Source organism: Scyliorhinus canicula, chromosome 2, assembly GCF_902713615.1.
Source record: "Scyliorhinus canicula chromosome 2, sScyCan1.1, whole genome shotgun sequence".
NCBI classification, from domain to species: Eukaryota; Metazoa; Chordata; class Chondrichthyes; order Carcharhiniformes; family Scyliorhinidae; genus Scyliorhinus; species Scyliorhinus canicula.
In genome coordinates this window covers 171,149,831-171,294,009 of record NC_052147.1, presented here as the reverse complement: position 1 = coordinate 171,294,009, position 144,179 = coordinate 171,149,831, and the positions used below count along the sequence as shown (strand labels likewise).

General features: G+C 47.8%; 1 protein-coding gene across 3 annotated transcripts; it reads left to right on the top strand.

Moving 5' to 3' along the window:
- Nucleotides 1–23,027: 23,027 nt before the first annotated feature.
- LOC119961764 (BTB/POZ domain-containing protein KCTD18-like) lies at nucleotides 23,028–83,688 on the top strand. 3 transcript variants are annotated; one of them, XM_038789043.1, is made up of 7 exons: nucleotides 23,028–23,287; nucleotides 25,264–25,455; nucleotides 43,902–44,113; nucleotides 55,059–55,252; nucleotides 64,415–64,509; nucleotides 74,142–74,244; nucleotides 80,955–83,688. In XM_038789043.1, the coding sequence occupies exons 2-7, from the start codon at nucleotides 25,299–25,301 to the stop codon at nucleotides 81,520–81,522; spliced, it is 1,329 nt and encodes a 442-aa protein (XP_038644971.1). In that variant the 5' UTR covers nucleotides 23,028–23,287; nucleotides 25,264–25,298; the 3' UTR covers nucleotides 81,523–83,688. The 3 variants fall into 3 exon arrangements, with proteins under 3 accessions (XP_038644971.1, XP_038644969.1, XP_038644972.1); XM_038789041.1 differs by having other exon boundaries at nucleotides 23,028–23,378; XM_038789044.1 differs by lacking the exon at nucleotides 23,028–23,287 and adding an exon at nucleotides 23,292–23,363.
- The last annotated feature ends 60,491 nt before the right edge of the window (nucleotides 83,689–144,179 follow it).

Genomic DNA, 144,179 nt, shown 5'->3' with positions numbered 1-144,179 from the left:
TACAGGTTCCTCCGGTAAGCCCCTGCCAGCTAGCTCCGCCCACAGGGAGCTTATGTATAAATGTATGAGAGCTGCTCAGACCCTTAGTCTACTGTTGCAGATGGAGGGACAACATCGTACAACAATAAAGCCTCTATTGTACTAGTCTCTCGGCTTTGAGTATAATTGTTAGCGCTACAATTTATTGTTGTACGATTTCCCAGTCACCATGGACATCAGAATCAAGCCTGACCGTCTGCAGCTGAATCCGCATTCGCCTCACGCCAGAAAAGACCTTGATCACTGGCTCGCAGTCTTCGAGGCCTACATCTCTTCAGCAGACCCTCCCCCGACGGAGGCTCAGAAAAAGCAACTCCTGTACTCCAGACTTAGCTCCAGCGTCTTTCCGCTCATTCGAGATGCGACCGACTACACCGCAGCTATGGAACTGCTCAAGGAGAACTATGCACCATCGGCGAACACCCTGTTTGCGAGGCATCAACTTTCTACTCGCGTCCAGCAGCCGGGTGAGTCGATTGAGGACTTCTGGAGGGCCCTTATACCTCTGGTACAAGACTGCGACTGCCGGGCCCTCACAGCCACGGAACATTCTGATTTACTCATGCGCGATGCCTTTGTTACAGGCATTGCTTCGGACCCCATCCGGCAACGACTGCTGGAAGGGGTCGCCCCCGACCTTCGGCCGCAAAGGCCCTGGCGCTCTCCATGACGGCCGCCTCCCGTAGTGCGCAAACTTACTCCGCTAGCCACTCGGCCCACCCGTGCTACCCCTCGTGGACCCCGCAAACGGCCCCCCAGGCCCATCCGTCCTACCCATCTTGGAACCCGCAAACGGCCCCCTCAGCAGCCGCCCCCGCGCACTATGCCTGCGCTGCCCGCCGCACCGCACCCCCTGGGGGTCCCCACTGTTACTTCTGCGGCCAGCAGAAGCACCCTCGCCAACGCTGCACGGCCCGCACAGCGACCTGCAAAGCTTGTGGCAAGAAAGGCCATTTCGCAGTGGTGTGTCAGCTATCGCGCCGCCAGTCCCCACGCCTTAGCCGCTCCCTCAATGGGCCCCGCCGTCCGCTTCCCCCAACCCCACGTGCGATCAGTGGGCACCGCCATCTATTGCCGCCCCCGCCACGTGCGCCCCATGGGCGCTGCCATATTCATCCACCACAGCCATGTGCGTTCCATGGGCGCCGCCATTTTGTTCCGACCCCATAACGTGCGCTCCATGGACGCCGCCATTTTACCCACAGGTACTGCAGATGCCGCCATCTCGTCTCCAGGGGCCGCCATCACGGGACACGGGTCGCTACCGCTCCTCGTCGGACTCATCTGACTCAACCGCCGACCAACCATTGCTCGCCTCCGTTACGCTCGACCAGTCCCGTCCTCGCAACCTGGCACCCTCTTCCACATCGGTGCCGGTCAACGGCCATGTGACCTCCTGCCTCATCGACTCCGGGAGCACCGAGAGCTTCGTCCACCCGGACACAGTAAGGCGCTATTCCCTTGCGGTCCATCCCGCCGACCGGCAGATCTCCCTTGCCTCCGGTTCCCACTCTGTCCCGATCCGGGATTTCTGCCTGGTTAAACTTACTGTACAGGGCGTGGAATTCGACCGTTTCCGTCTGTACATTCTCCCCGACCTCTGCACTTCACTCTTACTAGGCCTGGATTTCCAGTGCAATCTCCAGAGCCTCACCCTCAAATTCGGTGGACCCCTACCTCCCCTCACCGTTTGCGGCCTCGCGACCCTCAAGGTCGAGCCTCCCTCCCTCTTTGCCAATCTGACTGTGGATTGCAAGCCCGTCGCCACCAGGAGCAGACGGTACAGCATCCAGGACAAGGCCTTCATCAGGTCCGAAGTCCAGCGGCTGCTTCGGGAGGGTATCATCGAGGCCAGCAACAGCCCTTGGAGAGCCCAGGTGGTAGTGGTTAAGACCGGGGAGAAGCACAGGATGGTCGTGGACTACAGCCAGACCATCAACCGGTACACGCAGCTCAACGCGTACCCCCTCCCCCGCATTTCTGATATGGTCAATCAGATTGCACAGTACCGGGTCTTCTCTACTATTGACCTGAAATGCACCTACCACCAGCTCCCCATCCATAAATCGGACCGTCCCTACACTGCCTTCGAGGCAGACGGTCGTCTGTACCAATTTCTGAGGGTTCCCTTTGGCGTCACGAATGGGGTCTCGGTCTTTCAGCGAGAAATGGACCGAATGGTTGACCGGTACGGACTGCAGGCCACCTTCCCGTACCTCGACAATGTCACCATCTGCGGCCATGACCAGCAGGACCATGATGACAACCTTTATAAATTCCTCCACACCGCATCTCTCCTTAATCTCACGTACAACAAGGAGAAATGCATGTTCCGCACAGACCGCTTAGCCATCCTTGGCTACGTAGTCCAAAACGGACTACTGGGGCCCGATCCCGACCGCATGCGCCCCCTCATGGAGCTCCCAATCCCCCACTGCCCCAAGGCCCTCAAACGCTGTCTTGGGTTTTTTTCTTATTACGCCCAGTGGGTCCCGCAATACGCAGACAAGGCCCGGCCACTTATCCAGTCCACACATTTTCCCCTCTCGGCCGAGGCACAACAGGCCTTCGCCCGCATTCGATCTGACATAGCCAGGGCGGGGATGCACGCCGTAGACGAGACTCTGCCTTTCCAAGTAGAGAGCGACGCTTCAGATGTCGCCCTTGCCGCCACGCTGAATCAGGCTGGCAGACCCGTGACATTCTTTTCACGCACCCTCCAGGCCTCCGAAATTCGGCATTCCTCTGTCGAAAAGGAAGCCCAGGCAATCGTTGAAGCGGTGTGGCACTGGAGGCATTACCTGGCCAGCAGGAAATTCACTCTCCTCACTGACCAACGGTCGGTAGCCTTCATGTTCAACAACACGCAACGGGGCAAGATCAAGAATGACAAGATCTTGCGGTGGAGAATCGAGCTCTCCACCTTTAACTACGTGATCTTGTATCGCCCCGGCAAGCTCAACGAGCCCCCAGACGCCCTCTCCCGAGGTACATGTGTCAGTGCACGAGTGAACCAGCTCTGTGCCCTGCACGAGAGCCTTTGCCATCCGGGGGTCACTCGCTTGTACCATCTGATCAAAGCCCGCAATCTGTCCTACTCCGTCGAGGAAGTACGGACAGTCACCAGAGACTGCCAGATCTGTGCGGAGTGCAAGCCGCACTTCTACCGGCCAGATCGCGCGCGCCTGGTGAAAGCATCCCGCCCCTTTGAACGCCTCAGCGTGGAATTCAAAGGGCCCCTTCCCTCCACCGACCGCAACACCTACATCCTTAGTGTGTTCGATGAATTTTCTAGGTTCCCCTTTGCCATCCCATGCCCAGATATGACATCTGCCACCGTCATCAAGGCCCTGGATTCCATTTTCGCCTTGTTCGGTTTCCCCGACTATATCCACAGTGACAGGGGATCCTCATTCATGAGCGATGAGCTGCGTCAATTCCTGCTCAGCAGGGGTATTGCCTCCAGCAGGACGACCAGCTACAACCCCCGGGGAAACGGGCAGGTAGAGAGGGAGAACGGGACGGTATGGAGGGCCGTCCAGCTGGCCCTACGGTCCAGGAACCTTCCAGCCGCTCGCTGGCAGCAGGTCCTCCCTGACGCGCTCCATTCCATTCGGTCGCTACTGTGCACCGCAACTAACAGTACACCCCATGAACGTGTTTTTGCCTTCCCTAGGAAGTCCACATCCGGGGTGTCGCTCCCGACTTGGCTCACGACTCCGGGCCCAGTCCTTCTCCGTAGGCATGTATGGCACCACAAGGCGGAACCCCTGGTGGACAAAGTACGCCTTCTCCACGCCAACCCTCAGTATGCCTACGTGGAGTTCCTTGACGGCCGCCAGGACACAGTCTCGCTCCGGGACCTGGCTCCCTCAGGTGCCGATCCCATGCCCACACCCCTTCCCGCGCCAACGCCAGCGCCCCCCTATTCGTCCCCATCTGGTCCATCCCTCATCCCCCTGCCCACCCTGGAGGACACGGAAGATTTTGGCTTGCTCTTGGAGTCATCCCGCCAGCAGCCAGCACCAACACCGCCAACACCTGCACCATCGTTGCCATCACCGCCTGTGCCGACGTCACCACCACAGCTACGCCGATCACAGCGGAACGTCCGACCACCGATTCGGCTCAACCTGTAACCTGCTAACTGGATGGACTCTTGATTTTCCTTGTTGGACCCTCTTGTAAAAGGCATCCTTTGTATCAGAGTTACATGTCACCCCCGCCGGACTCATTTTTTACAGGGGGTGAATGTGGTGAGATAACCACTGTAGTTATGTGTACTGCAGTAGGGGGATGTATGCCTGTACCTGTAATACAGGTTCCTCCGGTAAGCCCCTGCCGGCTAGCTCCGCCCACAGGGAGCTTATGTATAAATGTATGAGAGCTGCTCAGACCCTTAGTCTACTGTTGCAGATGGAGGGACAACATCGTACAACAATAAAGCCTCTATTGTACTCGTCTCTCGGCTTTGAGTATAATTGTTAGCGCTACACAGAGGAACGGCTGCAGAGGATCAGGCGGCAGAGGAACGGGCTGCAGAGGATCGGGCTGCAGAGGAACGGGCTGTAGAGGAACGGGCTGTAGAGGAACGGGCTGTAGAGGAACGGGCTGCAGAGAAACGGGCTGCAGAGGAACAGGCGGCAGAGGAACGGGCTGCAGAGGATCGGGCTGCAGAGGAACGGGCTGCAGAGGATCGGGCTGCAGAGGAACGGGCTGCAGAGGAACAGGCTGCAGAGGAACAGGCTGTAGAGTAATGGTCTGCAGAGGATCAGGCGGCAGAGGAACGGGCTGTAGAGGAACGGGCTACAGAGGATCGGGCTGCAGAGGAACAATCTGTAGAGGAACAGGCTGTAGAGGAACAGGCTGCAGAGGAACGGGCTGCAGAGGAGCGGGCTGCAGAGGAACGGGCTGCAGAGGATCAGGCTGCAGAGGAACGGGCTGCAGAGGAGCGGGCTGCTGAGGAACAGGCTGCAGAGGAACGGATGCAGAGGAACAGGCTGTAGAGGAACGGGCTGCTGAGGAACAGGCTGCAGAGGATCGGGCTGCAGAGGAACAGGCTGCAGAGTATCGGGCTGCAGAGGAACAGGCTGCAGAGTATCGGGCTGCAGAGGAACGGGCTGCAGAGGAACGGGCTGCAGAGGATCGGGCTGCAGAGGAACGGGCTGCAGAGGAACAGGCTGCAGAGGAGCGGGCTGCAGAGGAACGGGCTGCAGAGGAACAGGCTGTAGAGGAACGGGCTGCAGAGGAACGGGCTGCAGAGGAATGGGCTGCAGAGGGACGGGCTGCAGAGGAACTGGATGCAGAAGTGCAGGTGGCGGACACACAGGCTCGAATAATTTTCCCAGTCTGTCATAGACAGCTCATGTCTCATGCCATCCTAGTTCTCATTATTGAGGTTCAGGACCTTGGTCTCAGAATCAGCTACCTCACTATTCACCTTAATAAAGAATTCTATCAGATTATGGTCATTCATTCCCAAGGGTTCTCTCACAACTAGATTGCCAACTAATCCTTTCTCATTGCACAATACCCAGTCCAAGATGGTCTGCTCCCTTGTTGGTTCCTCAACATACTGGTTCAGAAAACCATCCCGTATCCATTCCAGAAATTCCTCCTCTATTGTAATGTGATGAATTTGAGTCATCCAATCTATATGCAGAATAAAGTCACCCATAATTACAGATGTTCCTTTATCGCATGCATCTCTGATTTCCTGCCTGATGCTATTCCCAACATTAAGACAGCAGTTTGGCATTCTGTATACCACCCCAACGAATGTTCTTTTGCCTCTTGATGTTTTTTAACATGACCCAGACAGATTCCATATCATCTGTAGTAATATCGTTCCTCAATATTTTGTCTTGTATACAGGATGTTTGGGTGTTGGCCACTGTGTCCATGGTGTTGCTTCCTGCAATGTTCAGGCATCACGGTCAATTTGGATATGCTAGGCAATAACCCCCACATGCTACATAACACGCCTACCCCCAGGAATCCACTTGGGAACTGTGAAATGATCAATTAACTACGATTGCCAATTCTTTATTAGCAATAGCCATCAGCTGTGCTGCCAGAGGCCTCCACAGTCAATGGGGGTTATGGGTAGTCGGTGGGACAGACAGGCAGGGGCTGGGATTGCTCCTGTAATAGGTACACACAACCCAGGGGGTGGCATGGTGGACCCTCGGGCACTGAGACACCCATCCCCATCCCCCGCCCACTATCCCGGCCGAGGCTCTCCCCCCTCCCCCCCCTCAAGGTAGAATGAAGGCTGTGGGACATGTTGATTCCCATTGTTGTAATGCTGAAGATGCCTTTGTATTTTATACTTGAAAGCCACACGGACATTATCCTCATGAATTCCATGGCTTTCATAACTCCAGAAATAATAACTATTTGCAGAGGAAATATTTTCAATCTGAGATACATTTTTATTTCAACTACAAATGAAATACCAGTTTAGAAGTTCTGTTTTACAACTCAAATATTAACTTGAGAGTCTTAATGTCTGGAAGAAATCTACTTGGATAGCTACATCTGGTTATCTGTTGCAAACACTAGCAATTGCAACGTTGTTGTGGTTCTTATCCAATTCTACCAATTCCAGGTAGATTACATAAAACAGTGTTCTTCAAACTTTTTTTCTGGGGACCCATTTTTACCAACCGGCCAACCTTCGGGACCCAACCCATTATAATGTTTTTTTTTAATTGTTCTAAAGTGACTGTGTGGAATTTCCATGTTCTCCCTGTGTCTGCAAGGTTTTTCTCTGGGTGCTCCAGTTTCCTCCCACAGTCCAAAGATGTGTGCGTTTGGTGAATTGGCCATGAACATTGGGGATAGGATGGGGTAGTGGGCCGAGCTAAAGTGCTTTCAGAGGGTTGGTACAGACTCGATATGCTGAATAGCCTCCTTCTGCACTTGAAGGATTTTATGGATTCTATAGATACCAGTTCAAGTGCATGGTAAATTGAGGAAAGATGTAGGGGATTATAAGAGGTGCAGTATTCCCTTGAGCTTGGAGGAAAAGAAAATGGAACAGTGAAGAGAAGTGTTGTGACATACATCGATAAGCAAGACATCATCTAAAGCCATGCTTTCTGGGGAATGTCATTGGACTCCTTGAGGCGCTGCATCAACTCCCTGGAAATGATGCTGCTGCCATCTCTCTCCACGTCTGCTATACACTTTGGTCTGGTACCCTCCTGCTAATGAAAACAGGAATGTCTCTGTACCCTCACCTGCTCCATCAGAACCTCCATCTCTGCTACGCTGATCCATGGACTCTGACATGGAATGCCCGATTGCTCAATTTGACTCAACAATTTCAGCTGAATACAATTACACTTCTTTATGAGGTGCAAGAGCTCTTTAAGACTCAGGCTTTGTCACAAATCAAGCCCCCCAGTTGGATGAGCTGTCTCTCTTCCCTCTCCCAGCTCCTTTCCACTCTTCACCACTCGCGTTCACCAAAGATTGATGTGAGGTCCAACCATCAAAAATGGTTTGAACAACTCGCTGATGACATCAGGCTGATTTCACGATTTCTCCCTTGTAGTCCACCTAAAGTCAAAATGTTTTGGTCAGCTGCAGTGAAACAAAATATTGGATGGACACTGTGCCTTTAAATTCGATCAAAGAGGTGGTCAGCTGGAGGGTACTGAGGGCTCCTTTTGAACCATTGCTTCAGGATTTTGAAGGTTGGCTCCACAATGTTTCTAATCAGAGCATGGATGACATTATAGGAGCACTGTCTTGATGTGGCCATGTGATGGAGAAAAGCCACAGCAGGAAATCCTTGTCGCCAGGCAGCTACCCGTTGGTTCCATGAGGGTGACTAGAACTGTTGTGGATTGATGCAGGATGAAAGCATCATGGCTCCTGCCAGGACAGTGGACATTCACCTACATGATGGGCTGTGTGTGGTCAAATGCAACTATACACTGAGTGAGTGGCTTACCGTGCCATTTCGGTACATCTGCAAAGCCACACGCATGTAGTCAATGGCTGCCTACACCATGGGGAAGCCCATTTGCCTGGCTCCTCTTGCTTAGTGCCAATTAAGTTCCCTCTTGCCTGATCTGCACAGCCTCTGTATCCTGGCATATACAGTAATGGATGACGAATTGTGATGTTAGCAATATCACTGGCTCGAACATGGAAAGACTCACTAACATAAACACTGAAGGCAATGGTAATGCCATCCTCTCCTTGCTTTGAGGCTGCAGGTCCAATTTCAGGAAGAGGTATATTCTGTGACCACCTCTTTGGTGAAGAACAGCCACTGCAGACATTGTTCCTGACTGAGGTATGGAAGGAGGCATGCTCTCTGAAAGCCCTAGGTAGGTAAGGCGTCCTGCCTAGTGCCCACCTTATCCTCCCTCTGTGAAAAGTCTCTCTCTTCTGCCTCTGCTCACTCTCCCGGAGATGCTATAATGAAAGGAGAATTGGAACTTTAGATATAACTCTTAGGGTGAAGGGAATCAACGGATATGGGGGGAAAGTGGGAATAGAATATTGAGTTGGATGATCAGCCATGATCATAATGAATGGTGGAGGGTCAAATGGCCTCCTCCTGCTCCTATGTTTTATGTTTCTATGTCTCTTCAAAGGCCGTCCAAGCCACACAACCTCCGTAGCCTCAGCACCACTCAGTTCTGACTGAAAGAACTTCTGTCAACTTCTGGTGTGGTTATTATTATGGAGGGAAGCCTTAGATTACAGGATGATATAGAGGGGCTGGTCAGATGGGCAGAACAGTGGCACATGCAATATAAAACTGAAAAATGTGAATTGATGCAAGTTGGAAAGCCCAACAACGCAAAGGAATATACAATGAATGGTAGGATGCTAAGAAGTACAGAGAACCAGAGGGACTTAGAGTGCATGTCCAAAGGTCCCTAAAGCAGCAGAACAGGTAGATAAGGTGGTTAAGAAGGCACATGGAATACTTACCTTTATTAGCCGAGGCATAAAATATAAGATCAGGGAGGTTATGATGGAGGTGTATAAAATGCTTGTTAGGCCACAGCAAAAGTACGATGTGCAGATCTGGTCGTCACACAACAGGAAGGATGTGATTACACTGGAGAGGGTGCAGAGGAGATTCACTGGGATGATGCCTGGGCTTGAGCGTTTCAGATATGGGTAAATTTGCATGGCAAATGATATGGAATTGTTTCCCGATTTGAGCTCCCAGGGGGATCGTAAGTCGATTGCAATTGGGAACATAGTCCATCAAACGGAGAATTCACCCTTAATTTTTTCGAAGTGCAGGAATGTATTTAAATCACCCAGCCAAGCATAAGCACTGGATGGGATGGGAGACCTCCAGCTAAGCAATATTCGCCTCCAGGCTACCAGTGAGGCAAAGGTGACAACCTACCCAAGGGTGAAATGCCGGTGAGTCTAAGACCCCAAATATGGCTACCAATGAACATGGCTCTAGAACCACCCAAAGAATCTCTGATATAGAGTGAAAAAGGAAACCCAGAAGCTGGCATGTTTGTGGCAGGACCAAAATGTATGTAAATGATTAGCTGGGGTAAGCGAACAACGATCACACTTGTCCTCCACATTGGGGAAAATCTCACTCATCCTTGCCTTGGTCAAGTGTGTCCTGTGTAACATTTTGAAGTGGATTAAACACAACTGCGCACAAGAGGATATGGAGTAGACCCTGTAAAGTGCCTCGTTTCAAGCCTCATCAGTAAGCACAGGAAGCACTAGCTCCCTCTCCCATCTCGCCTTCACCACATCCAAGGGGAAGGAATTGAACAAGAGAATATAGCCATATAGTTCTGATATAGACTCCTCGCCAGGTTCAGAAACCTTCAGCAAGGAGGGGGCCAAAAGAAAAGAAGAATAAATGTCACGGGAAAAGTCACGAGTCTGAAAATAACGAAAGAGGCTAGAATTGGGCAATTGAAATTGTCAACCAGCTCACTAAAACTGGCAAATCCCTCTACAACAAGGTCTCTAAAATGGTCAAGTTCCTTTGCGCTCCAAGATTTAAATGAAGGGTCCAAACCAGCAGGTAAGAAGAGGTGATTATCACAAATAGGGACTAAAGAAGATGGGGAAAAATACTTAAAGTGCTGACGAAACTGTTTCCAAATCCTGAGGGAGGACACCAACACCAGATATGGAGGAAAGTCTAGCAGGAGAGAAGGGCGGTGATGCAGTAATTATGGTATGAAGAGTAGAGGTATTGCCCGAACAAGCCTCCATTCTGCCCCAAATTGAATTGGGGTCATTAATCCACTACAAAATGTTTTGGATGTTAGCTGCCCAATCGTAAAACAAAAGATTTGGGAGATCCAAGCCTCTCGCTCGTCTGTCTCTTTGGAGCAGAACACTGCGGATTCCGAGACTCTAGATGGCGCCAGAGTGTGGCAACTCTCTGCGAGCTCTCCCAAACAGATCCTCTTTTCACATATCTTATCACCGTAGTAATCTTCAAAAATGTTATTCTAACACTAACATTATCACTAACCTTTCTCTTTTATCTTTCCTTGCAGGTTTGAAGAGCCTCCGATGCCCGTGGAGGAGACCTTTTGGCATGGTGGACCTTGTGTTGCCCTTTTATGTATTTTCTTTCTATTTTCTTTTCTTTTCATGTAATAAATGATCTGTTTGAGCTGCTCGCAGAAAAATAATGTTCACTGTACCTCGATACACGTGACAATAAACAAACAAATCCAAATCCAAATGATAGCAGAAATCAATTTGTTAACCTCAATAAAAAAGGATTTGGGCAAAAAATTCAGGATACATTGAAAGAAAAAGAAAAACCTTGGAAGTACATTAATTTTAAACGTTTGGATCCTACCCGCCAGAGACAGAGGGAGGTTGTTCCACACTTTAGATCTGCTCTGACACGATTGATCAGATTTGAGTAGTTTAATTTTTGAATTGAGGCCAGGTCCTTATCCTGTTTCAGGATGAGAGAACTCGAGGCCTGTGACACCGTTGGTGGGAGCATCCCTCGCTCCCAAGCCTCATTAAACGCCCTTACCAGCAAGGGCCCCAGTGCTCCTGAAAACGTTTTATAAAACTGGATGATGTTTGAATATAAACTGGGTATCCATCCGGCCCCGGGGCCTTGCCCGACTGCATCGCCACCAGCCCCTCCACCACTTCAAACGGCCCAATTGGGGCCCCTCCGCCCTCACCTGAATCGCAAAGACCTCACTTTTGCCCATATTCAATTTGTACCCCGAAAACCAGCCGAATTCCCCTCGGATCCAGAACTCCAGTCCCTCCAAAAACCACCTCACCCCCTCCACCCCGGCTGGGGTAAGCGAACAACGATCACACTTGTCCTCCACATTGGGGAAAATCTCACTCATCCTTGCCTTGGTCAAGTGTGTCCTGTGTAACATTTTGAAGTGGATTAAACACAACTGCGCACAAGAGGATATGGAGTAGACCCTGTAAAGTGCCTCGTTTCAAGCCTCATCAGTAAGCACAGGAAGCACTAGCTCCCTCTCCCATCTCGCCTTCACCACATCCAAGGGGACGGAATTGAACAAGAGAATATAGCCATATAGTTCTGAGATAGACTCCTCGCCAGGTTCAGAAACCTTCAGCAAGGAGGGGGCCAAAAGAAAAGAAGAATAAATGTCACGGGAAAAGTCACGAGTCTGAAAATAACGAAAGAGGCTAGAATTGGGCAATTGAAATTGTCAACCAGCTCACTAAAACTGGCAAATCCCTCTACAACAAGGTCTCTAAAATGGTCAAGTTCCTTTGCGCTCCAAGATTTAAATGAAGGGTCCAAACCAGCAGGTAAGAAGAGGTGATTATCACAAATAGGGACTAAAGAAGATGGGGAAAAATACTTAAAGTGCTGACGAAACTGTTTCCAAATCCTGAGGGAGGACACCAACACCAGATATGGAGGAAAGTCTAGCAGGAGAGAAGGGCGGTGATGCAGTAATTATGGTATGAAGAGTAGAGGTATTGCCCGAACAAGCCTCCATTCTGCCCCAAATTGAATTGGGGTCATTAATCCACTACAAAATGTTTTGGATGTTAGCTGCCCAATCGTAAAACAAAAGATTTGGGAGATCCAAGCCTCTCGCTCGTCTGTCTCTTTGGAGCAGAACACTGCGGATTCCGAGACTCTAGATGGCGCCAGAGTGTGGCAACTCTCTGCGAGCTCTCCCAAACAGATCCTCTTTTCACATATCTTATCACCGTAGTAATCTTCAAAAATGTTATTCTAACACTAACATTATCACTAACCTTTCTCTTTTATCTTTCCTTGCAGGTTTGAAGAGCCTCCGATGCCCGTGGAGGAGACCTTTTGGCATGGTGGACCTTGTGTTGCCCTTTTATGTATTTTCTTTCTATTTTCTTTTCTTTTCATGTAATAAATGATCTGTTTGAGCTGCTCGCAGAAAAATAATGTTCACTGTACCTCGATACACGTGACAATAAACAAACAAATCCAAATCCAAATGATAGCAGAAATCAATTTGTTAACCTCAATAAAAAAGGATTTGGGCAAAAAATTCAGGATACATTGAAAGAAAAAGAAAAACCTTGGAAGTACATTAATTTTAAACGTTTGGATCCTACCCGCCAGAGACAGAGGGAGGTTGTTCCACACTTTAGATCTGCTCTGACACGATTGATCAGATTTGAGTAGTTTAATTTTTGAATTGAGGCCAGGTCCTTATCCTGTTTCAGGATGAGAGAACTCGAGGCCTGTGACACCGTTGGTGGGAGCATCCCTCGCTCCCAAGCCTCGTTAAACGCCCTTACCAGCAAGGGCCCCAGTGCTCCTGAAAACGTTTTATAAAACTGGATGATGTTTGAATATAAACTGGGTATCCATCCGGCCCCGGGGCCTTGCCCGACTGCATCGCCACCAGCCCCTCCACCACTTCAAACGGCCCAATTGGGGCCCCTCCGCCCTCACCTGAATCGCAAAGACCTCACTTTTGCCCATATTCAATTTGTACCCCGAAAACCAGCCGAATTCCCCTCGGATCCAGAACTCCAGTCCCTCCAAAAACCACCTCACCCCCTCCACCCCGGCTGGGGTAAGCGAACAACGATCACACTTGTCCTCCACATTGGGGAAAATCTCACTCATCCTTGCCTTGGTCAAGTGTGTCCTGTGTAACATTTTGAAGTGGATTAAACACAACTGCGCACAAGAGGATATGGAGTAGACCCTGTAAAGTGCCTCGTTTCAAGCCTCATCAGTAAGCACAGGAAGCACTAGCTCCCTCTCCCATCTCGCCTTCACCACATCCAAGGGGACGGAATTGAACAAGAGAATATAGCCATATAGTTCTGAGATAGACTCCTCGCCAGGTTCAGAAACCTTCAGCAAGGAGGGGGCCAAAAGAAAAGAAGAATAAATGTCACGGGAAAAGTCACGAGTCTGAAAATAACGAAAGAGGCTAGAATTGGGCAATTGAAATTGTCAACCAGCTCACTAAAACTGGCAAATCCCTCTACAACAAGGTCTCTAAAATGGTCAAGTTCCTTTGCGCTCCAAGATTTAAATGAAGGGTCCAAACCAGCAGGTAAGAAGAGGTGATTATCACAAATAGGGACTAAAGAAGATGGGGAAAAATACTTAAAGTGCTGACGAAACTGTTTCCAAATCCTGAGGGAGGACACCAACACCAGATATGGAGGAAAGTCTAGCAGGAGAGAAGGGCGGTGATGCAGTAATTATGGTATGAAGAGTAGAGGTATTGCCCGAACAAGCCTCCATTCTGCCCCAAATTGAATTGGGGTCATTAATCCACTACAAAATGTTTTGGATGTTAGCTGCCCAATCGTAAAACAAAAGATTTGGGAGATCCAAGCCTCTCGCTCGTCTGTCTCTTTGGAGCAGAACACTGCGGATTCCGAGACTCTAGATGGCGCCAGAGTGTGGCAACTCTCTGCGAGCTCTCCCAAACAGATCCTCTTTTCACATATCTTATCACCGTAGTAATCTTCAAAAATGTTATTCTAACACTAACATTATCACTAACCTTTCTCTTTTATCTTTCCTTGCAGGTTTGAAGAGCCTCCGATGCCCGTGGAGGAGACCTTTTGGCATGGTGGACCTTGTGTTGCCCTTTTATGTATTTTCTTTCTATTTTCTTTTCTTTTCATGTAATAAATGATCTGTTTGAGCTGCTCGCAGAAAAATAATGTTCACTGTACCTCGATACACGTGACAATAAACAAACAAATCCAAATCCAAATGATAGCAGAAATCAATTTGTTAACCTCAATAAAAAAGGATTTGGGCAAAAAATTCAGGATACATTGAAAGAAAAAGAAAAACCTTGGAAGTACATTAATTTTAAACGTTTGGATCCTACCCGCCAGAGACAGAGGGAGGTTGTTCCACACTTTAGATCTGCTCTGACACGATTGATCAGATTTGAGTAGTTTAATTTTTGAATTGAGGCCAGGTCCTTATCCTGTTTCAGGATGAGAGAACTCGAGGCCTGTGACACCGTTGGTGGGAGCATCCCTCGCTCCCAAGCCTCATTAAACGCCCTTACCAGCAAGGGCCCCAGTGCTCCTGAAAACGTTTTATAAAACTGGATGATGTTTGAATATAAACTGGGTATCCATCCGGCCCCGGGGCCTTGCCCGACTGCATCGCCACCAGCCCCTCCACCACTTCAAACGGCCCAATTGGGGCCCCTCCGCCCTCACCTGAATCGCAAAGACCTCACTTTTGCCCATATTCAATTTGTACCCCGAAAACCAGCCGAATTCCCCTAGGATCCAGAACTCCAGTCCCTCCAAAAACCACCTCACCCCCTCCACCCCGGCTGGGGATTCCGACTCGTATAACCTGCTGTAAAAGTCCCTGAACACCCTGATCACCCCCACCGGGTCCAAGATCGTATTCCCCTCTCTGTCCTTCACTTTCCCAATCTCCCTTGCTGCCTCCCGCTTCGTTAGCTTGTGTGGTGACATCCTGCTAGCTTTCTCCCCATATTCATACACCACCCCTCTCTCCTTTCTCAACGCCCCACCGCCTTCCCTGTAGATAGCAACCCAAACTCCATCTGCAGCTTCTGCCGCTCCTTCAATAATCCTGCCTCCGGGGCTTCCGAGTACCACCAGTCTACCTGGAGGATCTCCTTCACTAATCTATCCATTTCCGTCCAATCCGCCTTCTCTGTGTGCCCGTACCAAGATAAACTCCCCTCTCACCACTGCCTTCAATGCCTCCCATACCATAGCTGCCGAGACCCCCCCCCGTAAAGTTTATCTTCACGTACCTCTGAATGACCTTCCTCACCCGCACACACACCTCGTCCTCCGCTAATAGTCCTACATCTAACCTCCAGTGTGGGTGCTGGCCCACCTCCTTACTCACCCGTAAGTCATGATCCGACATGACTATCGCTGAGTACTCAACGTCCACCACCCTCGGCAACAACGTCCTATCCATAACGAAAAAGTCAAACTGGGAGTACACGTTGTGTGCATGGGAAAAAAATAAGTACTCTTACACTTCGGCTGCCCAAACCTCCACGTATCTACCCCGCCCATCTGTTCCATGAACCCCTTTAGTTCCTTCACAGCCGCCGTCACCCTCCCTGTCCACGAACTTGACTGATCCAACTTTGGATTCATACCGTATTAAAGTCCCGCCCCATAATCAGCCGATGCGCCAATACCCACCTCATAAACTCTACATTGTCCCAGTTCGGTGCATAAATGTTCACCAGCACCACCGGCATCACATCCAACTTCCCACTAACCATAACGTATCTTCCCCCGGGCCCGCCGCCATACTTCCCACTTCGAACATCATCTGGTTATTAATCAGAATTGCCATTTCCCTTGTTTTGGAATCTAGCCCCGAATGGAATACCTTCCATACCCACCCCTTCCTCAGCCTAGTCTGATCCACCACCTTCAGGTGTGTCTCCTGTATCATTGCCACGTCCGCCTTTAAGCATTTCAGATTCGCGAACACACGGGTCTTCTTGACTGACCCATTCAACCCTCGCACATTCCATGTGATCAGCCTGACAGCCCCCCCCGCACCCCCCCCCCCTTCCCTTGACTACTGATCAATCATAACCCTCCCTGAGCCAGCCTCCAGCCCGCGTTCCTTAGGCCCGCCCTCGGGCATCCACCGCCATCGGCCCTCACCATGTCACCCTTCAACAGCCCCTCCCGTCAGCAGACGTCTACCCCCCCCCCCCCCCCCCCCCCCACATATATTGGCTGACAATTGTCGGCCCTTCACAAAGCCAGTTTAACCTGCTGAAATTATACCTGGGAGGCAAGGCTCTAGCTAGAGCGCCAGGACCTTAGCCAGCAGCTTAACGTCAGTGTTTAAAAGTGAGATGGATCAGTATGAAACACACTCGGTTGGGTCCTTGTTCCTCCTTAAGGAGTAAAGAAATAGAGAGTTGAGTGAGGGTCAGAAGCAATGAACTTGAGACAGTGAGTCATTAAAACATATCCAGTATAAAGACTGATTATGACAACTGGATAATGGCAGAATTGGTGCTGTTTTCCATTGTGTTCATGAGTAAGGGATTGAACGGGCTAGTGAAGATGTTGGAATTCTTAAAGGATCCTCAATTATGAAAGGTAAGGCACGTGGCAACGGGCATCTGAAGTCTGATGGTGGAGGACATCTTTCAAAAGAGGTTTTCAATTAGATGGTAGTGAGTGTCCCTCCCAGGTACAGGCCAGTTACCTAGAACCCACTACTGATCCCCTGGTTTCAATCATCTTTCACCTCCTACGAAGCTGCTTCTGCATCATCCTCCTTGTCCTTCTCTTGATCCTCTGGCATAATTGCTGGTGGTATCAGCTGATCTCCCATGAGTAACAGATTGTGGAGCATGCACCAAGTCATCAATAATTTGGAGCCTGCCTCGCACTCCAGTCCCTCTCTCCTCCAACTGGACTGCCAGGCTTCATCTCCTCCTCCAGTTAAATGGGGAGCTCTAATAAGTTCTCTAAGACCAAGCATGCCCTTTCTCCTACTCAATATTGCTCAAACCTATGAGGTTTCCAACATAGTGCAGTAACACAGCTTTGTTTCGGTGAAGTCATCAGCGAAATTAAAAAATAAATGTTGATAGAGTATTGGTGGTCTTGACAAAGTATTTCAGACAGCCCCCCAAAGAATATCAAAAGTCTTCTTCAATTAGGGTGGTCATTCGTCCAGTTTTGTACCAGACAGTCCTATTTCAGCTTGTCATTCTCCTGTCCAGCACCAGGATGTCTTTATGCCTGGCAATTCTATTTTGGGGTCACTAAAATGCTCCTGGAACAGGATCTTTCTTATGCCTCATACTGACTTCAGTGAAGCACCAGTGTTCCGTGTTGATATTTGTATGTTTGTTATCTTATAGTTGAGTGCTAAACACAGGCTTCTGAATGAGAGGCCCATCTCCATGTGCACTGCTGCAGCATTGGCGGTCTGGTGCCTGATTTTCTTGACCTCCATCAGTGGTCACCCTAATTCAAACATGTTTAGAGAGTCAGTCGGCAGCAGCAAAAAATACAGTGAAAACTGAGGAAGTCTTTACATTGTGTCAAAATCCTCACTTGAGACTTCTCTACTCCAGTTCAGCTGATCATTGTTTGTAGAATCCCTGCAGTGCAAAAGGAGGTCATTAGGCCAATCCAATCTACACCAACCCTCAGAATTAGCACTCCAGCAAGGCCCACTCCCCTACCTTATCCCTTTAACTCCACACATTGATCACCTAACCTGCACATTTTTGGATTGTGGGACGAAACTGGAGCCCCCAGAGGAAACCCACACAGTTACAGGGAGAACATACAAACTCAGTTTGCACTGAGTGCTGAGCTTGTGGCATTTGAGTGCTACAGTGAGAGTTTGGTGACTGAAGGAGTGCTGAGCTTGTGGCATTTGAGTGCTACAGTGAGAGTTTGGTGACTGAGGGAGTGCTGAGCTTGTGGCATTTGAGTGCTACAGTGAGAGTTTGGTGACTGAGGGAGTTAGGTGAGGAGGGAGTAAGGTGCTCCTTACATTTCATTTCCTATATTTCTCAAAGAGCGTGAAGGGAGCCAGGAGTTTAGAGTACAGCTGACTGGGAGCAGAGTCGGAGGGCGGAGGTCCAGTTGGTCCACGGGGCAGCTAATTCTGTAAAGTAAGAGGGAATGGAGGCTAGGGCAGTTGCATGCTCCTCCTGTAGGATGTGGGTGGTGAGGGATACCACTGGTGTCCCTGCTGACTATACCTGCGGGAAGTGCACCCAACTCCAGCTCCTCAGAGACCGTGTTAAGGTACTGGAGCTGGAGCTGGATGAACTTCGGATCATCCGGGAGGCAGAGGGGGTTATAAAGAGTTACAGGGAGGTAACCACACCAAAGGTACTGGACAAGAGTAGCTGGGTTACAGTCAGGGGAAAGAAAACTAACAGGCAGACAGTGCAGGGATCCCTCGTGGCCGTTCCCCTTCAAAACAAGTATACCGTTTTGGATGCTGTTGGGGGGGATGACCTACCGGGGGAAGGCCCCAGCGGCCAGGTCTCTGGCACTGAGTCTGGCTCTGGGGCTCAGAAGGGAAGGGGGGAGCATAGAAAAGCAATAGTAATAGGAGATTCAATGGTTAGGGGAATAGATAGGAGATTCTGTGGTCGCGAGCGAGACTCCCGAAAGGTATGTTGCCTCCCGGGTGCCAGGGCCAGGGATGTCTCGGATCGTGTCTTCAGGATCCTGAAGGGGGAGGGTGAGCAGCCAGAAGTCGTGGTGCACATTGGTACCAACGATGTAGGTAGGAAAAAGGGTGTGGAGGTAATAAACAAGTTTAGGGAGTTAGGCTGGAAGTTAAAGGCCAGGACAGACAGAGTTGTCATCTCTGGTTTGTTGCCGGTGCCACGTGATAGCGAGGCTAGGAATAGGGAAAGAGTGCAGTTGAACACGTGGTTGCAGGAATGGTGTAGGAGGGAGGGCTTCAGGTATTTGGATAATTGGAGCGCATTCTGGGGAAGGTGGGACCTGTACAAGCAGGACGGGTTGCATCTGAACCAGAGGGGCACCAATATCCTGGGGGGGAGGTTTTCTAGTACTCTTCGGGAGGGTTTAAACTAATTTGGCAGGGGAATGAGAACCGGATCTGTAGTCCAGCAACTAAGGTAGACGATAGTCAGGACTCCAAAGCATGTAGTGATGCAGTGGGGAAGGTAACAATGACAAAGGAGAGTACTTGCAGGCAAGGAGATGGGTTGAAGTGTGTATACTTTAATACAAGAAGCATCAGGAATAAGGTGGGTGAACTTAAGGCATGGATCGGTACTTGGGACTACGATGTGGTGGCCATCACGGAAACTTGGATAGAAGAGGGGCAGAAATGGTTGTTGGAGGTCCCTGGTTATAGATGTTTCAACAAGATTAGGGAGGATGGTAAAAGGGGTGGGGGTGGCATTGTTAATTAGAGATAGTATAACAGCTGCAGAAAGGCAGTTCGAGGGGGATCTGCCTACTGAGGTAATATGGGTTGAAGTTAGAAATAGGAAAGGAGCAGTCACCTTGTTGGGAGTTTTCTATAGGCCCCCCAATAGCAGCAGAGATGTGGAGGAACAGATTGGGAAACAGATTTTGGAAAGGTGCAGAAGTCACAGGGTAGTAGTCATGGGTGACTTCAACTTCCCAAACATTGAGTGGAAACTCGTTAGATCAAATAGTTTGGATGGGGTAGTGTTTGTGCAGTGTGTCCAGGAAGCTTTTCTAACACAGTATGTAGATTGTCCGACCAGAGGGGAGGCCATATTGGATTTAGTACTTGGTAATGAACCAGGGCAGGTGATAGATTTGTTAGTGGGGGAGCATTTTGGAGGTAGTGACACAATTCTGTGACTTTCACTTTAGTTATGGAGAGGGATAGGTGCGTGCAACAGGGCAAGGTTTATAATTGGGGGAAGGGTAAATACAATGCTGTCAGACAAGAATTGAAGTGCAGAAGTTGGGAACATAGGCTGTCAGGGAAGGACACAAGTGAAATGTGGAACTTGTTCAAGGAACAGGTACTGCGTGTCTTTGATATGTATGTCCCTGTCAGGCAGGGAAGAGATGGTCGAGTGAGGGAACCATGGGTGACAAGAGAGATTGAATGTCTTGTTAAGAGGAAGAAGGAGACTTATGTAAGGCTGAAGAAACAAGGTTCAGACAGGGCGCTGGAGGGATACAAGATAGCCAGGAGGAAACTGAAGAAAGGGATTAGGAGAGCTAAGAGAGGGCATGAAAAATCTTTGGCGGGAAGAATCAAGGAAAACCCCAAGGCCTTTTACACATATGTGAGAAATATGAGAATGACTAGAGCGAGGGTAGGTCCGATTAAGGACAGTAGCGGGAGATTGTGTATTGAGTCTGAAGAGATAGGAGAGGTCTTGAACAAGTATTTTTCTTCAGTATTTACAAACGAGAGGGGCCATATTGTTGGAGAGGACAGCGTGAAGCAGACTGATAAGCTTGAGGAGATACTTGTCAGGAAGGAAGATGTGTTGCGCGTTTTGAAAAACTTGAGGATAGACAAGTCCCCCGGGCCTGACGGGATATATCCAAGGATTCTATGGGAAGCAAGAAATGAAATTGCAGAGCCGTTGGCAATGATCTTTTCGTCCTCGCTGTCAATAGGGGTGGTACCAGAGGATTGGAGAGTGGCGAATGTCGTGCCCCTGTTCAAAAAAGGGAATAGGGATAACCCTGGGAATTACAGGCCAGTTAGTCTTACTTCGGTGGTAGGCAAAGTAATGGAAAGGGTGCTGAGGGATAGGATTTCTGAGCATCTGGAAAGGCATTGCTTGATTAGGGATAGTCAGTACGGATTTGTGAGGGGTAGGTCTTGCCTTACAAGTCTTATTGACTTCTTTGAGGAGGTGACCAAGCATGTGGATGAAGGTAAAGCAGTGGATGTAGTGTACATGGATTTTAGTAAGGCATTTGATAAGGTTCCCCATGGTAGGCTTATGCAGAAAGTAAGGAGGCATGGGATAGTGGGAAATTTGGCCAGTTGGATAACAAACTGGCTAACCGATAGAAGACAGAGAGTGGTGGTGGGTGGCAAATATTAAGCCTGGAGCCCAGTTATCAGTGGCGTACCGCAGGGATCAGTTCTGGGTCCTCTGCTGTTTGTGATTTTCATTAATGACTTGGATGAGGGAGTTGAAGGGTGGGTCAGTAAATTTGCAGATGATACGAAGATTGGTGGAGTTGTGGATAGTGAGGAGGGCTGTTGTCGGCTTCAAAGAGACATAGATAGAATGCAGAGCTGGGCTGAGAAGTGGCAGATGGAGTTTAACCCTGACAAGAGTGAGGTTGTCCATTTTGGAAGGACAAATATGAATGCGGAATACAGGGTTAATGGTAGGGTTCTTGGCAATGTGGAGGAGCAGAGAGATCTTGGGGTCTATGTTCATAGATCTTTGAAAGTTGCCACTCAAGTGGATAGAGCTGTGAAGAAGGCCTATGGTGTGCTGGCGTTCATTAGCAGAGGGATTGAATTTAAGAGCCGTGAGGTGATGATGCAGCTGTACAAAACCTTGGTCAGGCCACATTTGGAGTACTGTGTGCAGTTCTGGTCACCTCATTTTAGGAAGGATGTGGAAGCTTTGGAAAAGGTGCAAAGGAGATTTACCAGGATGTTGCCTGGAATGGAGAGTAGGTCATACGAGGAAAGGTTGAGGGTGCTAGGCCTTTTCTCATTAGAACGGAGAAGGATGAGGGGCGACTTGATAGAGGTTTGTAAGATGATTAGGGGAATAGATAGAGTAGACAGTCAGAGACTTTTTCTCCGGGTGGAACACACCATTACAAGGGGACATAAATTTAAGATAAATGGTGGAAGATATAGAAGGATGTCAGAGGTAGGTTATTTACCCAGAGAGTAGGGGGGGCATGGAATGCACTGCCTGTGGAAGTAGTTGAGTCGGAAAAGTTAGGGACCTTCAAGCGGCTATTGGATAGGTACATGGATTAGGGTAGAATAATGGAGTGTTGGTTAACTTCTTAAGGGCAGCACGGTAGCATTGTGGATAGCACAATTGCTTCATTGCTCCAGGGTCCCAAGTTCGATTTCAACTTGGGTAGCTGTCTGTGTGGAGTCTGCACATCCTCCCTGTGACTGCGTGGGTTTCCTCCGGGTACTCCGGTTTCCTCCCACAGTCCAAAGATGTGCAGGTTGGGTGGATTGGCCATGAAAAATTGTCCAAAATTCTATGATTAACCTAGGACAAAAGTTCGGCGCAACATCGTGGGCCGAAGGGCCTGTTCTGTGCTGTATTTCTCTATCTATCTCTATCTATCCACACAGTTACCCAAGGCCAGAATTGAAACCCTGGTGCTGCAAGGCAGCAGTGCTAACCACTGTGCTACCATGCCATGTTAGGTGAGGTGACCGACTGCAGGGCTACTAGCAAGATGACATGCAGCTTTTAAAAATTGGAATAGCTGCCACTAAATTGGTAATCAAAGGCTTCATCAATCTTGAGGCAGTCATTCCTAGCTCCCTTAAACTCCTTTATCAATATGCCATTTTGGGTTGAAGGCAGACTACCCAGGCAGTGCAGCACAAGACTCTAAATTGGTTTGGAGACTTTCGACTCCTAAACTAACAGTGGCATAGGAGGGGAATTAGTCCCCATCATGGTTATTGGTTTCTGTTTGTGACACAAAACACGACAGAATCATGGAATATGATTGCTAAAAAAAATACAATTCTTACAATCATAGTCATAAAAGTAGTATCACCACTGCCTCCCCCCCCCCCCCCCCCAAGATGTATTAAAGTAGAATTTAACTTCTGAGAGTCAAGATCACTGATCATGCTCAAATTGGCCATGGTGATACAGTACTGTTGTCTTGTGGAGCATATTGAAACACAGCAAGATGCAGAAAGGTTTGCTACTCCGGCCGCCAGGGGCAAAGCAGACGGCGGTCATCCCACACAGCGAGGCAGTCAGCTGTACTCCGACCACCAGAGGGCAAAGTGGACGGAGGTCATCCCCCGCGATCCATTCCCCTTCCCCCACACCGGAACCCGCGACGGCGAGGCAGTGTGCTGTGCCCGGGCCGCCGAGAGCAAAGCAGACGGAGATCATCCCATTCCGCCGCCTCAGGATCTGGCAGCGAGGCAGTCTGCTGTACTCCGGCCGCCAGGGGGTAAAGCGGACAGAGGTCCAGGTTGGAGAGAGGAAGCTGTCAGAGAATCCAGGGCGTCGCGGTTGCGCTGGACTGTTGGCGTGTCATCATTGTGCGCCTATCTGGGAGGAAGGTAAGTGAAGCATAGCGGGAGAGATGGAGGCCAGTGGTTCGCTTTCAAGTCTGTGCTGTAGATCAACGGGAATGAAGTAAAGAGATTGACTGTGAGGAATTCACCCTCCCGGAGTGAATGGAAATAATCTGAAGTTTATTGAAAATACTCGGGATTTGATAGGTCCCGATCAACATGAAGTTAAAGTGGATCAGTTTAAAAAAAACTACTGTCTGCAGAATGGCAACTCTGCTTATGGTTAAGTCTCGTTCATGGCCCATTAGGGCAGGACAAATGAGGATGCTAACCTCAAGGCCAAAAGCTCATTGGACCCTGTAAATAATTTGCAATAATTGCAACATGCCATCAAAGCTAATATCGGTTTTGTGTTGCCTTTCGTAGATTTCTGTATGATCAGGCTGAGCAGCATTTGTTTAGTACATTAATTGTACAATACATAGAGCTCTTGTAGAAGACCTCTATCATAAAAAAATCCAAAGTACTTCACAAGTGCACAATCAAAATAATGCTTTTGGATATTACCAACTTTAAACCAGTTACTGTTTTGTAATCACCAGACTTATTTTCTGGGTAGTGAGTAATGCTTTGGGCAACAGTCTTAAATGCCAAGTAACATTTGAGTTATCTTCATTGAATCATAGAATTTATAGAGCAGAAGGAGGCCATTCGGCCCATGAGTCTGCACTGGCCCTTATAAAGGGCATCCTACTCAAGCCCACATATCTATCCTATCCCTGTAAACCAGTGAAAATGAAATCGCTTATTGTCACAAGTAAATTTCAAATGAAGTTATTGTGATAAGCCCCTCGTCGCCACATTCCCTGTTCGGGGAGGCTGGTACGGGAATTGAACCGTGCTGCTGGCCTGCCTTGGTCTGCTTTAAAAGCCAGCTCTTTAGCCCTCTGTTAAACTAGCCCCTGGTGGGCCAGTAACCCCCACTTAACCTTTCTGGACACTAAGAGCAATTTAACATGGCCAATCCACCTAACCTGCACATCTTTGGACTGTGGGAGGAAATCGGAGCACCCGGTGGAAACGCACCCACACACGTGGAGAACATGCAGACTCTGCACAGACAGTGACTCAAGCCGGGAATCGAACCTGGGACCCTGGAGCTGTGAAGTGACCGTGCTAACCACTATGCTACTGTGCTACAGTAGTCCCCCGTTATACCCCGCTCTGCAATACCGCGGTTCGCGATATACCTCGGGGGGGCTTATGGACCCCAACTGGCAGTTGTGTCAATTTCAGCGGCCGGCTCACTTTGATCCGGAGAGGGAAGCTGCTCTCACTGAAGCAATCAGCCGGCCGCTGAAATTGACACTGCCCGCTGCTCTCTCTCTCCAATCCAACTTTTAAGTTTTAATGTTTCTGATTGGAGGGAGAGAGCAGCGGGCAGTGTCAATTTCAGCGGCCGGCTGATTGCTTCAGTGAGAGAGCAGCTTCCCTCTCTGGATCAAAGTGAGCCGTCCCCTGAAATTGACACTGCCCGCTGCTCTCTCCCTCCAATCAGAAACATTAAAACTTAAAAGTTGGATTGGAGAGAGAGAGCAGTGGGCAGTGTCAATTTCAGCGGTCGGCTGATTGCTTTAGTGAGAGCAGCTTCCCTCTCCGGGTCAAAGTAAGCCGGCCGCTGAAATTGACACTGTTTTAATTGGATCCACGATGGGGGTTTTAAATTTATTTAAAAATCTATGCTAGCGCTTCCCATTGTGAGTCTACGGGGGTCTGACCTCTCCCCCCGCCCCCCGTAGACTCTCAATGGGAAGCGCTAGCATAGATTTTTAAATACATTTAAAACCCCCATCATGGATATCCGCGGCTCGGATACAACGCGGGTGGCTGTCTTGGACCCCAACACCCGCGTTATAAAGGGGGACTACTGTACTAACAACAAACTGTTAATTTTTTTCAGCAATGCACTTAGAATTTTTGCAACAACAAACTGTTAATTTTTGTTTGCTTTCTGCATTTAGAATTTCAGCGATGAAGTGATTGGATATTGTGCGCCATGGAGCCTTGTGAGAGGGAAGCTATTTCTGAGATTCTCAGATTGAATGTGGGAGGTTGTTTGTATACAGCCAGGCGCAATTCTCTTTGCCGTTTTAAAGACTCGATGCTTAGCGCAATGTTTAGTGGACGATTTCCTTTGAAACTAGACGAATCAGGTAATGAAAATTATGCCGTTGTCAATCATACCAATTTATGTGGCATACGTATAAGCTTCCAGTAGCTGTTTTTCCTTTTTTATAAGCAAAACAAATTTATTTGGGAAAAATTAGTGAAGTGTTAATGTCAGTGAATCTCTGGTTCATTTTATGAAGATAGTCATGGGCAATATTAAATGGTGTGTAGGAACACTTCATTAAACTACACTAATAGTTAAATGAATATGCCAGAATATTGCCCTGTTTTCACACGAAGTACATAGCAAAGACAACTTGATTATGGAAAAGGATGTTTACTTTGCTGCTTTTCTATGACTGACAGTTTTGGCCCAACTCATGTCTTATCTGCAGTTATGTGAAGCAACAACACTTGCATTTATTTAGCACCTACAACATAGTAAAATGTCCCAAGGCGCACACAGGAGTATTCACAAACAGAATTTGACACTGAATCAATAAGGTGACAGTTGACTGAAAAATTGGTCAAGGATCTATGTTTTGAGGAGAGAGGTGAAAATTTAGGGACTAACTTTGAGAGCTTAGAGCCTTGACCACTGAAGGCAGGACCACCTGGGTGGAGTGATCAAAATGAGGGATGCTTAGGAGACCAGAATTTTAAAAATACAGATTTCCCAGAGGGCTGTGGGACTGGAGGAGATCACGTTTATAGGAAGGGGTGAGCCATGGAGGGATTTAAAAACTGGGCTGAGGGTTTTAAAATCTAAGCATTGCCAGATCAGGATTAACTGTCCACAGCACCTTGAACACACTCACCATTATTCTTGAATAACACATTTTTGTTAGTTCATTAACGACGTTTAACTCAGTTTCATTTTGAGCTTCCTGAGTTTTATATGGGAACAAGACTTCTGATGTAAGAAAGTGGAGTCTTATTTCAAACATGCGATCCAAAAGTGTTTCCCTTTCAGTTGCATCTGTTCACTTAGAATTTTGGTAGAAGCAGTTGCAATGTAGTGGCAGTGATTACTTTCTCACAGAAGCTTGAGAATTTGTGTGGTATTCACATGTGAAGGTGTTTTAATTTAGTAATGTAACTTGAATGTTTTATTGAACTTGTGGTTTCAGGGCAGAATCTGTAGTTTGTGCGCAAAAGTTGATCTTGATCTGTTTGGCAACCTGCTACTGTAATCTTGATTTTAATTGTAGTAATGGATTAACTTCGAGTCATAGGTGTTTACAGCATGAAATAGGCCCTTTGGCCCAGCTGGTCCATACCGCCCAGTTTATAATCACTAAACTAGTCCCACTTGCCTACATTTGGCCCATAATCCCTCGATACCCACCCTGCCCATGTAACTGTCTAACTGCTTTTTAAAGGACAAAATTGTATCCGCCTCTACCACTGCCTCTGGCCGCCCATTCCAGATGCTCACCACCCTCTGTGTGAAGAAATTTCCCCTCTGGTCTCTTTCGTATCTCTCTCCTCTCACCTTAAACCTATGCCCTCTAGTTCTAGACTCCTCTACCTTTAGGAAAAGATGCCGACTATCTACCTTATCGATGGTCCACATTATTTATAAACCTCTATAAGTTCACCCCAAGCCTCCTACTCTCCAGGGGAAAATGTCCCAGCCTATCCAACCGCTCCTTATAACTCAGACCATCAAGTCTTGGTAGCATTCTCGTAAATCTCTTCTGCACCCTTTATAGTTTAACAATATCCTTCCGATAATAGGGTGACCAGAACTGAATACTGCATTCCATGTGTAGTCTTATCAAAGTCTTGTACAACTTTAACAAGATGTCCCAACTCTTGTATTTAATATTCTGACCAATAAAACCTAGCATGCTGAATGCCATCTTCACCACCCTGTCCACCTGCGACTCCACCTTCAAGGAGCTATGAACCTGTACTCCTAGATCTCTTTGTTCTGTAACTGTCCCCAACACCCTACTATTAACTGAATAGGTCCTGCCCTGATTTGATCTACCAAAATGCATCGCCTCACATTTATCCAAATTAAACTCCATCTGCCATTTATCGGCCCTCTGGCCCAATTGGTCAAGATCCCGTTGCAATCTTATATAACCTTCTTCACTATCCACTATGCCACCAATCTTGGTGTCATCTGCAAACTTACTAACCATGCCTCCTACATGCTCACCCAAATCATTAATATATATCACAAATAACAGTGGACCCAGTACCGATCCCTGAGGCACACCGCTGGTCACAGGCCTCCAGTTTGAAAAACAACCCTCCACAACCACACTTTGGCTTTGGTCACCAAGCCAATTTTGGATCCAATTAGCCACCTCGCCCTGGATTCCGCGAGATTTAACCTTTTGCAACAACCTACCATGTGGTACCTTGTCAAAGGCCTTGCTAAAGTCCACGGAGACAATATTGACCGCACTACCCTCATCTACCTTCTTGGTTACCCCTTCAAAAAACTCAATCAAATTCGTGAGACATAACTTTCTCCTTACAAAGCCAGCTGACTTTCTCTAATCAGTTCTTGCCTTTCTAAATCCCTGTAGATCCTGTCCCTCTGAATACCTTCTAACAACTTACGCACTACAGAAGTAAGACTCACCAGTCGGTAGTTCCCGGGCTTATCCCTACAGCCCTTCTTAAACAAGGGCACAACATTTGCTACCCTCCAATCTTCAGGCACCTCTCCTGTGGCTGTTGATGATTTAAATATCTCAGCTAGGGGGCCGGCAATTTCCTCCCTAGCCGTCCTGGGATACATTTCATCAGGTCCCGGGGATTTGTCTATCTTGAAACGCTTTAATACCTCCAGCACCTCCTTCTCTGTAATATGTACACTCCTCAAGATATCACTTTCTATTTCCCCAATTTCCCTAACATTTGTGCCTTTCTCAACAGTAAATACTGACGAGAAATATTCAATAGGACCTCTCCCATCCTTTGTTGATCTGCACATAGATGACCCTGTTTATCCTTAAGAGGCCCTACCCTCTCCCGAGTCACTCTTTTGCCCTTAAACATTAGAAAAATTACAGCACAGAAAGAGGTCATTCGGCCCATCTGGTTCATGCCAGCCCAAAGACACTCAGGTGCCCTTTCTAGTCCCACCTTCCTGCACCCGGCCCATAGCCCTTTAGTTTACAGCATAAAGGTGCAGATCTGGGGTACTTTTTAAAAGCGTTTCGGATCTCTGCCTCCACCACCAACTCAGGCAGTGAATTCCAGACACCCGCTATGCTCAGTGTAAAAAGGTTCTTCCTCATGTCCCCTCCACACCTGCCACTTATCTTTAATCTATGCCCATTGGCTCTAGATTTCTCCACCAAGGGAAACAATTTTATCCTATACGCTCCATCTCTTTTCCTCATAATTCTGTACACCTCAATGAAGTCCCCCCATCAGCCTTTTTTTCACGGAAAATAACCTCAACCTATCCAAACTCTCCTCATAGCTACACTTTTCTAGCCTTGGCAACATTCTTGTAAACCTCCTCTGAACTCTCTCGGGAGCAACTCAATAAAAAATTTATTTACGGATGTGAGCGTTGTTGGTGAGGCCAGCATTTATTGCCCATCCCTTGTTGCCCTTCAGAAGGTGGTGGTGAGTTGCCTTCTTGAACTGCTGCAGTACTTCAGGTGTAGGTACACCTACTATGCTGTTAGGGAAGGAGTTCCGGGATTACATCCTTCTTGTAATATGATCAGAACTGCACACAATACTCCAGTTGTGGTATCACCAGTGTTTTATACAATCCCAACATTATATCCTTACTTTTATACAAAGAACAAACAACAAAGAAAAGTACAGCACAGGAACAGGCCCTTCAGCCCTCCAAGCCCGTGCCGACCATGCTGCCCGACTAAACTACAATCTTCTACACTTCCTGGGTCCGTATCCCGCTATTCCCATCCTATTCATGTTTTTATCAAGATGTCCCTTAAATGGCACTATCGTCCCTACTTCCACCACCTCCTCCGGCAGCGAGTTCCTGGCACCCTCTACCCTTTGTGTAAAAAACTTGCCTCATACAGCTACTCTAAACCTTACCCCTCGCACCTTAAACCTATGCCCCCTAGTAATTGACCCCTCTACCCTGGGGAAAAGCCTCTGACTATCCATTCTGTCTATGCCCCTCGTAATTTTGTAGACCTCTTATCAGGTCGCCCCTCAACCTCCGTCATTCCAGTGAGAACAAACCGAGTTTATTCAACTCTCCTCATAGCTAATGCCCTCCATACCAGGCAACATCTTGGTCAATCTCTTCTGCACCCTCTCTAAAGCCTCCACATCTTTCTGGTAGTGTGACGACCAGAATTAAATACTATACCCCAAGTGTGGCCTAACTAAAGTTCTATACAGCTACAACATGACTTGCCAATCCTTGTACTCAATGCCCCAGCCAATGAAGGCAAGCATGCCGTATGCCTTCTTGACTACCTTCTCCACCTGTGTTGCTCCTTTCCGTGACCTGTGGACCTGTACACCTAGATCTCTCTGACTTTCAATACTCTTTAGGGTTCGACTATTCACTGTATATTCCCTACCTGCATTAGACCTTCCAAATTGCATTACCTCACATTTGTCCGGATTAAACTCCATCTGCCATCTCTCCGCCCAAGTCTCCAAACGATCAAAATCCTGCTATATCCTCTGACAGTCCTCATCGCTATCCGCAATTCCACCAACCTCTGTGTCGTCTGCAAACTTACTAATCAGACCAGTTACATTTTGCTCCAAATCATTTATATATACTACGAACAGCAAAGGTCCCAGCACTGATCCCTGTGGAACACCACTAGTCACAGCCCTCCAATTAGAAAAGCACCTTTCCATTGCTACTCTCTGCCTTCTGTGACCTAGCCAGTTCTGTATCCACCTTGCCAGCTCACCCCTGATCCCGTGTGACTTCACCTTTTGTACCAGTCTACCATGAGGGACCTTGTCAAAGGCCTTACTGAAGTCCATATAGACAACATCCACTGCTCTACCTGCATCAATCATCTTTGTGACCTCTTCGAAAAACTCAAGTTAGTGAGACACGACCTCCCCTTCACAAACCATGCTGCCTCTCATTAATATGCCCATTTGCTTCCAAATGGGAGTAGATCCTGTCTCGAAGAATTCTCTCTAGTAATTTCCCTACCACTGACGTGAGGCTCACCGGCCTGTAGTTCCCTGGATTATCCTTGCTACCCTTCTTGAACAAAGGAACAACTTTGGCTATTCTCCAGCTCTCCGGGACATCACCTGAAGACAGTGAGGATCCAAAGATTTTTGTCAAGACCTCAGCAATTTCCTCTCTAGCCTCCTTCAGCATTCTGGGGTAGATCCCATCAGGCCCTGGCGACTTAGCTACCTTAATATTTTTCAAGACGCCCAACACCTCGTCTCTTTGGATCTCAATGTGACCTAGACTACCTACACACCCTTCTCCAGACTCAACATCCACCAATTCCTTCTCTTTGGTGAATACTGATGCAAAGTATTCATTTAGTACCTCACCCATTTCCTCTGGCTCCACACATAGATTCCCTTGCCTATCCCTCAGTGGGCCAACCCTTTCCCTGGCTACCCTCTTGCTTTTTATGTATGTGTAAAAAGCCTTGGGATTTTCCTTAACCCTATTTGCCAATTACTTTTCGTGACCCCTTCTAGCCCTCCTGATTCCTGGCTTAAGTTCCTTCCTACTTTCCTTCAATTCCACACAGGCTTTGCCTGTTCCCAGCCTTCTAGCCCTACAAATGCCTCCTTTTTCTTTTTGACGACGCCTATAACATCTCTCATTATCCAAGGTTCCTGAAATTTGCCGTATTTATCCTTCTTCCTCACAGGAACATGCCGGTCCTGAATTCCTTTCAACTGACACTTGAAAGCCTCCCACATGTCAGATGTTGATTTACCCTCAGACATCCGCCCCCAATCTATGTTCTTCAGTTCCCGCCTAATATTGTTATAATTAGCCTTCCCCCAATTTAGCACATTCACCCTCGGACCACTCTTATCCTTGTCCACCAGCACTTTAAAACTTACTGAATTGTGGTCACTGTTCCCGAAATGCTCTCCTACTGAAACTTCTACCACCTGGCTGGGCTCATTCCCCAATACAGTAGTCCCCCTTTATAACGCGGGTGTTGGGGTCCAAGACCCCAACCCGCGTTGTAACCGAGCCGCGGATATCCATGATGGGGGTTTTAAATTTATTTTAAAATCTATGCTAACGCTTCCCATTGAGAGTCTACGGGGGGGCGGGGGGAGAGGTCAGACCCCCATAGACTCACAATGGGAAGCGCTAGCATAGATTTTTAAATAAATTTAAAACCCCCATCGTGGATCCAATTAAAATTTCAGCGGCCGGCTCACTTTGATCCGGAGAGGGAAGCTGCTCTCACTGAAATCAGCCGGCCGCTGAAATTGACACTGCCCGCTGCTCTCTCCCTCCAATCCAACTTTTAAGTTTTAATGTTTCTGATTGGAGGGAGAGAGCAGCCGGCAGAGTCAATTTCATTTTTTTTCCTCCGGCTTGCCCCCTCTCCCCCCACATCCTCCAACTAGACCCCTCTCCCCCCACCCCCTCCGGCTCGCCCCCTCTCCCCCCCAACACCCTCTGGCTCGCTCCCTCTCCCCGCACACCCTCCGACTCGCCCCCTCTCCCCCCCAACACCCTCCGGCTCGCCCCCTCTCCCCCCCAACACCCTCCGGCTCGCCCCCTCTCCCCGCACACCCTCCGACTCGCCCCCTCTCCCCCCCAACACCCTCCGGCTCGCCCCCTCTCCCCCCACACCCTCCGGCTCGCCCCCTCTCCCCCAACACCCACTGGGCTGTGTCTCCTCCTCTCCTCCTCTCCCCCAACACCCACTGGGCTCTGTCTCCTCATCTCCCCCCCCCCCAACACCCGCCCCCCCCTTCTCCCCCCCAACACCCGCCCCCCCCTTCTCCCCCCCAACACCCGCCCCCCCCTACACCCGCCCCCCCTCTTCTCCCCCCCCTTCTCCCCCCCTTCTCCCCCAAACACCCGCCCCCTCCCCCCCCTTCTCCCCCCCTTCTCCCCCCCCTTCTCCCCCCCTTCTCCCCCCCCTTCTCCCCCCCCCTTCTCCCCCCCTTCTCCCCCCAAACACCCGCCCCCTCCCCCCCCTTCTCCCCCCCTTCTCCCCCCCTTCTCCCCCCCTTCTCCCCCCCCCTTCTCCCCCCCTTCTCCCCCCAAACACCCGCCCCCTCCCCCCCCTTCTCCCCCCCTTCTCCCCCCTTCTCCCCCCCTTCTCCCCCCAAACACCCGCCCCCCTCCCCCCCCCTCTTCTCCCCCCCCCCTCTTCTCCCCCCCCCTCTTCTCCCCCCCCCTCTTCTCCCCCCCCCCTCTTCTCCCCCCCCCCTCTTCTCCCCCCCCCCCTCTTCTCCCCCCCCCCTCTTCTCCCCCCCCCCTCTTCTCCCCCCCCCCCTCTTCTCCCCCCCCCCTCTTCTCCCCCCCCCCCTCTTCTCCCCCCCCCCCCTCTTCTCCCCCCCCCCTCTTCTCCCCCCCCCCTCTTCTCCCCCCCCCCCTCTTCTCCCCCCCCCCCCTCTTCTCCCCCCCCCCCCTCTTCTCCCCCCCCTCCTCCCCAACACCCGCCCCCCCTCGGCAGTGTCAATTTCAGAGGCCAGCTGATTGTTTCAATGAGAGAGCAGCTTCCCTCTCTGGATCAAAGTGAGCCGGCCGCTGAAATTGACACTGCCGGCTGCTCTCTCCCTCCAATCCAACTTTTAAGTTTTAATGTTTCTGATTGGAGGGATGAGCAGCCGGCAGTGTCAATTTCAGCGGCCGGCTCACTTTGATCAGGAGAGGGAAGCTGCTCTCTCACTGAAACAATCAGCCGGCCGCTGAAATTGACACTGCCGGCTGCTCTCTCCCTCTAATCAGAAACATAAAAACTTAAAAGTTGGATTGGAGGGAGAGAGCAGCGGGCAGTGTCAATTTCAGCGGCCGCCTGAATGTTTCAGTGAGAGCAGCTTCCCTCTCCGGATCAAAGTGAGCCGGCCGCTGAAATTGACACAACTGACAGTTGGGGTCCATAAGCCCCCCCGCGGTATATCGCGAACCGCGGTATTGCGGAGCGCGGTATAACGGGGGACTACTGTACCAGGTCCAGTACAGCCCCTTCCCTAGCTGGACTGTCTACATATTATTTTAAGAAGCCCTCCTGGATGTTCTCTACAAACTCTGCCCTGTCTAAGCCCCTAGCACTAAGTGAGTCCCAGTCAATATTGGGGAAGTTGAAGTCTCCCATCACAACAACCCTGTTGTTTTTACTCTTTTCCAAAATCTGTCTACCTATCTGCTCCTCTATCTCCCACTGGCTGTTGGGAGGCCTGTAGTAAATCCCAACATTGTGACTGCACTCTTCTTATTCCTGATCTCTACCCATATAGCCTCACTGCCCTCTGAGGTGTCCTCCTGTAGTACAGCTGTGATATTCTCCCTAACCAGTAGCGCAACTCCGCCACCCCTTTTACATCTCCCTCTATCCCGTCTGAAACATCTAAATCCTGGAACGTTTAGCTGCAATCCTGTCCTTCCCTGAACCAGGTCTCTGCAATGGCAATAACATCATAGTTCCAAGTACTAATCCAAGCTCTAAGTTCATCTGCCTTACCCGTAATACGTCTTGCATTAAAACATATGCACTTCAGGCCACCAGACCCGCTGTGTTCAGCAACATCCCCCTGTCTGCTCTGCCTCAGAGCCATACTAGCCCTATTCCCTAGTTCTCCCTCAATGCTTTCACCTTCTGATCTATTGCTCCGGTGCCCACCCCCCTGCCATACTAGTTTAAACTCTCCCGTGTGACACTAGCAAACCTCACGGCCAGGATATTTATTCCAATTTAGATGCAACCCATCCTTCTTATCCAGGTCATACCTGCCCCGGAAGAGCTCCCAGTGGTCCAGATAACGGAAACTCTCCCTCCTACACCAGCTGTTTAGCCACGTGGTTAGCTGCTCTATCTTCCTATTTCTAGTCTCACTGGCACGTGGCACAGGGAATAATCCCGAGATTACATATATTCTGTACCTCTGCCAATTAAGGAGAGCATTTCAGATGCCTTCTTTACAACCTTGTCTACTTGAACTGTTGCCTTTAGCAACCTATGTACTTACACACCATAATCTCTCACTTCATCTACCCCCTCAGATTATTCCCATTTATTGGGTACTCCATATAACTGTTTGATCTCATAAATGCATGACCTTACACTTCTCTGTGTTAAAATCCATTTGCCACTTTACCGTCTACTCCACCAACCCATTTATATCGTTTTGGAGATTGTGGCTATTCTCTACCCTATCCACTACTCAGCCAATCTTGCTGTCTATAAATTTCCCAATTTTACCCCCCACATTCATGTCTAAATCGTTAATATATACCGCAAACAGTAAGGGTCCCAACACCGTGCCCTGTGAAACAACTTTCCATTCGCAAAGGCATCCATCAACCTTTACCCTTTGTTTCCTGTTATAAAGACAACTTTTTACCCAGTTTCTCACATTTTCCTGTATCCCATGGGCTTTTACTTCTTTGACCAATCTGCCATGTGGAACCTTGTCAAATGCCTTGCTGAAAAATCTATTCACACAACATCCACTGCACTACCTTCATCAACCCTCTTGTAACTTCCTCAAAGAATTGGTCAAATTTGTAAGGCAAGATCATCCTTTAACAAATCCATGTTGTCCATCCTTGAGTAGTCCATGCCTTTCTACGTGACAGTTAATTCTATCTCTCAGGATTGATTCTACTAATTTGTCCACCACCGTTGTAAGACTACCTGACCTATAATTGTTTGGCATTTCCTTTGATCCCTTTTTAAAGAATGCAACCATGTTTGCATTTCTCCAGTTCTCCGGTACCTTCCCTTTCTAGTGAGGAATGGAAAATCATCCTCGGAGCATCTGCTATGTCCTTCCTGACCTCCTTCAACAGCCTTGGAAACAATCCATCTGGCTGTAGTGACTCATCAACTTTCAAGGATTCCTGTCCTTTGAGTACTTCCTTTTCCTTTATGATTATCCTGTCCAATATCTCACAGTGTTCCTCCTGGATTACTACATCTGCATCAACCCTTTCCTTTGTAAACATGGAGACAAAATATTCAAAGAACAAAGAAAAATACAGCACAGGAACAGGCCCATCGGTCCTCCAAGCCTTCGCCAACCATGCTGCCCATCTAAACTAAAATCTTCTACATTTCCGGGGTCCGTATCCCTCTATTCCCATCCTATTCATGTATTTGTCAAGATGCCCTTTAATGCCACTATTGCCCCTTCCACAACACCCTCCGACAGCGGGTTCCAGGCACCCACTACCCTCTGTGTAAAAAAACGTACCTCGTACATCTCCTCTCAACCTTGCCCCTCGCACCTTAAACCTATGTCCCTTAGTAATTGACCCCTCTACCCTGGGAAAAAGCCTTTGACTATCCACTCTGTCTATGCCCCTCATAATTTTGTAGATCTCTATCAAGTTGCCCCTCAACCCCTGACGTTCCAGTGAGAACAAACCGAGTTTATTCAACCTCTCCTCGTAGCTAATGCCTCCCATACTAGGCAACATCCTGGCAAATCTCTTCTGCACCCTCTCCAAAGCCTCCGCAGCCTTCTGGTAGTGTGGCAACCAGAATTGAACACTATATTCCACGTGTGGCCTAACTAAGGTTCTATACAGCTGCAAGATGACTTGCCAATTTTTATAGTCAACTCCACCTGCCACCTCTCCTATCGGGCTGGTATGGCAACTGCTCAGACTAGGACCGCAAGAAATTTCAGAGAGCCACCTCTCCGCCCAAGTCTCCAAACTATTTAAATCCTGCTGTATCCTCTGACAGTCCTCATCGCTATCCACAATTCCACCTACCTTTGTGTCGTCCACAAACTTACTAATCAGAAAATTAATTTTAAAACCTTCCCACAGCCTCTGCATCTACACACAAGTTCCCTCCTTCATCTCTAATAGGTCCCACATTTTTTTTAACTAACTGTTTGCCATTAATATTTGGTAAAACATCTTTGGATTTTCTTTAACTTTGCTTGCTAATTTTTTTTCATGCCCCCTCTTTGATTTCCTTATTTCCTTTTTAACCTCATCCCTGCACTTCCTGTACTTGTCTAGGTTATCTGTAGTGCTTAGTTCTTTTTGCCTATTGTACACTGTATTTTTCAGTTTGATCTCCTGCATTCTTCTGGACAACCGGGGGGGGGGGGGGGCGGGGGTGTCCAGATTTGGCACTACCATTCTTATTTTTGGGGGGACATGTCTACTTTGTGTATTTAGGATCTCGTTTTTGATGCTTTCCACTGGTTTTCCACTGAATATCCTCTAGCAGTGCTGTCCAGCCCGCCTCAGCCAAGTCCCTTCTCATTCCTGCAAAATTGGCCTTTCCCCAGTTCAAAACATTTACTCCTGCTTTATCTCTGTCCTTTTCCATGCTAATACTAAATCTAACCGAATTGTGACCACTATCCCGGATATGGTCGGCAACTGTCACTTCACCCACTTGCCCTTTATCGTTCCCCAAGACTAGGTCTAGAATTGCATCTTCTCTCATTGGATTTGCCACTGATTGGTTGAAAAAAAAGTCCTGGACACACTGCATGAATTTTTCTCCCTCAGTGCCCCTTATATTGTTCTAATCCCAGTTGCTATTGGGATAATTAAAGTCTCCGACTATTATTGCCCTCTTGTTCTTACATGCAGAGATATGCCTACATATTTGCTCTTCTGTCTCCCTTTCACTATTCAGGGGTCTGTAGTATATTCCCAGTAATGTGACTTCCCCGTGTTTATTTCTAAGCTCAACCCATCAAGCCTTGTATGTTGAGCCGTTTATAATCTCATCCCTTCTTGCAACTGAACTTAATTCTTTAACAATTAGTGCTACTCCACCTCCTTTTTTATCTCCCACTCTGAATATTTTGTAACCAGGGATATTGAGCTACCAATTTTGCCCATCCTTTAGCCAGGTTTCCGTTATAGCAATGACGTCCACCTGCCATGTCTCTACCTGTGCCCTTAACTCATCTACCTTGTTTTTAATAGTGCTTGCATTGAAGTATAAACAGTTTAACCCCATCAATTTCTCTTACCAGGCAGATTCTAAACTTTGCTTCTCCTGTAATTCTCTGTCCTTCACTATGTCTTCTACATCACTAGTTGATGTTCTACCTCCATTTTCCTGATTTGAATCTGACCTATCTGATCCTACTCGTGGAATCCCATCCCCAGCCACACTCATTTAAATGCTCCCCAACAGAACTAGCAAAAGCCCCCGCAAAGACATTGGTCCCAACTCTGCCTTGGTGCAACCCGTCCGGTTTGTACAGTTACCACCTTCCCCAGAACCAGTCCAAGTGCCTCAAGAATCTGAATCCCTCTCGGCTACACCATCTCTCCAGCCACGTATTAATTTGGCCTATCTTCTTCTTTCTGCTCTCGCGAGCATATGGAACGGGGAGCAATCCTGTGATCATAACATTTGAGGTCCTGCATTTTAATTGATCTCCTAACTTCCTGTACTCGGCTTATAGGTCCTCATCCCTTAGTTTACCTATGTCGTTGGTACCAATGCATTCTGCCACCACTGGCTGTTCACCTTCCCTCCATAATGCTCTGCAGCCACTCTTTGAAAAAAATGAAATGAAAATCGCTTATTGTCACGAGTAGGCTTCAGTGAAGTTACTGTGAAAAGCCCCTAGTCGCCACATTCCGGCGCCTGTTCGGGGAGGCTGGTACGGGAATTGAACCATGCTGCTGGCCTGCCTTGGTCTGCTTTAAAAACCAGCGGTTTAGCCCAGTGTGTTAAACCAGCCCCTTTGACACCCCCGAACCTGGCACCAGGGAGGCAACATGATTCACAGAAGCGTCTGTCTGTGTCCCTAACTATTGAATCCTCTCTCACTGTAGCCCTGCCACTCATTTTCTTTCTTCCATCCCTCTGACCAGCAGCGCCACCCACGATGCTGTGAACTTGGCTGCTGTTGCTTTCCCCTGAGAGGTTATCCCATCCTCCCCAACAGTATCCAAAGCGGTATGTCTGTTGAAAAGGAGGTTGGCCCGAGGGTACTCCTGCACTACCTTCCTGAGTCTTTTACTGTTCCTTATGGTCACCCGTTTTATTTCTGCCTGTGCAATCCTCACCTGCAGTATGACCACCTCACTAAACATGCTATCCTTGGCTTACTCAGCATCGCGGATGCTCCATAGTGAGTACATCGCAGATCCAGTTCAGAAATCTGGTTAGCTAGAAGCTGCATTTGGACACACCTTCTGCACACATGGTCACGAGGGACGCTGGGAGTGTTCCTCATTTTCCACGTTGTGCAGGAGCAGAATATCACGGGTCTGAGATCTCCTGCCATGACATTCCTCTCAATTAAGCTAGTTATTCCCTTAAAAAAAGTTACATTAGCTAGGGGCCTTATTTCGTTAGCTGGGAAACTTGTTTCTTACCAAACATTTCCATTATAATTGTGTAGTACTATTCTATACTCTTTTTTTTTTAGCCCCAGCCTTAGTATTACGCAATGAATTATTTTAATAGATTGAAATTACTTAACGGGACTTACTCACAAATCAACTGCTTTGGTTGGTGCCACATCACTTTCTGAACCGGCGTGCATTGACTGCTCTTCATCTAGTTGAGCACTAGGTCCTCTACAATCCCCTAATCGGTTATGGTGACAGAACCGAGTTTTTCCGGAAATTCTGCTGGGAGCAGGATTAAAATGCAAGCGATAGAGATGAGAAATGGCATAAATGTGCCAGAAAACAATTCTATCTATTGTGCTTTGATTGCTGGAGATTCCCTGGAGGGTAGATGATTTATGGAGAGTTGTATTTAATCCTAGTTAAGCAGGTTGTGGCAAATAGTGGAATAGAGATGATGTAATTAATGGACGGAGCCAGGTCTGCATGTAGTTTTGCAGATTTTGAGTCAGACAAGATAGAAGGATTTTAAGTTGAACAGTAGTTTTGCCAAATACCGTAAGGTTGAGAAGTGTTTTAAATCTGCTCTTGAAAGGAACTATCTCCAAAGTCTCTGCACAGCTAAGCAAGTAATCTGTTTGTTAACTTTATTTATCAGTGGCATTTGAATTATATTGGGTTGTTTAATTGGAGTTAGTAGCAGGTGTAGATAGTGAGATCAAGTTTTTTCTTTTGGTTAAGAACTATTTAATTGATCATTGTAAAGCTAATTTTGTGAATGTTGATGTGGTTAATTCTGTGTTTTGACTATTGGTCGGAGTCTTCACTCCTGGGTGAAGTATCCTTTCCTCACAGGTTTGCAAATTTAAAAAAATTGTTTGTTGTTCTTGTCTGGTATCCCAACAAATATTATGGTCAAATCTGCTACCTTTAGCAATCTGGAATGTCTGAGTGGCCAGAATTAGAAGAATGCACTTAATAGAGGGTTATAGGACTGTTGAAGGAAACTGAGATAAAGAGTTAAAGAATCATAGACCAGTTATAGCATTATGGAGGGTCGAGATCATGCAGAGATTTGAAAACAAATTTAAAATCGGGATGTTGCTTGACTGGGATCCAGTGCAAGTCAACCACCGCAGGCACAGTGCGATATCTAATACAGGCAACAGAGTTCTGGATGAGCACAAGTTCTGGATGAGCACAAGTTTATGGAGGGTGACAGATGGGAGGCTGACCAGTAATGCATTGGAACAGTCAAGTCTAGAGGTGGCAAAGGCATGGATGAGGGTTTCAGAAGCATGTGCACTGAGGTAGGCTGTAGAATTATGTGATTTTATGGAGTTGGATGTAGGCAGCCTTGGTGATAAAATGGGTATGCACTTTGATGTTCGTCTTGGTGACAAATACAAGTTTGCCAATAGTGGTGTTCACCCGTAGACAGTTGCCAGGTGCGGGATAAAGTTGGTGCCTCGGGAATGGAGTTTGTAGCGGGCACCAGAGGTGGTGTTTTGGTCACCCCAATATTTAGTTGGGAGGACATTTATGCTCGTCCAATACTCAAAGTCAAATGAGTAGTGTGGCGATTTAAAGAAGGTGAAGGAGTTAAAAGAGATGGGTTGGTGGCAGAGGTGAGTGAAGTCAGTGCACATATGGAACCTGACGTGTTGTGGTTCTGATCAACCTGATGCTGCTGAGGGGCAGCACGTAGATGTGAAATAGATAACGAAGGCTATATCCTTAAGGAATGTAAGAAGTAACGAAAGTGGGAAGAGAAATGACTGTCGGTGCTTTTCTGCCTATGACTGGGGAGAGAAGCATTAAATAATTTAAACATTGGCCAGAGTAATGAATATTTTTGAGGCAGCTCTCGCATATAGATCCCAAAAGTCGAAGTGAACAATTTAGAGTTCTATATTTTCGGGAGGCTCCCTTATGAAATGTTACTTTTACCATAGACATCTCTCATTCGTCCACCTCCCCGAACGTGTGCTGAAACGTGGCGATGAGGGTTTTTTCACAGTAACTTCATTTGAAGCCTACTTGTGACAATAGAAGAAAGAACAAAGAAAAGTACAGCACAGGAACAGGCCGTTCGGCCCTCCCAGCCTGTGCCGACCATGCTGCCCGTCTAAACTTAAATCTTCTACACTTCCTGGGTCCGTATCCCTCTATTCCCATCCTATTCATGTATTTGTCAAGATGCCCCTTAAATGTCACTATCGCCCCTGCTTCCACCACCATCTCTGGCAGCGAGTTCCAGGCACCCACTACCCTCTGCATAAAAAACTTGTCTCGTACATCTCCTCTAAACCTTTCCCCTTGCACCTTAAACCTATGCCCCCTAATAATTGACCCCTGTACCATGGGAAAAAGCCTCTGACTATCCACTCTGTCAATGTCCCTCTTAATTTTGTAGACCTCTATCAGGTCGCCCCTCAAACTCTGTCGTTCCGGTGAGAACAAACCGAGTTTATTCAACCGCTCCTCATAGCTTATGCCCTCCATACCAGGCAACATCCTTGTAAATCTCTTCTGCACCCGCTCTAAAGCCTCCACATCCTTTTGGTAGTGTGGCAACCAGAATTGAACACTAAAGTCCAAATGTGGCCTAACTAAGGTTCTATACAGGTGCAACATGACTTGCCAATTCTTGTACTCAATGCCCCGGCCAATGAAGGCAAGCATGCCGTGTGCCTTCTTGACTACCTTCTCCACCTGTATTGCCCCTTTCAGTGACCTGTGGACCTGTACACCTAGATCTCTCTGACTGTCAATACTCTTGAGGGTTCTACCATTCACTGTATATTCCCTACCTGCATTAGACCTTCCAAAATGCATTTCCTCACATTTGTCCGGATTAAACTCCATCTGCCATCTCTCCTATCGGGCTGGTATGGCAACTGCTCAGCCCAGGACCGTAAGAAATTTCAGAGAGTCGCGAACACCGCCCAGTCCATCACACGAACCTGCCTCCCATCCATTGACTCCATCTACACCTCCCGCTGCCTGGGGAAAGTGGGCAGCATAATCAAAGATCCCTCCCACCCGGCTTACTCACTCTTCCAACTTCTTCCATCGGGCAGGAGATACAGAAGTCTGAGAACACGCACAAACAGACTCAAAAACAGCTTCTTCCCCACTGTCACCAGACTCCTAAATGACCCTCTTATGGACTTACCTCATTAACACTACACCCATGTATGCTTCACCCGATGCCAGTGCTTCATTGTATATCTTGTGTTGCCCTATTACGTATTTTCTTTTATTCCCTTTTCTTCCCATGTACTTAATGATCTGTTGAGAAAATACTTTTCACTGTACCTAGGTACACGTGACAATAAACAAATCCAATTCAATCCAATCCGTCCAAGTCTCTAAACGATCTAAATCCTGATGTATTCTCTGACAGTCCTCATCGCTATCCGCAATTTCACCAACCTTTGAATCGTCTGCAAACTTACTAATCAGACCAGTTACGTTTTCCTCCAAATCATTTATATGTACTACGAACAGCAAAGATCCCAGCACAAGCCCTGCGGGACACCACTAGTCACAGCCCTCCAATCAGAAAAACACGCTTCCATTGCTACTCTCTGCCTTCTATGACCTAGCCAGTTCTGTCTCCACCTTGCCATCTCACCCCTGATGCCCGTGTGACATCACCTTTTGTACCAATCTACCATGAGGGACCGTGTCAAAGGCCTTACTGAAGTCCATATAAACAACATCCACTGCCCTACCTGCATCAATCATCTTTGTGACCTCTTCGAAAAACTGTATTAAGTTAGTGAGACTATTATGTTAGTGAGACAGGACCTCCACTTCACAAAACCGTGCTACAATTTTTTTCATTTAATTTATCGTACTTGAGTATTTTTTGCTTCATCACAAAATAATAGCAAATAATAGGAATTTATATAATGTAAATTCCTGCTCAGACCAGAGTGCCATTCTCTTGAAATGTGCCATAGCTTTTGAGCTCCTTTTTCTCACCTTCCCTTAAGTCTGAGCTGCAGATGTCTCTTTGAGAAAACTGTTAAGTTGCATTCTAAATGGGTCAGTCGGACACATGGTTCTTTTTTATTCATTCATGGATGTGCTGCTTGTAAGACCAGCACTTATTGCCCATCCCTGTTTGCCCTTCAAAAGTTTGTATTTAACCAACTTCTGAAATACAACTGACAAGATTGCAAGGAAATTTCAGAAGGCAATTAAGCGACAATGACATTGCTCTCAGTCTGGACATATAGACCAGACCAGGTAAGATTGGCAGATTTCCTTTCCTAAAGGGTATTAGTGAACCAGATGGGTTCCAACAACAATTTGATAGTTTCATGGTCACCATTATTGAAAAATATGTTTTTATCCAATTATATTTAATTGAATTTTAATTCCTGAACTGCCATGCTGGGATTTGAATTCTGCATCATTATTCCACACCTCTGGATTAGTGGTTCAGTAACAACCATTTAGTTGGAGGTCTTGTGGCTCAGTGGGTAGCCTCCATGCCGCTGAGCCAGAAGCTCCAGCTTCCAGTTCCACCCCAGGTCAAGGAAGGTGCATCCATAATGTGGTCAACAGGTTGAGTATCAACTTGCAAAACCCTTCCAACACATGCCACTGGCAGGTGGTAAGAGTGGGAGAGACTCTTGATCAGTTATGCTTGATGTAGAATGGTGTCCCTCCAGCTATAGGCTCTGGCGACAAGCTTAGCAACCTGTTCCAGGTAAAAACGTGCATGGAAACTGATGAAAGTATGCCTTGTGCTCCACTAGGTGTGGGAAGAGAAATAAACAACACTCATTAGGCTGCCTAGTTACCTCTTGCTTAAGAAGCCATATTTCCATTAACTGAGATGGATCACTTTGCTTGTGATATTGAATTACTGTGCTCACTGAAGAATTGGGCAATCTACCTGACTGTGTCGTGGGTTAACATGCTTACTAGTTGGACGATAAACTGCTTGAATGATCAACTGACCTCTTTGAATTTAAGATGTGCAATGCTGAATTTTAGAGTCAACCATCTAATCTTTTATTATAGGGGCTTGCCTTATTGAACGAGATGGCAAACTCTTCAAATATCTCTTGGATTATCTACACGGGGAGCTCTGCATCCCTGAGGAAGCGAGAACACGTGTAGCATTACAGGAAGAGGCAGATTACTTTGGCATTCCGTATCCCTACAGTTTGACTGACTATTTGTCGAGTGAGATGGAGAGACATTGCTCCCGATCTAATATTGAAATCAAAAAGGTTTGTAACGTTTGTCTCAAAGTTTACCCAGAAATTTGTCATTTGTTTTATAATGCCACAATGGTACAATAGTTAGAACAGCTGCCTCAGTGCGCCAGGGACCTGAGTTTGATTCCTGGCTTGGGTCACTCTGTGTGGAGTCTGCACATTCTCCCCGTGTCTGCATAGGTTTCCTCCGGGTGCTCCGGTTTCTTCCCACAGTCCAAAGATGTGCAGGTTAGGTGAATTGGCCGTGCTAAATTGCCTGTCAGGGCCCAGGGATGTGCAGGACCGGGGGAGGGTGTTCTTTTGGAGGGTTGGTATAGACTCAATGGGCCAAATGCCCTCCTGCACTGTAGGGATCTATGAAAGAAATAAGGCTTTTAAAAAAAATTCTGAAACCTAGTGAAAATAAATGACAATCCAAATATGGCAGTCAGGTGGATTGACCATGCTAAATTGCCCCTTGTGTCCAAGGATGTGCAGTTATTTCATTACAGTGTTAATGTAAGCCTATGTGTGACACTATTAAAGATTATTATTATAGGTGGGGCTATGGGGATGGGTGGGGTGCACTTTCAGAGGGTTGGTGCAGATTCATTGGGCCAAATGGCCTCCTTCTGCACTGTGGGATTCTATGGGGAGAATGGTTTTAAACATTGTTTTGACAATCGATCATGAAAGTTTTTCTTTATGATCTTCATTGATGACAAATTCTTTCTAAATCACCTGTTACTGAGTTATTTTCATTCCTGGAAAACAACAATGTTGAAAAATGTTAAATTTTATTGAAGCTAGTGTCTAACAAGCTTAACTGTCAAACCAAACAGCACCTTCCAGTAATATTCTTAGATTTTTGATCTTCCTTGGCAGCTCTGCAAGTTTATCAAGTATTGACCTTGGCTCAGTTGTAACACTTTTGCCTCCGAGTCAGAAGGTTGTGGGTTTAAGTCCCAGTCTAAAGACTTGTCATAATATTCATTAATCTTTTGGTGCAGTACTGTTGAATGTGCTGTACTGTTGAATGTGCTGTACTGTTGGAAGTGCTATCTTTCAAATGAAGCCGAAGCCTCATCCTCAAATAAAACTCTATGGTACTATTTGGAGAAGAGCATGGGAGTTCACCCCAATGGCCTGGCTAATATTTATCTCAGGTCATTACCTCACTACTATATGTGAGACCTTGCTGTGTGCAAAATTGGTCAGCGTGTTTCCTACAGTACAGTGATTATCCTTCTGAAACTATTTAATTGGCTATGAAGTTCTTTGGGATGTCCTGACGTTGTGAAAGCACCATGTAAGTACAGGTTCTTTCTTTCTACTGGTGTAACTGGGCCATGCAGACCAGCAGAATCCAGGTTTGATTCTAAAATTAACTGATCTCAGCTCGCACTGCAATAGGACATTGTAACATCTGATGAAGCAAAGATTGATTGGCCTTGGGTTTGACACTTCTATGTGGTCATAGAGGACCGTGACACTTTGACTATTCAGGTTAATAGTTTGTGTCATCAGAGGTTATCTGACATTCACAGAACTGTATAGTTAGAGGAAGGTAGTGTCTTGGAGAAAATTGGAAAAGTGGCGATGACTGCTTTTATTTTTTTTCCAAAAAATAGGTTTTTACACATGGCTTGTATTTCTCAGATTGGAATCTGTAAAATAACTATGAACTATTCATGTTGCATCCTTTACTGCTTTGAACTTGTAGCTTATTGCTGCATATTGTATGAGTAATCACTCTGGGTGCAACCCTGCCATCCTGTTCAATGTTCATTTCAGATTGGTCTTTTATTATTAAATCACGGAGTGGCCGCTGCGGTCACTGCCATATATGTGCACCGGATTTCCTTCCACAATTATTGTAACACACATCTTAAAAACAAGATCTAGATTGGTTGTATGAACAATTCCAGAAGGGATAAGGCATATTTTTAAAGATGAATCAACTTTATAATGTTTTGACTTCCCGTGGCGTGGGCGAGCAGGGCGGCCGCAGTAAGAAGAGCTCCCGCCGGTGGCCGCGATTTACAGTGATTTTGGGGATTTCCCCGAGTCATCACTCACCCTCCGACTATCGTCGGCCTTTAGGGCTGTCACGGGCAGCTAGCGGGGCCGGTTTATGAACCGGAGAAGAACCCCGCTCAGGTGTCGGGGGCTGAGGCGCTGTGCCCAGCGCAGCGTTGAGGTCAGAGCAGCGGGGAGAGGAGCTACGAGGAGGCCAAGGCGGCAGGCCCGTGACCAGGGCACGATGTAGGTGGGGTGTCCCACATCGGATGGCTCCCACCTAGGATGAAGAAAGAAGGCTGAAGTCCTATCCCAGGGGAGCTCTGGGGTAATGTAGAGGAGAAAGAAAGAAGGTTTAAAGAAGTTTGGTGAAAGTTTTTTTTTTCTCTCCTTTTTCCTTTTTTTTGTGCGTGAAGGAAGAAAAATAGTTTTTTTCAAAAAAAAAGAATAATTCAGATTGATGAAGGACAGGAAGATAGAAGGGGAGAGAAGAGAAAAGAAAGAAAAAACAATAAGTCGCTAAAGGATGCAAAGAACAGCGACAAAGAAAGGAGGAAATGCGGGTTTGCCGCTGAATGAGAGGACGAGCAAAAGTGCTGACAAGATGGCGGAAGCAGAACCACAAGGCAGGGCCGCACTACTTACAGTGGAGAAGATGACCGAGGTGATGGCGGTGGGCTGGAAAAGCAGTTTGTGAGGCACATGGAGGCCTTGAGGAAGGAGACGGTGGTCTCATTCAAGTAATTGGTGGAGGAGGCAATTGCCCCAGTGAGGGTGGCGGTGGCAAAGGCATCGGCCGAGGTGAGAGAGCAGGGCGAGAAGATGAAGGAAGTGGAGGAGGCCGTGTCACGATACAGCGACCAGATCACCTCGATGGGGGACGAGCTGCGGAGTGTGGTGGAGGTCAACAGAGGACTCCGAACAAAGCTCGAAGATTTGGAGAACCGCTCAAGGCGGCACAATTTGAGAATTGTGGGCTTGCCCGAAGGGACAGAGGGCCCAAGGCCAACACAATACTTTGCTAAGAAGTTGGCGGAGCTGATGGGTAAGGGTGAGAATCCTTCGCGGTACGAACTAGACCGAGCTCATTGGTCATTAAGGCCGAAGCCCAAAGTAAACGAGCTGCTAAGAGCAGTAATTATCTGCTTCCATAAGGTCTGCATGAAGGAGAAGGTATTAAGCTGGGCGAAGCAGAAGCGTGAGGTGCTGTGGTATGGTACTACGGTCTGGATCTACCAGGACTTGATGGTGGTGTTGGCAAAAAGACCAGCGGCGATTGGGCGAGTGAAGGCGGCATTGTACAAGAAGGGAGTGCGATTTGATATGGTGTACCCGGCGAAGTTGAGGGTAACGTCTAACACCAAAGACTTTTATTTTGAGGAGGCGGCTGAGGGCAGAAGGCTTGGGACAGACGTGAAGAGCGGAACTGGAAGAGAGACTGGACTGTGTTTGAGCAGCTGGAAAATGTATAAATGCTTTCTTTTTACTGATGTGTATTGTAATTTACTTCTCTTTGCATTGTTACAGAGTTCAAGTTAATGGTGGGTTGATTGGCGTTCTGTGTTGCGACGGTTAAATGTTACGTTAGTGAATTGTATGGGTTGGATTGTTGGTTTTGTTTGTTTTTTCTTTCTCTGGGACTGGGTGGAAGAGGACGATATATCTTGGCGGGGGGAGCCACCCGCGCTAGCTAACTAAAGTCAGCTAGTGAACGGACGTGAGGTGAGAGGAGGGCTGCGGACGTTGGAGCCTGGATAGCAGGCTTCAATGGGCCTACGAGGTCAGCGAGAGGGGGGGTGAAAGGGATGGATGCTGGGAGATATTGTTTCAGGGGGACAGGTTGGGGGGGGGTTTCTTGGGAGGGGAGGAAGGGGTTCGATGTTAACAATGGACAGGGGCGGGTCAGGCTTATGGGGCAGGGCCTGGTGGTATGATGATGGTGGATAAGAAAGGTGGGGGGTGCTGAGAGACCCCCAGTAAGGATAGTCACTGAAACGTGGGAGGGCTAGGAGGTCCGGTCAAGAGGTGAAGGGTGCTTGTGCATCTTAAAACTTTGAAAGCCGATGTGGCAATGCTGCAGGAGACTCACTTGAGGGTGAAGGATCAGGTGAGACTTTAAAAGGGCTGGGTTAGCCAAGTGTTTCACTATGGATTTGATGGAAGGGCTCGAGGGGTAGTGGTGCTGTTGAGCAAAAGGGTACATTTCCAGATGGAGAAGTGGCGGCAGACCAGGGGGGTAGATACGTGATTGCGACAGGGGCGCTGGAGGGGAGATTAGTGGTGCTGTTAAGTGTATACGGTCCCAATTGGGACGATATGGGATTCGCGAAGAAGTTGTTTGGGGCCATTCCCGACTTCGACACAGATGAGCTGATTGTGGTTGGGGGGGGGGGGGGTGCAGGAGCCAAGGTTGGACAGATCACGGCCGCGCTCGCTGGTCCCATCGGGGGGGGGCGAAGGTGCTGGCTGGGCTAATGGTGGAAATGGGAGGGGTGGACCCTTGGAGGTTCCTGCACCCAAGGGAACGGGAGTACTCATTTTTCTCAGCAGTCCATAAGGTATACTCGCGGATCGACTTTTTTGTGGTGGGAAAGACTTTGCTGGCTGGAGTCAAGGGGTCGGAATACTCGGCAATTGCAGTGTCAGATCATGCTCCGCATTGGGTGGATATGGTACTGGAGAAGGGGGTAGCGGAGAGGCCGGAGTTCTGTGAGAAAAGTGTTCTGTGAGAAAATTGAAAAGGTTATTAAGGAATATGTAGGCTTCAACTGTACAGGTGAGGTGTCGAAGACAGTTGTCTGGGAGGCTCTAAAGGCGGTGGTGAGGGGTGAGGTAATTTTGTTTAAGGCCAGGGTGGACAAAGAGGAGGGGTTGGAGTGGCAGAGGGTAATAGATGAGATCTTGGAGGTAGATAGAAGTTATGCAGAAGATGGGGACCAGCGAAGTTGGAAAAGAAGGAACTACAGGCGAGCTTCGATCGACTCCACCAGGAAGGTGGTGCGCCAACTGAGACGAGCAGGGGGTGCAGTTTATGGACATGGAGATAAGGCTAGCAGGTCAGCTCCGGAGGGAGGCAGTGGCAAGGGAAATTCTTCAGGTAAGGGATAGGGCAGGGAAGTTGGTGGTGGCTCGGGAGCTGATTAACAAGGTTTTTGAGGAGTTTTATGAGAGCTTGTACAGGTCAGAGCCACCCGGGGGAGACCGTGAGATGCAGCAATTTCTAAATGGGTTGGAGTACCCGAGGCTAGAGGAGGGGGACAGGACTACATTAGAAGGAGGAATAGTGGAGCAGGAGATAAAGGATGCGATTGGGAGGATGCAGTCGGGGAAGGTGGCAGGGCTGGATGGGTTTCCGGTGGAAATTTATAAAATATTCAAGGATAAGTTGGCACCCCTGATGGTGGGGATGTTTGAAGAGGCGATAGGGAAGGGGGTGCTGCCACAAACCTTGGGGCAGGCATCGATTTCACTGTTGCTAAAAAAAGATAAGGATCCGACAGAGTGTGGGTCGTATAGGCCCATGCCACTTCTGAATGTGAACGCAAAAGTATTGGCGAAGGTACTAGCGGGTAGGCTGGAGGAGTGCCTCCCAAAGGTGATAGGTGAGGATCAGATGGGGTTCGTGAAAGGGAGGCAGCTGTTTTCGAACATTAGGAGGGTTTTGAATGTCGTTATGGCACCGGCGGAAGGGAAGGAAACAAAGGTGGTTGTGGCATTGGACACCAGATGGCGTTTGACCGGGTAGAATGGGGGTACCTGATGGCAGTTCTGGTGCGGTTTGGGATTGGGCCAAGATTTGGGAACTGGGTAAAGCTATTATATAAGGAGCCGAAGGCAAGTGTCCGCACAAACAATATCAGCTTGAGATACTTTTCTCTTCACCGTGGGACGAGGCAGGATGTCCTATGTCCCCCCTGCTGTTTGCACTTGCGATTGAGCTGTTGGCCATCGCATTAAGAAGTTCGGGAGCATGGAAAGGAATAGTGCGGCGCGGAGGAGGGGGGGGGGGGGGGTGGGATAGAGCATAGTGTGTCCTTGTATGCCGACGACTTGCTGCTGTATGTGTCGGAACTGAGTGCGTCAAAATGAGGAATATTGGAGCTACTGTGAGTATTTGGGTCTTTCTCGGGGTATACGCTGAACCTGGACAAGTGTGAATATTTTGTGGTGTCTCGTGGGGAGAATGAAAGCCGATCTGGTAAGGTGGGATGGTCTCCCTCTGTCACTGGTGGGTCGGGTACAGGCGATTAAAATGAATGTGTTGCAGCGATTTCTGTTTATTTTTCAATGCCTACAGATTTTCCTCCCAAAGGATTTTTTCAAGGCAATTGAGGGAAGGATGACCTTGTTCATATGGGGAGGGAAGGTGGCCAGAGTGAGGAAGGTGCTGCTACAGAGGGGAAGGCAGGCAGGGGGTTTGGGTCTCCCGAACCTGATGTACTACTACTGGGCAGCGAATGTGGAGAAGGTGCGGGGCTGGGTCAGAGGGGTTGACCAGTGGGTCAGAATGGAGGAGAGTTTGTGCAGGGGGTCGGGACTGAAAGCGCTAGCAACAGCGCTGCACCCGATAGCTCCGGGGAAATACTCAGTCCGGTAATAATAGCTTCATTGAAAATCTGGAGGCAGTTTCGCCAACACTTCGGGTTGGGGCAGAGTCGAGGGAAATGCCGATTCAGGGGAACCACAGATTTGAGCCAGGGAAGTGGGATGGAAGTTCTCGGAAATGGGAAGAGAAAGGGGATTAAGATGCTAAAAGATTTGTTTCTTGGGGATCGGTTTGCAGGATTGAGGGAGCTGGAAGCGAATAATAGGTTGGAGCAGGGAGAAATGTTTAGATACATGCAGGTTTGAGATTTTGCCAGGAAGGAGATGCAGCTTCCCGGAGAAACTGGCTTCCACATCGCTGGAGGAGGTGCTGACGACAAGGGGACTGGAGAAGGGGATAGTGTGAGCGGTGTACGGAGCTATTTTGGAGGAGGATAAGGCACCACTGGAAGGGATCAAAGCGAAGTGGGAGGAAGAGTTGGGAGAGGTTATAGAGGAGGGGGTCTGGTGTGAGGTGCTCGAGAGTAAATGCCTCCACCTCATGTGAGGTTGGGGCTGATTGAGCTGAAGGTGGTATACAGAGCGCACCTCACGAGGGCGAGGATGAGCCGATTCTTTGAGGGAGTAGAAGTTGTGTGTGAGCATTGTGGTGTTGTGGGGGGGGGGGGGGGGGGGGCTAATCACATTCATACGTTTTGGTCCTGTTCAAAGCTAGAGGAGTAGTGGAAGGTTTTTAGGGTAATTTCCAAGGTCTATGGTGCACATGAAACTGGACCCGGATCCCCGGGAGGCCATATTCGGGGTGTTGGACCAGCCAGGGTTGGAAACGGGTGCGGAGGCCGATATCGTAGCCTTCACCTCGTTGACCGCCTGAAGGTGGATCCTGCTGGGATGGAGAGCAGCCTCTCCACCCTGTGCCCTGGCATGGCGGGGGGACCTGTTGGAATTCTTGACTCTTGAGAAGGTTAAGTTTGAACTGAGGGAAACCTCAGAGGGGTTCTACAAGTCATGGGCATTATTTATTATGCACTTTCAAGAACTGGATAACATCTAACATGAGTTGGGGGGAGGGGGGCTGTGTATATATATTAAGGATGACTATGGGTAATCCCGGATTCCATTTTGGCATTTGTTTGTGTAAACATGCGGGCTGATGTTTGGGGGTTGGTGGGAGGATGGGATCGTTGTTCTGGGGATTGACACATCTGTTGCTGATTGTTGTTTATTGTTGGTGGGTGTAAATTTGGGAGAAAATGTAAAAAAGGAGAATAAAAATATTTTTCAACAAAACCTTTATAATGTTTTATCCTAAAAGTTGAGGTTAGCCGGTGAGAAAAAGGGCAATTCATTAGTGACCACTTGTAGGCTTCAACAATAAAATTATTAATCACTGATAGCAGCGTTATTTTTGAGAACCCTGTTGCTTTCCTCACACTTTTTATTAGTTGGGGCAATGGGATATTGGGGTAGAGTTTCTGCTCAGTTGGGCAAGTTTTGCATTCCGATTCCAGTGAAAGTGGCTGAACCAGCACAAAAGATTGGGAATTGTAAGCATAAGTGGGCTATGTCCAAAATCATTTGTGTTCGTGTAACCTTTTGTGCTGGTTGAAAATTCAATTTTCCCATCATCAAAACATCAAGGAGTAGGAAAATAAAGGAATAATTATGTTGGTTACAATGCTTGATTGCATTGGTTCCCAGAAAAAATTCCGTATATACTCGCGTATCATGCGACTTTTGAAGACCTAAATTGTAACCTAAATTTGGGGGGTCGCATGATACGCGAGATACAAAATTCGCGGGTGTTTTACTTGCTGTTTTTATGAATGGATACGTCAAGTGGCTGAACATCTTCCCATTAGAATGCTGTGGTCAAAATCTGTAGAGTAGTATCCAAATCATTAACGACTATTGGTTCTTTGTTCAGGTTGTCTTCCTGATCATATGGGTAGTTTATTCAATACATGGCCGTCTTTTTCCGATATAAAATTCGCGGGTGTTTTACTTGCTGTTTTTATGAATGAATATCAAGATGGCTAGGGAAAAGACTTTCTTTAACGGATAGATTTGGCAGACTGCTTATCTTCGCGTTGTTGTCCCATGATATGTGCTTATTAGTTTTTTTTGTTGGTTGGATGTTAAGAGGTTAATTTACCCGCTTTCCTTATGCATGGTTCATATATTTCCCTCCTCTTCAGTTGTATTATGAAAATGAAATTTGAGCCAATCAAGTCAGATGTAAACTTTGTCCATGAAGTGTGATGCTGAGCATTGAATGATCAATCGCATGGTCCTTAAAAGGGACAGCTGAAGGCTGCTTGCAAAACGTACAAACAAATGCAGTGATTATTGTTAGGGCTCAATGGACGTGCGTGTTCCTCCTGCCTTGACTGAAAAGATCGCAACTGCTGTCAATCCTTAAGTGCTGCACCTAACATCCAGTGCCCTGTCCTTTAAGGTCCGCGTCCAGCTCTGCTCTGCTGAGGAGCTGCTAGATCCTGCGTCGTCCTGATCAGCAGGATGTGTCTTACATTCCCTCAGTGCTGGTAGCTCACTGATAAAGTTCCAATGGCCTCCAATGAATATTGGACCAGCCTTGTCCATGCAGTCGGGCTTGCAACCTCTGGCGGATGGAATCGGACATACAAAAGTTCAACACCTCCCCACCCCCCACTGGTGCATGTTACAGACGGAGAGCTGGAGATAGGCAAATGATGCAAGGATTTTGGAGAAAACACTTTGGTCACTCTCTGAATATATTAAGCATTATGGCACAGTTAAAATGACCAATACGCCAGCAAAGTATCTGCCCTTGTATATTTCCTGGAGTGTGGAAGGTGTGAATCTGTTACTGACACTGTGCAATGGACAATGAGTCAAGGACACTGTACCGAAAACAGGAAAGGCCTATAATCAGAAGACCTCAACTCTGATATACATTGCCACATATTATTTAGCTGAGCATAGTATTTGCCTCTGCATGGAATGTCCCTAAATGTACTTTCCTCGTGCTGGTGAGGTCAATGTATGATGAAAACATTCATGCGGAGATTCTTCTTCCTGTTTAATTTCAAATGGTAAGTGGAACTTCTCAAAAGTACATATGTGGTTGTCTGCCTCACCGTGGTTTTTATGGGTTTGGCACTGGGGAAAAAAAAACAAAGGACCAAAAGAAAAAAGAACCCAAACAACTACAATTACAAGCAACTCCCAAAATCAGCTTTCCAAACAGACTAGATCCCCAAATGTTTAGTGCGATCCGGCTATTGCAGATTCAAGACATTTGCTGAGAGAATAAAGCTACAAGGATTCCAATATCTATCCTCTATGTAATATTCCAGGTTAATGTGAGGTACATGTGAATTAACAGACAATTCGCGGGTGTTTTACTTGCTGTTTTTATGAATGGATACGTCAAGCGGCTGAACATCTTCCCATTAGAATGCTGTGGTCAAAATCTGTAGAGTAGTATCCAAATCATTAACGACTATTGGTTCTTTGTTCAGGTTGTCTTCCTGATCATGTGGGTAGTTTATTCAATACATGGCCGTCTTTTTCCGAAACAAAATTCGCGGGTGTTTTACTTGCTGTTTTTATGAATGGATACGTCAAGTGGCTGAACGGCGCTAGTCAAGCCAGCTGGAACAGCTTTCACAACAGAATCCACTCTGCAGAATCCACAGACAATTATACCATTTGGAAGTTTTAGTTTGGGCATTAATTTCCAAAAAAGTGACTCGCATGATATTGTATCGTTCTATGTTCTATGATACATGAGATATAGCATAAAGTCATGTTTTGGGGATGAAAATTTAGGGGTCGCATGATACGCGAGATCGCATGATACGCGAGATCGCATGATACGCGAGATCGCATGATACGCGAGATCGCATGATACGCGAGTATATACGGTAATACTTATGATTATGCAAATACATTTTAGTAGAAACATGGAACTGTAACCTCATCAACTCAACTTCAAGCACAATTTGGGTGTAATTTTTTGATTCAGCCCAAAATGGAAACTCAAATCAACTGTTTACAAAACTCTTGACCACTATCCATTTGACACTTGTGTTATTCAAAATTACAATTAAAGTGAGGTAAATTGAAATATAGTGTCTCCTGATCCTATATTTTAGAATGGTATAGTTAGATTTGGGATTATAATTTTTGCAATATGTTGCTGTCAGAAGCCACTGTCAAAAGGTGTATTACATATGCAGTTTAGCAGTACAGCGAAATTTCATTGTGGGGCTAAGAAAACTGTCAATAATGGCCTAATTTAAGAATTAGTTTTGCATATGTATCTCAATACCACCCCATATGAAGATAAGTATAATTAAAGCATTTACATCAATCCTATCAAATAATCAATGGTTTCTTTTGTTATTGTTCTACTTACTGAATATAGGCATTGACAGACATATGTGACTCCTATGGTTTAATCTGCACAAACCCCACGGTGTGGATCCTGCACTATCTCAATACTTGTGGTGCCAGTTGTGAGAGCAAGATCCTAGGAGTATTTGCATCAAAGACTGAGGGGATCGGAGCCATTGAAAAGCAGCTGGGAGGCAGGATGAAAAGTAGAAGTATCTATAAGAGGTAAAAGTGGGTGACCTGGCAACCATTTATCGTATATAAGATGTAAAGTTTTCCACTTTGCAGTGCATGTCTTGTTTGATCTGTGACACTTTGCATGAAGAACATTGGGATTGGTAAATTATATTCATCAAAAGACACCACTGGAATCCTGCCTCCTGAATTCCTTGCCAAAAAACCTTTGGGAATTTACTGCCAATCTGTGTCTAGCAATTACCAGATATTAAAATTTAGCTCTCTGAGCCAAATTCTATTAGTTGATTCAGAGTATATTGAGCTCAGTCATCCTATGAAAAATTCTCATATTAGCAAATGTGTACCTTCTTTGGTTAAGCTGAGCTGCCAAAGTATTTCTTGTTTTAATTGAGAATGTCATTACTCTGTTGGAGAATTTGATGGATCAGTTGGTCTTGTGCCGTCCGACACTTTTTGTATGTTTATTGATTAAGATTTACACTGTTAACCACCTATAAATCAACGAGTGAATTAGTTCCTTTTCTTCAATTCATCAATGATAAAGTTTTGAAGGATTATCTGAAAGGATGTGGGCGTCACTGACCAGGCTAGCATTAGTTTGTCAGACTTGTTTCTTTGCAGTCAGTACTTATATGGTTAAACACATGTTGAGAACATTTGTTAGGGGCTGGTTTAGCACAGTGGTCTAAACAGCTGACTTGTAATGCAAAACAAGGCAGCAGCGTGGATTCAATTCCCGTACCAGCCTCCTCGAACAGGGGCTGGAATGTGGCGACTAGGGACTTTTCACAGTAACTTCATTGAAGCCTACTTGTGACAATAAGCGATTATTATTATTATTATTATTATTATTATTACATTCTAAATCCTTCAAGAAAACCCTGTTTAAGTCAGACTTGGAATGGGAAGATTGGTGAGTCATATACCCCTTCTCATGTAGCCATAACAATTGACACGGACTGCTTTAGTATCTGAGGAGTTTTGAATGGTGCTGAACGTTGTGCAATCAGCGGGCATCTCCATTTCTGACTTTATGGAGGGGCGGCCATGGATGAAACACCTGAAGATGGTTGAGCTTAGGACACTGTTTTGAGGAACTACTGCAGTGATATCCCGAGACTAAAATTATTGACATCCAGTAACTGCAACCTTTGTACTAGGTATGACTCCAGCCAGTAGCGAATTTCCCCCGATTCCCTTCTGTTTTGCTAGGGCTCCTTGATGTCACCGTTGTTCAAATGCTGCTTTGATATTAAGGGCAGTCACTTGCGTCACCTCATGTGTTCAGCTCTTTTGCCCATGTTTGCACCAAGACTGTCCTGAGGTCAAGTGGTCCTGGCAGAACCGAAAAGCTTAAACTGAGCATCAGTGAGCAATTATTGCTGTGTTAGTGCCACTTGGTCGTGCAGTTGACAATCACCCTCCATCACTTTGGTGATCTAGAGTAGACCAATGGTGTAGAAATTGGCCAGGTTGGATTTGCCTGCTTTTTGTGCACAGGACAACCCGGGCAATTTTCCACATTGTGTAGATGCCAGTGTTGTAACTGTACTGGAGCCACTTGCCATGGGATAGAGCTAGCTCTGGAGCAGAAGTCTTCAGTATTATTGCTGGACTGTTGTCAGGGTCCATAATCTTTGCAATATCTAGTGCCTTCAGACGTTTCTTGCTATCACGTGGAGTGAATCGAATTGGCTGAAGACTATGGTGCTGGGGACCTCAGAAGGAGGTTGGATCGATCATCCACTCAGTATCTCGGGCTGAAGATGATTGCAGGTGCTTCAGCCTTATATTTTACACTAGTATGATGGGCTCCATCATCATTTGTGGAGCCGTTTATTGTTTAGTTGTTTACTATCATTCATCACGATGTGACAGTATTGTGGAGTTTAGATCTGATCTGTCAGTTGTGGGATTGCTTAACACTGCCTTTTAGCATTCTGCTTCCACTGTTCGGCATGCAAGTAGACCTGTATTGTAGCTTCACCAGGCTGGCACCTCATTTTTCGGTATGCCTGGTGCTGCTCTTGGCATGCTTTCTTGCACCTTTCATTGAACGAGGCTTGAGCCTCAAATTTGATAATGATAAAGTGAGTGATATATCAGGCCATGAGGTTACAGATTTGTGGTTGAATACAGTTCTGCTGGTGATGACTCATAGCTTCTCATGGGAATCATGTTATGAGTTGCTAGATCTGTGCTAAATCTATCCCATTTAGAATGGTGGTAGCGTTGTACAAGATAATGGAGAGTGTCTTCTCAAGGACTGTGAGGTGGTCACTTCTATTAATGCTGTCATTGCCAGATGCATCTGTGGCAAGTAGATTGGTGAGTACTAGGACTATAGGACAGTGTTCTTTTTTTCCGGGAACCCATTTTTACCAACCCGGCCGACCTTCGGGACCCAACCGGCCGACCTTTGCGACCCATGCCGGCTGACCTCTGTGACCCACGCTGGCCGACCTGTGCGACCCACCATTTTCTCTTACCTTGTTTGCTGCTGCTAAAATTGGAGGAAATGGTTTTCGGTCCCTTTGGCCCTTGTACATGCTCCTCCAATGGAACCTGTTGGATGAAGCATGGAAATACCATTGTGAAAAAGGTAATGCAAGAATGAGTATGACTAATCATGATTTGCCTTCTGGTGTCGGAAAGTATGGAGTCTCCATCAGTCCAAAGTTCTGCATTTCTTCCGTAAAATTTTATTAAATAAACCCCCCCGCCCCCCCCAAACTTGTAAAAAAAATAAAACAAAATGAATAAAATAAATGAAAAATAATAAAAATTAAATTAATAAAATGAATGAACCCCCCCAAAACTTGTAAAAAAACATAAAATGAAAAAAAAATTAATAAAATAAATGAATAAAAAGCGGTTACAGAGGAACAGTACACAGATAAGCATGGAAATACCATTGTGAAAAAGGTAATGCAAGAATGAGTATGACTAATCATGATTTGCATTCTTTTTATTTGAATATAGATGGAGACAAGAACATTACACACATAAACTACTTACTTCATTGCCCCTTTTAAAATTACTCCAGGTAATCAAGGAACAATGAAGTGAAATGATAAATTGTGCATGCACAAGTGAGCGATTAAGCTGGGACCGTTTAAAAAATAGCGGCCACACTGCGCATGCACACCCAATCATCGGCTCACATGCGTACAGTTTTGCGTATGCGCGCTGATGATCGGCATGCGCAATGCGGCCAAATATTTTTTACATGTTCGCGGCCATTTTAAAGGCCGCTTGTAGCCGGCGTTATGAAAAGCCGGCTGCTGCGCAGGGATTTGCGCAATCGGGAGCGCCGCGGACAACGGCTCCGCGACCCACCCGTGGGTTGCGTCCCCGACTTTGAAGAACACTGCTATAGGACATGGTCTAGCAGGTTTCCCTCTTGTTGCTACCCTCACCAGCTGCCGCAGTTAAACCTAACATCACAATTCACATTTCTTCGTTCATACTTTATGAATGATCAGTATTTAAGAATTGCATGTTATAGAATGCAAATGTTCAGTAGATAATGGTCCAAATCTTGGGGTCTTCAAATAGTTGGAGAGCAGACGTACCCCTTATGATAAGCTATGGGACCCTTTGGCAGTCCTAATATGATGACTCTGTGGGAATTGCCAGAGAAGTTCAATTCCCGCTTGGGTCACTGTCTGTGCAGAGTCTGCATTTTCTTCCAATATCTGCGTGGGTTTCCTCCGGGTGCTCCGGTTTCGTCCCAAAGTCTTGAAAAACGTGCTTGTTAGGTGAATTGGACCTTCTGAATTCTCCCTTTGCGTACCCGAACAGGCGCCTGAGTGTGGTGACGAGGGGATTTTCACAGTAACTTCATTGCAGTATTAGTGTAAGCCTCCTTGTGACAATAAAGATTATAAATTAATGTTCATTGTTTGTACTTGAATGGTGGAACCAATTTGGCGACGAGGTTAAAAACAACAGCAATTGCAAGATAACCGGCTTCCAGTCAAAGTCAAGCTTGTGAAGTAGAAGAGAGCTACAGAAATACTTGTATTTGTAGAGTGGATCCCTTTGACACCTCTGCTGAAGATTGTGTGCGGTACGATTAGAATTTTTCTTCAGAGCAAATGGAGTTGAGGAAGCGGGGAAGAAGAAGACGATATTGTTCAGCACGTGTAGGACCTAAACCTATAATTTAATCCTTAGCCTACCGTCCCTAAACACCTCCAATACAAGCTCCTTTATAAAAATCATGGATCTAGTAAAAGGGCACTACCACCCAATCCCTCTGTGATTCTGCACCAATTTAAATTGAATTCCACGGAGAGGGCCCCAGGGGGACCATTGAACCTACACAGCAAGGCCTCGAAAAATTGCCAACAATGTGACTTCAGGGCAACATTATGTGAGATGCTGAGGGATTACTTAGTTTGCGGAGTCAATGATGAGGCCATACAGAGGAAGTTGCTGGTAGAAACTGTGATTAAAAAAGCAATGTAAATAACGTTAGCAATGGAGAGCGCTGCAAAGGATGCCCAGGAACTTCAGAGCTGACATAATGACATGGTCCACCAGTTAGGGTGGGAAGCTGCAGACAGCAATGGCTTCCAAAGCAAAGACTCAATTTTAAATCGCAAAGCAAATACAGAAGTTGGTATCATTTGAAGATTGAGGAAAATGAATCGACAGCATGGGATGGATACAGTGTTATAGGTGTGGGGGAAATCCCTCCCAGAGATTTCCAGATTCGAGGAAGCAGAATGCTTCACATGCAACTGGAAGGGCCATTTGAGGCACAGATGCAAGATTTAAGCAGAGTCTGCCGAGGAGCAATAAAGTGAGCAGTTCTGCATCAGTACATAGTGTTGAATATTTTTCTACGAGTGATCAGAACATTCTTCAGATGAATAATGTGAAAACGTAGCCCCTGTTACAATGGTGTTATTGGTCAATAGCAGACCATTAAGAATGGAAGTAGACAAGGAGCGGCTGCTACCATAGAATGGGAGCAGACTAAATATATCTTCAAGAAGAGGTTCAACCCCTGAGATTGCAGAACACTTCAGCCAGATAGGCTATTTTCATGGGGGGCACCATTAAAATGTTTGGGGTGACATAAAAACCTGTGGGCTATGCACAGTAAACTATCCAACTTCGATGAATCGTGGCATCTGGCTAAGGACCTAGTCTAATGGGCTGTGACTGGCTCCAAGAAATGAAACTCAATTGGTCGGAAATATTTAGAATGAAGTAATCCGCAAGTATCAGGATGTTTTTCAGAATGAACTAGGAAATCAACTGCTTAAAGGCAAAACTTCTCGTAGACCCAGAAGCCACCACAACTTTTTTCAAGGCTGTACTTGTTCCCTTGCTTTGTTGCAGAAAGTCGAGTCCGAGCTATAAAGGCTTGAAGAACTGGGTATCGTCCAATCAGTCCAGTTTGCAGAATGGGCAACCCCTGTTCATACCTGTGGTTAAACCAGATAAAACAGTCTGCTTCTGCGGGGACTGTAACAGTAAACCAAGCATCAAACCTATCCAAAAGATAGAGGATTTACATACACGACTGGCTGAAGGACATTCATATACAAAATTGATTATGAGTCATGCATATTAACAGTTAGATTTGGATGCTGCTGCTGGAGGACTCGTAACTATTAATACCCATATAGGATTATATCCGTATACACGCTTGTCTTTTGGCGTTTCATCAACTTGTGCCATATTTCAAGGGACCACAAAAGGTTTATTACAGGCCTTGACGCATGTCGTTGTATATTTGGATGGTGTATTAATTATTGATGCAACACTTGGATAATCTTGAAGAAGTACTGAAAAGATTTCAGGAGGCATGAGTTTGCCTAAAAAGCAAAAGATGCACTTTCCAGGCCAACAAAGTAGCTTACCTTGGTTAGCGTGTGGATGCCGAGAGATTGCATCCTATGGAAGACAAAGTAAGGACAATAAAGGAGGGTTAGGGTTAGGAGGCACTAAAGGAGGCACTGGCCCCTAAGAACACCTCCCAGTTTAAATCATTCGGAGGGTGGTTAATTATTATAAGCGTTTCCTCTGACAGCTTTGAACACTATTAGCACCATTACTGAAGAAAAACCAGAGGTGGTCTGGAAAGCACCGCAGAGAGAAACATTTAATAAGGCCGAGCATATATTGCATTCATCTTGCCTACTAGTACATTTTGACCCATTCAAGAAGTTAGTGCTAACGTGTGATGATTCTCAGTCAGGTGTTGGGCAACTTTATCTCACAGAATGTATGATGGGTCTGAGATACGTGCCAAGAACCCTTTCAGAAGCTTTGAAAGGTTATTTGCAAATAGAAAAAGAAGAACTATCTGGTGTGTATGGAGTGAGAACATACCACCAATCTGTCTATGGAAGGCATTTTATTACTGTAATGGACTTCAAGCCACTGTTGGGTCTTTTCGAGGAGGACAAGACTATTCCGCCGATTGCATCGGCCAAGATGTTCGGCATGGATACACATTTGAACATTGACCAGGGACACAGCCAAAGCAGATGCCCTTAGTGATCTTCCACTGCCAGAGAGTACCCCAATATAGCAAGAAATAATGATGGAAATGAATTTTCGAGACACTTTGCCAGTGTCAGCACAGCAAATAAAATTGTGGACCCACTGTTAGAAACATCAGACACAAAATATCAGTAGATTAGCAGAATGAGAGGATTTCTGAAGACATAAAGCCATACCACATTTGGAAAGATGAGCTCAGCTGTGAGGACTGCATCATCCTATGGGGAGCAAGAGTAATTTTCCCAGTGCTGGGGAGGGAATTGCTCTTTGCAGAGTTGCATAGTGCCCATTCGGGCATGTCTAAAATGAAGATGCCCACCAAAAGCTATGTTTAGTGGCCAGGCATCGATGCCGATATCCGAACTATTAGTGAAGCACAGATCAGTATCAGTTACTGCAAGTTACCTGCTACAGCCCCATTGCCATGACCAGGTCAGCCATGGGTGTGAGTCCTACATAGATTATGTAGGACCATTTTTTAACAAGTTATTTCTACTGTTGGTTTACGCCCACTCAAGTGGCTGGAAGTATTTGCGATGAGTTCCACAGCCGTACGTGCCATGATCGGGAAGCTTCTCCAATGTTTTGCGCTCCATGGTTTACCTGAACTACTCGTATCAGATAATGGAATGGCTTTTACAAGCGCCGAATTTCAAAGGTTCATGTCTTCCAATGGGATAAAGCATGTCAGAGCTGTACCGTATCTTCCCTCATCCAATGGGCTGGCTGAAAAAAACAGCCAGCTACAGTTTAGGACACAAAAGTAGCTTGGTTCCTGTTGGTGTACAGGATCAGCCCGCATTAGACCACGGGTATATCCGGCAAAATCACTGATGGGTCAACATTTAAGGACCAGGCTAAGTCTGGTATTCTCAAATTTAGCAGGGAGGGTAGAAGCAAGACAATGAAACCAAAATGGTCCAACATAATCTGTATGGACTCGCACCCATGGTTGACCTGGTCATTCCACGGGTGCAAAGGAACCATGACTCAACTAAAGATGCAAGAATGTTTAAAATAGTTTGTGAGAAATTTCAGGAGTGGAAGCTGGGTTCCAGGAATTGCTGTGGCTAAGACAGGACTGTTACCTTATGCAGTGAGCACACAAGTCGGGATTTTGGGGAAACATGTAGACCATCTGAGTGGTAGTGAGTTGTCCCAGAGTGTTACAGCCTGATTCGTTGTTGCCAGCTGGAGGTGTTGTGGCGACCCAAGAAGTGAAATTTACAATCAGCCTGTGACAGTCAAGTGTATTGTTCCGACTGAAACAGAGGAGGTTGAAGCCTCAGTTCCAGAAGAAAGGCTGTGTGTTATAGTTTCTACAGAAAGTACCCCAACAGAAGCACTCAATGGTGGAGTTTGCCGCTCTACGAGGAGTTATGGGGGATTGTATAGGTTAACTATCATTCTGTATATCAAGGAACTTAGACGGGGAGGGATGTAGTAGCTGGCCTCTTTAAAGGGCGATCTTCTGAAGGGTCATGTGATCCATTTGTCCAATCTACCTAACATGTGGAATGGCCGAGCAGAGCGTGGGCTTTTGCTCAGTTTGATCCAGGAGGCAGAATGACAGTGTTGAGGCTGTACTATGTAACTAGCATGTTGTATAAATAAACATTTGTTGTTTGTACCTAATCCGTGGAGCCGAGTTACTACAATAAGAAAATGGTTATTAAGTGAGAGTTAAGTCTTGAGAGGATTAATTTTTGAATACTTAGTACAAAATTCTTAAAAAGCTTCCTCTGAAGTCAGATAGCTCTGAATTGGTGAATCCAAGGTCATAGATCCTGCTGTTTAAAAAGTTAAGGAGTAAAAAAAAAACGTTTTTATCCTTTAGATAGTTAATACAGGAAATACGATAAATGAAAATAGCTCCTTGTGAGCTGGTAGCTTATGAACTTGTATTTTATTGGGCCGCTTTGAGTCAGTTTAATTTTGATGGATCTTCGTAATTCAGCACTGAAGCACGAGAAAATTTGTATGCGCAATATTCCAATTTTTCATTCTATTTATGTCCTGCACCATTCGTTATACTTTATTTCCTCCCCAAACGTATCAAACTGTCCCAGACATTATAGCTTCAGTTTGTGAGAGAAATCAATGTTCTTTTTAAACTGCACTCTCTCGTTCATCTCAACATCTGCCTTCTTGATAACTTTTATACAAATCTATATAGAATTTACAGTGCAGAGGAGGCCATTCGGCCCATCAAGTCTGCACCGGCTCTTGGAAAGAGCATCCTACCCAAGCTCAACACCTCCACCCTATCCCCATAACCCAGTAACCCCACCCAACACTAAGGGCAATTTTGGACACTAAGGGCAATTTAGCATGGCCAATCCACCTAACCTGCACATCTTTGGACTGTGGGAGAAAACCGGAGTACCCGGAGGAAACCCACACACACACGGGGAGGGTGTGCAGACTCGACACATACAGTGACCCAAGCCGGAATCGAACCTGGGACCCTGGAGCTGTGAAGCGATTGTGCTATCCACAATGCTACCGTGCTTGTAAGGTATAGAAATATCAAGGAAAAATATAAACTCCAATCTTCAAAAATGGCTACAACTTTTAAACTGTTGTGAGTTACACATTGAATGTCTAATTGTGTTCTTGCATTAATCTTGCTTCATATTTCTTTGTTTCTTACCTCCTTTGCAGGGAAGCTGGGAACAATCTACAATACATATGGAGCTATTACTCAGCTGGTGAGCTGAAGAAAATGATGGATGCCTTTGACTCCTGGGAGGGAAGAGGTACTTACGCTTCATGTCAACATAAAAACATTTAAGACTTTGGAGGTGAGCTGCAAAGCTCAGATATATGTTGGGTCATGTTTTCAGTTATCACCGACATCCACAGTCAGTGCATCTGGAGAAAAAAAAATATTTTAATCTCTTCTCCTATATTGGATTCTTATTATAATATAGTACTATCACTGGACTTGGGTGAAGAGCCAATATTTCACTTAGACAGTCCAAAGGGAAGGTGCTCTCAGCCATCAGCTACCAGACGAAGTCCAGTACACCTTGTGACAGTGAAAGCTTTACAATCAAGTGTAGGAGCTTCATAAACGTATCACAAGTCCTGATGCATATGGAATTATTGATTTGACCAGTTTTCTGATCTTTATTCCAGTTCCATGCTTTTCACATCATAGTCTGTACAGGGCAAGATTTTAAATGTTAAAAGCACATCTTTTGTTGAAGATCCCGTTCCAATCTATTCTGTAGAACAATTGAATGGAACTGTTCCAAATAAACTATCAAGGATACAGTAGTCCCCCGTTATACCGCGCTCCGCAATACCGCGGTTCGCGATATACCGCGGGGGGGCTGATGGACCCCAACTGTCAGTTGTGTCAATTTCAGCGGCCGGCTCCGAAGAGGGAAGCTGCTCTCACTGAAATAATCAGCCGGCCGCTGAAATTGACACTGCCCGCTGCTCTCTCCCTCCAATCCAACTTTTAAGTTTTAATGTTTCTGATTGGAGGGAGAGAGCAGCCGGCAGTGTCAATTTCAGCGGCCAGCTGATTGTTTCAGTGAGAGAGCAGCTTCCCTCTCCGGATCAAAGTGAGCCGGCCGCTGAAATTGACACTGCCCACTGCTCTCTCCCTCCAATCAGAAACATTAAAACTTAAAAGTTGGATTGGAGGGAGAGAGCAGCGGGCAGTGTCAATTTCAGCGGCCGGCTCACTTTGATCCGGAGAGGGAAGCTGCTCTCTCACTGAAACAATCAGCCGGCCGCTGAAATTGACACTGCTGAGGGGGGGGGCGGGTGTTGGGGGGGAGAAGAGGGGGGGCGGGTGTTGGGGGGGGGAGAGGAGGGGGGGCGGGAGTGGGGGGGGAGAGGGGGGGGGGGCGGGGGTGGGGGAGAGGGGGGGGGGCGAGGAGGGGGGGGGGGGTGTGGGGGGGTGGAGCGGAGTGGGTTGGGTGGGGAGAGTGGTGGGTGGGGGAGAGAGGAGGGTGGGCGGCTTGTTGGGGGGAGAGGACAGGGGGGGGAGGGTGTTGGGGGAAGAGAGGAGGCGGGTGGAGGTTGTTGGGGGGGAGACGAGGAGGGGGGGCGGGCTGTTGGGGGGGAGAGGGGAGGGAGGAGGGGGTGCGGGTGTTGGGGGGGAAGAGGAGGGGGGGCGGGTGTTGGGGGGGGAGAGGGGGGGGGGTTTGGGGGGGAGGGAGGGGGCGGGTGTTGGGGGGGAGAGGAGGGGGGCGGGTGTTGGGGGGGGAGAGGAGGGGGGGGGTGTTGGGGGGGGAGAGGAGGGGGGCGGGTGTTGGGGGGGGAGAGGAGGGGGCGGGTGTTGGGGGGGGAGAGGAGGGGGGCGGGTTTGGGGGGGGAGAGGAGGGGGGGCGGGGTTGGGGGGGAGGGGGGGGCGGGTGTTGGGGGGGGAGAGGAGGGGGGCGGGTGTTGGGGGGAGAGGAGGGGGGCGGGGTGTTGGGGGGGAGGAGAGAGGGGGGGCTGGGTGTGGGGGGGGAGAGAGGAGGGGGGGGGGTTGTTGGGGGGGGAGGGAGGGGGGGCGGGTGTTGGGGGGGGAGGAGGGGGGGGGGTGTTGGGGGATTAGGGAGGGGGGGGCGGGTGTTGGGGGGAGGGAGGGGGGCGGGGTGTTGGGGGGAGAGGAGGGGGGGGCGGGGCTGTTGGGGGGAGAGGAGGGGGGGGCGGTGTGGGGGAGAGGAGGGGGGGCGGGGGGTGTTGGGGGGAGAGGAGGGGGGGCGGGGTTGGGGGGGAGAGGCGGGGGGGCGGGTGTTGGGGGGAGAGGAGGGGGGGCGGGGGTTGGGGGGAGAGGACGGGGGGGGCGGGTGTTTGGGGGAGAGGAGGGGGGGCGGGTGTTGGGGGGAGAGGAGGGGGGGCGGGTGTTGGGGGGAGAGGAGGGGGGGGGCGGGTGTTGGGGGGAGAGGAGGGGGGGCGGGGTGTGGGGGGAGAGGAGGGGGGGCGGGTTGTTGGGGGGAGAGGAGGGGGGGCGGGTGTTGGGGGGGAGAGGAGGGGGGGCGGGTGTTGGGGGGAGAGGAGGGGGGGCGGTGTTGGGGGGAGAGGAGGGGGGGGGTGTTGGGGGGGAGAGGGGGGGGGGCGGGTGTTGGGGGGGAGGGAGGAGGGGGGGGGGGGGTGGGGGGGGAGAGGAGGAGGGGGGGGGGGTGGAGTGGGGAGAGGAGGGGGGGGGGGAGAGGCTGGGAGGGAAGATGAGGAGGGGGGCGGGCGGTTGGGGGAGAGAGAGGGGGGCAGGGAGTTGGGGGGGGGGGGGGGTTTTGGGGGGGAGAGGAGGGGGGGCGGGGTGTGTTGGGGTGAGAGGAGGAGGGGGGGTCGGGTGTTGGGGGGGAGAGGAGGAGGGGGGGCGGGTGTGTTGGGGGGAGAGGAGGAGGGGGGGGGGTGTTGGGGGGGAGAGGAGGAGGGGGGGCGGGTGTTGGGGGGGAGAGGAGGAGGGGGGGCGGTGTTGGGGGGAGAGGAGGGGGGGGCGGGTGTTGGGGGGGGGGCGGGTGTTGGGGGAGAGGAGGGGGGGGCGGGTGTTGGGGGGGGGGGGTTGGGGGGGAGAGAGGAGGGAGGGGGTGGCGGGTTGTGGGGGGGAGAGGGAGGAGGGGGGGAGGGTGTGCGGGGAGAGGAGGAGGGGGGGAGGGTGTGGGGGGAGAGGAGGAGGGGGGCGGGTGTTGGGGGGGGAGAGGAGGGGGGGCGGGTGTTGGGGGGGGGGGAGAGGAGGGGGGGCCGGTGTTGGGGGGGGGGGGGGGGGGGGGGGGGGCGGGTGTGGGGGGGACCCCCCCCTGCGGGTGTGGGGGGGACCCCCCCTGCGGGTGTGGGGGAGACCCCCCCTGCGGGTGTGGGGGAGACCCCCCTGCGGGTGTTGGGGGAGAGAGGAGGGCCCTGCGGGTGTTGGGGGAGGAGAGGGGGGGGGAGGGGGCGAGCTGGAGGGTGTGAGGTGGGTGGGGTGGGGGGGGGGAGGGGAGAGGAGGAGACAGAGCCAGGGGTGTTGGGGGAGAGGAGGAGACAGAGCCCAGTGGGTGTTGGGGGAGAGGGGGGCGAGCCGGAGGGTGTGGGGGGGAGAGGGGTCTAGTTGGAGGATGTGGGGGCGAACCGGAGGGTGTGGGGGAGAGGGGGCGAGCCGGAGAGTGTTGGGGGGGGGGAGAGGGGGCGAGCCGGAGGGTGTTGGGGGGGTAGAGGGGGCGGGCCGGAGGGTGTGGGGGGAGAGGGGTCTAGTTGGAGGATGTGGGGGGAGAGGGGGCAAGCCGGTGGAAAAAAAAAGAAATTGACACTGCCGGCTGCTCTCTCTCTCCAATCAGAACATTAAAAAGTTGGATTGGAGGGAGAGAGCAGCCGGCAGTGTCAATTTCAGCGGCCGGCTGATTTCAGTGAGAGCAGCTTCTCTCCGGATCAAAGTGAGCCGGCCGCTGAAATTTTAATTGGATCCACGATGGGGGTTTTAAATTTATTTTAAAATCTATGCTAGCGCTTCCCATTGTGAGTCTACGGGGGTCTGACCTCTCCCCCCGCCCCCCGTAGACTCACAATGGGAAGCGCTAGCATAGATTTTTAAATAAATTTAAAACCCCCATCGTGGATATCCGCGGCTCGGTTACAACGCGGGTGGGGGTCTTGGACCCCAACACCCGCGTTATAAAGGGGGACTACTGTATAGTGATAAAGACTGCAAAGTACATTCACCATTGTTAATAGCCATAAGGAATTCCTCCTCAACTCAGTCTTAATTGGCACTCCTTCATTTGAGACTATGTCCTCTGGTCCCAGACACTCTCATGCGGAGAATACAATTGATGGATTGGCCATGCTAAATTGCCCCTTAGTGACCAAAAGGTTAGGTTTGGTGATAGGGTAGGGTGGAGGCTGCGGGTGTTCTTTCCAAGGGCTGGTGCAGACTTGATGGATCGAATGGTCTCCTGCACTATAGATTCTATGAAACATCCTCTCATCATTTACCCTGTCAAGCCGCTTAAGATCCTATATGTTTCAATGAGATCATTTCTTATTTGTCTAAATTCCAATGAGTAGAGTCCCAACCTGTGTAACCTTTACTCATAAGACAATATCTCCATACCGGGAATCATCCTAATGAACCTTCTGTGAACTTCCTCCAATAAAATAATATCTTTCCTTGAATAAGGGGACAAAAACTGCTCAACAGTATTCCAGATGTGACCGTACCAGTATCTTGTACAGTTACAGCAAAACCTCCCTATTCTTATATTCCAACCCCATTGAAATAAAGGCCAGCATTCCATCTGCCTTCCTGATTACCTGCTGCACCTGTGTACTAACTTTCTGTGTTTCGTGCATAAGGATCCAAAATACCTTTGTGTTGCAGCTTTCTGCAGTTTGCTCCATTTAAGTAATACTCTGTTCTTTTGTCCTCCCTTCCAAAACAAACACTTCACATTTTCCCACATTATACTCCATTTGCCAACTCTTTGCTCACTTACTTAACCTGTCAATATCTCATTCCAAAATGTCTCATTCCATGGGCAGCATGGTAGCATAGTGATTAGCACTATTGCTTCACAGCTCCAGAGTCACAGGTTCAATTCCCGGCTTTGGTACTGGAGTCAGTGGACTGGGATTAATAAATGGTTCAAAGTGAGACTGCAGGAAGGAAAGAAAATCAAGATAGTTACAACTGAATATCGAGGAATAAAAGCTGTTGGAAAACGCAAGAAATGCAACAGATGTAAGGTCAAATAGATTTCCTGCACTTGCTTGACTCGCGTGGGAGGAGAGGGATAGAAGATAGAACATAGAACATACAACAGTACAGCACAGAACAGGCCCTTCGGCCCTCGATGTTGTGCCGAGCAATGATCACGCTACTCAAACTCACGTATCCACCCTGTACCCGTAACCCAACAACCCCCCCTTAACCTTACTTTTTAGGACACTACGGACAATTTAGCATGGCCAATCCAACTAATCCGCACATCTTTGGACTGTGGGAGGAAACCGGAGCACCCGGAGGAAACCCACGCACACACGGGGAGGATGTGCAGACTCCGCACAGACAGTGACCCAGCCGGGAATCGAACCTGGGACCCTGGAGCTGTGAAGCATTTATGCTAACCACCATGCTACCGTGCTGCCCTGGATAGTTCATGTAACTCTTGAAAATCTTAAATTTAATTTGTAAAATCCACTCGAGCAGTTTGTGCAAACAAGGTCTTTAGAAATGAGGCTCAGAAAGCTAAATGGGCTTTACTCATTTTTCTAACTAACCCAAACGGAAATAGTGTTTGATAAATTTATTAAGAGTTTTTGAGAAAGTCTCAACCAGAGTGGATAGAGGGCAACCAGTAGATGTGTTGGGCGAAATTCTCCCCTACCCGGCGGGGCAGGGGGTCCCGGCGTAGCGGAGTGGCGCCAACCACTCTGGCGTCTGGCCTCCCCAAAGGTGCGTAATTCTCCGCACCTTTAGGGGCTAGGCCCGCGCCGGAGTGGCACCCGCTCTGCCGACTGGCGCCAACGGCCTTTGGCGCCACGCCGATCGGCGTCGGGGCTGGCCGAAAGGCCTTCGTCGGTCGGTGTGACTCCGCGCATGCGCCGGAGCATCAGCGGCTGCTGACGTCACCACCGGCGCATGTGCGGTGGGAGGGGATCTCTTAGGCCTCCGCCATGGTGGAGGCCGTGGCAGTGGCGGAAGAAAAAGAGTGCCCCCCACGGCACAGGCCCGCCCGCCAATTGGTGGGCCCCGATCGCGGGCCAGGCCATCGTGGGGGCACCACCCCCCCTGGGTCCGATCACCCAGCGGCGCCCCCCCCCCCCAGGACTCCGGGGGCCTGCTCGCGCCGCCAATCCCGCCGGCACAGAGATGGTTTAAACCACATCGGCGGGAGAGGCCTGACAGCGGCGGGACTTCGGCCCATCGCGGGCCGGAGAATCGCCGCGGGGGGCACGCCGATCGGCGGGGCGCGATTCCTGCTCCTGCCGATTCCCGGGAACAGTATGTTGGCGAACCAACCAGGGAGTAGGCTACTCTGGATTTGGTATTGTGTAATGAGGAGGGATTAATTAATTACCTCATAGTTAAGGATCCACTAGGGAGTAGTGACCATAGTATGGTTGAATTCAAAATTCAGTTTGGGGGCGAGGAAGTGGAGTCTCATACTTGAGTTCTGGAATTAAACAAAGGAAATTACATAGGCATGAGGACAGATTTGGCCCGTACAGACTGGGCAGAAAGGCTAAAAGGTAGGACAGCTGATGAGCAGTGGCAGATGTTTAAGAAGACACTCTATTCTTGTATCGGGGCTGGTTTAGCACAAGGCTAAAGAGCTGTCTTTTAAAGCAGACCAAGGCAGGCCAGCAGCACGGTTCAATTCCTGTACCAGCCTCCCCGAACAGGCGCCGGAATGTGGTGACTAGGGGCTTTTCACAGTAACTTCATTTGAAGCCTACTTGTGATAATAAGCGATTTTCATTTTCATTTCATTTCAATTCCTCACAATTAAAATATATCCCAGTGAGGAAGAAAGATGGTAAGAGAGGTAAAAACATCCATGGCTAAACAAGGAGGTCAAGGACAATATAAAGACAAAAACTAAGGTATAACATATTGCAAAGGCCAGTGGCAGGCTGAAAGGCTGGGAAACTTTCAAACATAAACAAAGTGACACAAAAAAAGTAATAAAAAGAGCTAAGGTAAATTACGAAAGAAAACTAGCACAAAATTTCAAAAAGGATAGCAAAAGCTTCTATAAGTACATAAAAGGGAAAAAAGTCACTGAAGTGAATGTTGGTCCCTTGGAAGATGAAACCAGAGAGTTAACAGTGGGGAACACAGAAATGGGAAAGATGCAAAATCAATACTTTGCTTCATGGTGGAGACACTAGTACCATTCCTATAGGAACAGACAATTCAGAGGTAATGGAAAGGGAGGAATGTAGAACAATCAACATCAAAAGGGAAACGGTACTCAACAAACTATTAATATTGATGGCAGACCTATGATGACTCAACAAACTATTAATATTGATGGCCTACACCCTAGGGTGTTGAAGGAAAGTGGTAGCGGAGATAGTGGATCCATTGGTTATAATATTACAAAATGCCCTAGACAAGGGAAAGGTTCCAGTGGATTGGAAAAAAAAGGGTGGGAGGTAAAATGTGGGAAATTACAGACCAGTTGGTTGAACAGCTGTTGTTGGGAAATTGCTAGAATCAATGATCAAGGAAGTAATATCAGGACATTTGGAAAGTCAAAACTCTATCCCATCAGAGTCGGAATGGTTTATTAAAGACAAATCATGTTTAACTAATTTGCGAGAGTTCTTCAAAGATGCAACAAGCAAATTGGATAATGGTAATCCTGGAGATAGAACATAGAACAGTACAGCACAGAACAGGCCCTTCGGCCCTCGATGTTGTGCCGAGCAATGATCACGCTACTCAAACTCACGTATCCACCCTGTACCCGTAACCCAACAACCCCCCCCTTAACCTTACTTTTTAGGACACTAAGGGCAATTTAGCATGGCCAATCCACCTAACCCGCACATCTTTGGACTGTGGGAGGAAACCGGAGCACCCGGAGGAAACCCACGCACACACGGGGAGGACGTGCAGACTCCGCACAGACAGTGACCCAGCCGAGATTCGAACCTGGGACCCTGGAGCTGTGAAGCATTTATGCTAACCACCATGCTACCGTGCTGCCTTGTAGTATATCTGGACTTCTGGAAGGCGTTTGATAAGGTGCCGCACAGAAGGTTAATTTACAAGGTTAGATCACATGGGATTAGTAGTAATTTATTAGCTTGGATAGAAGACTGGCTGACAGATAGAAGACAGAGATTTGGGATAAATCGGTCTTTTTTTGGATGGCGCAATATAATAAATGGGGTACCACAGGTCCTGATCCTTGGGCCCCAACTATTGACATTATATATTAATGACTTGGATACAGGTATAGAAGGATCTGTAGCCACATTTGCAGGTGACACTAAAATAGATGGGACAGTCAGTTGCAATGAGGAAATAAGAACCTTACAAATGGATATAGATAGATTAGGAGAGTGGGCCAAAATGTGGCAAGTGGAGTTTAACATGGATAAATGTGAGGTCATGCACTTTGGTCAGAAAAACTGGGCTGCAACTTATTATCTAAATGGGGAGAGACTTTGGGGTGCTGTGATGCAGTCTGATCTGGGGGGTCCTCGTTCATGAGTCACAGAAAACTAGCATGCAGGTACAGCAGATAATAAAGACTTAGGATAAGAGGTAGCAAATTAAAACAGAGTTGAGGAGAAACTACTCCCAAAGGGTTGTGAATCTGTGGAATTCATTACCCCAGAGTGCGGTAGATGCTGGGACAGTGAGTAAATTTAAGGAGGAGTTAGACATTTTTAATTGGTAATGGGCTGAAGGGTTATGGAGAAATGGCAGGACGGTGGAGTTAAGGCCAGGATGAGATCAGCCATGATCGAATGGCAGAGCAGACGCGTTGGGCCAAATGGCCTAATTCTCCTTCTATATCATATGAATGTATAAGCCAAGTTTAGATAGATTTGACTAATCCAGCATTACCAATGTGGTATTTTCAACTCAACATGGGCACCATTCTATGGGATTTACTATTCTGCTGGTGGGAATGGTTGACTTCTTCGACATAACCAGAATTTCATGTCATCTGAGTTTGACTCGTCACACTTCCACTGTAATATGGAAATGTGTAATAGAGTTTACTGTTTTCAGAGAAAAACAAGTTGTAAGCAGTGAACAATTGATTTCAGCTGTTACACAAAGAATTTGCTTTTCTCATTGTGAACACTGTGACAGGCCTGAGTTGAGACATAGCGTACTTCAGCTGACAGGAAGAACTGTCCTGTTTTAAATGAGAAAGATGCGGTGCATTACTAATCATTTGCCAAATACAAGCATAGATCACATAAGTAGATAACAAGCCAGCTCTTATCAGAATGCAGCTGTGGTATTGTATTTCTCACTTTCAGACTACAACACACTTTAAAAAGAAAGGCCTTTCTGTAAATGATTTGTAATTCAAAATTCAAACAAAGTGTTGATTTTTCGAAATGAGCTGAACTATTTATTCTAAACACTGAGCATGAATCAAAGTGGGAGAGATATGTGTATAGCACTGTGTAAGATTACATATCTTGATAATATTTCAAACTTTACAAAAATAGTGAAATTAAAATCAGATGAAACTTGCACGGAACAGTTTGCAGTCATGTCAGAAGAATCAATCTGCAGAGTGATATAACTTGCATACACACTAATATTTCTACTTAATTCAATTTTGAATCCTGTATTAACAAAATACTCAGTGAAAGTAGTTTTTACCCTATTCCTTGCATTTGGGCATAATTGATTTGTGTCTTGGTGATATGTTTTCATCTTGTATCAATATCATCTGCAGCAAGCAAATTCAGTGTCTTACTTTATCTGCAGGTGTCAGTTATTGGAGAGTGCCTCAGGAATTGATAGAATGTTGGACTCTTGAAGGCCGACCCCTGCAGGGCAGTCAAGAAAAGGTGGCACCAATTCAGAAGCGGTAGGTACCTAATCTCATCATATGTTGTGGTGCTTTAAAATTCCTCTGTGGCTCATTTTATACATAACAGGATAATAGGTCCACAAACTGGGATTTCTGGACTCTGGAGAGTCACTTGGAGCACCCAACGAATAAGTCTGCTTTTCTAACACATGTCAGTTTTAAGGAGGTATATGTTTTAAATTTTGATTCTTAATTAACCAGTTCCATATTGACCCTCCAAAATGTTTTAGTTCAAATGAGACCGACTGTAAGGCAAAACAGGACTTTAACATAACAAATAACATCAAAGTTAATTTAACGGAAAAAGGGAACCGGTATACTTCTCATTACATGACTGACTTTTATACCTTCAGTTTGGGTGATTGCTCCAGGTGGAAATGTAAATGTTCCTCGCTGATGGTGATTTTCTCAAATTCTTCCCCACGGAACATTCTGTACCAGCTGTAATATAATCCACTAGCAACAAGAGAGTTTTCAAAACCCACTCTTACCTTTGACTTGCCTTGACTCAACATCACCTCATCTCAAATCTTTCTTGTTATTATCCAATTGATATTGTTGTTGCCAGGGTTCCAGGTTCAATTCCCAGCTTGGGTCACTGTCTATGCGGAGTCTGCATGTTCTCCCGTGTCTTTGTGGATTTCCTCCGGGGGCTCTGGTTTCCTCCTACAAGTCCCAAAAGATGTGGGGCTGGATTCTCTGTGACATCACACCGATCGGCCGGAGAATGGGCTCCGATGCCGAAATCAGGATTGACGCCGGTTTTGCGTCGAATTGGCATTCTCTGGACCACCGAAATTAATGAAATCGCGGCGCCCGCCACGCAGCCCAGAAGTACAGTATGCATTTCATTATCTGCCCTGACAACCGATTCTCTGGGGCCTCAGCGATTCTGCGCCTCGGATGGACCGATTTCCCGATGCTGTGTTTCTAATGTCCTGTAGAAAATCGTGGTGCTGGCTGAGGCGGTTGCGAGAGGAGGTAGTAGTTGGCGTGGGGGGACTGCGGGCTCCCGTATCGGTCATCGGCCGTGCTTTCTTCGGAGGGGGGGGCAGTCCGAGCAGCCGTGGAGCCCCCGACAGGAGAGTGGCGGTGCCCATGCACCGAGCGGCCATCTTGTTGGCCACCCACCCCACCCGCAGAGATAACGGCCTTATGGTTGGGGGTGGGTGCCCCCCCCCCCCCGGCTCCCCCACTCAACTGACGACACCCACCAGTGGACCACCCAGGACCACACCGACGACAACCCCCAGTAAGGGCAGTGCCATCAAACAGTGGCCCTGGCAGCAGGGGCAGAGGCCAGGGGGCACCGACAGGGTCGGGGTGCGGGGGTTGGGGCATGCGTGGCTGGGGCGCGTGGTGACAGCCGGGGCCATCGTGCAGCCCATGGTACCTGGTTTTGCATGGGTGTATGCGCCATGGTGACATGTTTTCCCCTTGCCCCCTGCAGATAATTATGTTCGTTATCAACCAGCGATGTTGGCCGCCGTGGCGGTGGCCGCTGCCCTGCATGCAGCCCTGTGGCATCGTGTGCGGGGGCGACTCAGAGAGGAGGAGGAGGCTGCAGGAGAGGAGTGGGCTGCAGAGGGGCAGGTGCCAGCCACTCAGGACGAACATGAGGAGGAGGTGGTGGTGCCAAGGAGGCGCCGGATGAGGCTATGCATCTACCACAACCGCATGTCGTTTGAGGAACCCCCGGACTGGGTATGCAGGAGGAGACAGCGGATGAGCAGATGAGCAGGGAGACTGTCAGACATATCTGCCACATGGTAGCACACCTGGTACCACATGGGAATGGGGGAGGACACCCGCTCCTGGTGGCCATCAAGGTCATGGTCGCCCTGAACTTTTACGCGATGGGGTCTTTCTAGTCAGCTAGTGGAGACCTGTCCGGCATCTCCCAGACATCGACACACAGGTGATAACAGGCCGCTATTCACGAACAGGAAGGGGCAACACTCCAGGTGGTCTGTGACCAACAGAGGGGGATCCTGCACGTCTGTGCACGGTACCCGGGCAGTGCAGAAGAAGTCCATTTGGCCCATCGAGTCTGCACCGGCACTTGGAAAGAGCACCTCACTTAAGCCCACACTTCCAACCTATCCCTGTAACCAGTGACTCCATCTAACCTTTTTGGACACAAAGGGCAATTTAGCATGGCTAATCCACGTAACCTGCACATCTTTGGACTGTGGGAGGAAACCGGAGCACCCGGAGGAAACCCACGCAGACACGGGGAAAACGTGCAGACTCCGCATAGACACTGAATTAAGCCGGGATTCGAACCTCGGACCCTAGAGCTGTGAAGCAACTGTGCTAACCATTATGCTACCGTGCCCCCCCCCCCCCCCCCCCCCCCCGCTGCAGGGCTGGTTGCTGGGCGACAGGAGCTACCCGTTGCGGTCATGGCTGATGACGCCTATGCAGAGGTCACAGACCACATGGAGCACCGCTGCAATGATACCCATTGTGCTACCAGGTGTGTTGTAGAGAGGTGCTTTGGGGTCCTGAAAATGCACTTCAGGTGCCTGGACCCCTCTGGAGGGCCCACACAGTATGAGACAAGGAGGGTCCGCTGCATCATGGTGGTCTGCTGCGTCCTACACAATATAGCCTTGCAGAGGGGTGATGTGCTGGAGGAGGATGAGTGGCAAGGGCCGGCCTCGTCAGACGAGGAGGATGAGGGGGACAATGAATGGGACATGGGGCCTGGCCAGACATGGGATGCCGCACAATGGTACAACCACGGCCAGCACACACGGGACACGTTAATCGACATGCGCTTCACCAACTAGGGGCAGGGGGGTTGCTGGCCAAGGGCATGGACACCACAATACCACACCCATTCACCACCGAACACCCTCAACTCCCACACCACCAAACACCCTCACCTCTCACACCACCAAACCACCTGCATGCACACCCACCTCCGTTATATATACCTGCGGCTCTACGAGCCAGGGGCACTGGGTTGACGATGACAACTGGTCTGGTCCATGGGATGGAGGATGATGGTAGCCCGTTCTGCGATGAGCTCCATGCTCAACATCATTAGAGAATGTCTGACTCTTGCCCACAGTAACACCTTCCATCTGGTTGGTTGATCACTGCATGCGACCTGGCCAGTCCATCACACGGTCCTGTCGGATGGTTGGGTACGGAGTTATGGGGACAGCCCGGCGGGGTACACAGTCCACCCACTGGGCCTCACTCGTCCACCACCCCTCGCCCCCAGTAGCCAACAGTGACCGTCCCACCCCCACACCCATCAGACAGAGCACCAAGGCTGGTTTAAACGGTGTGAACATGTGTTTATTGTTGACAAATATATACAGTCTGTGTCCTAGCCCCGATAATTAAGCTTTGCCCTGCACCCGTGCCAATTTAATTGGTGTCTAACTTTCTTGCCTTACGGGTCCTACCGCCACGCCTTTGTAGTTCCCCAGACGGTACAGCAGTAGTGGAGGCGGCTGTGACACCTGCCCTGCGACAAGGGTACCCGTTGGTGCACGTCTCCTGGGACGGCCCGGCCTGGACGGGCCCGGCTGTTCCTCGGACGTCCCAGGTGGCGTGGTGCCGCCCTGTTCTGCATGCGGGCCACCAGATGCAGCAGGGACAGGGGGGGCACGAGTCCAAGGTGCAGCGGCGTCCCCACAGGAGTCATCGGCACCCCCACAGGAGTCATCGGCACCCCCACAGGAGTCATCGGCACGGGCCCCAGACTTCCTCCTCACTCGGGGTGCTCGATGATCCCCGGGCTTCTCCATGGGATGGGGGTGCGAGCGGAGTCATCCCCTGAGGTCCCCCTGCCACCTGGGTCTGCCAGTCCGGGAGACCCGCTCTGGTACTGACAAGGGTCTGAATGTTAGCGGCCATGGAGCACAGAAAGTGGTCTATCTCCGTCTGGGACTGCACCACATCACTATGCAACTGTGCCACCACCCTGAGGGTCAGTGCCACATCAGCTGGTGAGTGGGCCACTTCCCTCTGTGTCTGTGCAATGCCGTCCAGCAACTGGGCAATGCTGCCGATGCTCTCAGGCATGGCCTGCTGTGACTGGGCCACACTGAGACGTGCCACTGCATTGTCCGGCTGGCTCCAGCACATGGTTGCCAGTGAGAGGGCAGCCCTGTCCTGGGCCGTGGCCCCCGCCTGCACAGAATGCCCCAGGACTTGCAACTGTTGACCCATATCTGACACCGTTGCCCCATTGCCTCCATCGCTGATGCCACCCGTGTGGTTTCGGCCTGGGTAGCACGCAAGATTGGCACCATTCCCTGCTCCGGCACATGGATGGACTGCTCCACCTGCCCCTGTATGCGATGGAAGCTGACCGTCATCATCTCCTCCTCTAGTCCTTGGGACTCTGACTGCACCTACACTATGGGTGGGATTGGATCATCCAGGAGTCCGGGACCCATCTGGGCCGCAGCTGGTTCCTGTGGCCGGACTGCCTACCGACCGTCTGGCTCCTTGGCTGCTCTTACCTCCACCTGCTGTACTGGAACGACTGTGTGGTACGCACCAGTGAGTGTCCCAGGAGCCTCTTCACTAATTTGCCCAAACGAGGTGATAGTCTCTGAGATGGTGGAGGGTGTTGGAGACAGCTATGACGGAAAGTCTGTGTACTCCTCTGACCTGAACTCCGTGGTGTTCTGGGTCTCGGCAGAGAGCTGGTGTTCTCGCTGTATACCGGCTCTGGCACTGGCTGGGGGCGGGGGCCCCGGATAGGCCGGGCCCATCCCCGGCTGGTCCTGTAAGATACAAGACGGCATGTATGGATGTATGGTGAGCATGAGGTGGTGAGGGGGGTTGGGGTGGGCACACATTTGCGTGGAGACCCGCAAACAGGCAGGGGTTTCACTACGTGGCGCGCCACTGACTTCCGCGTTGGTGACCTCCCTCTCCTCCGGCCCGCTGACAATGTCTAGTGCCCTCTGCTCGGGCATGGTGAGTGGATGCAGGTCTGGTGGTTCCCCCTCCGGTCTTCCCCCACTCCCGGCGGTTGTGTGCGGCTTTGTCCTGGGGGGGGGGGAAAACGCAAACAACGACACTGTTAGACGTTCCGACGCATGAAGCCCGGGGGTTGGGTATCTGATGGCATCAGTGGTCAGAGCACCTGGCTATTGTGGCTGGCATGTGGGTCAGGGTGGGAATCCGCCTGTCCCCTGGGGGCAGATGGGGGGCTTCCGGGTCACGTGTGTGGGGGCAGAGTGCTTGATGCCAGGGGCACAGCGCTGAGGAGGTTGTGCAGTTTGTTCCTGCACTGGTCTCCAATCCGGGCCACCACCCCGACGCCGCTGACAGCGGCTCCCACCTCCGCCCAGGCACGACAAACGATGGCGCCTTCTGACCTCCATCCAGGCCTGGGACACAGCACCAGCCTCCTCTTCTCCACTGAGTCCAGGAGGGTCTCGAGTTTGCGTCCCAAAATCGCAGTGCTGCCCTCCTTTCGGCCATGTTGGCTGTGACGCTTGTGTGTGGGAAGGGGAGAATGACTTATGTGCAGGTGCGGCGGGGCATCAGTCACGGAACCGGCGAATCAGCCGCCCTTCCGTTAACAGAGTGTGGAGTTTTACAATACGCCCATGCTAGCCCCTTGGGAGCGGTTGAATCGCTGCAGCTATGGACCCAATCACGCCGCTGTGAAGCTCTACTGTTTTCACAACGGCGTCAACACTTAGTTTCCAGAGTGGAGAATCCAGCCCTTGCTGTTGGGTCACTTGGACATTCTGAATTCTCCCTCCATGTACCCGAACAGGCGCCAGAATGTGGCGACTAGGGGCTTTTCACAGTAACTTTATTGCAGCGTTAATGCAAGCCTACTTCTGACAATAAAGATTATTATTATTATTACTGGGTTAATTTTATTGGATTTATACATTTATGCACATTGTTCCATGAAGCAGAACAATGAGTCAGTTCATGGTCTTTTATCTGAGTTTGGACAAGTCTCCATTCATTCTCTTGCACCTGCCCTAAACACTCAAGGACAGTAGCTGTGTCTCTGTTCCCACAGACAATAACAGAATGTTTAGAAGTATTAGTTTGCAACAAATTAATATTTGATACTTCAAATAGTATATTATCCAGCCTTGATAACTACTTGATTAATTGCTTATTCTTCAATTTTACATTGGGGCTGAGTACTTATTCATCATCTGTTTCTGGCTGGTTACTAACTATACAGTCATTCTTGATTCGTACATGTTGTGGTTTGTAGGTTGTATAGTTTTATGGATTACTGAATGGCTTATTTGGCCCAATGTTAATACAAAATGGCATCTTGACTTTGTTAGCTTATAACAGTAAATATAATTTGAAAACTTCATATAAATAGTCAAATTAAACAAAAATCTACTTTCCAGGCGGCTTACAAAACCTGGAACTGTTGCTATGTATAGCTGATGCTGTATTTCACAAAATTAGTACTGCGGATCTTGGGATCCCCTTATTGACTGACAAAGAAATAAATCATAGTCACTCTGCTGATATTCTCTTTTGTCCTGTTTCATAAATGATCTAAATGAGATGTGGTCTGTTTTGTAAAATTCACTACAAGTTCTCAGTTTACAATTTGTAGCAATTAGATCGGCAAATATCTAATTTAAAATTAACTAAAAGAATATCAATATTCAAAGGATTAACTTCCTTTTTTATGGATTCTATCAGAGTTGCTACAAATCTAGGTTTTATTTATCTTCCAGACATATCGATGTCAATGAAGCAGAAATGGAAACTCCCAAAAAGAATCTGAAACCTGTAGAGTTCTCTGGCCCATCCACCAGCACCCGCATTAAAGTGAAGAACTCTGGATTGGTCAAACTGTTAACACCAGGTGACGCTTCAAAAACGGTGCCAAACACCTTGATTCATCTCAAAGCCACACCCATAAAGAGACTAAGCACCGGGGTGTTTGTAAACCACAGGACAGCATCTTCCAGTACCACGGGGTCTGTTTCTGGAACAGGTGTCCAAACATCTCAACCTGTTAGATCCCAGAATGCTGGAAGCGCCACAGAGTCTTGTTACACTGCAGCAGTCAAATTGCCGGAAAAGAAGGTCATAGTGAATCGAGTGATCAAATTGAAAAGAAAACCACCTTCTGCAACACCAGCAGATCCTACCAAGAATGAAAGAGACATGCGTACGATCACTTCAGATGTACAACCAAGTACTTCAGAAAACCAACACACCTCCAGTCCTGTGAACATAATGGCAGACTATCTAGAGGACTTATGTGGAAATAATAGAAAAAAAGATGAGAATGGTTAAGTTGTCAGTGGTTTGGAGGGGAGGGACGGGACTGATGAAATGATTTGGTAGGACTGAGCATTTGAATCCTGTTGTTGCATAACCTAATTTCTCAAGAATGTTATCCTCAGATCAGTGTTTCAAGAGTTGTTTAGGTAAAAATGGAAAATTTGTCCTTTAACTAATGAATTCAGTGGGCTTTTCCAGTGCATAACATCCACCAAGGAGGTCTTAGTTTTGATCTCCAGCCTGTGCATAATTGACTTCCTGTTTGGGTGGTGATAGCAGTGCTATCATTTGTATTGAGCACCTCTGGAGTAAGGACGGGAATTTTTGCCAAGCCTCTTGCACCTGATCATTATCCATCAATTCACGTGGGCATATGTGTATGTGTACACCAGAACTGGGCTTGGCTATGATTCCTTTACCTCTCACATGTTCTCACCAGGCTAAGGAATAATGGCCACTTGAGCAAGATACCATAGAACAACCGTGGTCTCTGGAGTAAACAGCTTCAAAAATATGAGGGAAGAAATTAGTATAATTTTTTTTTAAAATACCTATTAATTGTATCTTAGAATTTAAATGCAAACATAGTGGTGTACTTTAATATGCACTGGAGATCACATCTACCAAAATAAGCTACTTTTAATTGGTTTGTGTACTGCTTATTTAGCACTAGTAGAGTATATTTTAAAGTTGACAACCTTAAAACATTTAACAGAATGACACTAGATAAAGTCTCTGCTCCTGAACATTTGTTGCTAAAATTTTAGTTACGGAGTTCTTGTGGAGGCTGGTCAAAACTGTCTTAGCTGCAGATCGCAGCCTTACTGTGGAACATGCAGCTGAAATGGGCAACCTAAATGAACTGTCCAGTAAAGTAAGAGTGCTGCTGATCCAAGCAATCAAGATGCCAGCAATGATCAACAAATAGTAATAACGGACTATACATTACTGTACTGGAGATTAGAGAAAAAGGCCAATTGATAAACTATAATTTCACATGCCCCTCCGCTCTTCAGTTCCTGGTCTTGTGGAAACATTTTGCCATAACTTATACAATGTTTTAGATTACATTTTTGTGTGTGAGAGAGAAAGAAGGCCAATTGGACAAACAATGTATAGAGCATGAGGTTTTAAGTTTAATTGTTTGGTCAATTTTAAGGGATAAAGAAATATTTCTCCCTTTAATTTTACTTGCCACACTCCCATTTTCAGTTGCTAATCTTGGCTATGTCATCTAATGTGACACAGGATGTGAATATAGTATTTCTTCTCAAGCTAGGGTAGTAGTTGTACATTACAGTTCAAGTTTGGGCTTAGCTGTAATCTTGAAATAGGTGGTCTGTCTGTTTTCGCATTTGGAGAAAGATATGCTGGTGAGAGACAAATTTTGGAATCCACCTTTTATTGTTATGATAAAAATACAATAAGATTAAATAGAGTAAAACAAATTTGGGCATTTTTTTTTCAGATGTGGAAAGAATATTTGTATTACCTACTGTCAAACCGAGAGCAGAAGCAGCAATTTCCAACTTTTCTTTTGTATTTAGTTTGTTCGGTTTTCACGCTGCTGCTCAGCTCAGGTGTAAATTTAAGTGTGCTGCATGAGATGTGATTGATAGCTGAAAAGGAATCCATTCACTCCAGTATTTACTGTTGCCTATTCAGGTTTCAACCATAAATCTGTTTCTATTCATAAATTTGATTTTTAGTGATTAAAATGCATAACTCTCGTGTAGTGACAGTAGTCAATGATAACGTGGACTGGGAAACATTCTATTTTGGATCAAGACCCTCTATTTAGGGACTGTACCTGAACCAGAAAGTTGTATAATTAGGACAGGTGTTTTGTTATTGCTCAGAATCTGACATTTTCAGCCCTTCCAGAGCTTAATACAAAATCTCACAACTTGCATGGAAAGTCAAACTCAATGCACTGTGTAGAGGTTCATTGGTTGCTGCACTGATTTATAATAGCAGTGAGTGAGAAATTATTCAATACACTGGAGTTTGAGTCAGGCACAGGTTTATTTGGAGCAAGCTTTACATTTGGTGACAGATGTCTAGGTTTTTAATGTAAAACTTTTATTGGTTCCAGTTTTGTATTTAAAATTTATATGATCCATACCTGAAAAGTCAACTGTTTGTTTTACTTGAAAATAAAACATGATTTTGCTTGTGTTTATAGTTCTATGATTTTCCTTCCACTCTGTTTGTTTGATCCCTATGTTAATTATCAGTGTTGTGGTATAGGTAAAAGAATCCACGCTTAAGGAAGTGTACTTAATGTTGTGTGATACACTTCTGTGATGCTCATTCTTCATCCTAATTTTTTGCTCCTTTCCAACAGCTGTTACCTCGCAATGTGGGATGTTGACAATGCAAACAAAGCTAACTCAATTGTGAGCAGTTAATCGATAGTATTTTTAAAGATCAAGCTCAATATGCTCAGCAGCCAACAAATTTAAATCATGACGATAATCTGACTGCGAGCATTTGCAGGTAATTAAGTCTTTACCCAAATTAGGGTTTGCACTGAGTGCTGAATTTGGGTGCATTTGAGTGCTACAGTGAGAGTTTGGTGACTGAGGGATAATAAGAGTTAATTTTTATCTAAAGTCTAGTCTTTTATTTAGTTAATTAACTTAAAAGTTGCTGTTTGGTTGAGTAGAAGGTGAATTTTCAATCAGCTTTAAACAAAGGTTCTACTTGTAGCTACTTGCAGCTGGAGCTTGTTTTTTTAAAAAGTATTTTTATTAAGGTTTTTGCATAATTTTTCATAAAACAATAACAAAACAAACTAGAGTGAACATTAACGTAGTGCAAAAAGAGAATATACAATAACAATTAAATAGACAGTATCCCACGTAACCCAGTCTTCCCACACCACCCCAATGAAGCACTCACCCCCCCCCCCCACGGATTGCTGCAACCTCCGAGAGAACTCTAGCGTAGACCCTCTTAAGGCAAACTTTATTTTCTCGAGGCTGAGAAACCCAGCCATGTCGGTAACCCAAGTCTCTACACTCGGGGGCTTCAAGTCCCCCCACATTAATAAAATCTGTCTCCAGGCAGCGCCGGCCCTAGGGTTGCTGGCGCCCCGGGCAAGCTGAACTTCGGCGCCCTTCGGGGGGAGGGGGGGCGGGGCCGGGGGGGGCCCCGCGGGGCCGAGGCGGGGGGGGCGGGCCCGAGGGGGGAGGGCGGACGGAGGGGGGGGCGGAGGGGGGCGCCCTGGGGGAGGGCGGCCACCACGCATGCGCTGGTTGGCACCGGCCCAACTGCGCATGCGCGGGACCCGAGTCTCTGGCGCCCCCTAGCACATGGCGCCCCGGGCGACTGCCCGAGTTGCCGGTGCCTTGGGCCGGCCCTGTCTCCAGGCTACTAAGGAGGCAAAGGCCAAGATCTGCCTCTTTCGCCCCCTAACCTCCCGGGTCTTCTGACACTCCAAAGATCGCTATCTCTGGACTCGGCACCACCCGTGTGTTAAGCACTTTGGACATTGCCCTCGCGAACCCTTGCCAGAACACACTAAGATCCGGGCATGCCCAAAACATGTGGACATGGTTTGCAGGGCTGCCCTTGCACTTCATAAAACTGTCTTCTACCCCAAAAAACTTGCTCATTCTTGCTGCCGTCATGTGTGCCCAGTGGACCACCTTAAATTGAATTAGACTGAGCCTGGCACATGATGAGGAGGAATTAACCCTGCCCAGGACCTCTGCCCACAGACCCACTTCCAACACCTCACCTAGCTCCTCCTCCGAATTGCCCGTGAGCTCCTCCACCGGGGTTTCTTCTGCCTCCTGCCGTTCCTGGTAGATATCCAACAACCTCCCCTCCCCCCACCCAGGTGCCAGAGACCACCCTGTCCTGTATCCTCAGTGGCTGCAGCGTCGGAAAGGCCACTACCTGTTTTTTCAGGAAGGCTCGTACTTGCAGATATTTAAAGGCGTTTCCTGGTGGCAGATTAAATTTGTCCACTAGCGCCTTCAAACTGGGAAAGCTTCCGTCTATGAACAGATCTCCCATCCTTCTGATGCCTGCCCTCTGCCAGCTCTGGAACCCACCATCCATCCTACCCGGGACACACCTGTGATTGTTGCATATCGGGATCCAGACCGACGCTCCCTCCACCTTCTTGTACCTCCTCCACAGTCCCCAGATCCGCAATGTTGCCACCACCACCGGACTTGTGGAGTGACGGGTTGGCGAGAACGGTAAAGGAGCCGTTATTAAAGCTCCCAGACTAGTACCTTTACATGACGCCGCTTCCAGCTGCTCCCACGTTGCCCCCCCCCCCCACGCCCACTTCTTAATTATAGCTATATTGGCCGCCCAGTAGTAGCGAATGTTCGGCAGCGCCAACCCACCCCCGACTGCGCTCCAACAGCGATCTCCTTACTCACGGGGTCTTATTCACCCACACAAAGCCTGTAATGATCCTACTCACCCGCTTAGAAAAGGCCTCAGGGATGTAGATGGGGGAGGCACTGAAAGACAAACAAAAATCTGGGGAGGACAGTCATTTTCACGGTCTGCACCCTCCCTGCCAGTGACAGCGGGAGCATGTCCCATCTTTTAAAGTCCCCTTCCATTTGCTCCACCAACCGGGTCATAGAATTTACAATACAGAAGGAGGCCATTCGGCCCATCGAGTCTGCACCGGCTCTTTGAAAGAGCACCCTACCCAAACTCACACCTCCACCCTATCCCCATAACCCAGTAACCCGGCCCAACACTAAGGGCAATTTAGCATGACCAATCCGCCTAACCACATCTTTGGACTGTGGGAGGAAACCGGAGCACCTGGGGAAAACCCACACACACACACGGGGAGAACGTGCAGACTACACACAGACAGTGAACCACTCCGGGAATCGAACCTGGGACCCTGGAGCTGTGAAGAAATTGTGCTAACCACCATGCTGCCCTAAGTTGTCAGGTTGCGCCTGTGCAGGGTATCCCATTTCCTGTATACCCAGGTAACGAAAACTTTTCTCTACCATCCTGAGCGGCAGCTCTTTCAGTCTCTCCTCCTGCCCCTTGGCCTGGATCACAAACAACTCGCTCTTTCCCATGTTCAGTTTGTACCCTGAAAAACTACCAAAATCCCTCAGGATCCGCAGAACCTCCCCCATCACCTCCACAGGGTCTGAAATGTGCAGGAGCAAATCATCCGCGTATAGCGAGACTCGATGTTCCATCCCCCCCCCCCCCCCCCCCCAACCAGTCCCCGCCAGTTCTTCGAGGCTCTCAGCGCCATAGCTAGTGGTTCTATAACTAGGGGCAAATAGTAACGGGGAGAGGGGACACCCCTGCCTCGTTCCCCGGTGAAGCTCGAAGTACCCCGACCTCAGCCAGTTTGTACATACACTTCCTACAGGCGCCTGGTACAGCAATTTCACCCAGCCAATAAAGCCCTCACCAAACCCGAACCTCCCCAGCGTTTCCCAGAGGCATTCCCACTCCGCCCGGTCAAAGGCTTTCTCTGCATCCATCGCTGTTGCCGCCTCCCCTCCCCCTGATGGCATCATAATATTCAAAAGTTTCCGGACATTGGTATTGAGTTGTCTGCCTTTAACAAACCCAGTCTGGTCTTCCTCTATCACCCCGGGATGCAATCCTCAATTCTTGTGGCCAGAATCTTAGCTAGCAATTTGGCATCCATGTTTAAAAGCGAAATTGGCCTGTATGACCCACAATGTTCCGGGTCCTTCCCTCGTTTAAGAATGAGTGAGATCAAAGCTTGTGACATTGTTGGGGGGAGGTTTCCGTTCTCTCTGGCCCCATTGAAGGTCCTCATCAGGAGTGGGCTCAATATTTCCGAAGATTTCCTATAGAATTCTACCTGGTAACCGTCGGCCTCGGGGCTTTACCCAATTGCATGCCCTCTGTACCCTTGACAATCTCCTCCAATTCAATCGGGGCCCCCAGCCCCTCCACCAGGTCCTCTTCCACCTTTGGAAACCTCAACTGGTCCAAAAATTGCCTCATCCCTTCCCCTCCCGTCGGGGGCTCCGACTCTTATAGTTTACTATAGAATTCCTTAAAGACTGGTTTCACCCCCCCACCCCCCCTGGATCCAAGACGGTGTTACCCTCCTTATTCTTTACTTCCCCCAATTTCCCTGGCCGCCTCCCTCTTTCGCAGTTGGTGTGCCAGCATTCTACTCGCTTTCTCCCCATACTCATAGACTGTCCCCCTTGCCTTCCTCAGCTGTGCTACCGCTTTCCCTGTGGTCAGCAGTTCAAACTCCACCTGCAGACTCCACCGCTCCCTCAGTAGCCCCGCCTTGGGGGTCTCTGCGTATATCCTGTCCACTCAGAGTATCTCATCCACCAGTCTCTCCTCCGCTCTTTCTCTCTTTTCCCTATGGGATCGAATTGAGATGAGTTCCCCTCTGACAACTGCCTTCAGAGCCTTCCAGACCGTTGCCGCTGCTACCTCACCTGTATCGTTTGTTTCCAGGTAATTATGGATGTTACTACTAATCCGCCCGCAAACCTCTTCGTCCGCCAGCAGTCCCACATTCAGTCTCCAGAGTGGGCGCTGCCCTCTCCTCACTAAGCCGCAGGTCCACCCAGTGCGGGGCATGGTCCGAGACTGTAATTGCTGAGTATTCTGTCCCCGCCACCTTTGGGCTTAATGCCCTGCTCAAGACAAAGAAATCTGTCCGGGAATAAACCTTATGAACGTGGGAGAAAAAAGAGAACTCCTTCGCTCTCGGCTGCGCGAACCTCCAGGGATCCTCCACCCCCCACCCCCCATCTGCTCCATAAAACCCTTCAGTTCCTTAGCCACTGCTGTTCGCTTCCCCGTCCTGGACTTCGACCGGTCCAGCTCGGGGTCGATGACTGTGTTAAAGTCTCCCCCCATGATCAGGTGGTGTGACTCTTAAGTCCGGGATTTTGCCTAGCATGCATCTCATAAATTCCACATCATCCCAATTCGGAACATAGACGTTCACAAACACCACCCAGACCCCCTCCCACTCACCATTATATACCTGCCCCCCTTATCTGCCACAATTCTCCCAGCCTCGAATGCCACACCCTAACGTATCAGAATTGCTACCCCCCTGGTCTTCGAATCCAGCCCTGAATGGAACACCTGGCCGACCCATCCCTTTCTCAATCTCGTGTGATCAGCGTGCTTTAAATGTGTCTCCTGAAGCATTGCTACGTCTGCCTTTAACCTCTTTAGATGCGCGAACACGCTCCCTCTTTTGACCGGCCCATTCAAACCCCTCACATTCCACGTGATCAGCCTGGACAGGCAACCCATGCTGCCAAGAGTCAACTGACCCATGCTGACCCTGGCAGCTCCCGCCCCTGGCGCCGATCAGACTGTCGCCTCATTGTCCGGACCCTTCTCTCCACATGAATAAACCAATTAAACTACCTCTTCAGCCCCAATAAGTAAATAGTAATATGAAACAAAAAATAAACAGAAGACACTAACATTGCTCCGTGAGGAGGCACCTATTGAACCAAGGCTCCAACTTCCCGAAAATTCGCACTAAGTACAGGGCCCCCCTCCCCCTTCCGTATCTCAACTTTGCCGAAAACACTGCACCCTCCAGCCTTTACACGCAACCAACATTGTATACAATCTTATATTAGAAACGGTACCGTGTTACCCAGCCCCACCGCCGCATTCCACCAAATCTTAGCCGTCCTTTAATTTGAGTCCAGCTTTTCTTGTTTGACGAATGACCACGCCTCGTCCGGCCTCTCAAAATAGTGATGCCATTCCTCGTACGTGACCCATAGCCTCGCTGGGTGCAGCATCCCAAATTTCACGCCCTTGCTGAAGAGGGTCGCCTTCACCCGGTAGAATCCAGCACGCCTCTTGGCCAGCTCCGCACCCAGGTCCTGGTAGATGCGTATCACGCTGTTCTCCCACCTGCTGCTCCGTTCTTTTTTTCCCACCGCAAGACAAGTTCCTTGTCCGAGAAGCGATGAAATCTCACCACCACGGGCCGTGGTGGTTCATTCGCCTTGGGCTTCCTTGCGAGGGCTTTGTGCGCCCCGTCCAGCACCAGGGGTCGAGGGAATACTCCCGTCCCTATCAGCATCTCCAGCATCTTGGACACGAATGCTCCCGCATCCGACCCCTCCACACCTTCGGGGAGGCCCACAATTCTCGTTTTGTCTCCTGGACCTGTTTTCTAGGTCCTCCAGCCTCTCCTGCCACTTCTTGAGGAGGTCATCCTGCGCCTCCACCTTAAGGGCTAATACAACCAACTTGTCCTCATGGTCGGATAGCTTTTTCTCCATCTCCTTAATCACTTTCCCTTGTGTTGCCTGAGTTGCGATCATTTGGTCTATTGATGCCTTCATCAGGGCCAGCATGTCCTTTTTTAAGATCAGCAAAGCAGCCCTGAAGGAACTCCTGTTGCTCCTGTGCCCACTGCGCCCATGCACCCTGGTCTGTACCGGCCGCCATGCCGTGCCTCGGCGCCCACTCCACACGCTTCCGTCTGTTGGGACTTAAATGCTTCACCCGGCCACTCCTGATCCTGGTATCCATACAACAGAGAGGGAATCCTTTTGGCAGTGTTCCCATCACCAATCTGCCCCAAAAAGTCCGTGGAAACTCCTGAAAAACGTCCGAGAGTCCGTTCCAGACAGGATCTGCCGAATGCGCGACCTACTCCTCCATGGCTGCCACCGTAGGTCTCGTCACCGCTTCTTCAATGGCCTTGGCGAGATCTTTTCACAGTTTTTCCCTCTGCTGCTAGAATTCAGCTTTAATAAAGGCCCTCAAGTCAGATTGAAGCCTTTAAGCTCGCCCTTCCCCCACCTGCACGCTGGAAAAGGCTTTTGTCTTTGCTGCAGCTTCAGTCAAATCTTTCACTGTTTCTGCCGGGTCTGATAACCAAGAGACATACCATTCCTTGGGGAAAGTACTCCTCCAACATTCACCTACATCTTTTCATCAAAATTCCACCCCGTATTGATTAAAAAAGAGCTTTTTTCTGTAACCTTGGGCAGGAGCTGCCTTGTGTGTGACCACTTACTCCATGGTCCACACCGGAAGTGCAGCTGGAGCTTGTTAATTAGTTAATTTGATTAGGCCAGTTTTCAGAGGCTAAAGTCACAGTGCAGTCTTTGTTTGCACTGAGTGCTGAATTTGGGTGGCATTTGAGTGCTATTGTGAGAGTTTGGTGACTGAGGGAGCTTTCATTTCATTTCCTACATTTCCTCAGAGTGTGAAGGGAGCCCGGAGTTTACAGAGACTGCAGCTCACTGGGAGCATAATCGGAGGGCGGACTTCCAGTTGCTCCACAGTGAAGCTATATTCTGTAAGGTAAGGGGATGGAGGCTAGGGCAGTTGCATGCTCCTCCTGTAGGATGGGCGTGGTGAGGGATACCACCGGTGTCCCCGCTGACTATACCTGCGGGAAGTGCACCCAACTCCAGCTCCTCAGAGACCGTGTTAGGGAACTGGAGCTGGATGAACTTCGGATCATCCTGGAGGCAGAGGGGGTAATAGAGAAGTGTTACAGGGAGGTAGGCACACCCAAGGTACAGGATAAGAGTAGCTGGGTTACAGTCAGGGGAAAAACGAATGGGCAGACAGTGCAGGGATTCCTCGTGGCCGTTCCCCTGCAAAACAAGTATACCGTTCTGGATGCTGTTGGGGGGATGACCGACTGTGGGAAGGCCCTAGCGGCCAGGTCTCTGGCACTGAGTCTGGCTTTGGGGCTCAGAAGGGAAGGGGGGAGAATAGAAAAGCAATAGTGTTAGGATACTCAATGGTTAGGGGAATAGAAAGGAGATTCTGTAGTTGCGAGCGAGACTCCCGGAAATGTTGTCTCCCGGGTGTCAGGACCAGGGATGTCTCGGATCGTGCCTTCAGGATCCTTAAGGGGGAGGGTGAGCAGCCAGAAGTCGTGGTGCACATTGTACCAACGATGTAGGTAGGAAAAGGGGTGTGGATGTAATAAACGAGTTTAGGGAGTTAGGCTGGAAGTTAAAAGCCAGGACAGACAGAGTTGTCATCTCTTGTTTGTTGCCGGTGCCACGTGATAGCGAGGCTAGGAATAGGGAGAGAGTGCAGTTGAACACATGGCTGCAGGAATGGTGTAGGAGGGAGGGCTTCAGGTATTTGGATAATTGGAGCGCATTCTGGGGAAGGTGGGACCTGTACAAGCAGGACGGGTTGCATCTGAACCAGAGGGGCACTAATATCCTGGGAGGGAGGCTTTCTAGTACTCTTCGGGATGGTTTAAACTAATTTGGCAGGGGAATGGGAACCGGACTTGTAGTCCAGCAACTAAGGTAGCCGATGTTCAGAATGTCAAAGCGTGTAGTCAGGCAGTAGGGAGGGTCACACTGACAAAGGAGAGTACTTGCAGGCACGAGATGGGTTGAAGTGTGTATACTTCAATGCAAGAAGCATCAGGATTAAGATGGGTGAACTTAAGGCATGGATCGGTGCTTGGGACTACGATGTGGTGGCCATCACGGAAACTTGGATAGAAGAGGGTCAGAAATAGTTGTTGGAGGTTCCTGGTTATAGATGTTGCAATAAGATTAGGGAGGGTGGTAAAAGAGGTGGGGGGGAGGGGGGGGGGGGTTGCATTGTTAATTGGAGATAGTATAACAGCTGCAGAAAGGCAGTTCGAGGAGGATCTGTCTACTGAGGTAGTATGGGTTGAAGTCAGAAATAGGAAAGGAGCAGTCACCTTGTTGGGAGTTTTCTATAGGCCCCCAATAGCAGCAGAGATGTGGAGGAACAGATTGGGAAACAGATTTTGGAAAGATGCAGAAGTCACAGGGTAGTAGTCATGGATGACTTCAACTTCCCAAATATTGAGTGGAAACTCTTTAGATCAAATAGTTTGGATGGGGTGGTGTTTGTGCAGTGTGTCCAGGAAGCTTTTCTAACACAGTATGTAGATTGTCCGACCAGAGGGGAGCCCATATTGGATTTGGTACTTTGTAATGAACCAGGGCAAGTGATAGATTTGTTAGTGGGGGAGCATTTTGGAGATAGTGACCACAATTCTATGACTTTCACTTTAGTAATGGAGAGGGATAGGTGCGTGCACCAGGGCAAGGTTTACAATTGGGGGAAGGGTAAATACGATGCTGTCAGACAAGAACTGAAGTGCATAAGTTGGGAATATAGGCTGTCAGTGAAGGACACAATTGAAATGTGGAACTTGTTCAAGGAACAGATACTACGTGTCCTTGATATGTGTGTCCCTGTCAAGCAGGGAAGAGATGGCCGAGTGAGGGAACCATGGTTGACAAGAGAGGTTGAATGTCTTGTTAAGAGGAAGAAGGATACTTATGTAAGGCTGAGGAAACAAGGTTCAGACAGGGCGCTGGAGAGGTACAAGATAGCCAGGAGGCAACTGAAGAAAGGGATTAGGAGAGCTAAGAGAGGGCATGAAAAATCTTTGGCGGTTAGAATCAAGGAAAACCCGAAGGCCTTTTACACATATGTGAGAAATATGAGAATGACTAGAGCGAGGGTGGGTCCGATCAAGGACAGTAGCGGGAGATTGTGTATTGAGTCTTGAGTATTGAGGAAAGGTCTTGAACAAATACTTTTCTTCAGTATTTACGAATGAGAGGGGCTATATTGTTGGAGAGGACAGTGTGAAACAGTGCAAAAGCTTGAGGAGATACTTGTTAGGAAGGAAGATGTGTTGGGCATTTTGAAAAACTTGAGGATAGACAAGTCCCCCGGGCCTGACGGGATATATCCAAGGATTCTATGGGAAGCAAGAGATGAAATTGCAGAGCCGTTGGCAATGATCTTTTTGTCCTCGCTGTCAACAGGGGTGGTACCAGGAGATTGGAGAGTGGCGAATGTCGTGCCCCTGTTCAAAAAAGGGAATAGGGATAACCCTGGGAATTACAGGCCAGTCAGTCTTACTTCGGTGGTAGACAAAGTAATGGAACGGGCACTGAGGGATAGGATTTCTGAGCATCTGGAAAGACACTACTTGATTAGGGATAGTCAGTACGGATTTGTGAGGGGTAGGTCTTGCCTCACAAGTCTTATTGAATTCTTCGAGGTGACCAAGCACATGGATGAGGGTGAAGCAGTGGGTGTAGTGGACATGGATTTTAGTAAGGCATTTGATAAGGTTCCCTATGGTAGGCTTATGCAGAAAGTAAGGAGGCATGGGATAGTGGGAAATTTGGCAAGTTGGATAACGAACTGGCTAACCGATAGAAGTCAGAAAGTGGTGGTGGTGGCAAATATTCAGCCTGGAGCCCAGTTACCAGTGGCATACCACAGGGATCAGTTCTGGGTCCTCTGCTGTTTGTGATTTTCATTAATGACTTGGATGAGGGAATTGAAGGGTGGGTCAGTAAATTTGCAGACAATACGAAGATTGGTGGAGTTGTGGATAGTGAGGAGGGCTGTTGCCGGCTGCAAAGAGACATAGATAGAATACAGAGCTGGGCTGAGAAGTGGCAGATGGAGTTTAACCCTGATAAGTGTGAGGTTGTCCATTTTGGAAGGACAAATATGAATGTGGAATACAGCGTTAACGGTAGGGTTCTTGGCAGTGTGGAGGAGCAGAGAGATCTTGGGGTCTATGTTCATAGATCTTTGATAGTTGCCACTCAAGTAGATAGAGCTGTGAAGAAGGCCTATGGTGTTAGCGTTCATTAGCAGAGGGATTGAATTTCAGAGCCGTGAGGTGATGATGCAGCTGTACAAAACCTTGGTAAGGCCACATTTGGAGTACTGTGTGCAGTTCTGGTCGCCTCATTTTAGGACGGATGTGGAAGCTTTGGAAAAAGTGCAAAGGAGATTCACCTTTGTTGCCTGGAATGGAGAGTAGGTCTTACGAGGAAAGACTGAGGGTGCTAGGCCTTTTCTCATTAGAACGGAGAAGGATGAGGGGTGATTTGATAGAGGTTTATAAGATGATCAGGGGAATAGATAGACAGTCAGAGACTTTTTCCCTGGGTGGAACAAACTATTACAAGGGGACATAAATTTAAGGTGAATGGTGGAAGATATAGGGAGGATGTCAGAGGTAGGCTCTTTTCCCAGAGAGTAGTGGGGGGAATGGAATGCACTGCCTGTGGAAGTAGTTGAGTCGGAAACATTAGGGACCTTCAAACGGCTATTGGATAGGTACATGGATTAAGGTAGAATGATGGGCCGTAGATTAATTTCTTCTTAATCTAGGACAAACGTTCGGCACAACATCGTGGGCCGAAGGGCCTGTTCTCTGCTGTATTGTTTTATGTTCTATGTCTTACCCCTTTCTCTGGACCTGTAAAGACTTAATTGCCTGAAAATGCTCTCATTCAGAGAATAGTCTTGCATCTTTGACTTTGTCTATATATACGTTTCTGGAACCCACCTCTTCATTCAACTGAGGAAGGAGCAGTGCTCTGAAAGCGAGTGATTCGAAACAAACCTGTTGGACTTTAACCTGGTGTTAGACATAACATAGAACAGTACAGCACAGAACAGGCCCTTCGGCCCCCGATGTTGTGCCGAGCAATGATCACCCTACTCAAACCCACGTAACCCAACAACCCCCCCCCCCCCCCCCCCAACCTTACTTTTTAGGACACTACGGGCAATTTAGCATGGCCAATCCACCTAACCCGCACATCTTTGGACTGTGGGAGGAAACCGGAGCACCCGGAGGAAACCCACGCACACACGGGTAGGACGTGCAGACTCCGCACAGACAGTGACCCAGCCGGGAACGGAACCTGGAACCCTGGAGCTGTGAAGCATTTATGCTAACCACCATGCTACCGTGCTGCCCAAAAGACTTCTTACTGCTTTCAGATTGGTACAGAAAGGTAGGATATTACAACGGTGGATGTGCTGATGAAAGCTCCAGAAATACAGTTAGTTGCAGCTGGCAAACCTAAACATAGACAATACATCCAGAATACTATTTCAAATTAAATTTTGGATTATGAACAACAGGTTCTTCACACGATGGATGACCAATACATAGAACGGAGTCTAGGGTAACAGTACTGGTGAGAAGCCCCCGGAATCTAGATTAATTGAATGCTATGCTTAGAGAGGAAGTTACTTTTTGCTCGATTAGTGAAGCTAGGATAAGACAAATCGTTTTCTTGCCCACTATTTCCTCTGAGTATCTTCTACTTTTTGAATTCGCTACACTACAGCCTTCAGCATTAAATTGTTCCATGCAGGATCTGATTGCAGCTGCTGAGTGCCACAGCAGAGCAGCAGCAACAGTATATTGCTGTGATGCGCAGCTCCACGATCAACCCAATACCTTTCAATAGCAAAGACTTCTAACACCGCCCTGTGGTGCAAGTCGGTGCCACAGTACGTTCAACCTTTGAAAGAGAACTACAGTATTAAAGTTAGTTCATGGTGGGAGTATGACAACAGTCACTTTAACCATTTCGTTGTAACTAACCAATGACGATTGGCTCTTCGTTTTGCAGCACAGTGAGCAAGCGGGAGAATGGGAACCTGACCGGACAATAATAGGAGATGCCGTAATACCTGGAAAGCCTAAATTCTCCAATCCTCTCCTGCAGTGCAATCCCGCAAAACAAGCTGCCGGCCCGCGCGCCCCTCCCACCCACGCGCGCGCAAAAGCCGTTGGCATATGCAGGTGTGCAAGACTCCTCCAGGTTCATATTTCAGGGTCACCTGTCTGAACCAAAGATACCTCAGACTGCGAATCATGCTGAATCCAGTCAGCAAACCCTGCCAAGTCTGGAGAAACAGTTGGAATATATGGCAGTGTGATGTTCAGGTGCAGTAGATCCGCCATTTTGCTATGTTTCTGCTGTTATTTAGCATACTCCATAGAATCACATTGCACATTCCGGGCCTCAACATTCCCACAGTTTGGATTTGTCCCTGCTTGTAATCCATCTGTGTAGCGGTTCTTTCAGTCCCCACAGCCCCCCTCTGATTTCCCGAATTCGCATGATTCGGGTTGCTACCCCTCCAGGATTGCCCTGGAGAGTTAAAGTTACATTTACAACTAGACACTGCTGCAAATAATCCAGGAGCAAAGGGCTTTTAAAATGCCTTTGCTGTCATTTTCAGATAACACTTTATTGTTTCTCAAAGATATTGGAGTAGTTTTTTGTTAAACCGATGGTGCGCAGCCATCCGGGGTGAACCTCACCCTCGCCTCTCAAGCGAACACCTCGGAGAAGAGCTCCAAGACCACCACCGAATTCCCGCCACAGCTATCACTCCCACCTTCCACCAGCACAGAGCAGTGGCAGATGGAATACAATGTGGAAAAGTGTGAGGTGATGCACTTTGGAAGGAGAAATGGAGGCATAGACTGAACCTGCACATTAACCTTAAGAGAATTGTGCACAAGGACTCCCAAGTCCCTTTGTGCTCTGATTTTGTGCTCTGAAAATAGTCTGTCTCCATTTCTTCTTCCAAAGTGCATAACCTCACACTTTTCCACATTATATTCCATCTGCCACTTCTTTGCCCACTCTCCTAGCCTGTCCAAGTCCTTCTGCAGCCCACCTGCTTCCTCAATACTCCCTGCCCCACTACAGATCTTTGTACAGGTATCATCTGAAAACTTAGCAATAATGCCTTCAGTCCCTTCCTCCAGATCATTAATGTATATTATGAAAGGTTGTGGTCCCAGCACTGACCCCTGAGGTACACCACAAGTCACCGGCTGCCATCCTGAAAAAGACCCCTTTATCACCACCTTCTGCCAGTCAGCCAATCCTCTATCCATGCCAGGATCTTACCCTTAACACCATGGGCTCTTAACTTATTTAACACTCTCCTCTGCGGCACCTTGTCAAAAGCCTTCTGGAAATCAAAATAAATCACGTCTACTGGTTCTCCTTTGTCTAACTTCCTTGTTACTTCCTCAAAGAACTCTTAACAGATTTGTCAGACATGACCTCCCCTTGACGAAGCCGTGGTTGGTGGTACTGGGGAGGTAAAGGGGGTAGGTGGGGTGAGTGGGATGGCACCATCGATCGAATGGGGCAGTTGGGGGCACATTTGTACAGCATTAAAGTCTGTTGGCTTCAATCAGTATGACGCCTCTGTCACTTTTTTCAGCAATGCAGGCTGAGCATCAATCCCATCTTTCTGGTCAGGGGGTTCTGGGCATCTTCTCTGCCACACCCTCAGCACACGATGTGCAGGTGATGGGTGTGAGCGAGCACTCAGCAGGCAGGCAGGGGTCAGCATTAAACAAGGAGCTCCAGTGCCCAGCCCTCTGCAGGTTATCACCTCACCTGTCCTCGACAGTGACCCTCTGACAGTGCCGACACAGTCCTGTCACCCTGAAGTAGCTTTATACAGACCTTGGTAGGGTGGGAATGGTGGACGGGGTGACGGTGGAGGAGGATGGTGAAGGCGGGGGAGGGGATATGCGGAGGGTCGCGGGGAGGGAAAGGGAATGACGGACGGGGCCACATCGTATATGAAGTAAGTGAGTAAGAGGGCTGCACTGGCCCTCTGGGCTTGCTGGACCCTAGCCGCTCCCGCCTGTTGTCCATCCTCATGCGGCTTTCTGGGTCCGCACCGGGCTCGTCCTCCAGTTCCTCCTGGTCTGGCGCCCCTTCGTCCTCATCCTCCTCCTCTGAGGTGGCCACATGTTCCCCCACCTCCACCTTCAGCACATTGGCCCACTGCTTTGCCAAGTTGTGGAGGGCACAGAAGGTCACCACAAAGCAGGCGACCCTCCAGGAGTGCACTGCAATGCACCACCAGAGCGGTCGAGGCATTGGAACCGTATTCTGGGGAGTCTGATTTACTGCTCAAGGACAGCCCAGGTGGCCAACCTACATTGGTTTTCAAATCGATTTTAATATATTGATAACACAGAAACCAAAGCATTGCAAATGTTATTTCAATACTAAGATTCTCTGGTACGGTACTCCGCACCGGCCTCTGTATTAGCATCATCAGCCAGGGCCTCAGGAGGCCTTATCCCCCAAGAGCCAACCGGTCATCCTGCAATGGTTGTCGAAGACGCTGGGGATGTCTAAGTACCCTAGAATGTAGCTGCCGTGCACACACCCTGGGAAGTGTGCACAAGTGTGAATGATCTTCATGTGGTGGTCACACCCGAGCTGGATGTTCAGGGAGTGGAACCTCTTGCTGTTAATGAAGGGCACTCCCCAACAGTTGGGTGAGCGCAAGGCGACATGCGTGCCATCTATTAACCCCTGGACCTGCGGCATCCCGGTGTTAGTGGAGATTCTTGCTACCCGGGCATCTTGTTGGCCTTGGTCCAGGTCAGAGTTTAGATAGATGTCTGCCTGGGCAACCGGCAACCGTGACTTCACAGATGCACTTGTGGGCTGTAGCTAGTGAGATGCCGCAGAAGCCCCGCTCGAGCCCTAGAATCATCCTGAGGTGTAGAAGTTCAGGGCTTTGGTGACCGGGAATGGATGTCCTCCTCCTCCACGTGGTGCCAAGTCTGCAAGGACATGGTGTAGGTGCCGCATCATGCCTTTGTTGAAGCAGAGCCTACTGCAGCACACACTGTCCATCATCTGTTCAAAAGACCAGCGACACTTCTGGTGGCAGCTATGAAGGAGTATGTCGCACATTTGGTGGCTCCCGCTCTGGTTGGGCTTTTGGACTTTTCCCCCGATCTTTTAACGGACTTGAATTGCAAAACGGATGTCTTCTGCAATTCTCTACTGAATTCCCACTTCTGTGCATGGAGAAAAGGATTAGAAGTGTTCGTAAGAGCAGAAATAAGAAGACAGAGAAAAATTGGGCTGTAGTTGCAACGGGGGACAGCATGGCGAAGGGGCGAACCTCTGGCTTGTCGACCCAGCAGTTTATGGAGCAGCTGATGCAAGTCATCCAGGAGGGCTTTGCTACGCAGAAACGGGACTGCTTGGACCCGATAAAAGCGTCGATTGAGCGGCTGAAGCTCAGATTGGATGCCCAGGATCGGGCGATCTAGAAGGTGGAGAAGGCGCTGGCTGAGCAGGAGGAGCATCAGACCGCGGTGGAGCTGGAGGTGGGGATGCTGAGGGACCAGAAAAAGAAGCTTCTGTACAAGGTGGAGGACCTAGAGAATAGGTCCCGCCGGCAGAACCTAAGAATTGTCGGGCTCCCGGAGGGGTCCGAAGGAACGGGCGCTGGGGCATACTTGGCAGGCATGTTTGAGAAGCTGTTGGGGGACGGGGCATTCTCCCGGCTCTTGGAGGTGGACAGGGCTTACAGAGCACCTGCGAAGAAGCTGCAAATGGGAGATCCCCCGAGGGCAATGGTGGTGAGATTCCACAGGTTCTCGGATAAGGAGCGTATTCAAGCACACAGGGAGCTGTAAGTGGGACAATAGCATCCTGTGGGTTTACCAAGACCTGAGCGTGGAGGTGGCCAGGAGGAGAGAAGGCTTTAATCAGATCAGGGCGATCCTTTTCAAGAAAAAGGCAAAGTTTGGACTGTAACCCAGCCCATCTCTGGGTCATGCACGAAGATCAGCACTTTTATTTTGAGTCACCTGAGGAAGCATTGGACTTTGCAAGAAAGAAAGGGCTGACGAAGGACTGAGAACTTTTTGAACTTGGCTGCAACGTTCGTGTTTCTGTTTTCTCTGTGTTGTTTCTCTTTTTTTGTAAATTTTTTTTAGTTTTGCTTGGAACCAGCAGTAGAGCTGGGTGAACTAAGGTTTTCATTTGCACTGTTGGGGGATGGAGGTGTACTAGTTTTGATCTTGGTGTATTTCTGTTGGGCAAATGTGTGGGGATTGTTTGATGTTGGAGTTTGTTTGCATGAGCAGGGGGAGGGTGGGGAGGGAACAATAAGACCATAAGACATAGGAGTGGAAGTAAGGCCATTCGGCCCATCGAGTCCACTCCGCCATTCAATCATGGCTGATGGGCATTTCAACTCCACCTACCAGCATTCTCCCCGTAGCCCTTAATTCCACGCGACGTCAAGAATTTATCTATCTCTGCCTTGAAGCCATTTAGCGTCCCGGCCTCCACTGCACTCCGCGGCAATGAATTCCACAGGCCCACCACTCTCTGGCTGAAGAAATGTCTCCGCATTTCTGTTCTGAATTTACCCCCTCTAATTCTAAGGCTGTGCCCACGGGTCCTCGTCTCCTCGCCTAACGGAAACAGTTTCTTTGCGTCCACCCTTTCTAAGCCATGTATTATCTTGTAAGTTTCTATTAGATCTCCCCTTAACCTTCTAAACTCCAATGAATACAATCCCAGGATCCTCAGCCGTTCATCATATGTTAGACCCGCCATTCCAGGGATCATCCGTGTGAATCTCCGCTGGACACGCTCCAGTGCCAGTATGTCCTTCCTGAGATGTGGGGCCCAAAACTGGACACAGTACTCCAAATGGGGCCTAACCAGAGCCTTATAAAGGCTCAATAGCACATCGCTGCTTTTATATTCCAACCCTCTTGAGATAAATGACAACATTGCATTCGCTTTCTTAATCACAGATTCAACCTGCATGTTTACCTTTAGGGAATCCTCGACTAGCACTCCCAGATCCCTTTGTACTTTGGCATTATGAATTTTCTCACCGTTTAGAAAGTAGTCTATGCTTGGATTCTTTTTTCCAAAGTGCAAGACCTCACATTTTCTCACGTTGAATTGCATCAGCCATTTCCTGCACCACTCTCCCAAACTGTCTAGATCCTTCTGCAGCCTCCCCACTTCCTCAGCACTAAGCACTACCTGCCTGACCACCTAACTTTGTATCATCGGCAAACTTCGCTAGAACGCTCCCAGTCCTTTCATCCAGATCATTAATATATATGGTGAACAGCTGCGGCCCCAACACTGAACCCTGTGGAACACCGCTGGTCACCGGCTGCCATTCCGAAAAAGAACCTTTTATCCCAACTCTCTGCCTTCTATCAGACAGCCAATCCTCAACCCATGCCAGTAGCTCACCTCGAACACCATGGGCCCTCACCTTACTCAGCAGCCTTCTGTGTGGCACCTTATCAAAGGCCTTTTGGAAATCCAGATAGACCACATCCAGTGGGTTTCCCTGGTCTAACCTACTTGTCACCTCCTCAAAGAATTCTAACAGGTTCGTCAGGCACGACCTCCCCTTACTAAATCCATGTTGACTTGTTCTAATCCGACCCTGCTCTTCCAAGAATTTAGAAATCTCATCCTTAACAATAGTTGGGAGAATATCTGGCGCCGGGGATGGGGGCCACCAAGCTAGCTGGGTGAGCTAGCTCTCTGAAACGCAGTGGGGTGTGTGCATATATTTGGTTTAGGAAAGGGATTGGGTTCCAGGGTGTTGTTGCTGGGGGGGAGGGGAGGGTGAATGTTCTGCTGGCGAGGAAAGGACTTGGGCTGAGGGACAGAGAGGAGATCAGGAGCGGGGGCTGCCTGGGGGTGGACCGGTGGAGGCGCGGATCACAGGTTGGTGGAGGGCCTAAAAAAGGGGATAGTTAATCGGCGGAGGGGGGAGGCAATGAGCCCCCCAACTAGGCTGATCACCTGGAATGTTCAAGGGTTAAATGGACCGGTCAAAAGGGTACGTGTGTTCGCGCATCTTGGGGGATTGAAGGCAGACGTGGTGATGTTGCAGGAGACGCACCTTAAGGTAACGGACCAGGTTAGACTGAGGCAAGGCTGGGTCAGCCAGGTGTTTTACTCGGGACTAGATTCAAAGACTAAAGGGGTCGTGATCCTGATTAATAAGTGGGTGGTGTTTGAGGCGGGTAGAATAGTGTCAGACGTGGAAGGTCGGTACATTATGGTTAGTGGGAAACTGGACGGGGTGCAGGTGGTATTAGTAAATGTGTATGCGCCAAATTGGGATGATGTGGAGTTTATAAAGAGGATGCTGGGGAAGATACTGGACCTGGACTCACACATGTTGGCCATGGGAGGGGACTTCAACACTGTTATGGACCTGGGCTTAGACCGGTCAAGCTCGAAAACGGGCAGGGTGCCAGTAATGGCAAAGGAACAAAGAGGGGTGATGGAGCTGATGGGGGGAGTGGATCCATGGAGGTTTGGGCAGCCGATGGCGAAGGAGTTCTCCTTCTTCTCACACGTGCATAAAGTGTACTCCCGGATTGATTTTTTTATTTTGAGCAGGGCCTTTCTGGCTGGGGTAGTGGACACAAGATATTTGGCGATCACAATCTCAGACCATGCACCGCACTGGGTTGACCTGCAGGTTAGTAAAGACAGAAATCAGCACCCGCACTGGAGGTTAGATGTGGGACTTTTGGTGGATGAAGGGGTGTGCGAGCGGCTGAGGAAATGCATTCAGAACTACCTGCAAGTCAATGACACGGGGGAAACTTCGGCAGCGGTGGTTTGGAAAGCACTGAAGGTGGTGGTAAGGAGGAGAGCTGATCTCGATCCGGGCTCATAGGGAGAAGGTTGACAGGGCAGAGACAGACAGACTGGTAAAGGAGATACTACAGATTGATAGGAGGTATGCGGAGACCCCAGAGGCAGGGCTATTAATGGAACGGCGGAGGTTGCAGGCAGAGTTTAGTTTGCTGACCACAGGGAGGGGTGTGGAACAGCTGAGAAAGGCGAGGGGGGCGATTTATGAACATGGGGAGAAAGCCAGTGGAATGCTCGCAAAGCAGCTTAGGAAGAAGGAGGCAGCTAGGGAGATAGGGAAAGTAAAGGGTGGTGAGGGGAACCTGGTTGGAGATTCGGTAGGGGTGAATAAGGCGTTCAGAGATTTTTGCAGTAGGCTGTACAGGTCGGAACCCCCTGCGGGGCTGGAGGGGATGAGCCACTTCTTGGAGGGACTGAATTTCCCAAAGGTGGATGGAGTGCGAGTAGAAGGGCTGGGGGCCCCAATTGGGCTGGAAGAGATAGTGGAGGGCTTGAAGGTCATGCAGGCGGGTCAGGCCCCGGGTCCGGACGGGTACCCAGTAGAGTTCTATAAAAAGTTCTCGGGGATATTGGGGCCAGTGTTGTTGAGGATGTTCAATGAGGCAGGGGAGAGAGGGGTGCTGCCCCCGACGATGTCACAGGCAATGATTTCACTGATTCTTAAGCGGGGCGCGAACCCGGAGCTGTGTGGGTCCTAAAGGCCGATCTCCCTGTTGAATGTAGATGCCAAGTTGCTGGCCAAAATCTTGTCCTCCAGGATTGAGAATTGTGTTCCGGATGTTATTGGGGAGGACCAGAGGGGTTTGTTAAGGGAAGGCAGTTGGTGGTCAATGTAAGAAGGCTGTTAAATGTGATCATGATGCTGTCGGAAGGGAGGGAGGTTGAGGTTGTGATCGCAATTGATGGGTTAGAATGGGACTATCTGTGGGAGGTACTGGGACAGTTCAAATTTGGGCAGGGCTTTATTGACTGGGTCAGATTGCTGTATCAGGCTCCTGTGACAGGTGTGCGGATGAACAGGACAACTTCGGACTATTTTAGACTGCACCGGGGGACGAGACAGGGATGACCCCTCTCCCCACTGTTGTTTAAGCTGCCTATAGAGCCGTTGGCATTTGCTCTGAGAAGTTCAAGGGGCTGGAGAGGACTGGTCCGGGGGGTGTTGGAGGGGGGGGGGGGGGGGGGGGGGATCACAGGGTTTTGCTCTATGTGGATGATCTGCTTCTGTACGGACCCTGTAGAGGGGATGGAGGAAATCATGAAGATTTTAGGGGAATTCGGACTGTTTTCAGGGTATAAGCTAAACATGGATAAGAGTGAGATGTTTGTGGTTCAGGCGAGGGGACAGGCGGGGCCACTGGGGGAGCTGCCGTTTAGGTCAATATAGGGAGTAATTTTAGGTACCTGGGCATCCAAGTGGCGCGGGAATTGGACCGACTGCATAAATTGAACCTGGACCAAATGAAGGATGATGTCCGGAGATGGGACGTGCTCCTGTTGTCGCTGGCCGGGAGGGTACAAACGGTGAAAATGACGGTCCTACCGAGGTTCCTATTTGTATTTCAATGTCTCCTCATTTTTATTCCGCGGTCCTTTTTTAAGTGAGTCAACAGGGTGATCACGGGTTTCGTCTGGACGGGCAAGACCCTGCGGGTAAGGAAGGTAATGTTCGAGCTGAGTCGCGGAGAGTGCGGACTGGCGCTGCAAAACTTTAGCAATTATGACTTTGTGGCTAACATAGCTATGATCAGGAAGTGGGTGGTGGGGGAGGGGTCGGCGTGGGTGGGTATGGACGCGGCTTCTTGTAAGGGCACCAGTTTGGAGGCAGTTGGTAACTGTGCCTTTGCTGCTCCCGCCGGCACGGTACTCCACCAGTCCCGTGGTGGTGGTGGCCTTGAGAGTTTGGGGCCAGTGGAGGCTGCATGTGGGAGCAGTGGGGGCATTGGTGCAGGTGCGGGTCTCCCTTCGTAAGCAGGTGGCAACCGTCCCTCTCCTGCCGCTGAGGGGGATTCAGGACAGGGTAAATTCCAGAGGGTGGGTATGGGAGGGGAGCGTCTCGGACATCTATAAGGAGTTTATGGAATCGGAGGAGATGCAGACCGAGGAGCTGAAGTGTAAGTGGGAGGAGGAACTGGGAGGTGAGATAGAGGATGGTTTATGGGAGGACGCGTTGAGTAGAGTCAACGCGTCCGCAACATGTGCCAGGCTCAGCCTGATACAATTTAAGGTTGTGCACCAGGCTCACATGACAGTGGCCCAGATGAGCAGATTCTTTGGGGTGGAGGACAGGTGCACAAAATGCGTGGGAGGGCCAGCGAACCATGTCCACATGTTTTGGATGTGTCCAAAGCTTCGGGGATTTTGGCAGGGGTTTGTGGATGTCATGTCCAAGGTTTTATAAACAAGGGTGGCGCTGAGGTAGTGGTAGGCATCACAGAGACATGGTTGCAGGGGGTTCAGGACTGGCAGTTAAACATCCAGGGATTTACAACCTATCGAAAAGACAGAGAGGTGGGTAGAGGGGGCGGGGTTGCCTTGTTAATTAGAAATGATATTAAATCAATAGCACTAAACGACATAGGGTCAGACGATGTGGAGTCTGTGTGGGTAGAGTTGAGGAACCACAAAGGCAAAAAAACCATAATGGGAGTTATGTACAGACCTCCTGACAGTGGTCAGGACCAGGGGCACAAAATGCACCACGAAATAGAAAGGGCATGTCAGAAAGGCAAGGTCACAGTGATCATGGGGGACTTCAATATGCAGGTGGACTGGGTAAATAATGTTGCCAGTGGACCCAAAGAAAGGGAATTCATTGAATGTTTACAGGATGGCTTTTTGGAACAGCGTGTGATGGAGCCCACGAGGGAACAGGCTATTCTGGACTTAGTGTTATGTAATGAGCCAGAATTGATAAAAGACCTTAAAGTAAGGGAACACTTAGGAAGCAGTGATCATAATATGGTAGAATTCAGTCTGCAATTTGAAAGAAAGAAGGTAGAATCAGATGTAAAGGTTTTACAGTTAAATAAAGGTAATTACAGGCGCATGAGGGAGGAACTGACGAAAATCGACTGGAAGCAGAGCCTAGTGGGAAAGACAGTAGAACAGCAATGGCAGGAGTTTCTGGGAGTAATTGAGGACACAGTGCAGAGGTTCATCCCAAAGAAAAGAAAGGTTATCAGAGGGAGGATTAGGCAGCCATGGCTGACAAAGGAAGTCAGGGAATGCATCAAGGCAAAAGAGAGAGCCTATAATGTGGCAAAGAGTAGTGGGAATTCAGAAGATTGGGAAGGCTACAAAAACAAACAGAGGATAACAAAGAGAGAAATAAGGAAGGAGAGGATCAAATATGAAGGTAGGCTAGCCAGTAACATTAGGAATGATAGTAAAAGTTTCTTTAAATACATTAAAAACAAACGGGAGGCAAAAGTAGACATTGGGCCGCTCCAAAATGACGCTGGTAATCTAGTGATGGGAGACAAGGAAATAGCTGAGGAACTTAATAAGTACTTTGCGTCAGTCTTCACAGTAGAAGACATGAGTAATATCCCAACAATTCAGGAAAGTCAGGGGGCAGAGTTGAATATGGTTGCCATCACAAAGGAGAAGGTGCTAGAGAAACTAAAAGGTCTGAAAATTGATAAATCTCCGGGCCCAGATGGGCTACATCCTAGAGTTCTAAAGGAGATAGCTGAAGAAATAGTGGAGGCGTTAGTTATGATCTTTCAAAAGTCACTGAAATCAGGGAAAGTCCCAGAGGATTGGAAAATTGCTGTTGTAACCCCCCTGTTCAAGAAGGGAACAAGAAAAAAGATGGAAAATTATAGGCCAATTAGCCTAACCTCGGTTGTTGGCAAAATTCTAGAATCCATCGTTAAGGATGAGATTTCTAAATTCTTAGAAGTGCAGGGTCGGATTAGGGCAAGTCAGCATGGATTTAGTAAGGGGAGGTCGTGCCTGACAAACCTGTTGGAGTTCTTTGAAGAGATAACAAATAGGTTAGACCAAGGAGAGCCAATGGATGTTATCTATCTTGACTTCCAAAAGGCCTTTGACAAGGTGCCTCACGGGAGACTGCTGAGTAAAATAAGGGCCCATGGTATTCGAGGCAAGGTACTAACATGGATTGACGATTGGCTGTCAGACAGAAGGCAGAGAGTTGGGATAAAAGGTTCTTTTTCGGAATGGCAACCGGTGACAAGTGGTGTCCCGCAGGGTTCAGTGTTGGGGCCACAGCTGTTCTCTTTATATATTAACGATCTAGATGACGGGACTGGGGGCATTCTGGCCAAGTTTGCCGATGATACAAAGATAGGTGGAGGGGCAGGTAGTATTGAGGAGGTGGGGAGGCTGCAGAAAGATTTAGACAGTTTAGGAGAATGGTCCAAGAAGTGGTTGATGAAATTCAACGTGGGCAAGTGCGAGGTCTTGCACTTTGGAAAAAAGAATAGAGGCATGGACTATTTTCTAAACGATGACAAAATTCATAATGCTAAAGTGCAAAGGGACTTGAGAGTCCTAGTCCAGGATTCTCTAAAGGTAAACTTGCAGGTTGAGTCCGTAATTAAGAAAGCAAATGTAATGTTGTCATTTATCTCAAGAGGCTTGGAATATAAAAGCAGGGATGTACTTCTGAGGCTTTATAAAGCACTAGTTAGGCCCCATTTAGAATACTGTGAGCAATTTTGGGCCCCATACCTCAGGAAGGACATACTGGCACTGGAGCGGGTCCAGCGGAGATTCACACGGATGATCGCAGGAATGGTAGGCCTAACATACGATGAACGTCTGAGGATCGTGGGATTATATTCATTGGAGTTTAGGAGGTTGAGGGGAGATCTAATAGAAACGTACAAGATAATGAATGGCTTGGATAGGATGGACGTAGGGAAGTTGTTTCCATTAGCAGGGGAGACTAGGACGCGGGGGCACAGCCTTAGAATAAAAGGGAGTCACTTTAGAACAGAGATGAGGAGAAATTTCTTCAGCCAGAGAGTGGTAGGTCTGTGGAATTCATTGCCACAGAGGGCGGTGGAGGCCGGGACATTGAGTGTCTTTAAGACAGAAATTGATAAATTCTTGATTTCTCGAGGAATTAAGGGCTATGGGGAGAGAGCGGGTAAATGGAGTTGAAATCAACCATGATTGAATGGTGGAGTGGACTCGATGGGCCGAATGGCCTTACTTCCACTCCTATGTCTTATGGTCTTATGAGTCCAGAGGTAGCGATTTTCAGGGTGTCGGAAGCTCCGGGAATCCAGGAGGAGAAAGAGGCGGATGTTCTGGCCTTTGCTTCCCTGCTAGTCCGGAGACGGATACTTTTGGCATGGAGGGACTCAAAGCCCCCGAAGTCAGAGACCTGGCTATCTGACATGGCTAGCTTTCTCCGTATGGAGAAAATTAAGTTTGCCTTGAGAGGTTCACTGTTCGGGTTCGCCCGGAGGTGGCAGCCGTTCGTCGACTTCTTTGCAGAAAGTTAATCGTCAGCAGACGGTGGGGGGGGGGGGGGGGGGGGGGGGGGTAGGTTAGGATACGGGGTCAATAAGGATGAGACCTGTACAAAAGGTAAACAGTTTTTGCACTGGGTTTATGGTTTCATATATCTTGTCTATTTTGTTGTTGTTTCTAAACCAAAAATGCCTCAATAAAATGTTTATAAAAAAAAAGACCAGTGACACCTGTACACCTTGTGCCGTCGTGGGCCGCCCCCTCTGGGACCTGCCCTGGCCTCTTGGGCGGCCGGGTCCACAGGGTGTGGGGCACTGCACATGGGCTGCTGCCTCAAGCCTCTGTCGATGCTGTTGCCAGTGGCTCCTCCACCGTCTGGCCACCGGGCCTGCCTGCAGCACCACCCGGGCAATTTCGGTGGAGTCCAAGATATCGGCCATCCTGTGTAATATCTGTAAGGAGAGGGTGGGGGTCGGACAACAAGTAGTGTCTTCCACCCCAGGACCCTCCAATCCCTCATTGCTCCCCACCCCCCCGGCACGCCCAGCCCACACACACCCAGCTGGGGCCCCTGCTCAACGGACGTCAGACCCTGAACCCCAGATATCCGCATGTAACATTACGTAGACCTGCTGCTGGTCCCCTCCTGGTGCATGCACCCACTCTCTGGCCACGGTACTGTACCCGGTGCTCGGGCCCAGCTTCCGGGTGGTTGAATGCTGCCTGCTGCATCCATGGTGTTGCCTTCTGCAGTCTCCAGGCATCGCCGTCTGTTTGGGATGCTAGGCAATGATCCCCACATGCTTCACAGCGCGTCTACTACACAGGGGCTCACTTGGGAGGTGTGAAGTGCTCACTTAACTGTGATTGCCAATTCACAATTGGCAATAGCCTTCAGCTGCACTGCCAGATGCCTCGCAGTCAGTTGGGCTATGGATGGTCAGTGAGGCATGCAGACAGAGGCTGGAGTTGCCCCTGGAATGGGAAGACATGGTCCAGGGGACGGTGTTGGCGCAGCAGACCCGTGGGCACAGGGACATCTCCCCACCACCCACGATGGCGGTCGACCTCGACTGAGGCTCAGCCCCCGGGGCTCTCCCACCCCTCTCCGAGCACTGGGTCAGCAGCACCAGCACTCCCGGGCTCTGTGCCTGTGAGCAAAGGTGGCTGCTCACCTGCTCGGGTCGCTGCAGCAGCCCTTTCGCCAGGTTCAAGTTTTTGAAAAGGAGTTTTCCTCAGTGCCCGAGTGACTACATGCTGGGGAGGCGGTTCATTCACGGGAGGTCGTTCAATGGGGGTTGCTCTCATTAATTGTATGGAGATTGGACTTAAATTTCGTGCCATGCTCAGGCGAGATCCTGATTTTGCCAACGGGAGCAGGTTGGTTAGATTGCAAACCAATCGACACCCAGCGCAGGTCTCGACTTTGGCCTCTCCTGAGATTTAACGGCTTCGTTGTACTCTCACTTAAGCGCAATGAGGATACAAAATCACACCCTCAGTTTTCTTTTTGTTGAATTCGGGCACCTTAAAAAAGAAGGAATGCATTCATCTGCATTGGTCCTAGCATGCCGGTGATACACATAACAATACCAAACATAGGAGAGCTGACGTCTCAAAAATATTCCTGAATAAGGTATATGATTAGGGATCATTAAAGCCAAAATATAAAATGTTGGAATGAGCAGGTCTGGTAGCATCTGTGGGGAGAGAAACCTTTCAGATCAAGACCTTTTCTTCACAAGTGTTTTTCAATTTTCCGTGTTGATTTCATATTTCCAGCAGCTACCGTATTTTGCTTTTGAATTTTTTATTGTTAAAATCAAGTTTTGCTGATTTCCATTGGAAAAGATTCCTACCACTCTCCCACCACTCTCTGTGTAAAAAACCTACCTCTGACATCTCCCCAATACCTTCCTCCAATCACCTTAAAATTATGTCCCCTCATGACAGCCATTTCCACCCTGGGGAAAAGCCTTTGGCTATCCACTCTATCCATGCCTCTCATCACCTTATACACCTATATCAAGTCACCTCTCTGCCTTCTTCGCTCCAGTGAGAAAAGCCCTAGCTCCCTCAACCTTTCTTCAGAAGACATGCCCTCTAGTCCAGGAAGCATTCTGGTAAATCTCCTTTATACCCTCTCTAAAGCATCCACATCCTTCCTATAATGAGGCGAACAGAACTGGACACAATATTCCAAGTGTAGTCTAACTCGGGTTTTATAAAGCTGCAGCAAAACCTCGCAGATCTTAAACTCAATCCCCCGTTAATGAAGGCCAACACACCACACGCCTTCTTAACAACCCTATCAGCCAGGGTGGCAACTTCGAGGGATCCATGTACGTGGACCTCAAAATCCCTTTGTTCCTCCACACTTCCAAGAATCCTGCCTTTAACCCTGTATTCAGCATTCAAATTCGACCTTCCAAAATGAATCACTTCACATTTATCAAGGTTGAACACCATCTGCCACTTCTCAGCCCAGCTCTGCATCCTGTCAATGTCCTGTTGTACCATGCAACAACCCTCAACACTGCCTACAACTTCCCCAACCTTCGTGTCATCGGCAAACTTACGAACCCACCCTTCCACTTCCTCATCCAAGTCATTTATAAAAACCACAAAGAGCAGAGGTCCCAGAACAGATTCCTGCGGGACACCACTGGTCACCCACCTCCAGGCAGAATACTTTCCATCCACTACCACTCGCTGTCTTTTGGCCTGCCAATTCTGTATCCAGACAGCCAAATTTCCCTGTATCCCATGCCCCCTGACTTTCTGAATGAGCCTACCATGGGGAACATTATCAAATGCCTTACTGAAATCCATATACACCACATCCACTGATATATTTTTCTAAATAATCATAAATCCTATCTCTCAGAATCCTTTCCAGTATTTTGCTCACCACAGACGTAAGACTGACTGGTCTGTAATTCCTAGGGATTTCCCTACTCCCTTTCTTGAACAGGGGAACAACATTCACCTCCCTCCAATCATCTGTTACTACTCCAGTGGAGAGTGAGGATGCAAAGATCATCGCCAACGCGCAGAAATCTCCTCCCGCCCTCTCTTCCTGTAGTAACCTGTAGTGACCCGGCTGGGTCACTGTCTGCACGTCCTCCCCGTGTGTGCGTGGGTTTCCTCCGGGTGCTCCGGTTTCCTCCCACAGTCCAAAGATGTGCGGGTTAGGTGGATTGGCCATGCTAAATTGCCCGTAGTGTCCTAAAAAGTAAGGTTAAGGGGGGGTTGTTGGGTTACGGGTATAGGGTGGATACGTGGGTTTGAGTAGGGTGATCATTGCTCGGCACAACATCGAGGGCCGAAGGGCCTGTTCTGTGCTGTACTGTTCTATGTTCTATGTTCTATATCCCGTCTGACCCGGGGACCTATCTATCCTGATGCTTTTCAAAATTTCCAGCACATCCTCCTTCTCAATATCAAGCGTTGGTATTTATTCCAAAACCGCAAAGTAAACCAGTTTTTCTGACAAAGGAGACAAGAAATCGACACCACAAACACGCCAGGCAACAAAGGTGGTTCAACCAGTCAAAAACCTGATCGATTGAACTTCTGACTTGTTGGTTATGTACCACACTACCACAGTGAATATTGAGTACAGACTCAATCATGAACTATAAAAAGCTAGTAACTACATTGTTAACCTTTCACAAAATGCATTTCCATGTCCCAATTTTGCATTATTGATGTATGCATGTTTGAAAAATGTTAAAAGAAAAAAAGTGTTTAAAAAATGTTTTCAAACATTTTCAAAGAAAGGGGGATGTGACATTATGTATAATGTCTGGCACATTAAGAATTAATGTGATACTATATTCTACCACCCGAGAGAGCTGGGGAGCAGACCTATAAGAGAGATTGTCTCAGACTTCTGGGAGAGTGTAGTGAGAGAGAATAGGAGCAGAGCAGAGATCAATTTATGATAGTGTGCATGAGACAATGTAGATTGTAGTTTAGTTGTAATTGCTTGTTTTAGGAATAATGATCGAACTGTATAATAAGAAGTGTAATAAATCTCAGCTTTGTTTATTTGACTTAGCTTTTTGTGGTCTTTGTGTACACTACAAATCCATCTTGAGTATTAGCAACACAAAGAACATCACAGAAGGTAGCAGCAAATGTTTGTTTCCTGTGTATCAAGAAGGCCAGTGGTTGGTGAAGGAAAATTAGAGCACAGCAGCAAGGAGGGAGGCAAATAGAGAAAGGCCATGTGCTGGTGTGTGTGGACTGGGGGCAGTGAGAGGAAATTACAGAGAGAAAACAATGGCTTACTTGAGGAGCCCCAGCCAGCACTTCTGTAGTGCTGGAAACCACTTTCCTGCAGCATCTGGCAGCTACCACCTTTGTTTAGCTGCTGGATTTCCTGTGTCTTAAGAAACACGTTCCAGAGCCATTAAATTCAAATCGCTGCTAAAGTCAGGCACAGAGGCAGAAAGCCACCTACACATGTTAAAATCACTAATGCACCTCTCCACAGCTGGTTACTTGACCAATCCCAAACAAGACATACTTGAACTGGAATTAGGCATGTTCATGGTGGGTTTGAGTTGGCTTTCACATTTTTACCTATTTATACCCCCATTCTGACTTTTTTCTACCGATCATAGAATCTCTACAGCGCAGAGTGAGGCCCATCAAGTCTGTAGTGACCCTCTGCAACAGCACTCTACCTAATTGGAGGCAGCATGATAGTACAGTGGTTAGCACAGGTGCTTCATAGCTCCAGGGTTCCAGGTTCGATTCCCTGCTTGGGTCACCGTCTGAGCGGAGTCTGCACATTCACCCCATGTCTGCATGGGTTTCCTCTGGGTACTCCGGTTTCCTCCCACAGTCCATAGATGCGCAGGTTAGGTGGATTGGCCATGCTAAATTGCCCATAGTGTCCAAAAGGTTGGGTGGGGTTACTGGGTTTAGGGGATAGGATCGAGGTGTGGGCTTAAGTAGGATGCTCTTTCCAAGAGTCGGTGCAGACTCGATGGGCCGAATGGCCTCCTGCTGCAATGTAAATTCTATGATTCGATGAAGTCCACTGCCTTGCCCACCCTGTCCTATCCCTACATAACCTATACATCCTGAGACTCTAAGGGACAGTTTAGCATGGTCAATCCACCTAACCTGCACATCTTTGGACTGTGTGAGGAAAACAGAGCACCCAGAGGAAACTCATACAGACATGGGGAGAACGTGCAAACTCCCCACAGACAATCACCCAAGGCCAGAATTGAACTCGGGTCCCTGATGCTATGAGACAGTAGTGCTAGCCATTGTGCCAGCATGCCACCCATGTCCAATGGAGCAGTTCATATTATACCCAATATGTATTTCAGCCTGAATTGTTCTGCAGATTGGAAACTTTTTGTATTGACGCAATTGATTCATTAAGCTCACCATATTATCTCCAGAGAATCTTGCCAGCCAAACCATCTGAATAAGATTGAGTAGTAATTATTGTGTATAACAGACTCTTGGCCCTAAGTAGGAAAAAATGAATTAGTGTTTCCTTTTTACAGCAGAAAGAAAGTAATGTCAGGTTTACAGGAAATATTCTGAAGTCAGTACAGGATTTAAGATGAGATGCCATTAATGCTTTTCAAAAATCTCTTTAAAACACATAATGAATCTATCATTCCATAGGAAAGTGCACTGCAGGATATGACAGGCCAATTATTTCTCTTACAGGAAGCAAGCACAGCACAAAAACAAATTGAGCATTATTTTTTATCATTGCATTTTATTCAAATTGTTTTGGCTCTTTAAAAGCAGCTTCTCTCTCTTTTGTCTCATAACCTCTGTTCACTCAGCGTTGTGTTTTAGGGAGTTAACATTTCCAAACTGGAAAGTGATTAGTAACCTAAGCAAAACTACACTGAACATGTCTGAATGGGCTTCACATCAAGTTTGTAATAATATTTTGTTTTTTTGATTGAATTACTGTGTGGAGAATGAACTGTCTGTGTGCATGTCTTTTATAAAATCATAATGAAGTGAAACTATGGATGGCTACATGGTGATTGGATTTTTATGCTCCATGCCACTATTTTTAACCTGGTTTCTTTAGTTATTTATTTAAGCAAAGCATGTTGAATACCTATGCACATTTGCAAAACAGTAACATCAATTTACTGGATATTAGTATGAAAGAGACCCTTTTATGAGGCGAAAATTGTTAAGACAACATTATCCTAGAAATCATAGAATCCTTACAGTGCAGAAGGAGGCATTTGGCCGATCGAGTCTGCACCAACCCTCCAAAAGAGCACCACGTCATGAGTGGTTGTTTCAAGGCATGGTTCAGTTTGTGTCCACCATGGCTGTGGGCCTCGACATCATGTCTGAATCGCTGAGGGACATATCCCAGACATAGGTGGGCATTACCGAGGTGCTCCAGAGTATGGCCCAGTCACTGAGGATCATCGCTGATGGTGTCAGCACCATGATACAGACAATGGGGAGCCTCCAGGACTGGCATGCCAGATGACTCAGAGGCCTCTGGAGCTCACTCCAGCTGCCCCTCCACCCCATGGAGTCCCACAGGCCCCTATGGGAACCGTCCGGAAGGAGAAAGCCTTGGAGGCCAATCCAGGGGCTGCCACCAAGCAGACAACAGCAGTCTCCATCTCTTCTGAATCCCCCCCTCCTGACACCAGCACATCTCAAGGGCAGTGAGCAGACAGGGTGGCACTGCCACGCCAGTGACAACGGTAAGTCTTCTGAGGGCCCCCCAACTCCAGGCCCTCCAGATGACGTCCGCCAAGTGCATCAAAGGCCACAAGGCACGGAAGGTAGCAGGCTGACTCCACCTCTGATGTCCATGCTTGGGGACACACCTAGACGTAGCCCTAGACCATAGAAGATCAAGAAGAGTGGGGAGCACTGAGTGGACACTGGAGGGGGGTGACTATCTGTAGATAGGGGGAATGAAAATCTGTCACAGTGAAATGTTCATATCAAAACATGTCACACCTCACACATGTGGAGCCTCTTCACAGTGGGCCTGCCTGCATCCCACCCCTTGCTGTCTGCAGTCCCTAACCCCGTTTAGCAGGCACAGTGGCCAATAACAAAAATCCCCGATGTAGACCCCGTTCAGAGGATGGGTGTGAGCACGCTGTCAGCAGATAGATAAGAGTCAGACTTTAGCAGAAATCGAGGAACACCAGAGCGTTCCTCATAGCAAGTTATCTTCATCTCCTCCCTTGTATGCTGACCCAGCTGACAATGCTCACACAGGCCCATCACCCTGAGGTGATGTTACATAAACCCTTGGAGGATGAAACAGGGTAGTCGGGAAGGGGGCGGTGTGATGGGGGAAGAGGAATGGGGGAAGGAGGAGCTTGGGAGATAGGGAATGGGGAGGAGAGAGGAAAATGGGGTGGAGAGCAGGAGGTTGAGGGTTTATGGTGGGAGGAGGATTGGGGAATGAGGGAATTGGGGGTAGGTGGGGATTGGGGAGGGAGGGAATTGGGGAGAGGTGGGAATTTGGGGAGGAAGGAGGGAAATGGGAGCTGGTGTTGAGTTGACAGAAACAGCCTCATCCTAGGAGAATCTGGATACGGTGAGGGCATCCCTGGTCCTCTTGGTATGTTGGACCCTTGCCACCACCTGTCCTCCATCCTCTGACTCTTCCTCAGCCTTGTCCTCCAGCTGGACTGCCTCATCCTCCTCAGAAGAGACAGCATGTCCCTCCACTTCATCCTGCTCCTCCTCCAGCATATTGTCCCCGCTGCTGCACCAGATTGTGGAGGGCACAGTTGACTGCCACAAAGTAGGAGGCCCTCTGTGGCCTCCTACTTTGTGCAACGCAGCGCCAGAGTAGTCAAGGCACAGGAACCGCATCTTGAGCAGCCTGATGCACCTCGCAACGACAGAACAGGGTGCAACGTGGGCCTCATTGTATCGGATCTCGGCCTCGGTTTCAGACCTTCACTCCGTTGGCATTGGCCACGACCTCAGAGGATATCCTTTGTCTCCCACGAGCCAAGCCATCATCCAGGGATGGTCCTCGAAGACAGGGGATCTCTGAACTCCCAGGATGTAACTGTCATGCACCCTCCCAGGGTAGCAGCCATGCACGTGCATGATTTGGAGGTGGTGGTCGCACATAATCAGTCTCCCCATTCATCCCTCCCAGTCCACCCCTTTATCACCCCCCCCCCCCCCCCCCCCCCCCCCACCGTTTCCCCATCAGTCACCCCCAGGCTTCCCCTTCAGCCATCCTGATTCCCCCCTTCAGCCCACACCCCTTGACAATACCAACCTGGCACCTTGCGTTCTGAGTTCAGAGCACCTAGAAGCTCTTGAAAACAAAGACTCAGCCTCTTTAAAAAGAACTGTGGTTAGAAAAATAGCTGCTCCTCGGAGTAGATAGACCCCTGGAGAGCTTTGTTAAAAAACAAGTTATCCTCCCTTTGAAACTGCCTGGATCTGTCAATCAAAAAGCTTGTAAAAGGCAATAAGACTTTGAATGTTGAATGGAATCTCCAGGGCTGCCAGCCAGCAGTGAGAATCCCAATGGTTCAATGAATCGGGCGTCAGGCAAAATGCAGTTCAAAACTTCTAAGCTTGTAGAGAAGCTTCAATGTTTTAAAGGGCAATAAAATTGACTGTGAAAAAAACACTTCAAAAGTTTCCATCACATTAAAGGGAATACTTTTACCTCCCTCTCACAGATCTTTGAACTTGGCATGCGGACAGATTGTTTAAAGTGTTTAAGATGCCATATGGGAAGACTTTCACTTTATTATCACAGAACTTTAATTTCGAGATGCTGACAGACTGTTCAAAGGGTTTAAAGGCTGCAGATGGGAAGACCAGCCAAATGACTCCCATCCATAAGACCATAAGACATAGGAGCAGAATTAGGCCACTCGGCCCATCGGGTCTGCTCCGCTATTCAACCATGGCTGATATTTTTCTTATCCCCATTCTCCTGCCTTCTCCCTATAACCCTGATCCCCTTATTAAACAAAAACCTATCGATCTCTGCCTTAAAGACACTCAGTGATTTGGCTTTCACAGCCTTCTGCGGCAAATAGTTCCACAGATTCACCTTCTCTGGCCGAAGAAACTCATCCTCATCTCGGTTTTGAAGGATTATCCCTTTAATCACTTTATTATGTGCAAAGTGCTCATCCAGGTACTTTTTAAAGAATGTGAGGCAATCCACCTCTACCACCCTCCCAGGCAATGTATTCCAGACTGTCACCACCCTTTGCGCAAATAAGGTTTTCCTCACATCCCCCCGAAACCTCCTGCCCCTCACCTTAAACTTGTGTCCCCTCATGACTGACCCTTCAACTAAGGGGAACAGCTGCTCCACATCCACCCTGTCCATGCCCCGCATAATCTTGTACAGCTCGATCGGGTCGCCACTCAGTTTTCTCTGTACTAACAAAAACAACCCTTAACTTAAATGTTTCATCCAAGGCAACATCCTCGTGAATCTCCCCAGCACCCCTCCAGTGCAATCACACCCTTCCTATAATGTGACAGCCAGAACTACACACAGTACTCTAGCTGTAGCCTTACCAAATTTCCGAACAACTCTAGCATGACATCCTTGCCTTTGTAATCTATGTCCTGATTGATATATGTCCCATATGCCTTTTTCACCACCCTGTTAACCTGCCCTTCTGCCTTCAGAGATCTATGGACAAACACAGCAAGGTCCCTTTGTTTCTCAGAACCTCCCAGTGCCATGCCATTCACTGGACACTTCATTGTCAAATTATTCCTTCCAAAGTGTATCACCTCACACTTTTCAGGATTAAGTTCCATCTGCCATTTATCTGCCCATTTGACCATCTTGTCGATATCTTCCTGTAACCCAAGACACTCAACCTCACTGGTTAACCACCCAGCCAATCTTTGTGCCATCCGCAAACTTACTGATCCTACTCCACATAGTCATCTATGTTGTTGCTATAAATGACGAATAATAGGTGACCCAGCACAGATCCCTTTAGTATGATACTGGACACTGGCTTCCAATCACTCAAGCAGCCATCTATCATCACTCAATAAAAGCAAATGACTGCGGATGCTGGAATCTGAAACCAAAAAGAAAACACTGGAAAATCTCTGCAGGTCTGGCAGTTTCTGTAGGGAGAGAAAAGAGCTAACGTTTTGAGTCCAGATGATCCTTTGTCAAAGCTAAAGACAGAGAAAGTGGGACATATTTATACTGTGGAGTGAGAATGAAATATGAGTCATAGCCATAGAAACCCAGGAAACAGGTTGCTGATAGCCACAGAAAGAAAGGGGAAAGCGTGCTAATGGCAGTCCCCAGAGAGACCAAAAGGTGTGAAAGGCCAAACAGCAGAGAAACTAACATCAGAAGGTAAACTGACAGATGTAGGTGTGGGGGGAGGGGAAGGGGGAGCAAAGGGGAGAAATGAGCGACCTCATTTCCTCCGGATGCCTTTCCCCTATGGCTTCCAACCTCATTGTCCCCCAACCCCGGACAGCCTGCTTTTACCTACTTCCCAAAATCTACAAGAAGGACTGTCCTGGCAGGCCCATTGTGTCAGCATGCTCCTGCCCCACCAAACTTATTTCCTCTTATCTTGACTCCATCCTCACTCCTCTGGTCTATTCCCTCCCCACCTACATCCGAGATTCCTCTGATGCCCTGCGTCATATTGACAGCTTCCAGGTTGCGGGCCCTAAATGCCTCCAATTCACATGGATGTGCAATCTCTCTACACCTCTATCCCACACCAGGATGGCCTGAGAGCTCTTCGCTTCTTTCTCGAAAAGACGCCTGGATAATTCCCATCCACCACCACTCTCCTCCGCCTGACTGAACTTGTTCTGTCTCTCAAAAACTTCTCCTTTAACTCATCCCATTTTCTCTAAATCAACGGTGTCGCAATGGGTACCTGCATGGGTCCGAGCTTCGCTTGCCCTTTTATCGGGTATGCGGAACATTCCTTGTTCCAGGCCTACCCAGGTCCCCTCCCGCAACTCCTTTTACCGTTACATTGATGACTATTTTGGTGCCGCTTCATGCTTTCATCCGGACCTGGAAAAATTCATTAACTTCGCTTCCAGTTTCCACCCCTCCATCACTTTCACCTGATTCATCTCGGACACTTCCCTTCCCTTCCTTGATCTTTCTGTCTCCATTTCCGGCACTAGACTAGCTACTAATATACACTACAAATCCACTGACTTCCACAGCTATCTGGACGGCAGCTCTTCGCACCCTACAGCCTGGAAGGACTCCATCCCTTTCTCTCAACTCCTTCGCCTCCGTCGCATTTGTTCCGATGATGCCACTTTCCAAAATGGCGCTTCGAAAATTTGTTCCTTCTTCAACCGTGATTTCCCACCTACAGTTGTTGACAGGGCCCTCAACAGTGTGCAGTCCATCTCACGTGCCACTATCCTCGCCCCCTCCTCTCCCTCCCAGAACAAGGATAGAGTCCCCCTCATTCTCATATTTCACCCCAGCAGCCTCTGTGTGCAAAGCATAATCCTCTGCCTTTTTCGCAAACTCCAGTGTGACGCCACCACCAAACACATCTTCCCTTCACTCCCTCTGTCAGCATTCCGCAGAGACCATTCTCTCTGAGATAATATAGTCCACTCCTCCACCATATCCAACACCTCTCCAATCACCCATGGGACCTTCCCATGCAATTGCAGAAGGTGTAACACTTGCCCCTTTACCTCTTCCATGCTTAACATCCCAGGCCCAAAACACACATTCCAGGTTAAGCAGCGTTTCACTTGCACCTCTTCCAATTTGGTATATTGCATTCGCTGCTCCCAATGTGGTCTCCTCTATATCGGAGAGACCAAACGCAGACTGGGTGATCGCTTTGCTGAGCATCTTCGGTCTGTGCACATTCAGGACCCTGACCTTCCCGTTGCTTGCCATTTTAACACAAGACCCTGCTCCCGTGCCCGCATGTGTGTCCTTGGCCTGCTACAATGTTCCAGTGAAGCTCAACGCAAACTGGAGGAACAACATCTCATCTTCCGGTTCGGCACGCTACAGCAAATTCAACAACTTCAGATGATTAGCTCTACCCCACCGCGACCCATTTGTTTTCATCCCATATCATTTTAACTGTTTTTTTACCATTTTTCTCTCTTCTCTTTCTTTATATATATTCACCTCCCCCCATCTTATCCACCTTTCATTACCCTTTCTCCCCTTTACTTCACCCTTCACCTCCCTCCACATCTACATCTGTCACAGTTTATCCTCTGAAGTTAATTTCTCTGCAGTTTCGCCTTTCACACCTTTGGTTCTCTCTGGGGGCTGCCATTAGCAGTCTTTCCCCTTGCTATCTGTGGCTATTAGCTGCCCGTTTCCCTGGGTTTCTGTGGCTTTCATTCTCACTCCACATATAAATATTTCCCACTTTCTCTGTCATTAGCTTTGACAAAGAGTCATCGGAGTCGAAACGTTAGCTCTTTTCTCTCCCTCCAGTTGCTACCAGACCTGCCGAGATTTTCCAGCATTTTCTTTTTGTCGATCATCACTCTCTGTCTCCTAAAACTAAGCCAATGTTTAATCAACCTTATCAAATTACTTGTGCATTTGCTTTCTTTATAAATCTCCCATGTGCGACCTTCAGCTTTGCTGAAATCCATATAAATACATCAACTGCACTGCCCTCATCTACACACCTGGTCAACTCCTCAAAAGATTCAATCAAATTTGTTAAGCATTACCTCCCTATCACAACCTTGATCAAACCTTGCCTCTCCAAAGGGAGATAGAATCCCTTCTTCAGAATTTTCTCCAATAGTTTTCCTACCACTGATGTGTGACTCACTGGTCTCTGGTTCCCTGGTTTCTAATTACAACCCTTCTTAAATAGTACAAACACATTAGCTGTTCTCCAGTTCTCTGGCATCTTCCCCATGGGCTGAGATAAATTAAAATTTTGGGTCAGAGTCCCTTGCTTTCGACAGTAGCCCGGCACATAATTCATCAGGATCTGGATATTTGTCCACTGCCATCACCTTCAATATCTTGTCACTGCCTATGTCAATTTGCTCAAGAACCACGCAATTTATCTCCCTGAGTTCCATACCTGCATGCTCATTCTCTTAGGTGAAGATGGATATGAGTAATCATTCAACACCCTACCCATGTCCTCTGGCTCTGCCCACAATTTGCCCCCTTGATCCCTAATGGGCCCGACTCTTTCACTGGTTGCTCTCTTCCCATTGATATACTTAAAGAATATTGTGGGATTTTCCCTACTTTTACCTGCCAGAACGTTGTCATATTCCCTCTTTGCTCACCTAATAGCTTTCTTAAGTTCCACCTTGCACTGGACTCCACTAACGCCTCCACTGATTTGCTCCCCTTGTACTTGCTGAAAGCCTCTCTTTTCCTTCCCATCATATCCTGAGTATCTGTGGTCATCCATCGTTTTCTAGGCTTGTTAGTCCTTCCTCTCACCCCAAAGGGAACATGTTGGTCCTGTACCTTCCCCATTTCATTTTTGAATGCCCCCACTGCTCTTCTATAGACTGCCCACAAGTAGCTCTTCCCAGTTGACCTTGGCCAGATCGTGCTTTTTGTTACTAAAATTTCCTCTCCCCCAATCCAAAACCTGTTTTGCAATTTGTCTATTTCTTTGTCCATAACAACCTTAAATTGCACCATGTTGTGGTTGCTATCAATAAAATGCTCCCATGCCACCACATCAACCACCTGTCTGGCTTCATTCCCCAGAATTAGGTCCAGCACTGCTCCATTCCTTGTTGGACCCTTTACATATTGACCTGAAAAGTTCTCCTGCATACATTTTAAGAAATCTACTCCATTTAAACCCTTAACACAATACCTATCTCAATTAATGTTGGGAAAGTTGAAATTACCTAATTACCCAATTGTTATTAATTTTTACACACCTCCACGAATTGTGCCCATATTTACTCCTCAATTTTCCGCTGTCTACCTGGGGGTTTATAATAAACTCCTAGTAATGAGGCTGTCCATTTTTATTCTCACGCTCTACCCACAAATATTAATTTGTTCCCCCCTCCAAGATATTGGGTGCGATCGAATGGCATCGACGGGCCTGACCCTGTGATATGACAAGGCCACTAAATCTCGCGAGAGGCCTCTCTTGAGATTTATGATCTCACGAGACGTCGCAATCGGGATCTCGCCCTCACTAGATATGTCCAGCTTTGCATATGCTCACTTAAATATGTCGCTACCGGATTCTCAGAAGGCCTGGGAGCTAACATACATGTCTGCGAGACCTCACCATGGCACATTTTAGTACTGGTCCACACAAATGTGGACCAGGCAAAACAGCACCTGGGCGAATATACCAGGCCATTGGAGGCCCCCGAGTGGTCGGGCTCTGGGCAGGTGGTACCCTGGCACTCCCGCTGCCACCCGGGCACCTTGACACTGCCACTCGCACTTGGCGGGGGGCACTCGAGAATATTCTAAAAGGTAAGGTGGAGAGTAGGGTGGAGGGGTCCGAAGACCGCAGCGGGGGATCGTGAGATCGGGGCAGTGTTTAAAAATTAAGGTAAATGCGGCCTCGATGGGGGTTCCATACCGAGTCCAAGAAGAAATGGCGCTGCAGACGCTGGGAAACACCCCGTTAAACATGTCCAAAATGGGACTCTGTTTTGTTCCTGTTAAATCATGCCCTACATCTCTCCTTACTACAGTAACTGACTCCATAACTAATAATGCAGCGACTCTTCCTCTTTTACCCTTTAATGAAAATGAAAAATGAAAATCGCTTATTGTCACAAGTAGGCTTCAATGAAGTTACTGTGAAAAGCCCCTAGTCGCCACATTCCCGCCTGTCTGGGGAGGCTGGTACGGGAATCGAACCATGCTGCTAGCCTGCTTGGTCTGCTTTAAAAGCCAGTGATTTAGCCCAGTGAGCTAAACCAGCCCCTTTACACTGTCTCGTCTGAAGATTCCATATCCCGGAATGTTGAGATGCCAATCCTGCCCCTCCCCCACCCATGTCTCTGTGATGTCTACTATATCATAATTCCATGTGCCAATTCTCGCCCTTAACTCAGCTGTTTTACCTGCAATAAGAATCATAGAATCCCTACTGTGCAGAAGGAGGCCATTCGGACCACTGAGCCGACACTACACAATATACCTGCCATTAAAGTAGAGGCCATCCAGCCTTGCCTTACTCCCTTGAAACTTAGTAGAGCTTTATTCCCTCTGACTTGATTGTGTTACTGTCTTATGCTGTGCCCCTATTCTACTAACAGTCTGAGTCCTTGCCCCCTCCCCATGCCCCCCCCCCAGCACCAACTCTTATGCTACACATTCATCTGCGCTCTTCTCATATTTTAGTGTTCATTAGCATGTGGCATTGGGAGTAATCCAGAGATTACAACCTGAAAGGTCCTGCTATTTAGTCCACTGTCATGGGAGTATCCCTTTAAGAAATGTTTTTGTCTTATCACATGGCTTCAGTGATGTCATTGTGTGGGTGAATCTGGGCTGTGGCTCTGAGTTTTTACTTTCGTTTTTGAGTTAGGAGCTGGCTGAGGCTCTGAGTTTTACTTTCGTTTTGAGTTTGACCGGGCTTTGTATTGCATAGGTTGAAAAAGAAGTGTCTCTCTATCTTCAATTTAAAAGCTGTTTCCAGATTACTTGATAATTAAAACTGTTTTCGGGAAGGAATTCAAACTAGCTGTTTTGGAAAGGAAACGAGAGTATTCATACAACAGTCGTAAAGATAGTAAGAGTGCCATGTGTTTTGCCACACCTTTGAAAAGGGGTTTTCTGGTTTATGTGATCTTGTTATTAAATTGGAACAGCTAAAGGGGGGAATTTATTGAGGGTGATACATAGATTACTGTAGCTGTGTGGGATATTTATGTTTGTAGTTGATAAAAATGCTTACTGTGTGTGTTTATAAAACTGTTAACTAAATTCATAGAATAAAGCTTGTTTTTGATTAAATATGCTCAAGGCCTCTGTTGAATATCACCTGAAAGGCAGGCCCTTGTGTTCATTGTAACCAAAATCAATAAACAGTTGGAGGTCAGGTGAACTCCATGATACACTTCGGAGTTTTCTGACCTCTGGCCCATAACAAATTGGGGGCTTGTGGGGTGAAAGTATCTTTCGTGATTGGGTTGGCTTAGTGAACTTAAAGACAGTGAGGGCTACCATATTTGTGTTTGCTTTTCAGGTGTTGTATTCCAGTTTAAGTAGGGAGTGTGTTGTGGACAATGGCTCTTTCAGAGGCTCGGATATTTTTTGGGGTGGAGAAGGTCATACGCATTTACAAACAGAGACTAAAAAACGGCTTTTGGATTTGGCAAAAAACATTGCAGTTAACATTGCCTGACAAAATAGGAAAAGAAGAGGTAATTGCGGCGGTAGCTGAGCATTTAAAATTGCCTGAGACACAGTCAGAATCATTGGAAATGGCAAGAATTCAATTACAGATCAAGCAGCTTGAACATGAAAAACAATTAAAGCAGCTTGTATATGAAATGAGGGAAAAGAAAGAGAAAGAGAGGTACCGATCAGGGAAAAAGAAAAAGAGAGGGACTTTAAACTTCATAAAATTGACATGAAAAGTGACAGTCAGTTAGGATTGGGGGATGTAAAGAGAAACACACAGTTTGAGGACAGTGATGAGCATAGTGAGAAAGAGCGTCATAGTCGAAGGCTTGGTGGGCATCTATTTAAATATGTCCAAGCATCGCCAAGGTTTGTTAATAAGGATGTAGAAGCCTTTTTCATTTCATTTGAGAAGGTCGCTAAACAAATGAAATGGCCACAGGACATGTGGGTATTATTGATTCAAACAAATTTGGTAGGTAGGGCTAGTGAAGTGCTTGCATCACTATTTAAGGAGGTAAAAAAATCCATCTGAGGTGCATGTGAACTAGTGCCTAAAGCCTACAGACAAAGGTTTAGAAATTTAAGGAAATAACCTGGTCAAACACACATGGAGTTTGAAAGGATCAAACAGAGTAATTTTGAAAGGTGGATAAGGGCTTTGAAAATAGTCCAAATGTATGAAACTCTTAGAGAAATAATAATTTTGGAGGAGTTTAAAAATTCAATTCCTGATGCAGTGAGAACTCATGTGGAAGAGCAGAGGGTGAAAACTGTGAAATTAGTATAAAAATGGCAGATGATTATGAATGGTTTGGTTTCCGACATCAGTTTCAGCTAGTGAGGGATAGAAACAGGGGAAAAGAGAAATACTCAAGTGGTGAAGGGAAAGGGGATCTGATGGGAGATAATAAAGAGAGTGTACCTCAGATTTTTTTTTTTTAATCCAGGAGGGTGGAAGAGAAATTAAAAGTTTCAGATGTTTTTACTGTAATAAACTCGGCCATGTAAAGTCACAGTGTTGGGGATTGAAGAAAAGCACCGGGAAGGCTGATGTGGTAAAATAGGATAAGCCAGTGGGGATTGTTAAAGTGGTAAAGGAAAGCCCAATTGAAGTGAAGGAGGTGCAAAAGATTGTACAGTCTGATCAAGAGGTGATTGATAAGAAGGTGCCAGATCTCTTTAAAGAATTTACTTGTGAGGGTAAAGTTTACTCATGTGCACCAAGAGGAGTACGTAAAGAAGTCACAATTTTAAGAGATACAGCAGCTAGTCAATCTAGTAAGGAGTTATGCAGTTTGGGAGGAATATTGCCAGAAAAGGTGGTAATAAAAGGTGGAATTCAGGGTGAGAAGACTAATGTTCCATTATATAAGGAAAGGTTGGAAAGCCCAGTGAAGAGTGGTGAAGGGGTAGTAGGAGTAATAGAGAAACTATCTTGTCCAGGAATACAATTTATTTTGGGTAATGATATTGCTGGATTGCAGGTGGGAGAGATGCCTACTGTCGTTGATAAGCCAGTGGAAAATCAAACAACTGAATTGTTAAAGGACGAATATCCTGGGATTTTTCCGGATTGTGTAGAAACCAGGTCGCAAAATCACAGGTTAAGACTGGAGGAGAAATCAAAGCGTGAAGATAAAGTTGAAGTTCAATTATCAGAAACTATTTTTGATCAGATGGTTGGAAAAGAACAAGAACAGGTGGACGGTTAGGCGGATATAATTTAAGTCAGGAAAATTGGCCAAGTTACAAGAGAGAGATATAGAAATAAAATGGATGTATCAGAAAGCATACACGGAAGCGGAATCTGAGTGTGTACCAGAATGTTATTACCTTAAAAATGATGAGAAAATGGAGACCTTTACATATGCAGGCGGATGAAAAATGGGCAGAAGTTCATAGAATCATGGAATATACAGTGCAGAAGGAGGCCATTTGGGCCATAGAGTCTGCAGCGGCTCTTGGAAAGAGCACCCTACCCAAGGTCAACACCTTCACCCTATCCCAGTAACTCCGTAACCCCAGCTAAACGTTTTTTGGACACTAAGGGCAATTTCACATGGCCAATCCACCTAACCTGCACATCTTTGGGCTGTGGGAGGGAACCGGAGCACCTGGAGGAAGCCGACGCAGACACGGGGTAAGCGTGCAGACTCCACACAGACAGTGACCCAGCCGGGAATCAAACCTGGGACCCTGGAGCTGTGAAACAAATGTGCTAACCACTGTGCTACCCTGCTGCCCAAAGTAGTATCATCAAGTGGTATTGCCAGTAGGGTGTAGAAAGGAGGTGTTGCGAGTAGCACATGAGGTACCAGTAGGAGGTCATTTGGCAGTAAGGAAAACTCAAGCTAAAATACAAAAACGTTTTTATTGACCTGGACTACATAAAGATGTAGTTAAATTTTCTCGATCATGTCACACGTGTCGAGTGATAGGGAAACCTCAAGCAGTGATAAAACCAGCACCCTTAATACCCATTCCAGCATTTGAGGAACCTTTTACAAGGGTCTTAATTGATTGTGTAAGATCGGGGCTGCATGGTGGTGCAGTGGATTAGCCCCTGCTGCCTCACGGTGCCGAGATCCCAGGTTTCATCCCAGCTCTATCTAGGTCACTGTCCGTGTGGAGTTTTCACATTCTCCCCGTGTTTGCGTGGGTTTCGCCCCCACAACCCAAAGATGTGCAAGGTAGTTGGATTGAACATGCTAAATTGCCCCTTAATTGAAAAAGAATGAATTGGATACACTAAATTTATTTTAAAAATGATTGTGTAGGACTGCTTCCGAAAACAAAACCTGGGAATCAATATCTTTTGACTTTAATGGATGTGTCTACTAGGTTTCCAGAGGCCATTCCAGTATGCACTATTACAGCTAAAAAGATTGTGGAGGAGTTATTGAAATTCTTTACTGGATATGGACTACCCACAGCAATACAATTGGACCAAGGATCAAATTTTACCTCAAGATTATTCAAGGAGGTTATCGATAGTTTAGGAGTAAAACAATTTAAATCAACTGCGTACTATCCAGAATCGCAGGGACCATTAGAACGGTGGCATCAGACATGAAAGACAATGTTGAGGGCTTATTTCCAAGAATATCCAGAGGATTGGGAGAAAGGAATTTCATTCGTATTGTTTGCAATTAGGGATGCACCTTATGATTCAACCAAATTCAGTCCTTTTGAACTAATTTTTGTTCATGAGTTAAGAGGACCACTTAAATTGATTGAGGAGAAATTGGTGAGTGAGTAGTCTGAAATTAAATTTTGTGTCGAATTGTAGGGAACAATTAAATAGAGCAGGTTAATTGGCGAGACAACATTTAAAAGTTACACAGCATCTGATGAAACAGGTAGTGGACGAGAAAGCAAAAGTTTGTAGTTTTACCAGTGGCGATAAAGTTTTAGTATTGTTACCAGTGGTAGTTGAACCTTTAAAAACAAGGTTTTGTCGACCTTATCAGATTGAAAGGAAATTAAGTGAGGTGAATTATGTGGTAAGAATGCTGGATAGAAGGAAAACTCACTGAGTGTGTCATGTAAATAAGCTTAAAAGGTACTTTGAAAGGGAAGGAGAGCAACAGGAGGAGGTTTTAGTGATTCTAATGCAAAGTGAAGAACTGAATCCAGATGACTCTGAATTTGACATTCCTCAAATTAAATTGGATAATGAGGATGTTCTTTTTAAAAAAAAATTTTGAGTACCGAATTCATTTTTTCTAATTAAGGGGCAATTTAGTGTGGCCAATCCACCTAGCTTGCACAGTTTTGGGTTGTGGGGGTGAAACCCACGCAAACACGGGGAAAATGTGTAAACTCCAGACGGATAGTGACCCAGAGCTGGGATCAAACCTGGGACCTCGGCGCCGTGAGGCTGCAATGCTAACCCACTGTGCCACCGTGCTGCCCTGATAACAAGCATGTTCTTAAAAATTGGGATAAATTGTTGAGTTACCTACCAGAGGAAAAACAAACTGACCTGAGTTATATATATCACATGGGCAAGTTTGTGGAGATAAGTTGGGAAGTACTAAAATGGCTATACATGATGCAGATGTGGGAAATGCTGTTCCCATTAAACAACATCCATACAGACTTAACCCTTTGAAATTGGCACAGATTCAAAAAGAAATTGAAAGCATGCTTTAAAATGGCATAATTGAAGTGAGTTGCAGCCAATGGAGCTCACACATTGTGATGGTACTGGAACCGGATAGTATCCAATGATTGTGTGTGGACTATAGAAAGGTTAATGCAGTTACAAGAATAGACTGTTATCCTATCCCATGCTCATAGGACTGCTTTGAGAAGGCGGGACAATCAACTTTTATCTCCAAACTGGATTTACTTAAAGGCTACTGGCAGGTACCTTTATCCGAAAGGACAAAGGAGATTTCAGCTTTTGTGACTCCAGATGGTATATACCAATTCAAAGTTATGCCATTTGGCATGAAAAACGCACCAACCACATTTCAACGGTTAAGTAACAAAGTCGTGTCAGGATTACCCAATTGTGCGGTATACATCGACGATCTGGTGATTTTTAGTCAGACATGGAAAGAACATTTGAAGCATCTGATGGAGTTATTCGATTGACATCAAGCCCAATTCACATTCCTTGGCCATACAGTTGGATGGGGATGAATGGTCCCACGGGATGTGAAAACAAAAGTTATTGGGGAGTTTCCAATACCCTTGACACGAAGGGAAATAATGCAATTTCTTGGCATGAGTGGATTTTACCGAAGATTTGTGCCAAATTTCAGCAGCGTGGCTGCTCCACTGATCGACTTGCTGAAGAAGCGTAGCAAATCAGTGGGCGGTGGAATGTCAACAGGCATTTGACAGCCTGAATGCTGTGTTAACCACTGCTCCTTTGTTGGCCACCCCAGATTACACAAAATCATTCAAAGTGGCTGTTGATGCGAGTGATGTGGACGAAGGTGCTGTGCTCTTGCAGAAGACGACGAAGGAAAAGAGCGGCCTATTGGATATTTTTCCAAGAAATTGAATGATCACCAGAGGAAGTATTCAACAATTGAAAAGGAGACTTTGAGCTTGGTGCTGGCTTTGCAACATTTTAACATTTATGTTACCAGCAATTCATCTGAAACAATTATATATACTGATCATAATCCATTGACTTTTTTGGAGCGATTCAGGAATAAAAATGGCAGACTGTTTTGATGGAGTTTATTGTTACAGCCATTTCATTTGAGAATTATACATGTGGCAGGACGAGAAAATGTGTTTGCCGATGCTTTTTCATGAATGTGATGAAGAGAAGCAGGTTCGATGGTGGAAGAAGAAGTACAATGGACTATTATTATCAATGTTTGCCTGTTTTCCTTTTGTTTAAAAAAATGTATATTTATTGTCAATTGTTCTTATTGGAAGAGTGAAAAGGTGAAAAATGAAACCATTTTCAAGTTGATGGGTTTTTTTTCTTGGGGGAGGTGTCTTGGGAGTATCCCTTTATGAAATATTTTTGTCTTATCACATGACTTCTGTGATGCCATTGTGTGGGTGGAGTTGGGCTGTTGCTCTGGGGTTTTTACTTTCGTTTTTTGAGTTGGGAGCTGGCGATGGCTCTGACTATCAATGCCACAGTCTTAAAAATAGTACGAGTGCCGTGTATTGGGCCACATCTTTGAAAAGGGTTTTTCTGGTTATGGGATCTTGTTATTAAATTGGAACAGCTAAAGGGGGGAATTTATTAAAGGTAATACATCGATTACCATAGCTGTGTGGGGTATTTATGTTTGTTATTGATAAAAATGCTTACTGTGTGTGTTTAGAAAAACGTTAACTAAATTCGTAGAATAAAGCTTGTTTTTGATTCAAAGTGCTTAAGGCCTCTGTTGAATATCACCTGAAAGGCAGACCCTTGTACTCATTGCAACCAAAATCAATAAACAGTTGTAGGTCAGGTGAACTCCATGATTTACTTTGGGGTTTTCTAAACCCTGGCCCATAACACTACTGCCTAGCTCATTGAATGCTTGAAGCAAGACCTCATCTCTCGGTCTTCCTATGTCATTGGTGCCAACATGTACCATGAACTTTGTCTTATCGCCCTTTCCCTGCAGGATGCCCTGCAGCCAATCAGTAACACCTCGGACCCTGGCACTAGGGAGGCAACACACCATTCTGGAGTCACATTGACAGTCACAGTAGCGTCTATCTGTTCCCTTGGCTATAGAAACCCCTGTTACTACTGCTCTTCCTCTCTTCCTACCCCTCCTGTACAGACAGGTTGCTTTTGCTGCCAGAAACTTGGCGCTCCCTGGGAGATCCAGCATCCTCATCAGCCTCCAAAATATAATATCAATTTGCAAATGGGACCCTAGGGAATTCCTAAACTACCTGCCTTTTTCTCTTGGAATGCCTGGTGGTCACCCATTCCCTTCCTTCCTCAAGTCCCTTCAGCTGCGGTGTGACTAGCTCTCTAAACGTGCTACCCACAATTCTCTCAGACTCATGGATGCACCACAGTTGCACCAGCCGTAGTTTTAGCCCTGAAACCCGAGCTTCCAAGACCTGCAGACATGCTGGTCGCGTAGACAAAATGTGCCTGGCTACCCACATAGAGCAGGAGGAACATACCACGGCTTTGAGCTCTTCTGCCATGACTAAACCCTTTAAAAAATTTCCTCACCTTGCTCATCAATACTGACATGCTGGGAGAGGCATCAAAGAGTTTCAGGGCTATGGAGAGAAGACTTTCACCTTCATCTGACAGATCATTGATATTGGCATGCTGGGAGAGACGTCAAAGGATTCCAACAGATCAGAGGGAAGACTTTATACTAGAATTTAACGTGTTGAAAGACAGTTTAATGATTTTCAAAGCTGCAGAGGGAAAAGAGTTACTACACAACCCCCATCCCAGGAAAGACCACTGACCTGAGATCCAGGAGCCCAGCCCAAACGCCCCCAAGCTCCACCTCCCCTTGATGACCCCCCCTCGGCACCCTGGAGATAATTATAGAGAGGGTACTCACCCCTTCCCCTCCTGAGTCCACAGAGCTTGGTCACCACTTGTCAGAACCAGGAGAGATTGGCACCCACGGGACTTCCAGCTGGGTAGGTTAGGAGCATACCGTGAAGCCAGAGCATCCAACCTCAAACTGGGTAATTATATTTAAATTTATGTACATGAGCTGTAATCAGGTTCTCGCCCGTTCTGGCTGAGAACCTGATCAGGCCAGATGCCGAGGGCTGGGAGACTTGCAGCGGGTTTGACACCCATTTTGGTACTCACACCCGATTCAATGCGGATCCCAGTTGGGGTTAGCAGCCCTAGATAATTAAGGCCAAGGCTTTACAACAGTCTGATCATGATTAGTAGTCCTGATTTCATTATACATTTATTAATTGAATTTAATTTTTTGCAGCTGCCATGGTGGGATTTGAAATTATGTCACCAGAGAATTAGCACAAGCCTCTGCATTACAAGTCCAGAAACTTTACCACTGTGCTATAACCTCCATTATCCAGTGATCAGATTAATTTGTGAATCATTCAATTCATATTGAAGAGTCTTCATAAACTCAATGACTAAGCTTACCTGTATAGAGCCGTGACTTGGAGAGGTACCAGAAGATACCTTGCCTCCAAGAGAGGCTGGGAAATAGATTTTTTCAGAATTCTGTTCATAGTTGTCTGGCAAAAAGCACCATAGATTTGGAATACAGTTAATAAAACCCAGTTATATGAAATAAGGGACTTGCAATTGATATAGTGTCCATCCTAAAGCACTTCATGGCATATGAAGTATTTTTGACATGCAGTTACTTGCAATTATAGCGAAATACAGAAACGAATCTGCACATACACATGTCTCACAAAGAACAACTGATAAATTTTGGTGATGTTGGTTGAAGGATCAATACCAACCATAGCAACATAGGAAATGGAAGCGGGAGGAGACCTCCAGTGGATTTTCCATCGAGGGGATCCTTCGCTTCGCCGGCAGCGCACGCACGCCCGTGGATTTCCAGACAGCATGGAGGTGCCCACAATGGAGAACCCCATTGGCTGGCTGCCGAGATGGAGGATCTCTCTGCCAGCCTGGGGGCACACTGCAGCAGAAAATGGGTGCGGCGGGTCAGAGAATTCCGCCCCAGATTACCAGGAGTCACTTGTTCCTCTTCAAGTTGTGTTTGGCAATCTTATGCCCACCTAAAAATGTCCTTTGCTTAAAACCATTTAAAAGACAACACCCTCTGACAGAAGTACTCCCTCTGCGCTGCACTGAAGAGCAATTCTAGTTTATGTGTTCAAATCGCTCAGAGTTATGCTTAAATGCAGACCCTCCTGAAACAAGTGTGTTACATCTGAACCAATGTAAAAGGAAATGAGTGCCATTATATCTAATGGATTTGTGATGGCAAATAGCCTTTTCAAGCTCAAGACATTAATGTATCTGGTTTTAGGTTATATAAAATATTAATGTCATAATAAGGGGTAAGCTTAAATAGCAGCATTGATATTATGAAACCATTTCTCATTTCCATCTTATCTTATGTTCAGTAAAACCAAAGGCTTTGAAACTAAAGATGCAGTAAGGAGGAAATGACCTGAGGGAATTTATTACCGGAATTGGTAATAGTAAGTAGTATTTCTTCATCTCTCAATCGACAAGCTTACGCCTGTCAAACCTGAATTTCTTTCCTTATCAACAGAAGTACACATTCTTACGTCACAATTTGTACAGCTGAGTGTGTCTTCCATAAAATTTGACTTGACAAGTATTTAACTGACAGCTGCTGCACTAAAATACAATACTGCTTATTTTAGTCATGCATCTTAATTGACAGTTAGCAAATATTGGCAGTCATGAAACCCAACTGGCTTTCTTCCTTGCAGGGGAAGCTCTGACTCAGATGATTGAGATCAGGAAGTCGATGAATGGGGAATTATGAGTTTGAAGCTGAATGCAGTCTATTTCTGCACTACACTGCCATTTCTGCAATCCCTGCTTTTTAAAATAGTCATTGCCACCATATTGGATAACTCTCCTGCTGGTTTGGCTCTTGCAATAATGAAGGACAGACATGCTTTTGCAAAACCCAGCCACAAAGGAACAATTCGAGCCACATTGTTTAAATATTTAGATTTTCTTTTCTTATCCAAATGAATTAAAGAAATACTTTACGACCAATATATGTTTCTGGTCAAACAAAGATCTTGCAAACTGGGCTTTTCACAGTAACTTTATTTGAAGCCTACTTGTGACAATAAGCGATTTTCATTTCATTTCATTTAATTTCATTTCATTTGCAACTGCGTGACTGGGTTGACAATCCAGCTTTTAAAATAATATTCATTCAAATAGTGTAAAGTTGGAATGTTTCAGTGAGAAGTAGAGGGCGGGATTCTCTGATCCTGGGGCTAAGTGTTGACGCCGTCGTAAATGTCGGAGCGTTTTACGACGGCGTTTACAGGCCCCTAGGATCAGCTATTCTGCGCCGCACAGGGGGCCAACATGGCACTGGAGAGCCTCACGCTGCTCCAGGTGCCGAAATAGGCTACCGGACGGGTGCCACGGGTTCACGCATGTGCGTGGGTTTCCTTCTTCGTGCCGGCCCCGACGCAACATGGCGGAGAGCTACAGGGACCCAGCGCGGAGGAACATAGGCCCCCACCGGGATAAGCCTGCCTGCCGATCGGTAGGCCCTAATCGCCTGCCAGGCCACCCTGGAGGCACCCCATGGAGTCGGATCCCCCCTCCATCCCACCAGGCGTCCCCCGCAACATGAATGCCGAGGTCCCGCCGGGTAGGACCATACTGTTGACTTCTTTATTTCTATGTGAACCATAAGTTGTTTCTTATATTGACCGAAAGACTACACAACCAGTATATTAGTTCAAAAGACAGTTTATTAACAAACAGAAGACTTATTTCGATATGCAATGATTCTCGTGGCTACGCATTAAACTAGACCTAATAACTAAGATGACCTTTACTTAACTTCGGGGTGACTGGCTCTGTGCGGGAGATAAGGCCTTTATCTGTGTCCACGTGGGTCGGTTGAAAGTCGGCAGGTTCACCTCGGCTGGGCTCGTCCTTCAGGTAGCGATTGCGGATCCTTGAACTTGGCTGCTTGATATGCTGTAATTTGTCGCACGCAGGCTGGTCCAAAAGAGGCTGATCCCTAATGCGCAGGGCTTCTTATCCTTCTTATCTTTCGTGCCCTTTTGGGTGGTCCTAACTCCAGATCCAATGAATCGATAGGGTTTCGATCACTCTCATTGATCCTGGCCAATTAAGGGGCGGATACCTCGGTGTCTGGGCAGGTCCCAGCTGTCATTGTCCCAGGCACGTAGGTCTTTCCAAATAAGAGGAAGTGGCGCTGGTTAGTCTGCTACTGTTGCCGTTCCTTGATTCAAGTTCTATTGTCCTGGGGGAATTGGGGATTGACTTCTGATGGGTGCGTTTCGGTCAGGTCTGGCTTGTTTGCACAATACACAGAAACTGTGTACTTGTCTGTGTCCAAGTTGACCACAATTCCCATGGCCCTTTGCAGGTGGCCATTTTAGATGGCTACATTCCTTCCTCTTGATCCTGAACGTGAAGCGTGGTGGACCACAGTATTGATCCCTTGGGCGGGATTCTCCCCTACCCGGCGGGGCGGGGGGTCCTGGCGTAGCGGAGTGGCGCCACCCACTCCGGCGTCGGGCCTCGCCAAGGGTGCGGAATTCTCCGCACCTTTGGGGGCCAAGCCCTCACACTGAGGGGCTAGGCCAGCGCCGGAGCGGTTGGCACCACGCCGACTGGCGCCAAAACCGGCACAACAGCCTTTGACGCCTGCAGCCCAGCACCGGGGCTGGCCGAAAGGCCTTCACCGGTTCGGGCATGCGCCGGTGCGTCAGCTGCCGCTGACATCACCATCGGCACATGCGCGCTGGGGGATTCTCTTCCACCTCCGCCATGGTGGAGGCCGTGGCGGCGGCGGAAGAAAAAGAGTACCCCCACGGCACTGGCCCGCCCGCCGATCAGTGGGCCCCGATCTCGGGCCTGGCCACCGTGGGGGCACCCCCCAGGGTCCGATCACCGATTCCGCCGCCACTAGATATGGTTCAAACCACGGCGGCGGGAGAGGCCTCCCAGCGGCGGGACTTCGGCCCATCGCGGGCCGGAGAATCACCGCAGGGGGCTCGCTGCTTGGCGCGGCGTGATTCCCGCCCCCGCCAATTCCCGGGTGGCGGAGAATTTCTGCCACGGCAGGGACGCAATTTTCGGCGGCCCCGGGCGATTCTCCGACCCTGCGGGGGGTCGGAGAATTTCGCCCCATATCTGTCTTGTTGGTTTTGATCACCCTTTTGGTCAGTAAAGGTCCTACTCTGCTCTGTCCTAAAGCCATTGCACATTCTTACCTAACTCATTATTACATTCATTCATTAAATCAATTCACTACTAATGGCTATTTCATGTCTAAAATTAGATTCATATAAAATATTTTAACTTCAATTCATATAAGACAGTTGGTTTCTAACTAAACGCTCTATACCGCACTCATTCTGCTGCTTCTACATAAAGAGCTTATTTACAACATAAAAATTTTAAAACACCAGCACCACATTACTTTTCCTTATCGTATTTCATCAGTACCGAGGTACAAATGGCCCATTTTAGCAGCAGTTGTTACAGTTGATTGTAAGTAATACATTCTTATGATTGCTTTATTGAATTTCAAAGAAGGGGGCTTGAACAGTGTAGGGAGCGGGAGGCTTTTCCCTTCCATTTGTGAGGATGACTATGTATATTATCACAATCAGGCAGAGGGCCTCTACTATGTACGAGAGTGGGTTCCATTTTGCAATGTGTTCCCACCAGGTGGCGGTTTCGGTCTCGGTCTCTAACTGTTGCTGGGTGGTATCCTGACTGGAGGTGGTCTGTTGTGTGGTGGCGTTTGGGACTGGCTTATGTCCTACTCTAATTATGTGTATTACCAAGTTACCTTTAGTGGGTGTCCAGGGGAAATTTTGTCTGATTCCGAATGTGTTCCCTATACTTCTCTTTAAACATCCAATTTTGGGACACCCTTCATTAGTAAGCTCCCACCAATCTCCTTTCCTAGTTGTACTGATGTAACATTCTGATGTGGTCTGGTTGGGCTTTCTGTACCTTGTGTCCTTTGGTTATTACACCCAAATAGGATGCTTCTGTTGGGCTTGACACAAAGTGTTCCGTCCTCACATTCCCCTGCATCTTGGGGTTTATACCACAAGCCCGCTGGGCTGTGGAGAGTCTTTGGTGTTTTGTGCTCGGAGTCCGGTAAGTCCAGCAATTATCCATGTGAAGAATATGTGTCCTGGATTCATCCTGCGGTGTGTCTGTTCTCCTTGTAATCCTAGGGAATCAAGCATAGTATCATGTCATTGTATTCCCGCACCAGCCTCCATGAGCAGGCGCCGGAGTGTGGCGACTAGGAGCTTTTCACAGTAACTTCATTGAAGCCTACTTGTGACAATAAGCGATTTTCATTTCATCGGTTAATATCTGTGTGTATTAGTCTTTCTCTCTTAGTTCCAATTACCCTTTATGATTGTCACCATGTGTGACTCCCCCATTTTGTTTTAAAACATTTTTGAGAGGTACTAATCCAAGTGCCTCAATGCAATTGTTCAAATCTCTCACAGCTTGTGTGGTCGATGCTAGGAGTGGGCGGATGCTTTCTTCGACCTGTCTCCATTTTTACTAATAACCATGGGAGGTTGAGGCTTTGCTTAACCAGCCGAATTTTAGGGCGGCCAGTTTCATAAAATTTCATCCCAGGGGCTCAGAGGTAGCAGCAGCGATCAACAACCATTGTTTTTAAGTGTAAATAGCATTTGGAAGCGACCCGAAAGGGTCCAAAGAAAAATGGAAAAAGTAAGGGTTTAGAGACTGTGGAGCGAAAGGAAGATTCAAGACCTGCCCAAATCAGTATAGCGTGTCGTAAACCATTCCAGGGAGGGTGAAGGGAACATGAGGTGCGTGTGGGCCGCTGCGGGAGACAAATGGGTGGGATCCCGAGGTTGGGCGGGGGTTCGTGCCGTTACTCCACTACCTGGGTGACCAAAATGAGCGGGAAGAACTTGTAGTCATATGAGATCCAACAAACGTATATTTAACTGCCATTGGTCAGTAGACCGCGTCTTATGTTTCTGTGAGTAGAGTAACTATGACTGTATAAAGAAATCGGGTGTCAGGCCGACATCAATTAAAACCATGTATTGAAAAGGAAGATAAGTTAAAAAAGAGGAAGAGGGCCGGGCGCCAACAGAAATTTGGATACCTTAATTCTTAGCCGGTGTCCGTTTCTCATCACCTGGACACCTCAGATATTTGCGTGCATCAGTTCTGTTAAATCCTTGAACAAAAGGGATTCATTGCTTTCTTCTCCTGGTTGCCAGATTCGTGTCTGCAGATTTCGGGCGTTAGTCGCGTAGGCGTTTGGATGGTCCGATTCGTCATGTCTTACCAACCTGCAGGAATTGTCACGGTGCCAAAAAGGAGTTTTGGGGTAGTGGCGTGATGGAGGGTAGTCGGAAACTGGTGAACTGGAAGTGGAAGCAGTATTGATGGGGGTGAGTGGAGGATCAGTCTGTGGGTGGGGACGGTCATTCAAGGCTTCTAAGAAGTTCAAGACATCGTTCAGGGGGCTAGGGTCGCTGATGGTGGAGAGATCATGCCAGTTGCTAGGGACATCAGTCAATTCCAGGAGGCTCTCATCAGAGTTGAGTACGAGGTTTTAACCTGTGTCTATGGGCGGAATCGAGGGATAGGTGTCATCATGAGGCAGGGAGGGTTGGAGTGGTTGTCGGGCTGAATCGTCAGTGGGCAGAGCGTCATCCTCTCCCATTGCCAAGGTTAAGTGGTGGGTGTGGCTACGTTGTGAACCGTAGACTTTGAGTTGGTTGATGTGGAACCAACCAGTCTTACTGTTAGGGTGCACTATTTTGTACATGGAGGGGAATACTTTGTCAGAAATGGAGGACGGGCCTGCGAATTTAGGGGATAGGAAGGAACTGGGGTTGTACAACGAGATTATAATTTGCTGGCCGACTGTGTACTTTATGGGGTGAACCTTTCTGCCGAAGCTGGTGCCTATTCGGACAGCAGCAGCCGGTTGTTCCACTTTAATGTTCTCTTTGACCTGCTGAACTGCTTTTACGTGGGTGAGAGCGGTTACTGTGGGATTTACCAAATCGAGCCCAAATAAATATTCAATGCCTTTCATGGGTCTCCCTGTCATAAGGGTGTGGGGGGTGAAACCTGTGGTACTGGAAACTGTGTTCCTCATAAACATGAGAGTGAAGGGTTGTACCGTGTCCCAAGTGGTGTTGTTCTGCTGAACCGTTTTCCTAATAGTCGATTTTAAAGTGTGATTCATGTGCTCTACTATACCGCTGAATTGGGGGTGGTATGCTCTGTGGAATTTCTGTTTGTTGCCGAAAATTGTCAAAACGTTTTGCATTACCCTGCCGGTGAAATGGGAACCTTGGTCTGACTCAATGCTGCGTGGAAGACCCCAGCGCATAAATATCGGATGGGTCAAAATTTTAGCGGTGGCCTTTGCTGTGTTTGAAAGTGTGGGGAATGTTTCAACCCATTTTGTAAATGTATCTATAACAACCAGCACATACTTGAAACCTTTTCTGCAGGGGTGGGGCGGGAGGGGGGGGGGGGGGGGGGGGGGGGGGGGGGGGGGCAGTGGAGGGGACCAATGTAATCCATTTGCAGGTTTGTCCAGGGGCCTTCTACAGGTCGGGTGTGTCTTAATTGTCCCTTTCATTACATAATGTTCTGCAATTGTTCTGAGCGCAAATGAGGCAATTCTCAACATAATGTGTGACATCGCTTTTCAATTCGGGCCACCAACACAAAGGTCTTAAATGGGCAATGGTGGTGTCTATTCCCTGATGTCCGTGTCCGTCATGGAATTATTAGATTAACTGGTTTCTGTTTTGGGTGGGGACCACATAGATTCCATCCTTTAAAACTATGCCATCCTGTATTGTGAGTGTGTCCTTCCATTTATCATTGGGGGCTGGATAGGTGCCGTTCAGTACCTGTTTAAGAGAGTCGTCTGCTTTCTGGGCTTGGAATAAATCTTCAATATTGGTTTGGGAAACTTGGATTGAATGCATCTGTTCGCCTTCGGGTGGTTGCCAGAAGTGACCATTGCATGATCCAGCTTCAGCTGAGGCACTGCCTTGCGATTACCGGGTGGGGAGGTGCAGTGATGGCTCTTTACTCTAATGATGCCGTATGTGCGGCCGGTAGCTTCTTTAAGAATATGTTTCAGTAAAGGGGCAGAGGGTAGGGGTTTTCCATCGGCGGATACAAAACCTTGAGATTCCCATAGGGTAGAAATTCGGTCAAACTGTTGCAAACATACAAGCTGTCTGAGTGTATGTCCGCAGGCGTTGGAAAGGTGTCCGTGTGATCAACTACATAAGCTATGGCTGCGAGTTCTGCTGCTTGCGAACCTAAGTGGCCGGGCAACTTTTAAGATACCTCTTCCAGTGGGCGTCCCTGTGAATCCTCCATATAAACCCCGCAACCAGTGATTCTTACACCATCCTCAACAGTGGAGAAGCCATCTACATAGATTTTAACTGTGAACCCGTGTCTTGGGAACTTTGTTTCTCACAGCCTGCACGTGGTTGTAATGACTTGGGAACAAAGGGTCCTGTGTGGGGGTTGGCTGTAATTATCTGGCTTTCATGTGGGGTCCCTGCGTATTCCAAATTGTCTTCCAAAAATGTGTGGATCTTGGTGCATTTCACAGAGATATCCCTGCCTTGTAGTAAGAGTGTCCAGCGAGCTGTTCTGATCTGGCTAACTGAACCATCTTTTAGTCTGCCGTCTAACAAAAGTTGAGTGGGGGTATGCTCAGTCAAGATCGTGACTGGGCTGAGGTATGTAATATAAGCAGAATACTGAACTGCCCAAAAGACTGCAAGCAAGTGTCGTTCACAGGCAGAAAATCCTTGTTCTACGGGGTCTAAAACTCTCGAAGCATCGGCTATCGGTCCTAATTGGTCATGGCGTTCCTGTAGGAGCACTGCTGATAGGGTTCGGTCAATGGTTGCTACTTCTATGGCATAGGGCAAGTCAGGTTCGGGGGCTTGTAAAGCGGGAGCTGTGCCTAGGGTGCGTTTTAAATCATCTATGATGTCTGTGTGCTGTGGAAACCAATTCCATGGGGTGTTCTTTTTCAGAAGCTCTGAGAGTCAGGCAGCCTTGGTGGCAAAACCATCTATGTAATTCCTACAGTATCCCACTAAACAATGAATGAACGGAGTGCACTTACATTACGGGATGGGGCAATTTCAGAATAGAGTCAATTCGCTTCTGTTCAATCTCTCCTTTGCTGTGGGTGATAATGGTGCCTAAGTAGAGTACCTTTTCCCTCAGTATCTGTCTCTTTTTGGGGTTTACCTTACATCCGATGGACTTGAGCAGGGTTAGTAATTCAACTAACAGAGCCACATGCTCTTTCTTGGTATCGGTTTGCAGGAGCAGGTCGTCTACATACTGAACTAGGCATTCGGGGCGGGAGAATTTAGAGAGAGCAGCGGCTAGCTGTCTGTGGAAAATGGAGGGGGAGTTATGGAATCCTTGGGGAAGACACGTCCATGTGTACTGTTGGCCTTGAAAAGTGAACACAAATTTATAATTGGCAAGCTCGGTCTAGGGAAATGGACCAAAAAGCATTGCTAATATCCAACACGGTGAAATACTTTGCTTGCATTCCCTGTTTAAGCATAATCGTGAGAATCGTGGCAATGGTGGGGGCTGTTAAAGGGGTAACTTTATTTAATTTGCGATAGTCAATGAGTCGCCATGAGCCATCTGGTTTCTTTATGGGCCAAATCGGGGCATTATTAGTGGAAGCTACGGGTCGAGTCTCTCCTTGTTTTAACCGCCTGCTGTGGGAATCCGTACTGTTTCTGCGGTTTGGCGTCGGGACCTGAAATCATAACTGTGCCTGGAATCTGCCCACAATCGTGCTTGTGCTTGTCAAAAGCACCTTTGTGTGTGGCTAGGACCTGTTTAATGGTCGCATCTGTGCTAATTGCTGAAGGGTTAAACCAATAGTCCCCCACTGAGCAAATCCTGTTTTCACAATCTCCTACTGAGAGTGTAGCTGGGGCTCTAGTTGTTTTGGACATCTGCCAGACACACTTGTTTACGGGGTCAAAGGAGAGGTTATGAGAGTTCATGAAATCTATGCCTAGGATATGTTCTGTGGTTGGGGGTAGGTCTACTAAAACAACAGGGTGTTTGACGGTTATATTTCCTATCTGGACAGGCATGGGGCTGTAATGTATCCCTCTTGCATGTGGCCTGTGAATCCACTGAGTGTAATGGTATCTGTGATTGGCCAGGGTGGTTTTTGGAACAGGTTTGAGGAGTTTAGTGTGGTTCGTGACCCTCCTGTGTCCCAGAGATAATCGACTGCATGTCCCCGGACTGTGCCTGTGACTACCGGTGGTCCGACATTATCCCAGTACATGTCACAGACCCATCTTGGAGACTACGGACACCGTCAATTTAAGGAGTTATAAGCTAGGTTGTCTGAGGGGGCTTTTACGGTATGCATGGGGCGAACAGTGCCTTCTAGCTGTCATGGCTGGAGATCGTGGTCTGGCCTACTGTTTCTGTGTGGGGGGTTGGGCTGCTGGGGTCATTGATTGTGTGGGGGTTTTGTCTCCAATCGCAGGCAAAATGTCCTACTTGTCCACAAGTGTAACATGAACCTCGTAGTGCGTGGGTCGGGCCTTGTGCTCTGGGGTGCTGTTCTCGGGGGTAGTGTGCCCTCATTTGTCCATGCGGGTTCCTGGCTAGTTCTAATGGGGTACATTGTGGCTTCTAATCTGTTTTGGTCCATTTGATCCTGTAGTTACTGTTCCCATGCCCTCGATAGGCGTCTGAGTACCCAAATCTCATTGTGTGTGTTATCTGCTGGGTCATAATTTGCACAAGCCTTTTTACCTGCTTCAGTGGCATGCAAAACTAAAGTACAGGACCATTTATTGGTCTCTTCGTCACCTATGTGAGCGCGGTTTAAGTTTCCATATACTGCCTTGAAATGTATCCCGAGGCGACCGTCAAAGGAGGCCGGGTGTTCCCCTTTCTTCTGTCTACATTTGTTTATACCCTCTACCAGATCCCCTTTGTTGTATCCGTTAGCGTCTAATATTGTGGCCCTCAGTTCCTCTAGGGTTCCTCCTCCTAAGTTTGGGCGATCGGACAAAGCTGACGTACCGACTGGCTGAGCCTCATTACGATCAATTTTACTTCCACCCTCTGATCTAATCCATACATAACCTTTGTTGGCACACCTCCTCAAAGAAGCTATGCGGGTCTGCGGTGGGCTGAAATGGAGTAATTTTAGTGCAAGCGTCCCTTAACTGGGTTACCGAAAGTGGGGTAATGTAGGTGATATCTGGACCTGCCTGATCCCTTATCCTTCTTTCTGTTGTGACCGTATTCATGGGTGTCGGGGCAGTTGTGGGGGTTGGTGCAACCTGTGCAGCCGGTGCTGCTGGTGCCTTTCTTTTTGATGTGCGTGGAGGTTGCCTTTGACTCTCTGTTCACTTTACATACATGTGCACGCTTTCATTTAACTCTTCACAATCTGCCATCTCTTCTTCATCTGTCTCGTCTGTCTCGATGGTACACATAAAACCATTCTGAATGGAAAGTAACGACTGGAGCTTATCTATCTTTCGCTGGCAGTTAGCGTGGTCAATGGTGCTCTGCCTTTGTTCTTTAGTGGACTGGTAGAGCACTCTTAAAGCTGCCTTTAAATCAGCGCATTTCTTTGTCAACTGAGTGACTTGGTGTTCAGTCTCCTCTCTTACCAAGACTGCACGCTGTGTGTCTTGACAGGCCTTGTCGTACTGGGTTTGGAAGCTTCTAAGGTGTACTATGCAAGACTGGTGGGCACATTTAACATCGACGATTTCCCTGTCTTTATCGGCTAACTTCTCCCGGAGTTCCTCAATAATTTTCTCGCTTTCCTTACTGTTTCTCTCATTCTCCTCTTCCTTCTCTACTAACTGACTACGGAGCGTCTTGACGACTTCCTCAGTGCCTTACAACTGTGCCAAGCAGCACACTATTTCCATTGGCTTTCTGAACTTCACTGCGTTTTACTTATAGATTTCACATAAATTTTCCCACCAAGTTTGTCCTATCTTTCCTGGACCTGACTCAGTATTGGCACAAAGATTCGACCAAAGGGGCCATCCTTTCCCCTTTAAATATTTCCTCAATACATCCTCCCATATGGGGCGCTGCTCTGATTTGTCGACTACTGAGACCTCAGGTTGCTGCTGTGGATTCATCATCTTCTCTAACATTTGCGCTGCCATCTCTTCTCTACTTTTAATTTGGAATAGGAGGAATAAGGAGTCGATTGAACAACAGGTACAGCTATATTCCGGTTCACAATCCCTTTAGATTTGCATGCAAGTCTGACGAGTTTACCTTACCCTTCCCTGTTAGTTACGCATGCGGTTAGTGCACACTCCCGAAATTCGGTTATTTGGTCGAT

Coding starts and splice junctions, on each gene's coding strand:
- LOC119961764 (XM_038789043.1), top strand. CDS start 25,299: ATGGAGCCTTGTGAGAGGGAAGCTATTTCTGAGATTCTCAGATTGAAT. Junction 44,114..55,058: donor CTAATATTGAAATCAAAAAG/GTTTGTAACGTT, acceptor TACTGAATATAG/GCATTGACAGACATATGTGA. Junction 64,510..74,141: donor TGACTCCTGGGAGGGAAGAG/GTACTTACGCTT, acceptor CTTTATCTGCAG/GTGTCAGTTATTGGAGAGTG.